The sequence below is a fragment of the Arvicola amphibius genome, chromosome 2, assembly GCF_903992535.2.
Source record: "Arvicola amphibius chromosome 2, mArvAmp1.2, whole genome shotgun sequence".
NCBI lineage: Eukaryota > Metazoa > Chordata > Mammalia > Rodentia > Cricetidae > Arvicola > Arvicola amphibius.
This window is the reverse complement of record NC_052048.2, coordinates 137,107,947-137,231,993: the sequence shown is the minus strand read 5'-3', so window position 1 is coordinate 137,231,993 and position 124,047 is coordinate 137,107,947. Positions and strand designations below refer to the sequence as shown.

Genomic DNA, 124,047 nt, shown 5'->3' with positions numbered 1-124,047 from the left:
GAGACCTTGCTCTGGCTCCCAAATCCTTTTTCTCTCTGATGTTTCCAATTTCCCCAGACTTATGGAGAAACAACTGTCCTTCAGTTCTAAGCTAAGATTTAAGGATTTATACTAATGCTTCCACATATTCTAAGCAAAGGTGATCAAATATAGTGGTGTTGGTGTTACATCTTTGGGCTGGTGGTTTGGTTTGGCACATGGCAGGAAGTGAACCAGAGTATAGGTTATGTCTTGGCATGGGGTTGGGGAATGAATATGCTAAAATTATAGTTGCGGGGGAGAGGCACGATCGTTTTATGTGTAAAAGAGTTTGCTGAATAAGCCTGGTGGCCTAAGTTTATTAACCAGGACCCACAGTGAGAGAACAGAACCTGAAAATTGTCTTCTGGCCTTCACCACACATGCTATGGAGTGTCACCCCCACCCCCTGACACACACATTTGTACACACACACACACACACATCGATAAAGATTCCATTATTAAAATTCTAGCAGGCGGCAGTTTCTCAGTTTGTTTGATGGTAGCCTGCGCTCATGTTTTAAGAATGTTTCTGACAGGCAATTCTAATATGTACCTGGTAAGCTGCTCCCTGGGTGTCTCCATAACCATGTGCTTGGGGAAAGCACAGACCAGGCTGTTAGCTATGCTCGCCTGCAGGAAGGTAAATAGACTCAGCTAAATAGACCCAGAGTGGCGGGAAGGTGGGAAGCAGGAGAGCTGGCTGAACACAAGCATTTTCTCATCAGTACTGGGACTGAACGTGGGCCTGGTGGATGCCGAGCACTCACTCACTGCTAAGCTGTGTCCACTCTCTTTTTCCACTTTTTATTTCGGCAGGGTTTTAATATGTTATCCAGGCTGGCCTTAAACTCACTCTGTAGTTCCGGCAAATTCTGAAGTTGTGATCCTGAAGCCTCAACCTCCCAAGTGGCTGAGATTAAAGGCTGTGTCACCAGGTCCAACTAGGCATTTGATTGTTTTTATCCTTATTCTTCGTAGTTTGGGTACTTCTGAGGATTTTTTTTTTTTGGTCTACCTTTGTTACACACACACACACACACACACACACACACACACACACTGATGTTTTTCTGTCAGCTTAGCGGCTGCACACGAATCTACTGATAATTTTGTTATCATCTGCTGCCCCATAGCCCCTCAGTCAGCACCCCTGCTGGCCACTCGGGCGCAGACTGGCGGGGCTTCCTGTCCCGCAGCCCTGGCTCTGCTGCAGCTGCCATATATAGATTTAAGTTCTATTTATCAAAAAGATTCAGAAGTCAAAGGCTAGGATGAAAATCTGCTAGCTCAGAGAAGCTGGGTAGCAAGTAGCTGACCTTGCTTTTTGGCTGGAGACACTTTAAAGAGACACATCTCTTCCCTCATCCCAGATCCAAGAGAGCTCAGACTCTAGGCCCCGCCCTTTCCTTCCTGTGTGTCTTCTCTATCCAAATTGCTGGCTTCTCTATGGTCAATTCCAGTCGGCCAGCCACTGACTCCACCTCCTGGTTCAACCTGTCTATGGCTTTATTGTGCAGTCTCAGGGGTTTCAGAATGCAATCAAAATATCCCACAGTGACACGCAGTGAAGAAAGGGCTATTGCTCAGTAGTAGAGTATTTCCAGACAATAAATAGATAGAATGCATGTATTAAACTTACAATGAAATTATTTTACAGAATTTTGTGTCTCTATCCAGAGATCTAATGTCAGGTAGATAAAAAGAGGGTGAACACAGATTGCTCTAAGAGAAACCCACACAGTGAACACATTTCCAAGTTGCTCTGCCACTGAACACGCCAATCAGGTCATCAGTCTGGATCCGTCAGCCTCACTCTGCAGAATAATGAGACCTCATCTGGAGAGGCTGCAGTTGCTGTGAATACAAGAGCCAGAATTTTCCAGGCTGCTTTAGGAGAGGACCACAATGTATCTGCTCTGGATCCTGCTGCCAGCCTTCACAGTCACTTCCAGAAGGTTCTGAAAGAACCATGCAGCATTCTTTATGTCGTTTCCCATAGCCTTTGTGCTAGTTAGCTTTTTGTCAGCTTGACACACACTAGGGTCATCTTGAAAGAGAGAGCCTCAGCTGAGAATTGTTGCCATCAGATTGGGTTGTGGGCACGTACGTGGGATATTTTATTGAATTATGATAGAGGTGGGAGGCCCAAACCATTGTAGCCCCGGGCTATATAGAAAACAAACTGAGCAAGGAATGTGGAGCAAGCCGGTAAGCCATGTCCCCCACAGCTTCTGCATCAGTTCCTGCCTTCAGGTTTCTGTTTGAGTTCCTCTCAGGACTGACTTCCCTGAGTGATCAACCAGGACTGGAACATGTAGGCCACATAAACCCTTCCTTCCTAAGTTGTTGTTGGTCGTAGTATTTATCACAAGAGTATGGAACAAGCTAGGACAATATTGTCAAACTGAGACAGACGTACCACGGTTGATGACTGTTACCACAAGGACTGGCCAACTCCTCTCAGAGTATGAAGTCAATAGACCTGTTTCTTAGCTACATGTTTATGGTATTTGAAACACTTTAAATTCAGTTGACCACAATGAGACCAACTACATTGTTTGATCATTTCAAAAGTTAGCAGAAAAACAAGTGAAATTAAAATGTAAAAGCAAATTTTTGGTGTCTATCATCTGTTACTAACAATTGCAGCAGTGAAGTAGATTTACTTAATTGGAACCTCGATTTTTTTTTTTCTTGAGCATTGGCCTCATTTTTTCTAGAAAGAAGTTTAAACTCAGTCAGTTCTTAACATCATGTCTAATAATTAGCTAAGAACCTAGAGTTCTTGTAATGCCTCCATTGAAGGGGTTTTGGAATGACGTCTAGTTTAAGTCTTAGTAATCTTTTGATTGCTTTTGAAATTAGGAATTATGCTTGAGTTCTCTGCTTAATTAATGTGCTTGGAGTTCATGCTGTCAATCTCTCCAATGACTTTTAATTAATAATTAGCTCCTCTGAGAGACATATGCACTCTAGTTAACTATTTAAAAAGCAAAACCAAAAACCTTTGGGTATTCTCAAATCTTTCCAGTATAGGTGATCCAATGTTGGTGGTCATCTTTAATTTTTTTCTTCATTATTTTCTGCCTTCAAATGAACACACCTTGTGATCATGGAGCTACCAAAAGACAGCTCTGCTCTTTGTTTATTGCCCAGCTTATTGGCGGAAAAGCCCACGAACATCATACTGTATAGCTGAGTAGCAGAACAAATGGCTCACAAAATGTGCACTGACTAATGGGAGAAACAAGTGAATTCTGTATACTGGGAAGAAACTGGCTTAAGCTTCCCTAAAGCAATATGTTCCATGCACACAAGTTGGGCTCACGCAATTCTAGCCTTTGGGAATCAGAAGCAAGACTGTGAGCTATCAGCAGCCTTACAGCCTGAGCTGTGTATGGAGAACTTGTCTTTAAAATGAAACAAAACCACACGGGTATTTTATTTGCTTTGCAATCCTTCACAGCAGTAGAGATAAAACTTTCCCTGTGATTGAGCAATTCCACTTCTGAGGCCTATCTCCAAACAGACCGAAATAAAATATGGTTATGCGAATCTTCCTAGCAGCTGCATTCACGGTAGTCAGAGGTCCAAATGACCACCAAGGTCATTTCCATATAGGAATATTATTTAGCCAGAAAAGAAAATGAAAGGCTGATACATGATACAGTATGGATAAACGTATTGTTATTTAAAAGAAGCAGAGACCAAAAGTCATTTATTGGATGATTCCAAATATGAACTATCCAGATGGGTAAATCCATGGAGAGAGCTGATTAGGGGTCACCAAAGACCAGGAGAAGGAGGTATCACACTGGTTAGTGAGTGTGGACTTTCATTTTGGGTTCGTAAAAATGTTTGGGAACTGTAAAACAGAGACAGTTGTACAATGTGGGTGTATTAACTGACACAGAGTTATTTATTTTATAATGGTTAATACCATGCCATGTAAATTTCATCTCAATAAAGACAAACAACAGAACCTCCCCCTCTTAGTATTTGTGAGACTGTAGTCAGTGAGAATATTTGTGGCAACTTGGACATTGAGATCCTTTTATTTCAAGTGGGGCGAGAGATTTAAAAGATTTGACATGATCCACAGATGGGTCACTCTGTTCCTATGTACACTGCACTCAGCAAATGAGAGGCTCTTTGTTTTGAAATGGATGTTTCTAGAAGCTTTACCTTAACCCTGGAAGTCTTGGTGGACATTGTAGGAAGAAAGAATCAGTCATTGTCAATGTGTTTGACTCATGGTTGGCTGGAATTGAAAACGTGGAGGCCATAAACACAGAGGACTGACTACAGGCTCTATTTTCTCCTGAAGATTAGCATTGTTCATGGCCATGTGAAAGCATGTGCATCATGACATGTGAAGACACGTGTGTCGTGACATGTGAAGACATGTGTGTCATGGCCATGTGAAAGCATGTGTCATGACATGTGAAGGCACGTACGTCATGACATGTGAAGGCATGTGTTGTGGTCATGTGAAGGCATATGCATAATGACATGTGAAGGTGTGTGCCATGGCTTGTGAAGGCATGTGTGTCATGACATGTGGAGGCATGTGTCATGACATGTGAAGGAATGTGCATCATGACATGTAGGGATGTGCATCATGGCCATGTGAAGACATGTGCATCATGACATGTGAAGACATGTGCGTCATGGCCATTTGAAGGCATGTGCGTCACGACGTGTGAAGGCATGTGTGCCATGGCATATGAAGGCATGCGCGTCATAACATGTGAAGACGTGTGTCATGGCCATGTGAAGGCATGTGAGTCACAACATGTGAAGACATGTGTGTCATGGACATGCGAAGGCACCTGTGTTGTGGACATGTGAAGGCATGTGTGTCATGGACACATGAAGGCATGTGCATCATGACATGTCAAGACGTGTGTCATGACATGCTAAGGCGCGTGCATCATGACATGTTAAGGCATATGTGTTGTGACATGTGAAGATATGTGCATCATGACATGAAGGCATGTGAGTGTGCATGGTAAGGAGACCTATGGAGCCCATTTAATACTGAGAGCCTCAAAGCCCCTTGCTCTAGAACCACTCTGATGTGAGAAGCCAGTTATCAAGAGGGTAGGAAATGTTTCTCTGGGAGATGCACTTGCCTTGATTCATTCAGGGTGAGTATTTGATCATGAAGAATCTTTCACTAGACTCCCAAGTTGTCCAAAAAAGTTGATAACCTGCAATAATGTGTTAGATGGAAAGGAAAGATTTACAAATCTCTGCCCTGTTCGGTTCTGGTTGGTCCAGGCTCGGCCAGTGGTAGGGAACATTTTCTGACAAGGCTGACTCAGAAATGCTGATGGTTTTGCTACTTGCATGCCTTGAAGTTGGTTTAAAACTGTAGCACTATGTATAAAAATGCTCATCAACTTCTGTTTAATACAATAACAATTGCAGCCTAGCAAAAATAAGAATCTGATCGCAAGGCCAAGAGTGAGTAAGCTGTGGTGGACTTGGGTTTTCAGTGGTCCCCACTTTTCTCTCTTTATTCCACTGTATTGTTTTATGATTGTCAAATCGTGCACAAGAGGAGTAGAGCAGGTTGGACAGCTTCGGGGAATACCCATAATTAGTATGGGCACACATGGCCAACACAGGCAGGTCTTGCCAGGTCAGGTGAATCTTAAAACATGCTAGGGCTCCTTCATTAAAACATTTCAGTGAGTGCCAATATTGATCCTCCTCTCTTGCTGCAAATAAAATTCCTTCTGAATTCCAGTCACAAGAGCTTGTTGGCTTAGCAAGCTCGGCTCCCTTGTGTAAGGTAATTTTCTGTGCTGTCAAGCAGTTAAGAATTTTCTCAGCGTACTTAATCACTAGTGAATTGATAGTGACTAATTAGATTATTGCTCTTTGCTGTTCCAAGTCCTTCTGCCATTTTGGATTAGTGTGTACAGTGTCTGATGGTCCCCGAACCGTTCCAAAGTAAGCCAAGAACTAAGAACACTGGTCTGGTGTGGAACAAGGTGCAGGATGCAGTTTCTTAACTAAGAGTAATGTAAAAAGGTTGAAAGGTGGCAAAGACACTTTAAAAAATTGTGTCGCTGAGAATGGAACCCTGAGCCTCACGTGTTGGTGGCAGGGGAGTTACCGCTGGGTCACATCCCCAGCCCTGAAGAGATCGTTACTATTAAGGAAGACTGTCGTTCACCTGGTTTTAAAATGACAAAAAATGAAAAGAGTCAGGAAGAAAATTGGAATTTATATTTTTTTTCTTGAATTTTATCACTCCTGTAAATATAATCTCTTTTGTAGAGTTGTTTTGTATCTAATTTCACTCACCTGTTATAACAAAGATAAACTCAAAGACTGAACACCCAGCAAGATACTGAGAAGCACTTTTACAAGCAAACCAGAGAAACCGAAGCTGTGGCCGTTCTGGCAGGAAGGAAGACACCTAAAGAAGGGAACTGTCCTCCCATGCTATTGGGCTGTTGGAACAGTGATCCCAACAGAACTGGAGTTTCCCCTGAAATTCTGTGCTAGGAGACCGGAAAGCCTGGGGCCAGCCAGAGGGGTAGCCTACTTATCTCCCAGGAAGAAATTTCGGACCACCTTCCAGGGAAGATGTGGAGTAGAGGCAGTGATGGGTGGGACCACACCTTGACCAGCGCCGCTTAAATATCAGACAACAAGTCAGATATTTAACTTAAATCTCTTGTCAGAACCCTAAAGATGGATTTAGGGTGTATTATTCCTTGCCCTGACAAAAAGGGGCAAAAGGTTATTTTGTTTTACAGTCAGAGGGTACATCCCTTGTGGTGGGAAGTCTTAGATGGCAGGAGCTGGAGGTCACATTGCATCCACAGTCAGGAAACAGGGAGTAATGGGTGCTGATGACTGGCTCCTTTGACATGGCATTCATAGTTTGGAAGCAGAGGGCAATGGGTGGTGACGCTCAGCTCCCTCTCTTCTTTTCATCGGTGGCAGTCAACATGATCTTTCTAGCTTAGTTATTCTAGTCTGGGTAAACCTTACAAACGTACCTAGAAGGCTAATCTAATTTTAATAACATCTTACAGGCAAGCCCAGGGCCGATCTAGGCAATCCAGGTGTCTGTCAAACTGACCATCAGCCTGCACCGGAGCCACTGGCCACCCTGAAGCAATCTCCTTCCTCTACTTTCCACCATTATCTGTGTCTTTATACACTGAGAAGACGCAGCTAAATCTAGCTTGGTAGGGTCGCAGGAGTCCAGGTTCTAACCTGAACAATTCCTGAAACAAAGTACCAAAAGAAGGCCTGTGGAACTGGGCATAGGAGTTCCCACTCCTAATCCCATCTAGCTCCAGGGAGGCAAAGACAGGAGAATCAAGAGCCCCAGGCCAGCCTGAGCTACCTGGGCTACACAGTAAGATCCTCTCTCAAAAATTATAAAGGAGAAAAAAAATCAGAGGGATGAGTGTGTGTATGTGAGAGAGAGGGGGGGAGGAGGGAGAGACTTTGGAACACCTACAAAAAACTTATCTAGAAAATACTTATTTGCTCTTCAAGACCAAACAAATATTACCTCCTGTCTCAAACCACCTTTAACTTCTAGTAGTATGCTGTAATTTAATCCCTTTATTCCTTTACCTTTGTATTAAAGAATTTAAAGTTTCCTCTGCTGCACCAGAATGCCCAACAGAATGAAATTATCCTTCATTCAATACATACAATTCAAATCACGTACTGAGTGCTTCTTCAGGCTACTCCGAAGGCCGAGTGCTTCCTACACGCTACCCCTAAAGCACTCGCCCTCTATTCCAGGCCTTGGAAACTCGCAGTCTGATTACCAAGCCGGCATTCAGCAACTGGTTGCCAAGTAATCAAATCGCCGAGTGAGTGGAAACTCAATGGATGAATAGGCTCTATTGTGTGAGGTAGAAAAGGCACCGTTTTGCAGGGCAATTTCAACTCCCCGATTTACAAACAGAACAGTCAGCACAGAAAAGCCAAGCTAGGAAGAAGTGAGGAGTTGGCATTCTGCAGGGCAACACAGCCAAGCAGTTTCTAGAAAGCCAGTGGGGACCAGAGGAGCCGGGCTGTATGACATCTTTAAAGGAACGGGGGGGGGGGGGGGGGGGGGGGGGGGGGGGGGGGGGGGGGGGGAGGGGGGGGGGGGAGGGGGATGGCAGCCTAGTCTGGTTCTTTCTCTGTGTGTTTCCGAGCTCTGTTCTAAGCTAAGAAGTCGGAAGATGGGGATGGTGAGTCAAGGTGACTCTCAGGGCTCTGTGGCTAACAACCTGTGGGTGTGGTGTTGGGGTGGTGCTTCCCCTTGTTGCAGAATGCTTGCTGAGGAAAACGGTGACATTAACGTGCTGATCTTCTCTGTGATAGTCTACCCTACTGCAACTCTCCAGAGGCAGCAGATGACTTTTGATAACTGGGAGTGCTTTCCCCGGGGCACCAGGGCCATCGTCTGCCTGAACTTGCTCTCGGAAGTTTGCTCCTGAAAGGGTCTCTGGGTTGCCTCAGACAATTCTGTTTCAGAATCTCCCATGTGGGACCTAATCTCACTTCACAGACTCTGATCTAGCTTCAGGGGCACCTGTAAGACCTGAGGAGAGGTTTCACAGAGGACGGTGAGCATAAAAAAGCCGTTGGTCTGGGCTATGTTCCCTGCCAAGTCCCTTTCCCATTCTGCACAGCTATTCCAATCCTTGCCTGCCTTGCCACTCCACCTCCTTGTCAGCAGGTGACAAACTTCACATTTAATTTCACAGAGCCAGCAGACACCATTTGGCATTTTCCTGTCTTCCCCTCCCAAACCATGCCTGCCTTTACTTGTTCTCTGATGTCCTTACGCTTCAGGAAAGAAGGTGTATTCGTTATCTACTGCTGTATGACCAATTAGTTCCCAACTGAACTGCTTAGAAGTCTAAGCATTTGTGGGTGTGGCTACAGAGATGGCACAGTGGTTTAGAGTGCTTACTGCTCTTCCAAAGGACTGGAGTTCAGTTCCCAGTACCTGCTTGTGCATGTCATGTCCACCTGTACCTCTAGCTCCAGAGGATCCAGTGCTATCTTCTGGCTTCCATGGGTACACACACCACGCATGTGCATACACACAATAATAACAATAACAACAACAATAATCTTTTTAAAAACCCAAGCATCTATGGCCTCACAACACCACTGAGATAGATGGCAATTTGGAAGTCATTGACTGAGAAGCTCTGGCTCAGCATCTTTCATAGGATCACAGTCAAGGTGTCACTGGGCCACTATCATTTGGAGATTTTTTTCCAAGGTGGCACACACACAGGGCTGTTGGCAAAAGGCCCTCATTACCTGGGCCTCTCCAGAGAGTTGCTTGGATTTTCTCTGTTCTCGTGTGTGTGTGTGTGTGTGTGTGTGTGTTGTGTGTGTGTGCATACTTTGCCGAGTTTGGTGAGCTAAGAAAATATGAGCTTTGGTCTTTTTGCCCATTTTCTTTCCTCAAAACTCTTTGCACTCCACAGTTCATCTATCTCAAACAATTGGAGTGGCTGCAGTTTTTCCAGCTAATTTTTTTTCCAGCGGATTTGACAGATATGACCTTCTAAGATGTTTATTCTTGCTTGTTTATTTGGAGACAGCGTCTTACTAGATATCCCTGGCTGGTCTGGATCTTGCTACATGGATCAAGATGTCCCTGAACTCACAGATACCTAGCTGTCTGCCTCCAGACTGATGTATTGAAGGCATTCAATACCACAGTTGTCACATCTATCTTGACTGAACTGTAGCCCACAACCATGCTAGTCCTGACAATTACAAAGCCTCAAAAGAATTATGGGAATGCCAGGGATAAAAGAGACATTAGACTCTTCCTCCAGCTGAGTCTAGGCTAATTGGGATACTGAGTACAAAAATGGGTCCGAGTGTCTTTTAGAATTGTATTTATGACTCTCACACTGTGAAAACACCTCCACGGTCTGATGTCCTGCTGCTGAAGTGTTACTAAGGGCTTTATCTCAAGCCAGTATCCAGTGGATGATAATTGCATCAAAACACTAGGCCAGGAATGGTGTGCGTGCCTGAGTCCCAGCTACCCTCAGGGTAAGAGGAATCTGAGCTCAGGTTCTCACGTTTGTGTGGCACTTTGCCAACTGAGCTACCTCCCAGACTCCAAATAAACATTTTATTGCTATTAGGGTTTTCACTTTGTAACTGCTTTGTTTTTTGGTGACTGTGGTGGTTTGAATGAGAATGGCCTTCGTAGACTCTAATATTTGAACACCTGGCCTTCAGTAGATGGAACTGTTTGGGGACGGATTAAGAGGTGTGGCATTGTTGGAGGAGGTGTGTCACTGGGGTTGGGGTGAGCTTTGATGTTGCAAGAGCCCATACCAGGGCCAGTCTTGCTGTCTCTCTGCCTTCAGATTACCGATAAGATGTTAGCTCTCAGCTACTGCTCCAATGCTATGCCTGCTGTCATGCTCTCTGCCATGATGATCACAGATCCACACTCTGAAACTGTAAGCCAGCCCCCAATTAAACGTTTCCTTTTATAAATTGCTTTGGTCATGGTGTCTCTTCACAGCAAGAGAGCAGTGACTAAGCCAGTAGCAATCTATATATGATAGATGTTCTTCATATGTCGGTGTCAATCATGCTTTAAGTAAACTGTCTCTGAAACATTCCTTCTAAAGGTGATGCCAGCGTGAAAGATGGGGCAAAGTGGGGAAATACTGTAATCCCTGAAGGAAGTCAGGACAGGAACTCAAGCAGGGCAGGAATGAGGAGGCAGGAGCTGATGCAGAGGTCATGGAAAGGTGCTACTACTGGATTGCTCTACATGGCTTCCTCAGCCTGCTTTCTATAGAACCCAGGACCACAAGCCCAGGGATGGCACCATCTATAATGACCTGGGCCTCCCCCATCAGTTACTAATTAAGACAATGCCTTACAGCTGGATTTTATGGAGGCATTTTCTCAGCTGAGGCTCACCCCTCTCGGAGGGGTCTAGCTTGTGTCAAGGTGACACAAGACTATCCAGCACAGGGACGTCATGGCCCGAGACTGAAAAGCTCCATGGAAAGGAGCTGAGCTGTGATGAGACGCGACAAGGAGCAAACAACCTCATTGATCAAATTTCAAGTGTCATGGGTTGACTTGAAAACAACCCCATTTCAGAAATCACAAAAACACAGTCTAACTTAGAATTGATGGAATACAGCAGAATGTGGTCCAAAAAGGAAGCAGTAAACATGGGAGTCAGGAAGTTATGGGGCCTTAAAGAAGGGCCTTAGTTCATCTGGACAGGCGGGGACGTGGAGGACTCAGGACTGTGGTTGCCGCGGTAAGGTGCAGAAGGAGGTGGGATGTATAGCTTACCTTGATAAGAGATGTAGGGAGTGGAAATCGTGATGGAGCCTGTGATGAGGATAAGAAGAAACAGAGAAGCTGATGGGAGGAGAAGCTGATGGGGAGCTTAGAGGTGCACGTGTCTGTGAGGCAGGGTAAGGTAAATTAGTGGAGAGGCGTGGCTACCGAGTAGGGCTGAGTTGGTTAGGGTTTCTTGTTTCTGTTTTTGTAGGGTTTGTTCTGTTTAGTTTTGTTCTGTTTTGTTTAGTTTAGTTTTGCTGCTTTGTTTGAGACAGTCTCACTATGTAGCCCAGGCTGAACCCGAACTCACTATGTGACTCAGGCTGCTCTTGAACTGATGATCCTCCTGCCTCAGACTCCAAAATGTTGGGAAGACAGATGTGTGCTACCTGCCCAGCGAGGACGGAGTTGAAATGGAAACTTTTCTTATTTATGTGACCTTGAACATCTGCAACTTCTCAGCCCTGCTTGCCTCGCCCTACCAAATAGAGTCGCTACAGAGGTGAGATTACCTGCATGAAGTACACGGTAGGAGGACAAGGTGAATGGTTTATGAACTGAGTCCACGCTTGGGAAAATAAGAGAATATCATTGATGAGCCACGTCCAAGAGGGAAGGATGGATTCAGGCTAGCCCTCTGTGGCAGATCTAAAAGATGGCCACAAATCTTTGGTACACTTTTATTTCAGAGACTCTACTTTCTGTCCTTCTAAGGGTAGGTGGCATTTAGTCACTCCCTTCAGTTAACAGAATTTGGAGGAAGTTTCCATATGCAACTTTAGACTGAATTACAAAAAAGGTTACAGCTTATTCCATAAAATAATCTGAAAAAAATCTGAAAGCCCTGGGTAGAAACCATCTGTACCTCATGTTGTCTGTATTCATAAACATCAATAGCTTTCTGTTTCCAGAGCAGAGTGCATCTCACAGCTTTTTACTAAACGAAATCTTTAGTGGGACTGGATGCCTGGCTGTAGAATCCTTAAAAACTTTGCAATGGGCATCATGAACTCCTGAGTCACCGTGCTTTTATATGTAACCCTGTGCCGTGTTCCTATAAGTATCCTCAATCGACACGGTTCACCTGACTGGACATGGGTAGAATCATTTCTCTGGTCTCTTGATACCTGCCTGAGGTGAAGAGACTCCCCCAGAAAAATAACAAAGAAAGGTCTTCAAAGATCGTCCTTTTTCTGAGTTCTCATTCACAGACTTGCAGAAATCAATTCCTATATCTTTGTATGTACATATTTAAACATACACCTGACATTAAATAAGGCAATAACTTTCCCCCTAGGTTGAAAAACACTCCTCGTGCCAGATGTGGTGGCACACACCTGAAATCCAGCTGCCTAGGAGCCCAAGGCAGAAGGAATGTAAATTCAAGGTCTCTCTGGGGCTGTAGAGTGAGTTCAAGGCCTACACAAGTCAGCAAGAGACAAAATGGGACCTGCAAACTCTTTAAAGCCTGGCTGAAGTTTTGCAGAGTTCTGGGGAGACATTTATTGATTAATATTTTGAATGTAAGAAACCCAAGGAACAAAAGCTCTAAGCTAGGTAAACACACATGGATGTGTGGACCAGATACCTCATCTTAAAAATGCTGGAACAGTCTGGAAACTGAGGCACAACTGACAGGAGACCCCCTACCAGACTGACAGCCAGTAACAGAAATGCGATCCCATCTCAAGGGGAAGTCACTCTGCACACCAAGCGAGGAAGGAGAGTTCTTTAGTGAGGTGACGAAACGCCATGACCAAGGCAACTTAGGGAAGGAAAGGTTTATTTTGCTCGCAATTCCAGGCACACTCAGTCACAGAGGGAATTTGGTGCAGGAGCGTAAGCAGGGAGGAAACCTGGAGGCAGGAGCTGATGCAGAGGTCATGAGGGGAGCTGCTTATTGGCTTGCTTCTCATTTGTTCAGTTTGCTTTCTTATAGAACACAGGGCCACCAGCTCAGGGGTGGCACCACCCACAGTGAGCTGGCCGTCTCACTTCGATCACTTAAAAGAAGATACCCCATAGGCCTGTCTGCAGCTTGATCTTATGGAGGCATTTTCTCGATTGAGGTTCCTTACTCTCAGATGACTCTAACTGTGTCAAATGGACATAAAACTAGCCAGCACATCATATAAAAGGAATTATGTGATCATTGTCTTGTTGTAGGTGACTTATGTCCCTTGGCATAGGTCTTCAAGGTTCTTTCTGTGTATTGTGTGATAATATTCCCTCCCCTTTTATGACTGAGTCCACTTGGCCCGTATGCTCTGTTCTCCAGCTGTAAAGGTACCTTTGAGTCGCTGCCACCTGCTGGCTCTTGTGACTAGTGCTTCATGACATAAGGGACTGTGTTAGGCAAGACCTAATCAGCCAGTTGAGCGGGCTGCAAGCTGCTCCCACTTACGCCCTTCCCCTGCTATTCTCAGGCGGCCACCTTCGAGTTCCTAGTTAGTTCTTTGATTTTCTCCCTGATCTCAAATCAGCAAAGGATGTGGGGCTAGCCTCAGCTCAGGCCTCGGTGCAGGCCTGAGATAGAAGACAACACCCCTCCACTCCCATGAGCCTTACGTGGCTCTGATTGTCAGAGTACTTGGGGCAGGGCAATGGCAACTAAAAGAAGACACTAGACAAATGATGTATGAAATTTGCAGCTGGCAGAGACCAAAGTTTCATGCAGATTGTTGCTTGCTTGTTTTAGTTTATTTTGTTTTTGAAGACATGGCTCTTTCGACTCTTATTTGTCAATAGGATTCCACAGCCTCCTGGAAACAAAACCCGAGTTCTGGAACCACGTGTATCTTACATTGTCTTCCTAGTGACAGAGCGTCTGTTGGTTACAGTCCGTGGACTGGCTCCAAATTTGAGGATGGGAGATTTTGGGTGACTCTGATCAGTGACACTCATGGGCTATGAGACTGGCTGTTTGGCCTCGCTACATGGTGCTTTTCTCATATGTGCGGCCAGGGCTGTTGTGGCACCCTCTGTGTGGGGCGTGACAATGACATGGGTGTACCATAGGCCCTGCCACATGGGTATGTAAAGCCAATGTTAGTTCTTAGGGAATGGCTGACTTACAAGCTCTGTTGTTCTCCAGGCTTCTCCTGTTCTCTGGCCAAGAATAAACCTTACAGTTTTTAGTGCTCATTGTTTATAACCATATAGGCAGAGAAAATGATTAACTGTGATTAATTCTAGTGACAGAATGAGACATGATCTTTAAATTTCTTAATCTTCCAAACTTTCTCCAGCATGTGCTGTTTTGTTTGGTAATGCTGGAGACTGAGCCTCAGAAGTGCTGGTCTGACAGTCACAAGACATTGTTGAATAACTGCAAAGAAGCAATGAGATATAATAATAGCTTCTTGACCTTAACTCTCGACAGTGCCCCTAAATATCAAAATGTGTTTGCCCTTGTTCAGGGAGCATCCAAGGCTGTGCTGTAGTCTACCTACTTGGGGCTCTTTATATAGAAAGATGTTCACATGTCTACATATAAACATGAAACCTGTCAGTCTACATGCAGCAGGCAGCCGGTATTCATTTCCTAAAGAGACTCACGAAGGTAACTTCTCCAATTTCAGATCTGAGTATTTCCTCTAATTTCCTTTTCCTCGCCTACCTCTAAGTAGGGATCTTGTTAACGAGTTAACTGAACCCTCTCTCTGCTGAACTCCCCCTGGCTGGTTTTGGGCGGGTTTCAGAAAGTCCTTCACCAGAGTGCCCAGAACCACAAGAGTGGAGGTGCATTCTTGAGTTGAGGTCAAGCCTCACAAAGCTGGGATAAAAGGACATTAAAATGCATTGTGAAGTGTAACCAATGTGAGTCCTCCGTGAGCCTTGAGCGAGCTTTCCTGTGGTGAAATGAGAAAACGTCTAACACTGCTCAGAAGCCTCCTGCTTTGCCCCGGGTCTTAGGAGTTTCTTACCTGTGGCTCCTGAGCTCTGTGATGTGTGGTTCGTGAGCGCCTGAGCTGTCTGTCTCTTCCCAAGGCTTCTGATGATGGTGCCGGGCAGTTGCTACTGTGTGACTTCGTTGGTGAAGCTGTGTAGGCCTTCTCCAGGGAGGACAGTCCGCGCATGACATACCTGGTGTTTCTTCCACAAAAACAAAACCTGAAGTAGATGGCATCAGCCCTGAGCAGCTGGTGTGGCTTAGTTCCTTCCTCAGATTATTACTATTTATTATTTTACAGTGCCAGGGCCTCATGGGTGCAGGCAAGCACCCTACTATTGAGGGTTCCCAGGAGAACTCTTTTCTTTTCAAGGAATTTGAATCTGAATGCGAATCCAAAAATGATTGCAGCCAGCCCCTGAGGTAGAAAAGTCCTTGAAGTTGTCTGACCTTCCCAGAACCTAACTAGTTCTTCCCTTAACCCTGTAATATACCCTAAATTCTTCATAGCTCAAATTGCCCAGTCATCTAGACTCCTAACTAGGTCTTCAAAGTGTCTAGGCCATGCTCGGGTCCAGAGCCCATGGGCAGGGACAAGGGTTGCTCTGGATGTATCTAGATGTGTGGAAGGTATAGGGAGCAAGAAAAGCAGGCATCTTGTATGTGTTTTTTCAGGGTGGGTTTCCATCCCCGAGACCCGGGATTTTAGTGATACGGTGGCAGAGCCCAGGCTATGCCCCTTGCGCCTCTGTTTCCGAGCACATGAGCCCTGACAGGGGTGTAGAGGTAGGCTTCTCTCAGCCACGCTGTGGTGAGATGGGGTTTCATCTGCCACTGCCTGTGGTCCTTTATCCGGACTATTCAAACCTGGAGTCTACATCTGGCATACATACTGCCTGCTATCCCCAACACCTCGTAACTGCCCCTTCCCTGTCATTTAGGCTACAGATGAGCATATATATGAAAATCAAATAATGCAGGCAGTGCTATGGTTATATGTCCAAGACTCATACTGAAATTGTCATTGCTGCTGTTATTATAACGCAAGAGTCCTGGCTCTGGGGGTCCCAATGGACAAGCAGTAGGGAAACACAGAGAATGGAGATTTAATGAATGAGGGCACATAGGCAAGAACAGGAAAAAGGGCTCAAGTCTATCATCAAGGGGTTAGGAAAAGAAGGGAGGGACTTGGGCATTGTCCTGGCTAGTTTTATGTCAACGTGAAACAAGCTAGAGGCATCCGAAAGGAAAGAACCTCAATTGAGAAAATGGGCAAGCTTGTGGAGCAATTTCTTAATTGATGATTGATGGGAGGGCCCAGTTCATTGTGGGTGGTGCTATCCCTGAACTGGTGGTCCCAGGTTCTATAAGAAAGCAGGCCGAGCAAGCAAGAAGCAAGTAAGCAACACTTTTTTTTTTTTTTTGAGACTGGGTTTCTCTGTAGCTTTGGAGCCTGTCCTGGAACTAGCTCTTGTAGACCAAGCTGGCTTCGAACTCACAGAAATCTGCCTGCCTCTGCTTCCTGAGTGCTGGGATTAAAGGCATGCGCCACCACCACCTGACTGTAAGCAACACTCTTCCAAGACCTCTGCTTTAGGTCCTGCTTCCAGGTTCTTGCCCTGAGGCCCCACCCTGACTTCCCTGGACAACTGACTGTGGATATGAAACTATAAGCAAAATAAACCTTTTCCTCCCTAGGTTGCTATTGGTCATGGTGTTTTATCACTGCCATGAGAACCCCAGCTAGGACAGGCATGCATGGCTGGGATGGTTACCAGGCTAGGGTCTGGCTGGTCTATCTCAGCTTTGTTCTGCAAGGGGTTCTGAGCAGTCATTACCCTGTAATCACTTGAGGGAAGCAGTCAGGGTCCTGTGATCTGACTGCTCTTGTTCCACATGCAGCCTCACCACCGTGGGCAAGTGCCCTCATTTACAGGTGTGGTAACCCATCCTGTGAGACAGGCTGTTGCTTGGAGGCACATCAGTCCCTTGTCAAAGTTGCCTGTTATCCCTGGAATCCAAGGAAACCATCGCGGAAGGAAACTACCAGGAAGGAAGACATTAAAGACAGAGCCAGAGAGAGGTGAAATGGAGTAGTGAAGCCAGCGGCATGGCCACCTTCACTGCGGTATCCTTAGGAAGGGTGCATGCTTGCACATGGATAGATGAATGGAGACCATTTGCTATGTTCCCCAGTCTTGGATGGTTTGTTGCCGCAGCAAACAATAGACTGAGACACTCGGTACTTATGGGGTGCCAACCATCCACAGGGTGTTTCAGCCAAGACTGGCCAGACTCGTACCTAAAACCCGGGGCATGCTTAGCTCACGCGTCACTGCTGAGCCATGCTCCAGTCCTGCCATGGGTTTAAATGCTGTAGGAACCAGAGTGAGCAGGTGAGTGAGCAGTATCTCCTCCACTGAGCCCCATGAGTCAGAGCAGCCAAAGGAAAGTTAAATTTGGCCAGGGATACATATGTCAGGCCTTGCGGCAGGTGTTTGTGGAGGCAGTCCACCTCCGGCCCTGACTGCTCCTGGATTCAGGAGATGACAAGGGGCGCCGACTGCTCCTTGCCTGGGCCATTTGTCAGGTTGTGCTTACAAGTGAACAGCTTTGAGGACACCATATCCCCCAGCCCAGATAACGAGCACGCTTGCTATATTTCCCAAATCAGGTGTGGAGGCACGTGCCTCTAATTCCAGCCTGTAGGAGCAGAAGCTAGAGGCCAGCCTAGCTTACAGAGTGAGCTCAAGGTCATCTTGGTGCCTATAATCATCTTTGGGTCTTGGTCAGGTTCATTTTTTCTTTCACTAAAAGGCAAGAGAACGCCAAGCACCCTGAGAATCTTGGACACAACAGCTAGAAGCCAACCAGAGAAGAAAGGCTTTGATTGGGGGGGAGGAAACACACACACACAGAGCAGAAGCCATGACTCTAGTTGAGGGCTGGGGGTTTTTAAGGTCTTTCTACTCTCGCTTAGGGTTGGTCAGTTTAAACAAAACAGTGAGGCTGATAAGTTCACTACTTTGGGGTAAACATGTCCTGATCTAGCCTTGAACTTGTCAGACTGGTCAGACACCCCCGGGAGAAAAGGCCTGTATGCCTTTGTCTGTGATCGCAGTATAGGAAGCCAGAAGTTTGCCGTTTTTATTATCTTCCGGGGCTCCTCCTTTTCTGTCTGGCTATAAGGGGTCTTCTAAGTCCTGGTCCCTCAGTGCATTTATAGTGAAACACTATCTCAAAAAAACGAAGACCTTTCCAAGGACACTAAGGCCGAGTTGGGGTGAGGCCCTCACGCCGTCTAGCAGCTAGCACTGGGCCTGCAGTCCACACCAACTCCTGTCTCTGAGTTCACCTGCCTCTACCCCACCCTTTTCTGCCTCTACCCCACCCTCATTCCTGCAGACAATAACGATGACAACAGTAAATAAGTTCGATGTCCCCAGTAAGTATCTGGTATCACTGTTGAATCTTTCTAGCCTGGCTTGTTTGGACTAGCTGGAACAGAAACTTCTAGAGTGGACAGAGCACAGCTCCTAAACATCATTACAGAGATCACAAAATAATTGACTTGTTTTCATGATGCACAGTGCAAGACTGTCACTTTGAAGCGGTGATGTTGGAAGCACTATAACTTTCTTCTTGAGGCACGGCTCCCGTCTTTTACGCTTTCAATATGTTTTCATCCTAAGGACACGAGGCAGAAAGCACAAAAGGATGACGAGACTCTGACTCAGAGCCTCCGTCTCTCCACCCACAACAGCCAGGGATGGCCCATTTTCCCAGGACTATGAACATAAGGGGTCAGTGTCCCAGGGTGCTGGGGGCTTGGCCCTGCTAAGCAGTGATGGAAGGAACAGCTACTCCTTACAGGGCGGTGGGGCCTGATGGGGCAGTGCTGCCCCAGTGTGCTGGTGGGAGGCTATTGTGTTCATTACGTTTCTGCTCACTGTGACTATTTGCTTGACAAGAAGTGAAAGAAGGATTTGTTTTGACTCACAGTCTGGGGATACAGTCCATGGGGATGGGAGAAGACAAGGCAGGAGATGCCTTGGTGTCCTGGCATATTTGAGATCACAAGGCAGCTGGTTAAGTACGAGTAGTCAGGAAAGAGAGAGGGAGGAAGGAGGCAGAGTGTGGGGAGGAGAGGAGAGGAGAGGGGCAGAGGGGTAGAATAGACTATAATCCCCCCCCCCATGACCTGTCTCCTAGTGAGCGATTTCCCCCAACTATGCCCCATCCCCTAAATGTGGCCCTCCCCCCAAATAACAGCTCCACATTTCACAGACAAGCCATAGCACTTACCAAATGATCTTTTATCCCTTCCTCATATGCCCAACGCTGTAGACAACTAAATCATTTTCCCATGGCTTTCAGCTTTCCAGGGAAACAAGAGTGACAGGACATGTGAATGTTTATGTGTGTATTTACATACGGGTACATGGATGTGTGAATGTTTATGTGTGTATTTACATATGGGTACATGTTGTTGGTTGCTTTTTTACTCCTTGACTCTTTGGGAAACCCACCACCTAGCTCCCAAATAAAAACCCACGGAGACTTACTATTACTTATAAATGCCCAGCCTTCGCTTGGCTTGTTTCTAGAAAGCTTTTATTAACTTAAATTATCTTATCTATTTTTTGCCTCTAGGCTTTTACCTTCCTCTATTTCTGTATCCCTTTACTTCTAATTCCATGTCTGGCTGTGTAGCTGGGTGGCTGGCCCTTCTATTTATTCTCTCTGCCTGCCAGCCAGCCCTGCCTATCTTTTCTCCTGCTTTGCTATTGACCGTACAGCTCTTTAGTAGACCAATCAGGTGTTTTCGACAGGCAAAGTAACACAGCTTCACAGAATAATCCACCGCACTATCTTCTAGGATCTTTCTCAGGCAGTGAGGTACCTTATGGTGTGTCTGTGAGCTCTATCAGAGAGAGCTCTGGTCAGGGCAGTGGTGGCCCTGCCTTCTTATCTGTGGTTGGAGTGTCAACCAGGTATCTCATGTCCAGCCCTGGTTCATGACCATGACCTTATTTGTATGGTAACTAGTAGGCAAAAATCATGGAGGACTTTATTTTTCTTTCTTTATTTATTTTTTGTTTTTGTTTGTTTTGTTTTTCGAGACAGGGTCTCTTTGTGCAACAGCTCTGGCTGTCCTGGTACTCCCTTTGTAGAGCAGGCTGACCTCGAGCTCACAGAGATCTGCCTGCCTCTGCCTCCCGAGTGCTGGGATTAAAGGCATGTGCCACCACCTCCTGGCCCTCATGGAGGACTTTCTAAGGGATCTGGGATTAGAAAGTTTAAAGGGAACAGAATGGGGGAGGGTTGGGAATAAACCGGTCACCTGTGTGTATACGTCTCACTTTTGTGGGCTTCTGCTTTACCTGTTTATTTTTCTTTTTACCTATTTTGCTTTCATGGCTTAAATAAGTTACCACTTCTCTATCAAACTGGCAAGGCTAGAGAGGACACTGTGACTCTCTGATAGCTGGCCCACCCTTCCCTGCAGAAGAGGAGCAGTGTATCTAGGTTGCCCTAAGAGTGGGTAAGGGGCTCGGAAGACTTCCTGGCATCCTCTCAAGAGACAGTTCCTCAGCAAGTTGTCTGTACTAGGCCTCTGTGGAGCCTGGGCCCGGTTTTTCCTTCCCTCACACCACCTAGCTGCTGGTTCACAGGCAACTGCTCCCCTCTGCTGGTCAAAGTGAAATCTACTTGCTACAAGTTAACAGACCTTCAGTTAGAGTAGGAAGAGCCCAGAAGGCAAGCAGGCCCTGGTCCCCTTGTTGTTCACCCAGCGAGACTGAGGCTAGAGAGGAGAGAGAGATTGTTTGAAGTTTCAAGAAAGTTGAAGGAAAAAAAAAAGAAAGTTGGAGGAGAGTCTGGGGCTAGAAATGGAATACTAGCCCTTCCACCCAGGGTCTGAGTAGTATCCCTTAGGATTCCTCAAGTGTAGCAGGCCTGGTGCCCAAGATCCCAGGCCTGGGTACCTAAGAAGGCCGCTCACACCTTAGCCTGCTGGACAGACAGGGGAAGGAGAGGGCACAGACATTCTGGCCACTTAACACCTAATGGAGATAGAAAAGAGTTGGCCGCTTCTGACCCTGGTGAGTGTTTTAACCAAGACCAGCAGCCAGTTCACCCTCTGAGGATGACTGTCCCCCAGACTATGTGAGGAATACCCTCTCTGCCTATCCCTAGCCATTCACCGTTAATGCTAACCATTAACCAGGTACCATTTGAGACATTGATATCAATATGCCAGCTGTCTTGGAGAGGTATGGGATGGCTGGTGGTCAGTGGTCCCTCTTACTTGGTCAATGGATGGTCATACTGTTTTGATGGACGCAGCAAGTGCCTCCTAGGCCCAGACAATGCTGGAGACCATTTGCCATAGGAGGATAAATTCTATTTTACAACTAGCCTAAAGCCAGGGATGGGAAGAAGCAAGACACACCAGAAGACATGGCAAGAAAATGGGAGAAGCAACCACGCCCCCGAATAGACCACACTTAAATACCCCCGTCAAGGTTGCTTGCAGACCTTCACTGCTAAGACTGCTGCTTTCTGGGTGAGAGCTCAGAGATTTCTTTTCTTCTTTCTGTTGTCCTTCTCTGAGCATCATTCCAAAGCTTCATCCTGTTTGCCTAGATGCTGCAGGCATTCCTTCCTTATGGCATGCCCTCTCTGTCTGCCCGTGCAGCTGCTAAAAGGGCTTCCATTGCTGGGCTGCCTGCTTCCCACCTCCAATTCTGAAAGCAGAACTGCCTTTCTCTTCCCATTGCTTCCTCCTGGCAGCTGACTGCCCAGCTGATTTCCCCTTAACACTCCAGTAGAACTGTTCTTGAGTGTCCTTCTGGCTCCTTTCTTAAGTCCTTTTATTTGCAAGACAAAGAACCTAGAAGAAGGACCCTATTTCCTCACTGACAAAGTTAGATTTAAATGCAACTCTTTGATACAAGAGACTATGTGTGCGTGTGTGTCTGTGTGCGTTCTCAATGTCACCTTCAGAGATGCATGGACTGCATCCAAGTAAACCTCAGGGCGGAAGTTGCCTGTGACAGACCTGGCCTGACAGGAATTTCAGGAGGCTGGAACAGGATGACCTCCACTGGCCCCTTCTACTGCAGATGTTACTAGATCTTTACTACGGCAACCTCTATAACAGGCTTGGATATTTTTAAATTAATTTTTAAGATTAGAATACAGAATAATGGGTTTTCTCCTGGCATCTTCATGCATATGGGTCATTACAGTTTGTTTTCTTTTGTTCCTTTCTCTCCTGTCTTCCCAGGACCTCTCCTTGTCTTTAGCTTGTTTCCTTTCTTTCCTCAGTTAGAGCTCTTTCTTCTTTCCAATTACTTGTGTTCCAGTGCCCTCTCTATCTCCTGCCTGTAGGGAACGAGTGAAATCCTGGGCTAGCGAAGTTTTAAGTGCATATGCATTGTGTGAGATGAGCTGGCATGTCAAGGGCCAAGACCTCAGACTCATGGGAAATCAGCAAAGCCTTTCCCTCCGGCTCAGGCTCAGGCTCAGGCTCAGAGGGATGGCAGAGCCTTCTTCTGGTCCAAGTGTGAATGGTGGCAGTGTGTACAAGTATGATTGTTGATGCGTGTGCAAAGAACTCACTGTAGTTTCCTCCACCCAGATGTTTACAACCTGAGACTGCTCACCTACAGGGAACTCCTCCCAAGATTAGCTAACTCCTCCTGCTGCTGTACATAGCAAACATGCGGTGGTTCCAGGTAGCTGCCTAGTTGATGCCACCCTATCAAAGTGTGCGTGACCCACCTGATCCGCATGTTCTGTGGCTGTGTCTGTCCTCTCTCCATTCCCCCACTGTTCCACTCAGGTCTCTAGGACCAAGCCACACAGGTTGAAGAAACTTGCTTCCCTTAAGATCTCTTCCTCTGCCCTCACGAGCCCCTTTCTAGTCCATGACCTACAAACAGACATACATAAACACATAATACAGACACATACATTTAAATCAAGGTACCACCTATCAAAGAAAACTTGTGACATTTGTCTTTCTGAGCCTGGTTTGCTTCACTCAGCACAATGCTTTCCAGCAGTATCCATTCTCCTGTAGATTCCTGATAGGTGCTTGAGCCATCCTTCAGCCATAACACAGCTGAGGACTGACTTGCTTCTGAATTTGGTGGCTATGGAGACGGTATTGTGATCACTTTCAGTGCCCCATGAATTCCAGACTCTTTAGCCAGGAAGCAAATGAGAGTGGACTTTAGCTTCTCCACCTTGAGGCCATTGCACCTGCCCAGTGGAGGCAGCTGGAACAAGCTCAAGCTAGCCTAGATGGTGATACACTTTCTGGCCCAGAATAGGAAGTAAAAGATGTGACACTTAACATATATTATTGTAACTTCTCTGGCTTCAACCAAAGGCTGATTCTGCTCAAGAAGCCCATTTCTCTTTAATCTCCTCTCTTGGGAGCCGCTCATCTCTGTTCCTCTGGGCTCTCCTCCATGCTTAGACTGCCCCAGAAAGCTATTCTTTTCTCCTGGATAAACCCAACTTTACTGAGTTCTTGGTTGATCTACTCCAGATCGGCTCCCATTATCTGTTAACCTCCAGGTCTCTGTCTGTTACTGGAATTAAATGGTCTGCCCAGTGCTCAAAAACTAATATTCGGGAGTTGGCAGGGAAGAATCAGGTTCATTCATAGATGGGAGATCTTTATATGACAGAGGTAAAACCAATGACCGAGTTAGGGTGATCCTTAACCTTTGAAGCTAGTGAGTGGCTCAAGTTTCATCTGTCACCACTGAAGCTGGTAAATGCACTAAGGGACTCCCAGCACTAACAAGTGTTCGCTATCAGTTCTGTGTTGTCTCACTTCCCTATATTGCATCCTCAAATAATTGACCAATAGTCTGTTGGGGAATATTAATTTAAGGTGTGTTACTTTTGTTTATGCTGTGAAGCTGTGATTCTTTGCCTGTCTAAAACGCCCGATGGTCCTAATAAAAATCTGAACGGCCAATAGTGAGGCAGGAACAAGGATAGGTGGGCTTGGCAGGTAGAAAGTATAAATAGAAGGAGAACCAAGGAAGAGGAGAAGGAGGATCAATGAGAGAACAAGGGGAGGAGGACTTCAGGGGCCGGCCACCCAGCTACACAACCAGCCACAGAAGGAGAGTGAAAGAAAGATCACAGAAGCAGGAAAAAGAAAAAGCCCAGAGGCAAAAGGTAGTTGGAATAATTTAAGTTAGAAAGCTAACCAGAAACAAGCCAAGCTAAGGCTGGGCATTGATAACTAAAAATAAACCTCTATGTGTGATTTATTTGAGAGCTGCGTGGTGCCCCTGCCAAAAGCCAAAAGAGTAAAACATCAACAACAATAGTCAGCTTGACCTGAAATTGACAATAGGTAGATTGTCCAGGACACCAGTCACACAACCCAGCCAGTCATCTTTCTTCAGGTTTACAGGAACACTCATGGACAGAATCAAAATGACATCAAGAGACTTGATTACCGCAAGAATGAATGATTCTCCCAGTCTACCTGGATACTGCTGCAATTAGGCTTGCCAGGAACTCCACACACGCTTTTGCCTCTGCGGCTCTGGCTTGATGGGATCTGGCTGCAAGCCCCTCACCTTCCACCTGCTGGTTGCCAGTCTGCCAAGCCTTTTCTTCTCCCGGCACTCTTTCACTTGAGCCACTGACCTCACTGGCTGACAGTGGAACTGGCTTTTCAGTTACAAGCAGGCTATTCCTCAAAGCTCCATCATTTATAAGGAGGGATAGGAAGAAGGGGGAGACCTTGGACAGGAAGTTGGGTTTCCAGCAGTCTTCACCACACACAGCAGTGTCTTGTCTCTTGCCTGAACAATGGAATGGACCTCAACCTCTCAGAGCTAGTTTCTTTGTTTTCTTTCCTCTTCCTTTTTGTTTGTGATGTATCCATGTGTGTTCAGGTGGGATGTACATGCCCGTGCGTGTGGAAGCCAGAGCTCAAAGTTGAGGTTTCCTTTATCAATCTCAACGTGCATGTGGAAGCCAGAGCTCAAAGTTGGGGTTTCCTTTCAATCTCAAATTTACTTTTTGAGAATAGAACCTCTCATTTAACCTGGTACTCACTGTTTTAGCTAGAATGGAAGGCCAGCCAGCAAGTATTCACTTGTTTTCGTACACTCAGTGCTGGGAGATGATGGCTGGTATGGAGCTGGCCCGACACTTGCACACCATTCACTTCATCCACTGAGTCATCCATCTATCCAGCTGCTCGTTTGAAAAGAGACATAATGCTTTTCTGCAAATTAATTCACATACTCTGTGTTAATTAACAGATTGTAATGAAGACAAAACAGGGGCTCCAGCTAGGGTCTAAGAGGAGCTGTTTCTTCTTTTGCAATACATTTCTCTCAAGGTACTGGTAAGGAGAGAAGGCGGGATCTCTCGGAAGCCCTTGGAGCAGTTCTACAGGAGGCTAGGAGGGTTGTCTTCATGAGGTAAAACGAGCAGAGTGTGAGGGGGCAACTACATCTTCCCGATTGTGTCACCGAGTGCCGTCACGGTTCCCTGAGTGGGAACACACCTCTTCTGTGGCAATGAGAACACAGACTCCCCGTCGTGGTCTTCAGGGAGCTGTGGTGGCTGCAGTGGCATAAAAAATGCAGTAATTTGAAAAAAAATATTTTGTTATTTTTATCAACAACTTCATGAGATAGAACCATATAATAATATCAGTTTACCAGTTTATGAAAAACCCCAGATGAATTTATATTATTTTATGACAGAATGGAACAAGTTAAAGTTACCAGTTCAGAATGATTAATTTACCATTTTCAAATCTCTTTTTTGTATTGTAGGCTTTTATTTTTCATGAATTAGCTTGCAAAACCTAAAATTTATTACATGGTTTTGAAATTTTACAGTATTTTCTTTTTCTATTTTTATTTTTTTTTCCATTCAAAAATTTACACTTCCTTCCCTCTTGCCATTCACCTCCTGCTCCCCTACTCACCCTTCTCCCTCCCACTCCCTGCTTGAGAGAGGGCAGGGAACCCTGCCCTGTGGAAAGTCCAAGGCCCTCCCCCCTACATCCAGGCCTAGGAAGCTGTGCATCCAAATAGACTAGGGTCCCAAAAAGCCAGTACATGCAGTAAAAACAAGTCCTAGTGCCTTTATCAATGGCTTCTCAGTCAGCCTCCATTGTCAGCCACAATCAGAGAGTCAGGTTTGATCACAAGCTCGTTCAGTCCCAGTCCAGCTGTATTTGGTGAGCTCCCATTAGGACAGGCACACTGTCTCAGTGGGTGGACCAACCCCTCACGGTCCTGACTTCCTTGCTCATCTTTCCCTCCTTCTGCTCTTCAACTGGACCTTGGGAGCTCAGTCCGTTGCTCTGATGAGGGTCTCTGTCTTTATCTCCATCCATCGCCGGACAAAGATTCTATGGTGATATTTGAGATAATCATCAGTGTGATAGTGGGGCAAGGCCAGTTCAGGCACCCTCTCCTCTGCTGCCCAGGGAACTAGCTGGGGACAACCCCGTGGACACCTGGGATCCCTTCTAGAGCCAAGTCTCTTGCCAACCCTAAAATGGCTCCCTTAATGTAGATATCTTCTTCCCTGCTCCTATATCCACCCTTCCTCCCTCTCCACCCTCCCAGTCCCCCAAGCTCTCCCCAGTCTTTCCCTTCTCCCTTCCCTCTCCCCTTCCCCTAATTCCACCCTTACCCTCACCCCCATGCTCCCAACTTTTCTCTGGCAATCTTGTTTTCTTCCAATTTCCAGGAGGATCTATATATGTTTTTCTTTGGGTTCACCTTGTTATTTGGCTTCTCTAGGCTTGTGAACTATAGTCTTAATGTCCTTTGTTTATGGCTAGACTCCACTAATGAGTGAGTACATACCATATTCATCTTTTTGGGTCTGGGTTATCTCACTCAGGATAGTGTTTTCTATTTCCATCCATTTGCAAGCAAAATTCAAGATGTCATTGTTTTTTACTGCTGAGTAGTACACTAATATGTACATATTCCACACTTTCTTTATCCATTCTTCCATTGAGGGGCATCTAGGTTGTTTCCAGGTTCTGGCTATTACAAATAATGCTGCAATGAACATAGTTGAACAGATGCTTTTGTAGTATGATTGGACATCTCTTGGGTATATTCCCAAGAGTGGTATTGCTGGATCCTGAGGTAGGCTTATTCCCAATTTCTTGAGAAACTGCCATACTGATTTCCAAAGTGGTTGCACAAGGTTAAATTTCCACCAGCAATGGATGAGTGTTCCCCTTACTCCACATCCTCTCCAGCATAGGCTATCATTGGTGTTTTTGATTTTAGCCATTCTGACAGGTGTAAGATGGTATCTCAAAGTTGTTTTGATTTGCATTTCCCTGATCGCTAAGGAGGTTGAACATGACTTTAAGTCTCTTTTGGCCATTTGAAGTTCTTCTGTTGAGAATTCTCTGTTCAGTTTAGTACCCCATTTTTAATTGGGTTAATTAGAATTTTAATGTCTAGTTTCTTGAGTTCTTTATATATTTTGGAGATCAGACCTTTGTTTGATGCGGGTTGGTGAAGATCTTCTCCCAGTCAATAGGATGCCTTTTTGTCTTAATGACAGTGTCCTTTGCTTTACAGAAGCTTCTCAGTTTCAGGAGGTCCCATTTATTCAATGTTGCTCTTATTGTCTGTGCTACTGGGGTTTTACATAGGAAGTGGTCTCCTGTGCTCATGTGTTGCAGTCTGTTTCCCACTTTCTCTTCTATCAGGTTCAGTGTGGTCAGATTGATATTGAGGTCTTTAATCCATTTGGACTTGAGTTTTGTGCATGGTGATAGATATGGATCTATTTTCATTCTTCTACAGGTTGACATCCTGTTATGCCAGCACCATTTGTTGAAGATGCTTTCTTTCTTCCATTGTATACTTTTAGCTCTTTTGTCGAAAATCAGGTGTTCATAGATTTGTGGGTTAATATCTGGGTCTTCAATTCGATTCCATTGGTAAACATCTCTGTTTTTATGCCAATACCAAGCTGTTTTCATTACTGTAGCTCTGTAGTAGAGTTTGAAGTCAGGGATGGTAATGCCTCCGGAAGTTCCTTTATTGTATAGGATTGTTTTGGCTATCCTGGGCTTTTTGTTTTTCCATATAAAGTTGATTATTGTTCTCTCAAGGTCTGTGAGGAATTTTGTTGGGATTGCATTGAATTTATAGATTGCCTTTGGTAGAATTGCCGTTTTTACTATGTTGATCCTACCCATCCAAGAGCATGGGAGATCCTTCCATTTTCTGGTGTCCTCTTCAATTTCCTTCTTCAAAGCCTTAAAGTTCTTGTCAAATTGATCTTTCACATCCTTGGTTAGTGTTACCCCAAGATACTTTATGCTATTTGTGACTCTTGTGAAAGGTGACATTTCTCTGATTTCCCTCTCTGCTTCTCTATCCTTTGTGTATAGGAGGGCTACTGATTTTTTTGAGTTGTTCTTGTATCCTGCCACATCACTGAAGGTATTTATCAGCTGTAAAAGTTCTTTAATAGAGTTTTTGGGGTCACTGATGTACACTATCATATCATCTGCAAAAACAAAAGTTTGCCTTCTTCCTTTCTGATTCGAATCCCCTTGATCTCCTTATGTTGTCTTATTGCTATTGCTAGAACTTCAAGCACTATTTTGAAGAGATATGGTGAGAGTGGACAGCCTTGTCTTGTTCCTGATTTTAGTGGAATGGCTTTGAGTTTCTCTCCATTCAATTTGATATTAGCTATTGGCTTGCTGTATATTGCTTTTATTATATTTAGGTATGATCCTTGTATCCCTAACCTCCATTTTCAAATCTTATATAGGTTGTGGACCACATTTTTTCAGATGAAGCAAGTTGCTTTAACAGGTTGGTGTATTAAAGCCTCTTTTGCTGCTCATAGTTCTTTATCTCAGTCTCTGGTGAGCTTAGGTGTTAATCTTAGAGTTTTCACTTTAGCGCGGACTGGCTAAAATACTAAATTTCCAAGCAACAGTATTCCAAGATCCCTGAAGTGGAGGTCAAACCAATACTATGTACCTGGAACTAAAACCCTCACAACAGGTTGGGTAGTGATGGTGCACACCTTTAACCCCAGGACTTGGGAGACAGAGCTAGGTGGTTCTCAGTGAGTTCCACGCCAGCCTGGTCTACAAAGTCAGTTCTAGGACAGCCAGAACTGTTACACAGAGAAACCCTGTCTTGAAAAAAACCAACCAACCAACCAACCAAACAAACAAACAAAAACCCTCACAACAAATGCCAAAACTGGGAGAAGAAGAAATGGGGAATCTGGCTATTTACACCAATTTTTTTCAAATGTCTTTCAAGCCTAGAAAGCATTCTCAATTGCTAAGTGAAATTTGCAGGTTGGCAACAAAGGGCCAAATCCATGGGCCAAGTTCACAGGACAAGGGGTCCAGTCAGTGTGTGGACTAGTTCATAGGTTCTCTAAACTGGGAACCAAGGAACCATGGGTAAAGGCCTTCCTGGAATTGCTCAAAGCTGCAGGCCAGGTGAGCCCCTGAAAGCACCGTTTTTGAAAACAAACAAACAAAAACCAACAATAACAACAAAAAAAGGTGTGCGTGAGACTGTCAACTGTGTGGAGATGTGAATAAACTCGGACCTGACTCCTGCAGACTAGGGTTTGGGACTCTTTATAGGATAAAGAAACATGGCGGTCTGCAGTACAGAAGATGAGTGTAGGTGAGGGTTAAGAAAACAGTGATTTTTGTCAAGCTCTTCACCGGATATATGTTTTAGAAACTGGTGACATTAGTATGTTCTGAGGGTGAAATTTAAGCCCTCAGACCTTGAAAGGTCACCTTTGGACACCTGTACAGGCCCCAGGAAAAGACCAGTGGTTTAAATTGGTTCAAATCTCCAAGTTCCTGAGAAATACAAAGATTGCCATGGTGCCCCAGCTGTTAGTGTTTGGATTAAGGCTTCACCCCAGCCCTTGGCATCCCTATACTGAAAGAGTCTGGGATGTCTGGGTGGAAGTTCCATCCCAAGCCTCCTCCTCTGGGAGCTGCCTCATTCCAAACTCCACCTCCGAGAAAGTCCTTAAATGGTGACCCCTCCCCAGAGATGCTCAAGACCACTGCCACAGGATGGTCTTGAGGGGTCATCTTAAACTCCCCCCCCCCAAGAGAACAAACACAAGGTTTTCCAGTCTTCCCTACCCATCTCCTCTCTGAGGGCCTGGAAGGCCACCCGGGAGCGCTAGTATCCACTAAACCTGGGCTTTTTCTAATTTAGTTTGATTTGGTCTGATTTAGATTATTGCATCAGCGGAGAGGTTGATTGGGCAGCAAAAAAATTTCAGTTATCTCTAGCAAAGCTAATAAAAATATGCATGATCCCTACAATTGGTGCTGAAAGCAAACAAGAGCTTCCCCGAGTCTCACAAGCCCCCTCCTGTTGCTCAGCTCCTGTCTTAGTGATAATTGGGTAAATTAGTAATCGCTTTGTGCCTGGTTCCTCATTTTAAAAACCAGCATCAAATATTTTGGGGGGCTGAGAACTTGTGGTCTCTCATCGCAAGGAGTTTGGCTATCCAAAAGAGGGCCTTGGGCTAGCTTCACTATCCTCTAGATTGTCTCTTGTGTAAAATGTAACTGATCAATGACAAGAATAGCCCGAGATGCCCAACTGGAAGGTAGTGTCTCCTGACTGGACCACAGGAAGAAGAAGAACTTCATTCGGTCCATCAGCATCTGGCTTGCTGACTGTGAGGCACCCACAAGTTTGGGAGCGTTCATCACCTACTATATAACACCTCCTAAGTCAGTTTTCCTTCAAAAAACTTTGAGGCGAGAGTTTCCCTGACTTCTCCACTAGCTGGTTTGCCAAGTAAAGTCACCTTTCCTTGCTTTCATATCTGTCTTTCTAGTTAACTGGTATGCCCTGAGAAGAGCAGCAAAACCAGTTCCCATTAATAGTCTGAGGAACATTGGAATTGGAACTTGAACAATTTTTTTTTTTAAGAAACGGAGGCTTCTCATGTATCTTAAGTTGATCTTGAACTCATGATCCTCTTGCCTCAGCTTTCCAAGTGCAGGGATTGGGATTACAGTTGTGCATCACCATGCCCTGATTATTACTAATGCCAGGTCCCTAGTTGATGTGACTGACTGTATATATTCTTCTAAGCAGCGAGCTGAGGAAACAAACAGAAGTGTGTGTGCTCCAGTGGGGCGACTCGAGCGTTTGGACCCATGATGTAAAGATGCTCAGGTATCTAGGTCTGCAGTCTCAGAAGCCCTGTTCTCCAGCGCCTTTGGCTGCAGCGTCCGGCTCACTCGTCCCTCAGCAAGTCTGTGCCCTTCCGGGTTCTGTGCCGAATCTGCGGCTGCAGATGCGGCGGCTGCGCGCGCCTGTGGAAAGTGCGGCTGCGCGCGCCTGCGGCCTGCCTGCCCTATTTCATCATGCACCGGGCGGGCCGCGCGCCGCTTCCGTAGCCGCCCTGCGCACCGCCTAGGCGGCGTGCTCATGCCCTGTCCGCTGCCCACGCTGCTCAGAGCCACCCGCGCCGCACTGCTGCTACTGTCGCCGCCCAGAGTCTTCGCCGCGCCCGCATCTCAGCGTCTCCTCAGCGTTCCCGCGCAGCCCGCAGCCTCTCGGAGCAGCATGGACAGCGCCGAGGAGCTGCTGGCCCCACTGCGGCTAGCCGTGCGCCAGCAGGTACCGGTCCCCGCGCGCGGCGCCCCCTCCGGGCAGTCCTTTCCCCGTCCACGCGCGGCGTTCTCACCCGCGATCCTTGGGCCTCGTGCCCTAGCGCATACCCCGAATCCCGCCGCAGGCTCCTCAGCCCTCGCACTCCGGTGGCCTGGTTCCTTGACTCGTTCCCGGTGCGGTGACGAGCCGAGGCTGCACTTCTCTCTAGACTTGAGGATGCTTTGGGAAGCCTTCCCTTCTTTTCACCTTCCTCCCTTCGGTGTTAGCCCCAGGACCAGCTCAGAAGATACGGTCGGAAACGTGGCTGTGGGGCGGTGTCGAACTCCCCACTCCTCAATACCGATGCGAATTCACGATCCCTCCCTCCTGTCAGTTTTTCTGACTTCTTAAGAGGGTGTCTGGAAGCAGTGAGCTTTAGGATCAAGCTGGGGATTGTAAATGGACTGACTGAGCCACTCGGTGAAGTCATCCATCCTCGGGTGGAGCACCTGGGAATGAGATTTTGCGGCAGGGAAGGAAGGTTTCTTAGCTGGAGGACCTGGGGATTTAATGCAGACCTCCCTTTTTTCTGTAGCACTGAGTGGAGATCAGACTCGAGAGAGGAAAAGGAGAAAAGTATTTCAGATGATCCCCACACCCAGCGAGAGCCAGAGCTTCCAGCAGGGCCCTAGCATCCATGACCTACTAGCCGTAAACACCAGTCTGGTAGCTCCTGCGCTGGCGCCTGATGCAATCGTTTCTCTAGCCGAGGACGGAGGAATCCTGTTTTGGAAACAATTCATTGGAGCAGAGCTGTGACAGCTTCAGGAAATTCTGCCACTTTGCTCTAGTTTGAGCCTGTCTCAATTAATAGGCTTTCATTTTGAATTTCACTATGGGCTTCAGTTTTGTTTTTTAAATAGTATGTTCTGTACGTATTCAGTCTCCTTCCATCCACCTACCATTCCACACACATAGGTGTGGTTCCTTTGTTTTTGTAACTTAAAATCTCCTTCCTTAGGAAGAATACATCTAATTTGGGGGAAAAAAAAAACCACCCCACACTCCAAACCCCTCCCTCTGCCACGTTAGCCTGGAACTGCAGTACATAGTATCCATCTGTAGTAAGACTGGGGCTAGTTAGCTTCAGGACGCTTTGATTGTGGAGAGCTTTTGTGTGTGGCATTTCTGCCCTTTGTTAAGTTGTTATTTTGGCTTTTTTTTTTGTTGGTTTGATTGTTTGGGTTTGTTTTGTTGTTCTTTAGGATATTTTCTGAATAGTTGACCTAATTTATTTGTTAGTTTGTATTCTTTTCTGATTTTCCAGAAGTAATGTGTGTTGATTAATTGCCTGGAACTTTGAGTCATACTGAGTCCAGTGTCATTGGAAAGAGTTTAAAGATCACCTAGTTAAGCTCTTTTCTCCTCGGACGTGTATGGAAATGTGGAGTACAGTCTGTCTATTTCACAAATTTCCATTGTGAACCTTGTGCAGTCGAAGACTTTACAGCGTGGCCCTTGGTCAGGTATTATTTTGGAGGGTATTACCAGTAATAGTTGTGCCCCCAAATCAAATTCAAGCCTTTACAAAACTACAGTTTTGGAAAACTGGTTTTTATTAAAACTGAGCTTGACAGCTGCACAGTGCTTCAAGAACTTTTTGATGTGGTAAGTAGTGGTATTAGCAAACACAGAGTTTTTGGTATTGTATGATAAATGAGGCCCCAGATGATCAGGACACTGATGGGAACAGGCACTGGTAAAGATCTCTTCAGAATCCTAAGCTACATTCCTGGGTTTATGTAAGAGGATGTAGGAAGTTCAGCACTGCAGTTTCTGAGTTAGAAATAACTTTCTGTTCTCCCGAGATAGGGTCCCACATTGTGGCCTCAGACTTGAGATCCTTTTCTCTGAGACAAGGTATCCCTAGCTAGCTGCAGACTCACAGCATGGAGAAGGACGACCTTGAACTTCCAGCTTCCACCTTCCTGGTGCTGGGATTGCTGTTCTGTGCTGGGGCTTGAACTTCCAGGTGTCTGCATGCTGGACAAGCATGCCACCAACTGAGCTGTCTAATTCTTTGAAATCACATGAAAAATAATTTTTACATTCTTATTTATTTTCTGTATGTGTGTGCACATGCATGCCACATGCTTTTTTGGAGGTCAGAACAGTCTTAAGGATATCATTTTTCTTTTTAATGCTTATTATTGTATAAGGAAGTATTGCAGGAATAAGTTCAGTCCTCCTACCGTGGTCCCCAGGGATCACTCAGGCTGCCAGACTATCAACAGGCCCTTACTGGCTGACCCATCTTACTGGGCCTTAAGAAATCACTTGTAAGAAACTACCACTTCTCAGAGTTTCCGTTAAAGAAGAATTTCTACAATAACCTGAAAAGACTTTCAGATTCCCTTTTTTCCAACGATGTATGATCTCCTTAATAAACTTTATCCCAAAAGTATTTTTAATAGCAGCATGTATGATAATCTGCCTTTGATAAATTATAGTTTAAGAGATTAGCAAAATCATTATAAAACTGACTTTTTTTAACTTAAAATAGCTCTATTTTCAGAATGTTCCTGTTATATTTTTTATTGTAAATTATTTTTTAAATTTATTATTTTTTAAAATTTCCATTTTATTTTGTAATACAAGTGTTCCCCTGCCTATGATGGGTTGTGTCCTAGTAAACTCTTTGTATATTGAGAATAGTGTAAGTTGAAACTGCCTGATAAGTTACCTAAAAACATCCAGCTTGGCAACCAGGCCTCCGTAGAGTGTCTTGTTCCTTCTGATTGTTTGGCTGTTTGCCTCACTGCTGCTGCCCAGTATCATAAGAGATCTATATATCTCTGGCCTGGGAAATGGTAGAAGCTCAAAATTCAAAGTGCACTTTCTAGTGAGTTGAAAATTTAGGAGCTGGAGAGATGACTCAGCCGTTAAGAGCACTGACTGCTCTTCAGGAGGATGCAGGTTCAAGAGGGTGCAGGTTCAAGTCTCAGCACCAATACGGCAACTCACAGCTGTCTGTAACTCCACGATGTGACACCCTCACACAGACGCATGCAGGCAAAACACCAATGAACATTAAATAAAAAATAAGTAAAAGAAAATTTGTAAGTTAAATCATTTTAAGTCAGGAGCTTGCTGTTCAGAAATAGCTCACAGAAGAGCTCTTATTTTGATGACTTTTAACGGTAAAGAGGAGCACTAAGGATGGAGAGATGCTCAGTCAGTAAAGTACTTACCATGCGGCCATGAACATCCAGGAAACAAGCTAGGTGTGTTACCACATGCTTACAGCTCCAGTGCCAGAAGGTGGGAGCAGTGATCCCAGGAGCCCCTCTCCTGAGGGCCCCCAGGCAGCCCTGAGTCCATGAGCTTTTACAAGTTCTGTCTTAGGTTTGGACTGCTGTCTCCAACAGTCCTGGAAAAGCTGCAGCCAACAGTTTCCTTTCTCCATTCTGTCTGTCCCTTGTCTCTGCCTTGACCTTCACCACTACTGTTGCTTAGTAACCCAAAGGGTATAGCTTCGGACATCACAGTTTACCTGTTCCCTGCATTCAGTTGTTGTCCATTTCTTGTTACCAAGATTGCTTTTCTCATTAAAAACAAAACAAACAAACAAACAAAAAAATCCCAAAAAGCAGAAACAAAAAGCCAAGCTTGGTGGTACACGCCTTTAATCCCAGCGCTCAGGAGGCAGAGGCAGGCGGATCTCTGAGTTTGAGGCCAGCCTGGTGTATTAAGCAAGTTCCAGGATAACCAGGACTACACAGAAAAATCCTGTGTCAAAAAACAAATAAACAAAAAGACTTCTTTCTTCCGTCTTAACAAAATTCAGGGTTTTATAGTTGCAGCTGTGTGGATCTTCATACTTGTTGGTGCAGTGGTGTCTGTGGAGGTGACGGACCTGTTCGAGAGGCTATGGGTGCTGGTGGAGAGGTTTATGAGGTTTATGAGGTTTGGTCTCACTCTTGGGACTTGAGGATGTGAGTGTGGCTGGAGCTCCAGCAGATTAACTGTAGTAGGATAGTTTCTTTATGGCCAAGGGGGAGCTTAATAATTGTCAGTACAAGAGAAGCTTTGAAGGGTTCCTAGGTGGGTCTGTTTACACCCAGGCGCGCGCGCGCGCGCGCGTGTGTGTGTGTGTGTGTGTGTGTGTGTGTGTGTGTGTTTCGTTTAAGGATTAACGTGGTGTCAATTGAACCTTGCCATTTCCAAAGTTGGGATTGTGACTTTGCTTTCATAGCTGGTGTCTTTAGACAAGTGATCATTTAACCTTCAGTTGCCAAGCATCTTCATCTAGTGTGCAGGAAAGTTGTAAACTTGAAAGTGAGTTCGTTCAAAGAGCTGCACCTCCTGCCCCCCGCACGCAGCGTGCTCTTAGTAAATGCATCTTTCCGAGTTGCTCACAATTGGAACGCTGCTCCTCAAGCAGCTTTTAGCCTGCAGTTTCTTTTCTTAGATTGCTAGTCGGATGGCGTTTTGAACCTATGTATAAAAATTAATGTTCTAGTTGTGGGGAGACAGTGTGAGGATGTGAGGAGCCTTGAGTCTTTCTCGGCTTTGATTTTCTGAGCCAAGAGTGACCTAAACTTCTTGCTTAACCCACAAAGGGTAAATGAAACTTTTATGATGTTTTCTCAGTAGTATAAAACATTTGGAAATCTAAGATGGACTCAATGACCCTATCAAGACTCAACTAGCCACATGTGTGAAGCCAGGTACTTTTCTTGTTTTCTGCTGAGTGCTGCTTGGGCATATCCCAGAAGGGTCCCTGAGGGTGTGATCCCTTAGGACGATGCTCTGTGTTAACCATTCCCCATGTCACACACTCAGTTGTGTGTCTGTTGTAAGCTTCCACCCAGAAACAGGGCTTCTAGTGTGGCCCTGGATGCATTGCAGGCCAGTTTCATTCACTGCACACACAGAAGCCCCCCAAATATGGGTGGGTACTGAAGAAAAATAATTAGCAAGTAGAAATCCTCAAGTCTGAGGCATCTCTAATGCTTTTGGTTTACATTAGTAATAAAATTGAGGTTTTATTATTTCATTACTCAGAATAAACATAACTTTCCCCCCTTCTTTGCTGGCTTGGGAAGATAGTGAACTTAACTGTAGGACACCTCACCCTCACAGAACTTTTGTGTGAAGGCTGGCCACTGAATACCTGTGCTTTAAAAGACCAAAAGTGACTTGGGATAATGCATGTTAAGGTCTTCCTGCCTGTTTTCCTATGTTGTTCTAGTCTGGTATATCTCTTGGGGAGTAAGAGACCTACCTGGTCAGTTGTTCTCATCAGCTTAGGCCATGAAACCCAGTATGGACAAGTTCAACAGAACCCATGCATGCTTCAGCATTGCCAGGACATAAATTTCAGTTTTCAAATTTCATACCTCTTGGGAGCTGTGACAAGGTGAGCAGACACTACATCACTGCCCAGAATTACCGTGCTTCTGCTGTAAAGGCATAATGTGTTGGTTGTGTAGATCCCAGCAGCTTTGCCATTAATGCTTTGTTTTTTCAAATATTGTACAATCTTTTCTCAACCAGTTAATACCACTTTATAAAAATTACCCACAAAGCAAGGTGTTGTCTTTATATCACGTTTTACTGTGCTCATTCCTGGAAAATGCTCTGGGGTCTGGGAAAATGCTTTTGAACGGACGGAAACCACTGGCTTTAGGTTCCAGTGTTGGTGGTGGTGTTTTGTTTTCACTTTCTAGAGTACATTGGTTCCGGAAGAGGCTGACGGAATGATGGGAGGAGTGGGAACTTTGAAAGTATGACCCGGAGGAGAATGTGCTCTGGAGCCCTCCAGGTCCCAGGCTCTTAGAGGGGAAGAAAACATGGCTGCCACCTCAGCGGTGTGGAGATGGGAGAGGCAGCAGTTTTTACTTGGAACAGCTTTGGGGGCAGCCAGGTAGGAGTGTTTGGAAATGTGATAGGCTGCTGTTAGGTCCGGGAAATACGGTGGGTAGGAAATTTGACACTGAGCACAGGGTAGCCACAGTTACCACACTAAGGGTGGTTTGTGTTTATGAAGTAAAGCTTAAAGATGAGAAATGGCGTGAGTTCAGGTTATTTGAGTTTGTGTTATCGTTAGATGATTTGGGATGTGACAAGCTGAAAGGCTGTAGCAATCTAATCTGAGGTGGAGCAGGTAGGCAGGAAGACTTGAAATGAAAGTGACCAGGTGTTGGAGCTAAAGAAACATCACTTGATGTTTCCTGAGAGGTGGCAGATGGAAAAAACAGTTCATCTTGCTTGGGCTTTAAGCATCTGTTTCAGGTGGTTTCTGAAGTGTCTCTTAGGTCACTGCTCTCTCTTCAGCTGTGTCTGGTCTGCTGGTGACCTGTCTGAACATTCAGTGTCGGTAGTTTATTTCCGTATGAGCTCTGCTCTTCTCTCCCCGCACACTCACTGTGTGATCGCAGTTACTATAGTCTTCTGGACTGTGCTTGCTGAGGACACAGGCCTTCAGTTGTTCATACGAACCCTTATAGAAGAAATATGTGAAATCGTTATTTGTGTACGAATGCTTTTTAAATGCATGTTTAAAAATAGATTACTAGTTTCTTTGTTTTCTAAAACCAATTTTGAATGTAGCTTGTTTGTTGATCAGGGAGACCTTGTACGCAAGTTAAAAGAAGATAAAGCCCCACAGGTGGATGTGGACAGAGCGGTAGCTGAGCTCAAGGCCCGGAAGAGAGTTTTGGAAGCAAAGGTAAGCCTTAGGGTGCTAAGATAGAAACGTTAATAGTTGTAGGCTTATTCTTCTTTAGCTCATCTCTTGGGGTAGGAAAGATCTCAAAAGCTTTCTGAACAAGTGCCATTTGATCATTGTTCTTACATGGAAAAGGAAAAGTGTGGCTTTTCCTCCTCCTCCTCTACCTAACCGACTTCCTGTGCTTTCAGAGAACAACTCCAGGCTCTGCAGCTCCTTCGTAGAGCACTGCCTAACACACGAGGGCCTGGGTTCGAGCCCCAGTTGTAGAGCGCTGCCTAGCACACTAGGCCCTGGGTTAGAGCCCCAGTACTTCAAGAATCAGTTGCGGCTTACAGCGTCACGTTTTCTCTAAAGCTCCCCTGCTATCTGAACCCACACTTTCACTGTCCTCCAAATCCTAGATATAATAAGCTTCATGAATTTTCCTGAGGACATGCATTCCTTTGTAAGAGTTCTCCTAGGCTTAATTTAATGGTTTTATTGTAATCTATCTTATATCTAACTCCAGAACTTTTTAAATCATAAACTTATCACTAAAATAATTTGGGAAGTTGTTTTGTTTTGGGTTCGGGAGGGTTGTGTGTCTGTCTGTGTCTGAGCATGTAGAGGCCAGAGGTGTCTGGTGTCTTCCTCTATTGCGTCCCTTTTATTTTTCAAGAGAAGGGTCTCATTTAACCTGGAGTTCATCAATTTGACAAGACTAGCTAGTCATTGTGCCCTGGGGTTTCCCTGTTTCCATCTCCCAATGCTGGGGTTACAGATGCATGTCACCAGAATGTGCTTTTATGTGGTGCTGGGATCTGAATTCAGGCCCCTGTGTTAGTCAACAATCTGAGGTTTTAAAGTGATTGTCTTACTAGGAATACTTTAAAACTCAGTTATTGCTTAAATCGCTTCACTGCATCTGAAGAAGCTTAATAGGTCTTTTGTTTTCTGGAGATCAAGTCTTACTGTAGCCAGGTTAGCCTTAAACTCCTTTGACCTCAGCACTCAGTATCTGGATCATAAGAATGGGCCGCGTGCCTGACTTCTTGCTTAATCTCTCTGGTCTTTAAAGTAAACATATTCTTTCCTATATATGTGCAGTTGTCTGTATTATTCAACTACCCATTGCTGTGAGTAACACCCCAGAGGTGCCCAAGCTGAAAGGCTTGCTTGGCACTCAGTGTCAGGGGTTGCAGTCTGTTCAGCACAGTTGCTTTTAGGCCTGTGGTGCAGATGGCTTGGGGAAGAACACTGTTGTCCCCAGCAAAGAGCGAGAAGAGGCCCCTTCAAGGGCTTTCCTCCAGTCACCTAACTTCTTTCTCCTGATGTGTCCACCCCTGCTTGCTGTACTGTCAGCCAGAGAGCAGTCTCTAACGAGCTTTGCTGGGGGACAGTAAGATCAAACTGTAGCAGCTTCTTTTCTGTTGTTCAGTGTTTGTGGGGACTGCGGCTCCCTTCAGCTTCTCAAAATCTTATCTCTTTGGCGTTTTATTTTGGATTCTTCTAGGGAATGAGCTAAGTTGTCCAGTCTCAGTCTTACTGCTTACTCTCTTGTAGGAGCTGGCGCTACAGCCCAAGGATGACATCGTAGACAGAGCAAAAATGGAGGACACTTTGAAGAGGAGGTTTTTCTATGATCAAGCGTTTGCTATTTATGGAGGTAGGGGATGGATGAAGGAGCAGTGGTGGTGTTAGTGACTCTGCTATGCTTAGCTAAGAGCTTGGTTTGTGAACTGATAGCGGATTGTATCAGATCCCATAAAGGAGAAAAGACACTTAATTTGTTGTTCTGTTGCTCAGGAGTTGATATTTGACATAATGCCCTCTCTTAGTACTTCCCTACCCTGTTACTTTTGTTTTATTTTTTTAAAATCGATTTTCCCCCCATATAATATATCCTGATTGCAGTTTTTCCTTCCCTCTACTCCTCCCAACCTTCCTTCTCATATAGATCCACCCTTTCTGTCTCTCCTTGGAAAACAAACAGGCACTTACAGGTTAATAATAAAATCTATAGTAAGATAAAATAAAAATAAATAAATTAGAATAGAATGAAACAAACAGAAGATAAAGAGCCCAAGAAAAGGCACAAGAAAGAGAGGTGCAGAGACCCACTCATTCACACACTCAGGAATTCCATAAAAACACAAAACCAGAAGGCTTAGTATATGCCCACTATATTAGTGTTAATATAGATATATAGTTTAAAAAAAAGATGGGCTGGAGAGATGGCTCATAGGTTATGAGCATTGATTGCTCTCTCTTCCTAGAGATCCTCAGTTCAATTCCCAGCAACCACATGGTGGCTTGCAGCCATCTATAGTGGGATTTGATGTTCTCTTCTGGTTTGCAGGCTAATGTGCAGACAGAACACTGTATACATAATAAATAAATACATCTTTAAAAAGGAAATTAAATTTAAAAAAGAAAGAAAGAAGGAAAGAAAGAAAGAAAGAAAGAAAGAAAGAAAGAAAGAAAGAAAGAAAGAAAAGGCCTTGACATAACATTATGAAACAGGGAACCTCCAAAAATAACCTTTGAGTTTCTTTTCTGTTGGCCATCTGTTACTGGGCGTGCATCCTACCCTTAAGAGTGGTTTGTTTCCCCAGTGAGACTCCCTTGGAGAAAACTAAGTTTTCATTTGCAAGTGGTTGTCAGTTGGAGACGGCTTTCAGATGAGGGATGGGGCCATGCACCCACGTCTCCTTTCAGCTCTGGGACCCCATCTGATGCAGACCTGTGCAGGCCCTGTGCATGCTGCCTCGGTCTCTGTGAGTTCATGTGTGTGTAGAAGGCCTTGTTCTCCTGATGCCCTTCATCCCTTCTGGCACTTAGACTCTTTCTGCCTCCTCTTCCCCAGGGTTCTGAGCCCTGAGAGAGATTTGATGGAAACGTCCTGAAAGGCTGAGTGTTCCAAGGCCTCTCACTCCGTCCTATGGATTCTTTTTTGTCTCCTAGCATGTAGGGGTTGCTGGGCTCAGACATTGGGCATTTGCTGTGACTGTGTGTTTATACGTTGGTGCATTTCGCCTAAGACCTGTACTGCTGATGGCCTGGCCGCCCCTCCTCACAGGACCTCAGTCATACGCAGTCCTTGGTGTATTCTTTGTGGGCATGGGTCAGTGTATTCTTCAGCAGCATAACACACATTTTTCTGAGTGCTGTATGAGGGCCCACTGATTAAATATAGAACTGCCTGTGTCAAACAGATCCTTGGCCTGTGGTACTTTGTCACTTGAATTTCTCTGGGTTTGGCTAAGTACATCTTTGAATGTTTTACCTCTTGAGGTATAAATAACAGCCCAAGTACCCATAGTAAATAAGAGAATGCAGTGCTGACCCTTAGATTATTGTTCACTGCCAGTGTGGCTTGTTTTGCACATACACCACAGTTTGCTTTTTCACCCTGCCCCTGTGTCTGTGGCTTCAGTTAGTGTACCTTGGGGCTAACCCTCCGTGAAATTGCAACACAGAGACAGAGAGTGGAGGGAGCATTTAGGTTTCCCTAGGTCAGCCAGCTGGAAGTGGTGCTCTTTGGTGCAGAGGGGCTTGTGCTGTGGACAGCATATGTGTCAGAGTAATAGGAAGAGCCCATGCTTGCTTCTCATTCCTCACAGGGGTCAGTGGCTTGTATGACTTCGGGCCAGTAGGGTGTGCTTTGAAGAACAATATCATCCAGACCTGGAGGCAGCACTTCATCCAAGAGGAACAGATCCTGGAAATCGACTGCACCATGCTCACCCCTGAACCAGTTTTAAAGTGAGGTTCTGCTTTGATGGGAGAAGTCCTTTAAAAGTTAATACTTTTTGCTTATAAAATAATAATAATAATAATAATAATAAGTTTTGATTACAGAAACTGTGCTCATTTAGAAAGTTAGTGAAATACAAAAGTAAGAAACATGCCTGCTGCTCACAATAGCCACATTAAAATTACTTTTTGTCTTTTCATTCTTCTGAATGTTCCTACATATTTGAACATGACGAACATATTGCATTTCTTCATGCAATGTAGGTAAGCATTTGCTTACAAAGTTAAATTTGTCGTAAGCATTTTTGAAGCCATTGAGATGGTTCAGCAGGTAAAAGTGCTTGCTGCCAGAACTGACGCTCTTATTTGCCTTCCCCAGCACCACATGGTATAGAGGGTGAAATGACTCCCACAGCCTGCTCTCTGTCCTTGTCACATACAGCCACATACGTAGACATACCCTGACATATACAGGGAATGAATAATTTTAATTTTAAAAAGCGTTTTTGGTGACAGCATAGCGTTCTGTTTTATGAAGGTTTCATAGGTATTTAAAGTGTTTCTGAAATTGTGTTCGAATAGGTACATTTATGGATATACCCTTGATTATTTCCATAACATAAATTGTTAATGTAATAGGCATTCTCATTAATGCTCTTTATGTATTAAAATTTCAATGCAAAGGTGTATATTCAAGATTATTTAAAATAGGGTAGGATTTCTATAACCATGCAAGAAGAATTCTTGTCACTTTGTGTCTCATCCTTATTAACATTTAATGTTGTCTGGTAAGATGGCAGCTTTTCTTATTCTTTGAGATGCTGTTAATAATAATAGCCAATTAAGACGAGAGGCATCCCTGTTGATAAGTCTGTAAGATCTGGATAAACTCAGTGAGACATTTGTCCTACTAATGGTAACTGTAAAGATAATACTAATGCCAGTATAGGTCAGGATCTGTACTGAGCTGTGATGAATTCTTGGCTCATCAGATTCCTGATGACATTGGCCTTTGCTTAGATGGCTAATAATAATGGAACAAGCATGAATTATCCTGATATGTCATACAGCCTTAAGATAGCTAGTAAGTATGTATAATCTAGCTAATCTCTTTTTCCATAGAAAATAACTTGAGAGGGAATGAGAGAGTTTTCTTAGTATGTATGTCTCTGTCTGTGAAGGATACATGGTTGCTCTAGATAGGGAGTTTCCATCTTGGACATACATGGATCTAATCTCCAGGTAGACATATTATAGGGTATCTTCTTCTAAGATATTATCCTGTTTTTGCTTATTGATTTAGGACCTCTGGCCATGTAGACAAATTTGCTGACTTCATGGTTAAAGATGTGAAGAACGGAGAGTGTTTCCGCGCTGACCACCTGCTGAAAGGTATGGGTCGTGCCTCTTTCCTGTGGTTGCTCACAGCAAAGGTGGAACCCTCTTTTTCTCAAGTTTTTTCATTTTTTTAAAAAATTGGGTTATAGTTATAACATACTTAGATTAAGCATACAGATCATAGTCTCCAAGAGATTAGTTCCATTCAGATAACTTTTCTAATCAGCAAGTGATTATAGTCTGGGGCTGTCACTCAGTGATTGCCTGCTTAGCATGGTTAAGGCCCTGGGTTTTATTCTCAGCATAAGAGAAAACCTGAAAACATTCAGACCACCCCTGCAAAACTATCTGGATTAGTAGAAAATAAAAACACTAAGTTCAGATTCGTTTTTAGTTGCCTAGCACTGGAACTCAAATGTACTCTTTTAGTGATGGGAACTGACTCTTACCAACACTGTTCTTCTAGCTCATTTACAGAAACTGATGTCTGATAAGAAGTGTTCTGCTGAGAAGAAGTCAGAGATGGAAAGTGTCCTGGCCCAGGTGAGATATTTGGGACATCCGAACAACTGTGTGTGCACTCCTGTGTCTTCCGTGTCTGTCAGCAGTTCCACCGTGTTCATGAAGTCCCATGTAGTACACCTTAAATTTTCTTCTATGGTTAATGACAAACAATTGTGTTTTTAACTTTTCTTTTTTTCCTTTGTTTTTTAGTTAGTGTAGACCTCATGGTGTAGCCCAGGCCGGCCTCCAGCTTGAAGTGATCCTCCTACCCCAGCCTCTCAGCTGTTGGGATGATAAGCATGGAGCCGTTATGCCTAGCTCTAAAGCCCATTCATTCCATTGATCTGTGTAAAACTGAGTAGAGAACGTGGTAACATTTGCTCCTTTGCCTTTTCATTTATTTATCCATCTTATGAGGGAAGGGTTAGCCATGCTATGGCTCAAGTGTGGAGGCCGGAAGGCAGCTTCAGAGAGTCGAGTCTGTTCTCTCTACTATACAGATCCCTGTGATTGAACTCGGGCCCTTAGGTTTTGGCAAGTACCCTAACACACTGAACCATCCCACCCACCCCCTTTGGGGTTTTTATTGAGCTTTGTTATGGTTTTGTCTTTTTGAATTTGTGATTCCTCTTCAGCCTTTCAAGTGGTGGGATTATGGGTGCAAGCCACTGTGTCCAGTTTAACATTTTGCTTTTCTTTCATAGAAATTGCTAAATTCTTTTGCTACCTTTATCCTGTTTTTTGTTCAAGCTTGCAGATTTTTCTCTGAAAATTAACTTTGTCTTCCAACCTTAGATGTGAATTTTCTTCTTCATTTAAATTAAAAAACTTTGTTAATCTAGTTGTTAACTTATCTGCCAGTTTATTTCAGTCCCTGTGGTGTATAGTTGTCCTCGTTGGGAGCTTGTTGCTCTAATGTCATCCAGGTTAGAGAGTCAGTTTGTTTTATTGCAGTGCTTTTAGAGCAGTGAGCTCCTCCCAGTGCTGGGATGGAGCTCTGGCTTGTGTCCTCACTGTGTCCTCAGCCTCGCATGCACACAGTTCCTTCCTCTCTCAAAGTATTAACGTTTGTTTAAAGGAAATTATCCCAGATTTTGGATTTTTTTAAATTTAATTTAATTTAATTTTTTGAGACAGGGTCTTACTTTAGTTCTGATTGTCCTGGAACTTAGTATGTAGGGCAGGCTGGCCCTTGAACTACAGAGATCTGTCTGCCTCTCCCTCCCCATTGCTGGGATTAAAACTGTGCACCACCATGCTTGGCGCTCTCTCTCTCTCTCTCTCTCTCTCTCTCTCTCTCTCTCTCTCTCTCCTCTCCTCCCCTCCCCTCCCCTCCCTCCCTCCTTCCCTCCCTCCCTCCTTTCTTCTTTCTTTTTTTGTGAATTTTTAGTAATTCTGAATTCCATCCAGAATTACTAAGGATATTGCCATGTGTATACTGTGTAGTCTGTCTTTATACTTGTTGCTTTCATTTCCAAGTAAAGTAAAATTTGGGAACTGAGTGTGACTGATCTGGTGAGCTGTGATTGTGGCTGAGCACTAGCCTTTTCGAATCCAAGAGCAATGTGTTTTCTTGCTGCTGTTTATATAAAATCCTCAGTGAAGAGTGAGCTGGGAGCTAGTGTAGCTCTCAGAAATGGCTTCTGTGGTGTCACTGGTTCAAAAGCTGCCTGGTGTGGATCACATGATGGGGATGCCCTACCAGTTAGTGCCAGTGGTTCCACCGCCGCTCTGGGAATGGCGAGAGTTCCTCTGAAATGCACAGTCTCCCTCTGGTGGGAAGAGCTCTTTCCTTTGAAGTGGACTCAGCAGTTGAAACTTGCTTCCCTTGCTCCTCTGTCTGTGTCTGTATGGACTCAGCAGCGAACTTAACTTCCCTTGCTCGCCCCTCAATCTTTGTTGACCTATCTCCACGTGTAGCATTTTGTAAAATCAGTTTAAAACCGTTTATTGCAAGAAATTAGGAAATATGTTTGAAAGGTGAAAGGTCCTTTGTAATTCCTTAAAGCTAATTTTTTAACTTTCTGAAATATGAATAAATGTAATTTCAAAAATGTAGTCACTGTTCACCCTGTCCTGATGTGAGGGCGACTGTGTTCATCTCTGTGTTGCTATTAGAGTTTGGACATGTAGTAAGTGCATTTCTGAAGCTCTGTGGTCATCTCCATGGGCAGTCGCTGGTGAGCATGGCCCAGGCCCATTGAACGATGAGGGCTTCAAAATGAGCTTGTCCTCCACTGTTGCTTTTGACTAAAGAAAATAGGGGAACTTTCCTTACCAATTATAAAGAACTGAGAATTTACTTTGATTCATGCCTCCATCCTGTTTTAACCTGTTTGTTGAATCCTTATCATTTATCTTAAAGTGTATGAACTGTCATTTTCATAAAACCCAGACTGAAACAATGAGTTCCTACCTTGCTGGCTTCCTTCCTTTTCTCTGATCTTATTTAGAAGTTAACATTGATACTTTCCTGTAGTGGCAGCCACTATGCTTCCTGATGGTGGAATTGTCTAGTTGAGCTGTCAGAAGTGCCAGTGAGTCTCTCCATACAGCTCAGTACTCTGATAGCTTCCTTGCTCTTTGTGTGAAAAGATAATTGTAGGCTCATTTGGTTCATTTCATGTCTCAGACCCAGAGTCAGCCATTTTTCCCAAGCAGACCTTGTCCTCATTAGTGGAGATGTTTCCTGGTCATATGTTTGGGCTGGGGACCTTCTGCCTTAGTGTGGCAGGAGCAGTTATGGGATGCAACTCTGTATAGTATTTGTTCTGCACCTTATGTTCTATAGCTTCTGCACTAATTATTTTCTTTATGTGTCCTTTAGCTTGATAACTATGGACAACAAGAACTTGGGGATCTTTTTGTGAACTATAATGTAAAGTCTCCCACAACTGGCAATGATCTGTCTCCTCCGGTACCTTTTAATTTAATGTTCAAGACCTTCATCGGGCCTGGAGGAAATATGCCTGGGTATGTATTGCTTTTACTTATCTGTTTATCTAACACTTTATTGAAATTGCCTGTACCAAAAGGCAAAACTTGGTGCCAGGGAGAAAGGCTGCACTTTCATAAGCTAAAGCGTAGTGAGGTTGTTGTGTTTGTTATTAAATAAGTACAGAAGCCTATGAGCATCAGCCTGTACCACAGTCCTTACAGCTCCTGGTCTGTATGGCTTTTTAGCACTTGAAATGAAGCCAGTACTTCTGAGGATTGACTTTCCACATTTATTTAACTTTCACTAAATTTGAGTAGATATATCTAATAGCTCACCATGCTGGAGAGTGTTGACCAGCCCACATTCTTGAAAGACGGCTTTTATACCTGAAGCAAGGCTGGTGACAGTCCAGAGCCCTAACGTGGGGCAGACTTTCTTACTCTTGTTCATTCCTGGCGATTTAAGAAGATAGTTCTTTTCATCAATCAGTCTTTCTTCCTTCCTCTTTTCTTTCTGCATTTATTGATTTATCTGGGGAGTAGGGGTGCATGTTCCACAGCACTGGGATGTAGGTCAGAACACCTGGTAGGAGTTAATTGTCTCCACCATGTGGACAGTGACTGAACTCAGGCTCAGAGTTGTGGAGCTGGCACACCTCCCAGTGAGCCCCTTCAGGCGGTGTCGCCTTGACATGAGCCAGAGTTTTCTGCAAAGAGGGAACCTCAATTGAGAAAGTGCCTTAATGAGATCTGGCTGTAGGCATTTTCTTTATTAGTCATCAATGGAGGAGGGCCCAGCGCACTGGGCTGGTGGTCCCTGGTTCTATAAGAAATCAGGCAGAGCAAACCATGATGCACAAGCCAATAAAGAGCACCCCCCTGTGGCCTCTGCCTCAACTCTTACCTCCAGGTTCCTGCCCTGTTTGAGTTCCTGTCCCGACTTCCTTCTGTGGAAGTGTAAGCCAGATAAACTCTTTCCTCCCCAGCTTGTATTGGTCATCCTGTTTCATCCCAGCAATAGAAACCCTAACTAGGACACAGGCCGTTTAAGGAAATAATTTAAAGGGAAAGGAAACATACTTAGTGTGGTAGTTAAAAGTAGAAATAACCAGTGCTGGAGAGACAGCTCAGCAGTTTAAGAGCACTGGCTGCTCTTCCAGAGAACCTGGGTTCAATTCCCAGCACTCACACGGCAGCTGACAGCTGTCTATAACTCCCAGATCCAACACCCTCAGACATATATAAGGCAAAGCAGCAATAAAATAAAATAAATAAATGTATAAATAAATTTTTTGAAGAGTAGAAATAATCTATTTGCCCATTGACTTGGGAGAGGTTAAACTGATTATAGCGAAGTAGATCATTTCAGCCTGACGTGCTCTTTCACTTAAACCCGAGAACATTGGGTCATTTAATAGGAGGAAAGTACAACGTCAGTACAGGAGTGGCGTAATTTACCCACACACAGAAATACAGCGTGTAGCTGCAGCTATATTTGGATGAACCTGGAAAGGGCCATAAAAGTAGTTGGTTTGTTAGAATGGGAGATGGTGAAGTTTAGGGTTTCTTTCTTTGGGTTTTGAACTTGTCTTAGTATTTTAAAGAAGACCTTCAAGGACACTTATTTAAGTGAATGTTTTACACAGAGTCTTTTTTGTGAAATTGGAGTGAAGGCACTGGCTATAATACTGCTGTGTTTTGAATGAGAATGCCCCCATAGCCTTATTTTATTGATTTATTTATTTTATTGAAAATAGCTTCTTTCAGACAGTACATCCCAATCATAGTCTCCCCTCCCTCTACACCTCTGAGCTTCCCTCCACCTCCTCTCTCACCCAGACCCACTCCCTCTCCATTCCCTTTTCAGAAAAGAGCTGGCTTCCAAGAGACGACATCCAGAAAGGACCAAACAAGCTAGAATAAGACAAGGTGAAAGCCATCGTACCGAGATTGGACAAGGCAGCCCAGTAGACTGAAAGAGCAGGCAAAGGAGTTAGAGATACACTCACTCCCATTGTTAGGAGTCCCATGAAAACACGAAGCTAGCAGCCATAACACACACAGAGGACCTGGTGCAGACTTACGCAGGACCCATCATGTTTTCTCAGTGAGCTTCACTTAGTTGTTTCTGTGAGCCGTGTTTTCCTGGTGTCTTCCATCCCCCAAGATAGACTTACATATTTGCATTCTTAGTCCCCAGTTGATGCATTGTTTGAAAGGATTAAGGGGTGTGCCATTGTAGGTGTAGCTGTGTCCTTGTTGGAGGAGGCACGTTGCCTGGGGTGGAATTTGAGGTTTCAGAAACCCATGCCAGGCCCAGTGTCTTTCACTCTGCCTCCCACCTGTGGATCAGGGTGTAGAGCTCTCAGCACCATGCTGGGTCCTGATGGTCAGGAACTTACCCTTTGAAACTATAAGTAAGCCCCCCAATTAAGTGCTTTTCTCTTATAAATTGCCTTGGTCATAGCTCTAGAACAGTGACTAGGACAACTATATTTGCTTGACTTTATCTTTAAGATAGAAAAATACAAAAATATCTGGTTGAAAATACAATGGAAAGAATACAAAGATATGAGAAATTGACCTGACTCGGTTAATGACGGAGCACTGACTGTGCTCGAAGAGGGCCTGGGTTTGGTTCCCAGCACCCATAAGGCAGCTCACAACTATCTGTAATTCCAGTTCCCGGGAACTGGATGCCCTTTTCTGCCTCTGTAGGAACTGCATACACGTGCTGCACATACATGCAGGTAAAACATTCATACACATAAAATAAATCTTTTTTAAAAAAAAAAAGGAAAAAGGAGTGATGTATTTAGCCATGAGGGGAGGAAAATATCTTAAGAAAGTCAGAGGCAGGGAAAATAAAAGAAAGAATAATGGCATACATGTGATGAGAAGGTAGAGGGGGAGCTGGGTGGGTCTGGTGAGGGAACCATCAAGAGTAGGCTAAGGAAGGAGGGTAGGGGGAGAGCAGTGGGAGAAGGGGATAAATACAAACAGTGAAATATCATTTATGTATGAAGATGCCACAGTGAAATCCATTATTTTGTATGCCTGATTTCAAAAGGGAATTTTAAAATGAGTATGCTTAAGCATATAAGTGATTGTTCCAGAGAGGCCTTATTGGCTGTACTGGTTACTTTTTTTATTGCTGTAATAAGAGACCATGAGCAAGGCAACATTTTTTTTTAACTAAAAAGATTTTTTTTTCACCACTATACTAACGAGGAAAGATTTTTTTCATACTGTATATTTTGGTCATGTTTTTCCCTTCCCCTAACTCCTCCCAGATCATCCCTTCCTGCTCTTACTCTTTGAAAACAACAAAATTCGAAACACATGAGAGCCCAATAAGACAGAGAACAACTCTTCCCCTCCAGCAGACACAGACACACACACCATGGAGTTCATTTGTATTGGCCAACTGCTCCTGGGCTCGGGACCTGCTCTGGAGTGTGGTCGATACACCCAGGGATGTTCCACTACAAAGAACTACTTTTCCCTTTCCTAGTAGGTATCAGTGGCATATAGCTTCTTGGTTAGGTACGGGACTCTGTGCCTTTCCCCTTCTCAGTGCTGGGACCCTTTCTAGCTAAAAACTGCAAGCCCTGTGCTTACTACCACAGTCTCTGAGTTCATATGTGCATCAACCCTGTTGTGTCTGGAAGATACTGTTTCCTTAAGTCATCCATTGGCTCTGACTCTTTTAATCTTTCTACCTCCTCTTCCACACAGATCCTTGAGCTTTGAAGGGGGAGCAGTGTGATGAAACCCTCCTAATTAGGACTGAGTGTTCCAAAGTCTCTCATTTTGCACATTATTCAGTTATGGGTCTCCGTGTTAATTATCATCCTCTGAAAGAAGCGTCTCTAGTGAGGGTTGAATGCCTGATGTATGGGTATAGCAATATGTCATTAGGAGTAATTGTATTTTGATCTTCCTTTAGTATATAATAGTCTTAGGTTTCCCCTAGGCCTATTATCTGTGTAGTCTCAGGCTGGCCACTTTAGCAGCATCAGGTATTATTCCACCTCATGAAGTGGGGCTTTAATCTGATTATGAAAAAAGGGTGGTTGGTTATTTTTAACATTTGTGCTACTATTGCACTGGTATATCACGTAGGCAGATTGCTGCTGCAGGTTGCAGTGTTTGTAGTTGTGTAATATTAATCATTACCTTTCTTCTCTGGTACCATGTAGAGTACCTTCCAGTACCATGAGTGCTAGTTAGTAGGAGTGAAGCTTCAAGTTGGGTGCCAGCTCATTTTCTCCATGTTTGATGACATAAGTAATTTGTGTCTTTAGCCATAGGACCTTATTGTCAGGTTGTGGAGAGCAACTAAATACCCTTGGCAGTAGCTTGTGTTATTTGGGGAGATTCATGGGACCCTTGGCCAATGACTTAACCAAATACAAGACACTGGTAGCATAAGATATCTAGTCGGGGCATTGTCTCTCCCGTTATATGTTGACCATATATGTATTTTTAAAGGAAGCTGCTGTAGTAATGCGTTTCCATATGCTTTTTCAAAAGACCTTTTTTGTGGGCGGAGACTTCCTTTCTTTTTCCAGCCACCCAGACTCACATAATCACACAGAAACTAGATATAAACAACACTGCATGGCCGATGACTCAGATGTATTTCTAGCTACCTTTTACATCGTAAATTAATTAATTTCTATTAATCTGTGTATCACCTCGAGGCTGTGGCTTACTGATAAGGTTCTGGTGTCTTTCTCCTTCTGCAGCTACATGATGTCTCCCTGTCTCTGCCTTCTTTCTCCCTGCATTCAGTTTAGTTTCCCGTCTGCCTTTATTCTGTCCTGCCATAGGTCAAAGCAGCTTTTTTGTAATTAACCAATGGTAATAAAATATATTCGTAGCATACAGAGGGGAATCCCATATCAGCCTTTAGTGTTATTATCCCTAAAAAGTCCTAATGACTTTACCAGGAAATTTCTACACTTTAGGAAAATAGCAAGATATAAAGAAACAGAAAATTTCTTTCTATATACAAAAAGCAAGCATATTGAGAAAATTATCACAGAAATAGTACCTTTCTTGGTAGTCTCAAAAAACCAAAATCTTGAGATAACTCACTCCAAACAAGTGAAAAGCTTGTATAATAAAGGCTTTAAGACACTGAAGGCAGAAATTGAAGACATCAGAAGATGGAAAGATTTTAGATGCTCATAAATCAGTAGGGTTAATATTGTGAAAATGGCCATCTTACCACAGGTTCTGTACAAGTGGGGTGGGGGATGAGAGAGTAGGGCAAAGGAGACAACTTCAAAAGGAGAGAGAGAGTTCATGATGCTGAGACGAAGGCACGGTGCAGGAGCAGTTGAGAGCTCACGTTTCCAACCACAAGTTGGAGGCAGAGAGCACTCTGGGAATGGCATGAGTCCACCCCAGTGACACAACTTCTCCAACAAAGCCATGCCTCCTAGTCTTTTCCCAACAGTTACACCAACTGGGGACCAAGTATTCAAACTTAGCCTTTGGGGGCCTTTCTCATTAAAACCACCATAATGACACTCAGAGAAATGGGTGTTTTGACCACTGGATTAAAGAAAGAAGGATGGTTCTGATGGCATTGTGGCCATCCCAAGTTCTTGGTCCATCCCCATGGTTCTGTGGGAGTGTTGGCTTCCTTTTAAAACTTCTAATGTAGGCCTCAAGCATAGCTTTGCTCTGAAGAGGGCATATGTGATACTTGACTTGTAAAGACTGTTTTATTGGAAAATAATTTATTTGTAACTGACTGACTTATCTAACTTTATAGATATCTGAGACCAGAAACTGCACAGGGAATTTTCCTGAATTTCAAGCGACTTTTGGAATTCAACCAAGGGAAGTTGCCTTTTGCTGCTGCCCAGATTGGGAACTCCTTTAGAAATGAGATCTCTCCTCGGTCTGGATTGATTCGAGTCAGGTATTGTTGGCATTGGGTTGGGTGTAAATTTGTACTTTAGTCTTGTCATAGGTTTACTTCTCCTCCCCCCCCCCCCAATGTAATCTCTGGTGAGGCTAACAGTTTTGATTGAGGACATGAATTATAAGGGAAAGGAAGGAGCCTGGATAATACCTTATGGTTCCTGCTTGCTCTGAAGCTATCTTTCCTTTGCTTACTACCTGTTTTGAGGATATACAGATCTTGATGTTGAAACCAATGCCTTTCTGTCAGTGGTGCGTATTATGGATCAGTCTGGTGTGTGTGTGTGTGTGTGTGTGTGTGTGTGTGTGTGTGTGTGTGTGTGTTACAAAGAATGGGCAGTGTTCAGAGCAGGTGGCATTGCTAGGAGGGTGTATCTGGGATGCAGCCTCTGGATATGTTGGGGCTTTATGACATAAGGCATTTGGCAGGCCAACACTGATGAGTTCAGACACCTCTCTGGTGTGTCAAGGCATGTTTGAGAGGATCCTGGCACTGGCTAGTCTCTTTCTCTAGAAGCCTACTGTGATATAAGTTTATGATTTCCACTTTTCTTCCTGACATCATCATTCTGAGGAATAGATTCCATTCAGAAATAGGTTGTGTGCCATTGTTAGCTTTCTTATGTTCCAAAACATCCAAAACAGTCTTCTGGTCCAGCATTTCACTATTTCCTGTTTTCTTCCTGCAACTAGATAATAGTTTTCAAGGTGTATTGATACGTACATTGTGGGATGATTAGCACAGGCAAACTCATAACCAATCTGTCCTTTTACATTGTTGCCATTCAGTTCTTAACTCTGGTGGTGAGAATCTTAGCCCTTTCAGTGGGTGCTGAGTTGATATTACATTGTTAACTACAGTTGGCATGCAGTTTCCTACAGAACAGATGGAGAGACTTTAGCAGCACCATTCTGGGTAGGATCTTTAATCGCTCTTCCCTGCATTGTTGAAGTTCAGTCCTGTCCGTCCTGGCATGAGTTCTGCAAGGACACAGCACATCCCCTCAACTTTCATGTGCGCAGACACATTTCAAAGTTGTTGAAAGATAATTAAGACTTAACGCTGTGGGACCAAATAAAATGTGCCATTAACGAGTAAAATTCAAAACTCAGAGCTCTTGGTAGTACATTTCTTCTGTTTAGGGCCAATCTATGCAATTTTGTGTTGCTTCTAAAACATCTGAGATAATCATGAGAGTACACCATGAGATTGTGTCCATTTTCTAAAAAAAGATTTTTGACTCATAAAATTAACTTAAAACACTCTCTCTTCCCCTGTAATAGCTACTAAATTGCAATTCAGAGAAATCTCTTTGGAAAACCATTGCCGTGTGCATATTTATTCCGTCATTATGTGCTGCGCTTGATCGTGGCTTGTTCAATTCATGCCCAGTGTCCTTTGCCTGGAATAACGCTTAATTTAGAAGCTCTTGCTCTAACGAGACCATCTGTTTGCTGCCATTATCAGTCATTTACTTGTTTGAAGCTAACACAGTCAATCAAACTGCTTTAAAACCCGGAGAACCATTTCAGTTCACTTCTAATTTCCCATTCTTTAAAAAGCAAATGTCTGTGGCTTCCTTTAGTGTATATTTGTGCAAAGACCTGATGCTTACAGCAGAATCATTTTATGTGGCTATCACCACTGTTCAGCCTCTCATTTCTCTTGTATGTGGCCTTTGCTTGTTTTCCTATTTTAAAGGCTGTATTAATCTGTTTTTAAAAATCAGTTTTATTGCTGGGCAATGGTGGCACATGCCTTTAATCCCATCACTTGGGAGGCAGAAGTAGGCAGATTTCTCTGAGTTCGAGGCCAGCCTGGTCTACATAGTGAGTTCCAGGACTACACAGAGTAACCCTGTCTCAAAAAAAAAAACCAAAACAAACAAGCAAAAATATTTATTTATAGTTGATAATCTTGGGTATAGCTACATAGAAAGAATTAATATTTGAGAACAGCTTGTTGCTGAAGTTATTTTTATTGTTGTTATTTTGATACTATGGATTGAACCTAAGGGCGTGAACATACTAAGCATAAACTCTGCCACGGAGTTGTATTCCAGGCCAGTTACTTATATTCTTAAAAAAAAAAAAAAAAAAAAAAAAAAAAAACCACCTTCGCAAACCTCAACTAAAAATCTTTGGCTAATTTCTTTAGGAAGCTGGTGTTCTGCTTGGTCACAAGAAATTCCTGTAGTTTGGGCCCTTTATCTGTGAGGAGTGAGCAGCTAGAAGTAGGGGCATCAGTAACTTAGTTTTATAGTTGAGCATGCAGATTTCTGTTTTCCCCCCTCTTCCAGGGAATTTACAATGGCGGAGATTGAGCACTTTGTAGATCCCACAGAGAAAGACCATCCCAAGTTCCAGAGCGTGGCCGACCTCTCCCTTTATCTGTACTCCGCAAAAGCGCAGGTCAGCGGACAGTCTGCTCGGAAGATGCGCCTGGGAGATGCTGTTGAGCAGGTACGATTCTGGAGGAAATTGTTTGATTATACCCAATTGGAGATGACTGTACTTAGCAACTTGGTTGTGCATTGGATGATGGCATCTTTGCCTTTTGCAGTATTTTTCTTTATCTGTTTTGTAGCGTTGTGGATCAAGCCCAAAGGCATGTGCAGGCTTGGCAAGTGCTTGGCCTGCATCTTCAGCTCCTGACAGTGTTTGTCTATTGTGGTACTGGTGAGCAGACCTAGGTCCTTGCATGCTGAACAAGTGACCTAGCTCTGAGTAACAGCTCCAGTCTCCATGTAGTATTTTTATGTTTTATATAGAATTTATTTTACAGTATTAATATCATGAGAAACATATCTGAACCACCCAATTCTGAGCCATGAGGCTAACATAAGAAAAGTGTTTAGGGGTTGCAGAGTTGGTTCAGAGCTGCTCTGCTAGAGTTTCTGGATTCAATTCCCAGCACCCACATGGCAGCTCACAGCTGTCTAACTCCAGTTCTAGGGGATCTGACACCATCATACAGATATACATGTAGGCAAACACCAATGTATGTGAAATAAAATTTAAAAAAGAAAAATATTTAGCAGATGGGCCAGGGAGGTTGCTCAGTAAGTAAAGACACACCTACTGCTAAGTCTGAGGACTTGAGTTCAATTCCTGGGATCCATATGTGGAAGGAGAGAACCAGCTCCTGCAAGTTGTCCTCTGGCCACACACATAACTTTAACATTCTTGTCGAGCAGAGCACTTAGGAATTAGGTCTTGGCGTGAACTGTGCATTGTATCTAACTAACCCTGCATTAATAATGTGCACCACTCTGAGAGAGACAAGCACTCTGGTTCCAAACCTCTTTGTGTTGCCCACAGCATAGGGTTATAGGCCTTGTATGTCGATGGGTTTCTGTCTGCCTGGAAAAAATGAGTGAGTGGAGACTTACCCTCATGAGCTGCTCCTAGTAGTGGCTGTCTTGCCTGGAGGAGCACTTGAGCCTTCTGGTCCCAGAAATACACAGGAAGAGGTATCGCCTATTTTGTGGAAATGATCCGCTGTGCTAAATATCATAACCAAAAGCAACTCGGGAGGAAAGGGGTTTCTTTTAGAAGACAGACTGCTCCATCATTGAGGGAAGCCAAGGTAGGAGCTTGAAGAAGCCAGTAGAGAAATGCTACTGACTAGCTTGCCTCTCCTGGCTTGCTAAGCCACCATTCTTACACAGCTCAGGCCACCTCCTCAGGGATAGTACACCTCATCCGCAGGAGACTGGTCCTTCTGCAGGGGTCTCTGCTTCCACCACGGTCAGTGCAGAGTAACTGTCTTTGAGAGCTGTGAAAGTGGTTTGGTTCGGCGTGATTCAGTAACTGGTGTCGGTTCAAACTTTGAGAGTCTGACCCTGGGTGGTTTATTTAAGCATATTTAAGCATAGTGCAATTAGGGAAAAAAGTTTCCTGGTGATAATTTAACTGAATCCCATGCACAACAAAGCTTAAGGCATGACTACTTCGAACTCTTTGTAAAGTATAAGTAACATCTTCCATAAAGATGGAGAAAACAGGCTCAAGATAAGGGTCTGGGCCAGGATAGTGCTATGGATTGACTGAGACAAAGAAACTCAAGATAAGAGTCTGGGAGAGGGTCAGGTGTGGCCTGACTACACAGGTAGCACAAAGGTCATCAGATTATTAACCAAGTCTGTTCGCAACCTTCTGGGTGGAAAACAGGTGTTCCAGCTCATCTCTCCCCTTGAAGAGACCCCCTGTGTATTTAACATCCCTGGTTTCCTTAGTGCCTGTCTGAGTACAAGGACTTGCATGTCTTCTACAACAATCAAGAAAATACCCATTGGCCAGTATGAAGTTCTTCCTTTGAGATTCCTTCTCAGGGATTCTAGGTTTGTGTCCAGTTGACAAAACTAACCAGTAGACAGACTTGCAGTGGTGGGAGGTGAGACGAGATAGTCTCTAAGGTCTGGTACCAAAGGTACAAATGATATGACTATATGGAGCAGGTGAATCTCAGTGGTTTAGAATACATTTTTTAAAAAAATCAAGATCAGGCAGTGGTAGTGCACGCCTTTAATCCCAGAGGCAGAGGCAGGCAGATCTCTGATTCAGAGGCCAGCCTGGTCTACAGAGTGAGTTCCAGGACAGCTAGAGCTTCTACACAGAGAAACCCTGTCTTGAAAAACGAAAACAAAACAATGCCATATATTTCTTTAGTTAATTTAGTGTCATTTATGACTGGATTTCGGGAGTATATGGTGTAAGGCCGTATATGGAACTGCAGCAGCTGAGCCCATTTGACAGATATCTTAAACTTTTGTGTTGTCGTTTTGTTTTTGTTATTTTTTGAGACAGAATCTCACTATTTAGCTGTGCCTGACCTGGAACTCACTCTGTAGACCACTCTAGCCTGGATCTCACAGAGATCCGCCTCCCTAATGTTGGGACTAAAGTATACACCACCATGCCCAGTGTGTTAGACATATTTGACAACTTCATCATTAACTTGTTAACTTGATACTAACTCTTTTAAAATAACTAGGATCTCATTGTGGGTATTTTAAATTGTTCTGAAAGCAAGAAGAAAGTTTACTTTGTGTGTCTTTTTATCACTAGACTATGAAATACTGTAGGTGGTACCTTGGTCTCCAAAGGTGTTAATGTGTATTTTTTCCCCTTGTTCAGGGTGTCATTAACAACTCAGTGTTAGGCTATTTCATTGGCCGCATCTACCTCTACCTCGTGAAGGTTGGAGTATCTCCTGAGAAACTCCGCTTCCGACAGCACATGGAGAATGAGATGGCCCATTATGCGTGTGATTGCTGGGATGCTGAGTCCAAAACATCCTATGTAAGTAGACTGCAGTGGGTTTTTACACTGCCATTTACTGTTCTTTACGCCAGAGTGGACCAAAGAAACTAGCAAGACAATAGTTGACTTGTGCTCCTTGTAGCGAGGGGCTGACCCTGTGTGTCTAAAAACACCAGGACACAGAGATGGCCGCTGTAGATGGGGAGCCAAGGGTGGAGGTGGTGTGGCACAGGTGTGCCTGCTGTGCCTGCTCCTGGGTGTCTGGTACTGTAGCCTCCCCTACCCCAGTGGAGACAAGACACGCATCCAGCAATGCTGGCACTGGTGGCAGGGCAACAAGATTACAGCACTCTTAGCTTAGAGAACTATTTGGTAGATTTAGGAGATAGGCTAGGAAATTCTGACCTCTTTTTCTTTAAGCAAGGGCCTGAGAGCGTCGGGGTCTTCCTGGTTGCATGTCTCTCTTCACCTATAGAGGGAGAAACTGCTGTCGCTCAGGGGACATGAGTTACACAAGGTCATTGGCTTTGTGTTTTACTTTTATAAAATGACTTTGGTTTTTATTTTGTTTATTTAATGCAGTCTAATGTTAACCTGGCCTGGCTTAAGCCGTGAACCTCAAAGTGCCCAATTCTAGGTATGAGTCACCACATCTGACTTAGCGACTTTATCTTTATGGATTAATTTTTTTCTTAACATTTTTAATGATTCATTTTTATTTTATGTGTACTGCATGTATGTCTGTGTGAGGGTGTCACATCACTTGGAGCTGGATCACAGACAGTTGTGAGCTGCCGTGTGGGTGCTGGGAATTATACCTGGGTTCTCCGGAAGAGAACGTAAGTGCTCTTAATCACAGAGCCATCTCTCCAGTCCCAGATTAATGTTCTATAATTAAAAATTAGTCATACTAAAAAAGCAATGACTTATTTTTATAAGAAAGAATGCCAGATGTCAGCCTGGAAAATAAGGCCACCAAATACACAGTGTGAATTCCTCTGTGTACTTTATAAACTCCCTCATGTATGAACTGTTCTCTTTTTAATAATATACAAAATCCAGTTGGAGATTCTATTTGGAAGGATCAGTTACTGTCTGTGTTTTCATGAACAACACCAATGTGAACAGTAAATGAATTTGTTTGTTCTGTCCTCCTAGGGTTGGATTGAGATTGTTGGATGTGCCGATCGTTCCTGCTACGACCTAGCCTGTCATGCTCGAGCCACCAAAGTCCCACTAGTAGCTGAGAAACCTCTGAAGGAACCCATATCCTTTCTGGCCACTCCAAACTGAAGGGTAAAGGTGTGTGAGCCCCAATTTGTCCCTTGGTTTTGGATGAATGGTTAATTGTTGGTTGGTATCTCTCATTGCTCCTTTACTGGTCTCTCCTGAGGGTCTAATGAGCACCCCAGCATTAGGCCCTTACAGACACACATTTGGAAGCAAGCCCAGAATGTTTTTCGGTGTGCTGCTTTTTCTCAGATGTTTCTACCATGCCTTTCTCTGCACCTGCACCTACATAGAGGATGGCTGCTGAATGTTGTTCTGCTAGAACCCGAGTGCTGTTTTAAGATAATTTAGCTCACTCACGCTGTAAGTTAGCAGAGTGCGAGTTTGCCCCTTTTATTTTTATTTATTTACTTATTTAATTTTTTGGTTTTTCTAGATAGAGTTTCTCTGTATAACAGCCCTGGCTGTCCTGGAACTCACAGAGATCTGCTTGCCTCTGCCTCCTGAGTGTTGGGATAAAAGGCGTGCGCCATCATGCCCCACTGAGTTTGCTTTTTGTCTGGCTCTGACGTTGTGAGCTGTTCCTTAGGGTTGACCAGTGGCAAAACCAGATTTTTTTTTAAAAAAATTATATTTATTGATTATTTGTTTGGACTTTTGATACAGCACATGTATGGAGGTCAGGACAGCCTCCAGGAGTCAGCTCCATCTTTCGTCATGTGGGTCCCAGGGATTTAGTTCATTTTGGAAACAAGCCCTTTTTCCCATTGAGCAACTCATTCGTCAAAGATATTACCAGTTCTTATGCTATGGATTGAGATATATTGTGGATTGGGTAATATTTATTTCACTGTAACCTTAAAAATCTTTGGTAATAGTATTCATTCTTTCTTTGTGTGTGGTTTGTGTGTACATGCTCATGTGTGAGGGTGCACAAAGACATGGCTGAGTTGAGCGTCTTCCTCTGTTGTCCTCTACCTTTGTTTTTGAGACAGTTCCTCACTGAACTGGAGTTCACTGATTTCACCACGACCGACTGAGCAGCAGTCCCAAGGTGGCCTCCTGTCCCTGCTCCCCCAGTGCTGGAACTGTAGGCGTGCACAGGCACACTTGGCTGTGTGTAGGAGCTGGCCACCTGAGCTCAGAGCCTCACGCTTGTGTGGAGTCACCTCCCCAGCCCCTGCTGTAAGGCACTCAGGATGATGTTGTGTGTCCCTGACTCATCTTGTGCTTGACACAGGAATGGACAGGGTCTGGGTTGCTGATGCTGACAGCACTGCCGGAGGTGTTAGAGTCTTACGATCATTTTCCAGAGTGCTAAAGCAGGGCTGTGTTGCAGTTCCTTGACTGTTTTATACAAAACAGTTAACGTTGTACAGTTTGAGCCCAATAAGGGAGCCGTGGGCAAGGCGTACAAGAAGGATGCCAAGCTGGTGATGGAGTACCTCAGCGCCTGTGACGAATGCTACATTACAGAGATGGAGCTGCTGCTGAACGAGAAAGGGTAAGGGGCTGCTTCTTCCTGGGCCACTGCAGGCTCAGCGGGGGCAAGATGGCTGTTTCTAGAAGGCTTTTAAGGTAAGTTCTGTCTGTGTGGTACTGGTGTTTAAATAACTCTTGTTGCTAGAATTTCTACATTATAGCCTAGAAATATATTTGAAGCAAAATAATAAAGATCTTATTATCTTCATGAACATTGTCCCAGCTTTAATCTCCAGCATCTTGGAGGAGCAGGTTCTTTCCTGGTGATTTTCCTAGAGGAGACTTCTGAGTTAGATTTGAAGCTAATCTCGCTTTTCCTTGGAGGCCTGGAGTACTCTGTAATCATAGATATAAGCGCAGCAGAGGAGAGTCCTTAAAGGAATACAACAAAATCCAGTTCCAAACGGTGTAGAACCTACCGTAATAAAAAGTAATCTGTGAAAGCAGTATCATGTGACTCCTGGTGAGGGAAGTTAATTAGAAGACCTTGAAATAAGAAACGGGACTAAGTAAATACATACAGTAAGATAGTTGCATATGCGCGCATGTTGTTACATATGGAAAGGAAGGGCTGGAGAGATGGCTCAGCGGTAAAGAGTGTCAGCTCCAGGGTCCTCTCTGACCTCGTGGGTACCGGCCCACATATGGCAAACATTCACACATATAAATAAGTCTTTGATAAAGACTGCAAAGGAGAACATGGACCGTCGTGAGACGTGGAAGTGTAAACAAAATGCCAACTGTCACCTCCCATTGACGCCTCGCTGCGTGGGCCAACAGTGCAGAGGAGAAAACATTTAATTTAAGGTCACAGTCTCGGAAACTCCATGGAGCGTCAAAAGTTGGAGGCTGGGAGATGCCATGGAACAGTGTTATCCAGACAGACAAGCACGTGTGTGATAGTCACAGTGTGCGGAACAAACATCTCAGCAAGAAGCTTAGCCCAGGCAGGTGAAGACAAAGAAAACGACATGATGGCGTATTAGACTCAGATCGCTAAACACTGGGACAAGGACAGAGATCTTTAAAGCAGTCAATAGGGGAGAAAGAGTCATTATATAACAGCCAGGAAAGATGAGAGTAAGATCCTGTCAAAATGATCGAAGCCAGAACACTGTGGGTTAGGGCCTATAGGTGTCTAGAGCTATACACATGCTAGACTCAGCAACACTGAAACAGCAAAGGCTCCGTGAAGTGTTGGGATGCAGATCTCTCAAAACTTTGCCAGAGCTTTAGAAAGGAGAAATATGCGGTTAGTGTAAACCATGTAAGTTCCTTAGAGACAGTGGGCTGAGCACTGGGAGGTGACTCAGCAGATAGAGTGCTTACTGTGCAGCCGCAAGAACGTGAGTGTCCGTCCCCACCCCACAGAAAAGCTCCACTCTGTGCCTCACATCTGTAACCCCAGTACTACCTGGCAGGTGTCAGGGGCTCCAGGAAGACATTCTACACAGCCACTGGCCCCACATATGCCCACATGGACAGTCCTGCACGTACAGAAAGAACGGACTGTCCAAAGCAAAAAAACAGTTTGTTACAGAATTTATGTACAGAAATAAAATGCATGCCAAAGGAAGAGTAAATGATTGGGAGTGCGCTGCTATAAAAATAGGTGCAGTGACAGAACCTTAGGCATTGCAGGCAGTAAATTCCAGAGCTGTTGCCTATACAGAAAGCACGCAGACCAGACACAAACTTAAAATACTGTTTAAAATACACAGGACCTCTAGAAAATTGGTAAAGAGGACAAAGATGGCAGACTTGTACTAAATGCCAATGAAATAAAATAATCTAGTGATAGTCAGCGAATCTGTTCTAAAAGTTCCAGACTTGATTAAATGCAATCTACACTGAACTTCAGTGATAATAACAGAAGTAGGTTTAAATGTAAAAGGATGAAGATTTTTATATAAATACTAGTCAGAAATTGGAGTGGCTATGTTAGTATCAAAGTAACCTCCAGACACTTCATAATGATAAATGTGATTACTCAAGAGGTTGTGTCATTTCTAAATATGCACACAACTGAAACTAGAACTTAAAATATACAGGCCATAAAACTGAAGAGAATCCGGGCGGCTTTCAGTTACTGTAGATTTCTACTGTCAATAATTGGCAGACCAAGCAGCAGAGGAACATAATAGGAGTTAGAAGCATATACTGTTAATAACTGAATTTGTCCATTTGTAGAACCATCGTTAAAATGCATTAGAACGCTTGTTGTTCCTCCCACCTCCTTTTCCTTTTAGAATTGCACTCAAACAAAAAACGATTTTTGCATTTTCAGTGGGGTGGGTTTAAACAAGAACAGTAACAAAAATACTCAAATGAAACAAAATGAGAAAACCGTATACAAGAGACCACATAGGGCCAGCAAACCTAAAGTATTTCATGACTGCTTTTACTGAAGGGTTATCATAGTCTTATAGTTAGACGCCTAGGAAAGACACTGCTGTAATGGAAAGCAGATAACTTGACATTTCGAGTCAGGGCACAGAGGAGAGGGACTTGGGAACCTGGAGGCCATGAAAGTGTGGGTGTTTACCATTCGCTAACAATAGTCGTGAACTCTGCAAGGCCGTTCGCTGGGTTTAATCTCAAGCAGTAGCTATTTTGCTAACTGTTCTATAGGGGTTTCCAACTCTGCATTTGGACTACTCAGAGACTGTATGACACTGCACACACAAACTTCAAACCAATAGTTATTTCCAGGAGATCAGTGGAAGCCATCCAGATGAGGCAGAAGATTATGACAGGAAGAACGCTGCGAAATGTAGCAAGTACCCCATACAGCTTCAAGACAACCACATGAGGGCGCTCTCTAGTTATGGGTTGCTGTCAGGCCAGAGAACTGTTGCACACTGTCCTTTAGAGTGAGAAAATAGGGCCATGTGGGTGCCCCTGGGAACCTGTAACTGATCTCAGGACACAAACATAGGACAGCCATGGGGGAATGTTTTATACTCTGATAGCAAACAGTCTGGAAACCTATTTAAAGTTGATCTTTATTTATTTTTGTGTGATAATGAGCTAGTCTGTGTTTATATTTGCTAGGATAGTGTGAAGAACAGTGATCATTTTACTTGCAGAGCTATTTTGGACAAATCTGATTGCAATAGTTTTTTTGTTTTTTTTTAAGTTTTTATATTTAATCTTGACTTCAAGATCAGAGGCATTTACTGTTAAATCACTTGTAGAATTTTATAAAGTGAGCCACACTTTCACATCCTCTTCAGGATATGGTTAGGTGCCAGTGTTTGAGTAATACTTAATTTGGTGGTCCTTATGAAATGACTTTGATTTGATTTGAGTTGTAATCTGGAGAAAAGACCACATGTGTTAGCACTTAGGATGAGGCGTGTTCAGCATGCTGGAGGGGGGTACTTGTTTTAACTGCTGTGTGGTGAGTTTTCTTCCTTTCTTCTCTGTTTATAGGGAATTCACTATTGAAACTGAAGGAAAGACATTTCAGTTGACGAAAGACATGGTCAGTGTGAAGAGATTCCAGAAAACACTACACGGTAATCTATGAGAACAGTAAAGAAACAGGCAAATAGCAGCCATTATTCCTCAACTAAAAAAGGTTTAATCATTTAACGTCAGTTTTGAAAAGAAAAGCCACTTAATGGCTAAGAAAAAGCCTTCTTTCGGGTGTTTTTCTCTCTCAAGAGGCTTGTGCTCCGTGCTGAACAGTAAAAGTGCCCTGTGTTCCCTGTGACCCAAGGTGCATAGGATGAGAGCTGACTGAAGCCCGGTACTGCTGTTAAAAGGCTTTGTTTCTTTCGTAAAAGGGTCTTTCTTTCACCTAACCTACATTGCTGCGGGGTTTTGTTTGGGTAAAACATATTAAAGATAGTTCTTTTCCTTTTAATGCTTTTTATAAAGCTAACGATAATGTTTTTTGTTTGTTTTATTTTGGTCGGGCAGAGTCTGAATTGGGCAGTGTGTATTTTGGAGCACGTGTGAAGGTCACTTGGATCTGAAATGAAGCTCCTAGAAGCTGTTGTAGATATTTGAAAAGCTATGGCCAGTGGACAGGAGAGACCTGGCCTTGGAGCCAGCACAGGGGTGAATAGGATCACCATTGTGTCCCGGCAGCTGCTTCAGAGCCTGCACCTTGCCATCACTCGGCTGCTACAAAGGATGGGCAGAAACAGTGCCTTGATTATGTTCCTAAAATGCATTCTTTTTCCCCTGTGATTCTAAGGATCAAACCGGGGCCTTGCTCATGATAGGTGGGCAAGTGCTATACTCGTTTATTTTCTTTTGAATGGTGTGTGGATCTATTAATACAATTCACTATACTGGTGGTGCTGAAGGTCTCTGGCAAGAGGGTATTCAGTCCACATAAATGTTTTGATATGATGAGTGAAGGAGAAATGGTAATGAAAGCACATTTTACATGAAGGGGAGCAAGCATTGTGATGACAGTGACTCCTTTATCACAAACCAGTGAGTTGTTAGTCCTGGTTAACTCATTCCCCACAGAGCAGGAGCTCCCAAGGCCTCCAGGGAGAGAGTTAGCTACATTCCTGAGTGTGGCCTCTAGGAAGAACTCTAGCACCCTGTGCAAGGTGTTAGGTGGGATACTGGGCCTTGAACAGATTCTCTCTTCAGTGTTTCCTGACCCCGGGACCTTGAATACAGTGGTGCTAGCTTGGCTCTGAAAGTCAAATACAAATCATAGTTGTCACAATTGTTCTTTGTTAGCTGTGGGGGTTGGTAGGTATTTTTTTCATTCTTTGTGTTTCTTCCAGTATTGAGGATTGAACCAAGGATCTCTCACTTGCTAGGCAAATGTTTGCCAGTGTGCTGTATCTTCAGCCTTTTTTCTCACCTCTTGTGTTGAGAAGGACTTTACTTAGTTCTCCAGGACTGGCTTTAAAGTTGTTTTGGCCCAGGGAGTTCTAGAACTAGCAATCCTCCTGTCTCAGCCTCCTGATTATACACTTGCATCGCCAGGTCTAACTTAAGGTATTTGTTTTGTTTTTAATTTTGTTTTTGATGTATATGTTTTTGCCTGCATGTATACCTCGAAACCAGAAGAGGCTTTAGATTGCCTAGAACTGGAGTTACAGACAGTTGTGAGCCATCTCTCTAGTCCCCAGTAGTTGATTTCACAAAGCCTTAATGCAAGCTCCAGGTCTCTTAGCTTCCTAGAAAGGCAAAGCCAGAGGTAGAGAGCTCAGCTGCTCCTGGAACTCAGGCTTCATTTCTGTATGTGAATAAAGTCTTAAGCTGGTTCACAAATGCTTTGACTCTAACTTTTCTCTTCCAAGGGATCGTGTTTTTTATCAGCACATAGTTCTTATGAGTGTATTCTCCATCCTGCTATACAGAGTTCCAGGCTCAGGTTTGCATCGTGTGGTTCTTGAGAGAATATTACTGAATTATCGCCTCTTTTTTAGTGGAAGAAGTTGTTCCGAGTGTAATTGAGCCCTCCTTTGGCCTGGGCAGGATCATGTATACCATATTGGAACATACATTCCATGTCCGAGAGGGAGATGAGCAGAGAACGGTAAGCTGCCCCCGGGATGAGCTCTTCTTAGCTGTGATGTGTGCGGGGAACTAGTCTAGTTCTAGTCTAGCAAACTCAGTTTTAAGACTGAGAACCAGGCATCTGTGCAGTGTTAAGTTTTGTTTTCCTTTAATAACTCTCCCAGCACACACACACAGACACACACACACACACACACACACAGAGAGAGAGAGAGAGAGAGAGAGACCCCGTAATTCCAGTGTGTTCCAGTATGTTCAGCTGACAGATCTTAGAGTGGGTAACAGCATCTGGGCATCTGGGATGGAGCTTTTCTGGCCTTGAAGTGTTGAAGAAGTTGGAGTTGTACCTTCACCTTCTCTCTTCACTTGATGATCCTGTGTCTCGGCTCCATGCCTTCTGCTCTGTCTCCTTGACCCGTGAGCCTTTGCCTTTGTGATCTCAGTCTGTCTAGGAAGGTATATTCCTGTAGCTTCTAGCAGATCTCCAGGGGGATAGTCAAAAAGCTAGCTAGAAAGAAAGGTTCTGTCTATATGATACCAATTAAAGAAACAGTCTCATTTACCTACAGTCGGACCCATAGTTCATTGGATGTCAACCCTCAGTTCTTTGCGAAGCACTGAACCTTGAAGATGCCTTCTAGAAAGTCTGACATACTATTTTACTCTGTAGCTAATAAAGTTGCCTTTTTGGCCAGACGGTGGTGGTGAACACTTTTAGTCCTCTTACTCAGGAGGCAAATCACTGTGAGTTTGGGGCCAGCCTGTTCTAAAAATTGTGTTCCAGGACAGCCTGGACTATTAAACAGAGAAACCCTTTCTCAAACAACTACTGACAACAATAAATCCCCAGAATAACAGCAACAGAATATGCCCCTTTTTATCTCTGTAAAGTGCGTCTTCACTCTCGGTGTGAGGGAGCAGCTCACCTTCTTTTGGCAGACAGCAGTAGCTGGCTCAGGCAGTAGGAATGCCCATGCAGACAGCACTTTCCAGGGAGTGATGGTGTGCATACCTAAAGGTGTTTTTTCAGATGGCAATTTTGCTTTATGTTTTTCCTGTTTATTTTTCTAATAGAAAGGTTTTTAGTTTATAAGAAAAAAAACCTTTTGGCTGTTTCTTTGAATTGAACAATATTGATATAACTAGAGCTTTTATAGACATTTCATAAAAGCTAAACAAGAATAAATTAGTCACACTGTTATGAATTGCATAGAGTCCCTTCATGAAGAGAGATTTGATTAGGCTGTAGGAAGCCAAAAATGTTTCTGAATTATTAGCACCCACTTACTTAATCCACTTGCCTACAGATTTGGTGTAAAACATTTCTAGTGAAATTTTTAAAAAGTACTTCTGTAAAGGCAAGTTCCTTTTTCTCACGTGAAGTAGAATTACAAGCCGGAGGGAGTTGGGTTCTGTGATGTGGGCCTTAGTGTTGCTGGAGCACAAGGGTCCCTTAAGGCAGGATATTTGTCATTGCCGCCTTAATTAAGCTTACGGGGTAATTAAGCTTTGAGAGGAACCTAGCCTGGACTCTGTCACTCAGTGGTTTAATGGGACAGATTCATTGTCAGGTTGCATGTTCTTGCATCAAATGAACCTCTTGTACAAGTACTATTTAAGAACCACCTTTAGCTCTCATCTCCAGCCCTAAATGGCCAGCTGGTTTGCCTGCTGCAGAACATCTGCTGTCTAATTCTGAGTTCTCATTCACGTACAGTGTAGGGTTAGACAATTATTCCCTGTAGGCTGACAGAACACCTTTTATTTTCTTGTTTAGACTTTTTTTTTTGGTACAGTAGCTCTATTTGAGTTAATGAAAATTTTCGGTTGTGCTTGGTCTCAAAGCCTGTGGACTCTTCTTTAGAGAACTGAGGGTTGGGGTTTTGGCACTGCCATGTGTTGTTTAATTCTCTGGGAGGTGCTTCAGCTGGTCCTCAGAAAGGTAAGGCTTTCTCTGATGTAGATCCCCACATTGACCACCGTGCACACTTTCAGAATGCTTCCACGTCATTGAGTTTTAATACTGTGAGCTCAGCAGCGTGGGCAGTAGAAGCAGAGACTGTTCAGAGAATCCACAGGCTGGGCCAAGCTCGGACGAAAGTTCTCATTCTGTTGTCCCTTTTGTCACATGGTTGTCATCCTGAGTGTCCTGGGCATCTGATGGCGAAGTGGTCTGAGTTACCTACTGAGTATAACTACTTGTACTTTGGGACATTAACAGTTTTTATAAACTAACATTTGAATTTCTTTCTTTTTAAACCATCTAGTTCTTCAGTTTCCCTGCTGTGGTTGCTCCATTCAAATGTTCTGTCCTTCCGCTGAGCCAAAACCAAGAGTTCATGCCATTTGTCAAGGAATTATGTAAGCAAATCCAATCGGGCAATCTCCATGGGAGCCTGGTCAGCAGACTCAGTTTTACAGAATGGGAAAAGCGTAGATTGACTGTATAAATGTGACTTCAGCTCTGCTCTTACACTTGTGCAGCTGTTTTAGCATTGGGTGAGCCAGGAGTCAGAGTTGAGGTTCTTTGCTGCCGTTGTTGACCCTGTGTAATGAGACACCTACTGGATCTCCAGCCACTGAGTCTACAGCACTGGAAGGGATCCCCGGAGTGCCAGCCCCCTTCTGAGCTGGGAAGCGGGGAGGCTTCCTGAGTAGCTCAGGACTGTGCTCTTACCTTAGCACCTGTCCAGTCCTCCTTCCCATGTAGCTCCGTGAGGTGCAGATAGCAGTGACATCCATGCAGCTGAGACGTGCTGGTCCAGGGTCCTCTGCCTCTGAGTCTATATCAGACGGCGCTGAGAGTGAGTTTCTGCAGTGCTTTACTCTTACCTCTCTTTGTTTCGAATAGCGGAAGCTCTGACCAGGAATGGCGTGTCTCATAAAGTAGACGATTCCTCTGGGTCCATTGGAAGGCGCTATGCAAGGACTGATGAGATTGGCGTGGCTTTTGGCATCACCATTGACTTTGACACAGTGAACAAGACCCCCCACACTGCAACGCTGAGGGACCGAGACTCCATGCGACAGATAAGAGCAGAGGTGAGTGGTCTTTTCCTTGACATTCATCTTAGACATGTGCATAGCTTCCTGCTCGCTTGAATTAGACTTTGATGTATTTATATTCCTGGTCCTTTTTTTTTTTTGTAATATTAATGATGAGTTTGTATCAGAGAAAGCCTGGATTCCCAAAACTGTTTGGTTTAATTGTGAAAATACCCATTAGCACTTGTCTAATATTGTATAGACATTTGGATTGCTCTGGGCTCCTTCTCCAGCAGTTTGTTTTTATGGTTGATTGTTTATTGGGCAAGAGAAATGTCATCCCATGAGGCTGTTGCCATAGTTTTATTGGCAAGCTTTGGGGACTTAGACATTTTTGCTATTATACTTCTATAGAAACATAAAAATGTGTGTATAAACTTTGTGTTAGTTCATTGGAAATGGAATTTTTCTGCGATTTTCTGCAAAGAGAAAGGGATGATGGGATGGAACAAGCACAGAAGGCTCGGCTGAGTGGTAGAGGAAGGGGCTGGAGGGGGCACTGCTATTGGTAATTGCCTGACTTAAGTTTCTTGGCTTCTCTGGACTGCCACTCTCGGCAGCTGTGGATCTCATAGAGTGTGAGCCCCAGAGCAGCCTCGACACCAGCATCTCCTGGGAACTTGTCAGAGCTGCAAAATCTGCACCCCGAACCTGCCAGCCCATTAGTCAGTAGGAGGGGAAGGGCTGCAGAAGGGTCTACCAACCAGGTTCTACAGATGTTGCTTTTCCACGCCCAACTTTGTAAACCACTGCTGGTGTCCACTAACACGTGCATAGACTGGGCAGCAGACTCTCTGCTGCACTTCATAGACTTGATTAGCTACAGGAGTTAGTTTACCAGGTGTGGAATAACTTAAAACAGGTGCAGAATAGGAACGGAAGCTTTGTGGCAATGCTGAGCCGTCAGGGGAACTGGTAGGCTTAGTGGGCTTGAGAACAGACCCCAGCCTAGGAAGGGATGAGCATAATTAAGAACACCAACACAGCTTTCAAGGGACTTCATCGTTACACAAACAGTGTTTGTGGTTTGCCCTGTGTGTAAGTGTTCCTGAATTCAAGGCAAACGTAAAGTAGGCTAATGCTTGCCCTTGTTTTCTCTTCCCAGGTCTCTGAACTGCCTGGTGTGGTCCGTGATCTGGCCAACGGCAGCATCACTTGGGCTGATGTGGAGGCCAGGTATCCCCTCTTTGAAGGGCAAGAGACTGGCAAAAAAGAGACAGCAGAGGAATGAGACCAGCTGGCACCGTGTGATGACTGTTCTCATGAATAACCCATCATGTCCACTACACAGGAATTGTGATTGCTTCCATGGACTGTATTTTTCGTCAGTGGCTGCTTGATTTTACCCTTGCAATTAAAGTTAAAGGAGTTCTGAACAAATTTATAATCCATTTGTTATGTTTCCTTTTTTTTTTAAGCAAAGACATTTCTCTTACACATTTATTTGGTCAGGTGTGCTTGTGTTTAACATGGTACATCTTTTAAAATTAAGTTTTATTGGAGTATAATTTATAGACTGCAAATTATTTCAAGTATACAATTTAGTGCTCTTAATGAGTTAAACAGCCACAGCCCAACTTTAGAACATTTATACCCCAAGGAATTCTCATGCCCATTTTTCATAAGCCTCCATTGCCTCCTCAGCTCCCAGCAGGCACTAATCTACATCTGTGAATGAGCAAGTGATGCCCTGTTCCAAAGAGACAGCCGTCTCCAGGCAGCTTGGTGGCTTCTGGGAAAGACCGAGTGTATGGGAAGGTGGTGCTGGCGTAGGGAGGTTTCTACCTACTCTGCAATCTCAGTTCCTAGCTTCCTTGTGAGTCCTGGAAGTCATTGGTTTCTTGAAGCTGGAGGAGCCCCAGCTCAGTTGCCTGGCTCAGTAGTTCCCAGTGTCTTGATCCTGGTTTTGTGGTTTAGTCTTTGTTTTCAAAAGGTTTTGCTACTTGTGCATTTTTGTTTAGAACACTGAGATGTCACGTATCTTTTTAAAGATGTTTGTTTGTTTGTTTGTTTGTTTGTTATGTATGCAATATTCTGTCTGTGTGTATGCCTGCAGGCCAGAAGAGGGCACCAGACCTCATTACAGATGGTTGTGAGCCACCATGTGGTTGCTGGGAATTGAACTCAGGACTTTTGGAAGAGCAGGCAATGCTCTTAACCTCTGAGCCATCTCTCCAGCCCCAAGAGATGTCACGTATTTACCTAAGGAACAAATACGTTTAAGGAAGAAGCAGTTTGTAGAATTAAGGCCTTGTCTGGCTCCCAGCTCTGGCCCATGCAAGTCTAGGACCGCTGGCCTCCGGAGAGTCCCCAGTGTTCTCTCTCCACCCTCGCTGTGATGCTGCAGGTGGCAGGGACTCAGCAAAGATGCTGGGTTATTATTAGTTTTCTGAGCTGGGACTGGAGCTGGTGTTGTATACTGAGCTGTACCCGCAGCTCCAGCCTGCCCTCAGCATTGAAGTCATGAGCAGACCTTGCTGATTTGTCTCCTGTCTGCTTCTGTGAGCTCTTGTTATTACACTAGAATGAACTATACTCCAATGAACTACTCACTCCAGGGATCCCTCTCGCCTCACGGTCTTTATCCTCTAGCATTCTCCCCTCCTTCTTCCCATGTACTTCTGTTTTAGGCAGATTTCACCATAACGAAACAGCCCAGACTGATGAGCTCGTTAATACGGGAAGATATATTAACCGCATCATAGGATTTGCCTCCCTTGCAACATAAAGGGATCCAGCTGAAGCTTTCTTCTCAGTTGAGCTCTAGAGTTACAGTCTGCACATGATCGGCAAGCCCGCCGTTCCCCTGCTCTCCCTCTAGTTGTCGCTGTGCCATCCTCCCCAGAGAAGGTGTGCCTTCTCCAAGAGGATGGAATTCCCCGGTGAGCACCATGGGCAACAGCACAAGTGTGCAGAGAGCTATGTTCTAAGTGAAAAGGCCTTTGCACACTCATTTCTGTTCATACTTAGTGGTGGGTTAAAGTTCACATATTTCCGCCTTGATGCCCTGTAAGTCTATTTTAGGTTTGAAGAAAAATATTTTATTTAAAATCTGTGTATCAAGTGGCAAGCTGTACATAGTTAAATTAGCCTGGCCCAGAAGTCCTCCCTCCCATTGATGAGGTGGCTCAGACTGAGTGCTTCCAGGAAACTTAAAGAACACAGTAGAAGGGTTCTTTACAGCTTAGGTTAGGCTTCAGGACACTAGACCAGGCATGACGTAGAGTTATGTCTAGAGCATGTGCCTGGCTTCTGCAGGAGGAGGGACACCTTAACATTATCTAAAAAACATAGCAAAGCATTGAATATAGAGGGGCATTCCAGAAATGGACTCGCTAGCAAGTTAGAAAAACAGACAGATCTCAATACCATTGGTGTTCCTATTCTCGTTGAGAACAAGGTACAAGGTCACTCAAGCATTTATACCGTTTCATTGGCCAGTGTAATCTCAGTGAGTGAGGCTTCATAAAGCATGCCTGAGGATCGGATGCCCCAGAGAAAATCCCAGTTACCTTTGCTATATTAGTAGCTGTCTGGGATGAACCTATTGTGATCAGATTTCCCTGGTCATGGGTGTAATGGGTGGGGCTAGGGTGCAGCCGTTTTGAAAGCAGTGCTCACCTCATAGCTTGCACCCTCATTGTTGAAAATCTATGTTTCAAGCAGGTGTTTGTGACATTTGGCCCACATGGACATGAAATTGAATTGAAGATTCAGTAAATGAATGAATAATGGGGCTCTGCCTCAAAATCCACCTCCTGTTGCCTAAGCAATAAGTCTTGGTTATGGGGCTTCCTCTAAGCTGTAATCGTGTTAAGAGCATGTGGATGGACTAATGTCTTCTCTGGAAATTAGGATGATGGCTTCAGAGCTTGCCAGTGTTTGCCCGAGATGAGCACCCTGCAGCCCCACCCTCCTACCCACAAGCCCCTTCCCCATGTGGACACGCTAAAGAATGTGTCTTTTTAATTCCATTGCCTCTGGCTGCAGTGCTTAGCCCCTGCTGGGTGTTAAACACCTCAAACTTGAAAAATACTCCCTTCTGAGCCCCACCTCTCCCCACTAGGAAGTTTCTCTAGGGTGGGTTTTGGGTGTCAGTATTTGAGGACATTCTTAGGAGAGCTACTTCACATTACTGTTGTTGCTCTGGGGAACCTTCTTGCATTGGGAAGGAAAGGCTCCTGGCAAGGGTCTTTGGGACTAAACTTTATAAGGACCTTACATCCAGTGAGCTGAGGGGGTGAGATATACAGTGGGGTTTTAGATTTTCTTAGAGCCTCTTGGAGCCTCATCCTTGCTGCGTTGGAATGGTGGACTCAAAGAAGAGTGCTGGAAGGAGATCTGGACCCCAAGCCTCGAGCACAGCAGCTCCCCTTAAGTCTCATGCCTGTTACAGGCTGGGGAAGAGGAGCTCAGCTCTAACACCAGACTTGGCGCTGAAGGGAGTTAGGTCTTAAAACTCAATCACTGACAATTAGCTGTAAAGCAGTTATGCTAACTAAAACAAGTTAGGCTAATTAAAACAGTTTTTGGCTCATCAAAACTCTCTGCTCTGCATCCAAGTGCATTAATTGATAGTGAGATTAAGTAGAATGAAATTGTAGCAGGGCAGGGGCAGACCTTCACTGAAAAGCATTAAAAATGAAGAAATTCGAACCTAAACTTATTATTTGGGGGCCTGCCATTCTGAAGCAAGTTTGCGAACTTATGTGTTCCAGCCACCCGTTCTCAGTAATGACTCTCCTGCCTCAAGAAGACCTTTGACCCATCTGTACCCCAGATACAGAACTAGTTCCCTTCTCACCGCCTCAGCCACCACTCTGTCTCGCTGCCATCAGGTGTGCGCATTGGTGTTTGGGGGAAGAGTTGTGTGAAATTCTTGCCACTTGTGGTCTGTGTCACACCCAGTAGCTAAAGTGGTTCCGTTCTACCTTTAAACTCGGTGACTCTTCGTGTCCCTTTGGGAGGAACACTGCAGACTTCACCCTCCCTAGCCCACCACTGCTCTCCTGCTGGCCCTTTCCTGCTGCCCCAGAACCCCACATCTTTTTTCTGCCATCACCACTACTGGGGTTTTCAACTCACCCAAAGGACCAAAACAATCAAAGGGAGAAGCAATACATGGTAAGTCTGATGCTAAATCACACACCTCAACCTTGGTTAGAATTCAATTTCCCACCCAGCAGAAGGCCCGAAGCCACTAGACAGATTATCAAACTTAGTGGAGACGACTTTTAAGGAAAATGAAATCTCAACCCCTCTGAAATCCCTAGCTGGAGAAACTTCAGCTGATATTATGAACTGTAAACCATCTTTCGGCTGACGTCAAGTACATTATGGGACTAGCAAGCCATTTTTAAAAATCAGCTCAAAATTAGGGCAGTAAATGTAAGAACCTCTGAAATGTGTACTCTGAGAAGAGAAAGTTGTGTGGCCAGTGGAAGCCTCTGAGGCCTGGGGACCCCAGAAGAGGCGGATTATCTGTAACCAGGACTGGCTGCTCAGACCTGGACCAGATGTGGTCCTGCCCACAAGCCCTTGCCAGGTCGGGGAAATGGTCACAGTGCAGTGAGTGTGGCCCTGAGGTGTGCTCTAACCTGGGAAAGTAGAGCCACATGGTGCAGTTGATATTGGCAGGTAACTGGGGGTTTGTGGGTGTCTCCAGAGATGTCCAGGTTCTTGTGGCAAGGAATAACTGGACAGTCGACTTGAGCCCCACCCCCCAAAAATGCCAGGATGCACACCTGGGTTAAAGATTCCACAGGACAGACTGACGGATTAGCCTTAGTGATTGGACAGCTGGATGTTGGAGATCTGAAACCAAATTGCTGTGATCAGTCTTTAGCTCCCTGGGGAGGCATTTATACACAGCGATGAGTCAGAATTATTCTGCCTTCCTGGGCAAAGGATCGTCTGTGAGGATCCATGATGCTGAGGTGTGGATGGGAGCTGAGTCTCTAGGAACCAGAGGGAGGCTTATTGGTTCCCTTCAAAGCTAGTTAAGAGCACAGTTTGTCACTGTGCCATCTTCCCAGCAAGGGTGAAGGGCAATTTTATTTCCAGATAAAGAATCATTAGCTTGTCTCTGCCTGTGCCTACTTGTGGATTTAGCCAGCAGATTCTGAAATGGGACTCAGGACTCTGCCTAGGAAGGTCCCTCTTATTCCAGCACTGTTCCCAAACTGCAGGTGTGAACATGATCTGTAGATCTGACCTTCGCCACTCGTTTATCCCAGCAGTTTGGCGTTAAGTAGGGTGATCATGTAATTTATTGTCCAAACCAGGACATATGTGTAAACCATGTCTGGTTCCATCTTTAGGAGTGGGTGAAGTGCAAACAGCATCTTCTGCCATTGGGAAGTCACGCCCACCAGGATGTCCTCGGTTGAGATCACGATTATGATTGATGGAGACAGGATCTTACTGTGTAACTATGGCCTTGATCTTGCTGTCCACCTGCCTCTTCCTCAAGAGTGCTGAGATTACAGGTTACTACATCCTCAGGAAGGGCTTACACCATTTATTTTGTGGTGTTGGAGATCAGCCTGGGGCCTTAGATATTAGGCAAAGCACTCTACCACTGAGCTACACTTCAGCCTTCTGCTGAAGATTCTATAAGATGTGATAGAAATACTCCCAAGATCTTCATTTCTGTCATTCCTGTGAGATGGAAAAGAGGGGATGCCGTGTTGGGGACTGGGCCTTGGCCCTGATGGGAGGTCAGGGTGGGGATGGAATGGGAAAAAGAGAGTTTTTCCCTTTGCCAATGCTGATTGCTTTTTTTGTGCCCTTGTTCTGTCTTGCTGGCACTGGACTCCCGTGGGCTAGCCCAGCCTTGAGTGGAGCAAATGAGAAGGGATTAAAGGTTCAGTGAGTTCTAGGGACAGTCAGGGACAGCACAGTGCCAGGGATAACCAGCAGGGGCTTCTGTCATACGAGCACTTCGGTGCACATGTCTGGCTGACGCTGGCAGCGAGGCTCTCTCAAAGAGGCTGTTGGTCAGGCCTCACCAGCTGGAGGCAGAGGCCACTGGTGGCTCTGTGATGAGCACCATTCTCCAGCCCTGTGTGGAGGGCCTTACACTGCCTCAGAACCCCTCCCCAACACGCAGGAAACATGGAAGGATCAGTCACCCAAAGGTGGAGACATCGGTCTGTCCCTCCTGCTAATTAGCATCTTTAAGTAATACTAACCCCCACAAGAGAATAAGGGGTGACTTTGGGGGCAGAGTCTAGGGCCTTGGGGGCGATACCAATGGGAAAAGAAATTTACTTGTTAAACAGTTCCCTTCCTGCCCTGCCACCGCTGCCTTCCCTTAGAGGTTTCCAGAGACAGGTCTCACCTTGGCTTTCTATAGCATCCAGGCACACGCACTGGAAATAGGACTCGATACGGCTCCCTTGCCGGTTAACCACGCACAGGGCTCACAGCTGCCAAAGGACACTTACTGCCTTCCGGTTCTGCATTCCCTGAACCTTGAAACACTCCACTCTGGAGAGGCCTGTATCCCCATCTCTGGACGAGTGAATGTCAGGTCAGTTTTCGTACTGCCTCTGCTCCACCAGAGTCCAGTTTCTCCACGATGTGTCCACACCTTCCGCAGGGCCCTGGCGCTCTAGAGGCTTCAGTAGCTTTTCTACCTGGACTCTCGTCACAGCACAGCATCCTGGGAAATGCTGTCCCCATCCCTGACTTCTGCCCCATGTCTGCCTTTATCAAAACCACACCTATATACCAGCTCTTACACCAGCAGGGACTTTCTGACCCCACTTTACGAAGGGACCTCTGGGCTTGGAACCAGACTATGGCTCGGTCTGCAGTCTCATTGTGAGTGGGACCCTTGAATTATGGAGAGAAGTTTCCCACGTGCTCATCTTCTCCAGCTTTACAGGGCAGCATGGGTGGAGTGTTAAACGAGAGCCCGCAGGGTCTGGGCGCTGGAAGCTGTTCCTACAGAGTCCGCTAATGAGGCCTCTTTCCAGGAAGGCCCTCACTGATGGACTGCAAGCTCAGAGGCCCATGACACTAATGAGGACTGGCTGTGCTGTGGGGCAGCTGCTGAGTGAGGTTAACTAGTGGGGACCCAGAGAAATGGCCTAATGGCTCCAGTGGCATTTCATGGGCACCACTCAGCCAGGGCCATGACCAGGAGCTCAGGGAGCAGCGCAATGCAGGGCTGGGGTAGAATCTCTACCCAGCTGGTCTGTAACTTAATGCTTCTCATAGTGCTGGCCTGGGTAGTGCTGCCCCAGCCAGGAGAGAGTGATCCCTCCAGGTAACTCTTACAGGAGAAACAGCAAGTGGTGCTGAGGGAGATGGGTGTTTGAGGATGAGGAGCACTGATTGATGGGTGGCACCGAGGGAAGGAGGTGTTTGAGGAGCACTGGTGGGTGGCACTGAGGGAGGTGAGCATTTGAGGAACACTCATAGGTGGCACTGAGGGAGGTGAGCGTTTGAGGAACACTCATGGGTGGCACTGAGGGAGGTGGGTGTTTGAAGAACACTCATGGGTGGCACCGAGGTTCTGTGGCATCAGCTCTGATCAGTCCCGCTGTCTCTTCTAATCTCGACAATTTTCACATGACCTCTTGGGCCAAGCCATTTATACCTCTTTGTTCTACAAGAGCATCTACAATGCTAATCACTTCAGCCATTTACCTTCCTCTGGCCAGGCAGGAAAACTTTGCGTGTCTGACATCTGTCCCTTGAGAAAGCCAAGCCTAGGCACTCTTGTCACCTACCTCCCCAATGACAAGAGACGCAGAGCCAAAGCCTTCCCCATACCATTCTCCAGGGCATGGCCAAGTGGGAAGCTCCCCTTCCCCAGCCCCCGCCAACACTGTCTGGTCCATGAGGCGGGGAGCAGACACCGAGCACATGCTGACTAGGGCCACAAAGCTCATGGCAGAATGATTTCCAGCTCATTTTTTTTTCAATCAGATATAAAGAGGGCTTAAGAGCATTTTTGGTGACAGATTGCCTTGCAATCTGGGACGTACATCTCAGAAGCAGTACAGGAAGTGAGTGGCCTGGAAGTGAGTGACATGCCCACAGCTTATTTATCTGAAAAACCTTAGCATATGCAGCTGTAGAAAAGGGGAGGGGGGAAGGAAGGAAACTGACGCTGAATTCTGACTCATTCTTGCTGCAAGATGCAACCAAGGATTTCTGAACAATCAAATTTCTATTCTTTTGTTTAAGGTGTGGCTTCAATATACTTTCCATTTTAGGTTTAACAATTACTCATAAAAACTGTCTATAAATGTCAATATCTAGGGCTAGCAAGATGGGTCAGCAGGTTAATGCCCCAAGGCCAGATGACCTGAATTTAATCTGGAGGACCCACATGTTAGAAAGAGAAAGCTGACTCCCCCAAATTTTCCTCTGACAAACAATGGAATACATGCACTCCCCGCAAGGAAATAAGTATAAAAGAAAACCTTTCAATATCTAATGTGGCTTTAATAAATTGTTTATATTTAAAAATAAGTATGTTTCTATAATCCTAGCACTCAGAATGCTGAGGCAGAATTGTAAATTCAAGGTGAGCCTGAATTACTCAGCAAGTCTGAGTCCAGCCTGAGCTAAATAGTGAGGCCTTGTCCAACAAATCCAGAAAAATAAAAAAGTTGTGATAGCCCAATCTAGAGAACCCTAAAAAAATCCCAAGAGTCAGGCAGAGAAATTCTATACGGGCCAAAAAGTGTCTCTGAAAATAAAATCTTCTAGGGATAGTGGGATGAAGGCAGGGGCTAGGAAAAAGGGGGCAACAGAAACCACCTGCTGACAAAGGGTTTTCTCTTTCCTTCCTTCCTTCCTTCCTTCCTTCCTTCCTTCCTTCCTTCCTTTTTTTCTTTCTTTCTTTCTTTTTGGTTTTTTGAGACAGGGTTTTGCTGTAGCTTTGGAGCCTGTCCTGGAACTAGCTCTTGTAGACCAGGCTGGCCTTGAACTCACGGAGATCTGCCTGCCTCTGCCTCCCAAGTGCTGGGATTAAAGGCATGTACCTGGCTTAACAAAGTGTTTGAAGACAGGTGACAATGGCCCTGGAAGCATGCACTATCTAGGTATGTTTTGGTGTGCTTTAAGGTGCTGTGATAGTTTTCTTATAAAATTCAGATATTTACCAAAATGTCAGAAATCTCATCTTTCCATGCTTTAAATGTATTCAATGCCAAACTAAATATGCATAAAAGTGGATAAGTTTTCAAAGTTTATTTTTGTAGGGTACTTAAACAGGGGTTCTTTTCAAGCCTATAGTTTGTTGGCTTCTCCTTCCTCTTCTGCTGCGGGGGCGAGGGGAGCAAAGGAATGGAGGTGGAGCCTGAAGCCAAGCTCTGTTTCCTCTTGTTTGTGGCCCATGAAGGGCCTTGCCTCCCCTCCCTCCCAGTACTAGAATCTTAGTCCCTGACACAGGCGGGCTTTGCATTGGGGATGGGGCAGATGTCATCCTCAGGGATAATAAAAGGTCCGGCCCTTTGAACCCGAAGACTCCAAACCCCCACAGGCCAGAGGAAGGCCTGCTTGGGTCCAGGCCATCATCTCTAAGGAGAGGGACGTGGCTCTGGCCTGCAGACGTTCTGCCCTCATCCTCAGCCCACTTCATCTCTCCAGTGTCCAGCTGCTCGACTTGAAGTTTGACACCCCCACAGGTACCTGGCTGATGTCACAAACAGCGATTTCCGCAGCAGAGACTGAAGCAGTCTGAGGAGAGATGCTCGGATTTGGGTGAGCCTTACTGACTCCCTCTGGTTCTGGTGTCCTCTTTTGTCTAGCATTGTGTGTCTGATTGGCCTGAGAGTGTGGCTTTCTGTCTGTCTCATCTCCAGATCCCCAGACTGAGCCCAGGCTGAACAGGGGTTTCCCAGGGAGGACAGCAGACTGGGAGCGAGCGTTCTCCTAGAGACACAGGGGCAGGAGGACTGGGAAAGGAACGGAGCTGCAGCTTGGCGAGTGGTTGCTTCTGAGGAGGGGGGCTTCTCTGCTAGACAGTCTCTGCGATGAAGCCAGATGAGTTAATTCTTGTCTCCCCCACCTTCAGAGGGCACCCTCAAGGGAGGGCACCCCAAGCGTGGAACCAGAAAGCAAGAAGCAGACCCAACTGTAGGTGCTGAGGGTGGTCCAAGTAACTGGGTGACTTGGCCAGCCCTTGCCTGCTCTGCACCTCGGTTTTTTTCCTATATAAATGGTGCTACAGTGAGGATCCACAGGAGAGGCCAGGTGTGCAAAGACATGATGACGTGAGAGCCACTCTTTTCCGGGGGCCTGCCATGTCCCTCTGCTCCCTCTTGCTTGTAGACTTGTGGCTGCACTGGGCCCTGGCCCTTCAGAGCCCCCTTCCATAGCTTTCCTTTCCTTCCAGACTGGAGAGCTGATCTCTCCCCTCCTTCTCCTGCATGCCAAGGGCCAGTGTAGCAAGGAGGACCCAGGGGAAGGCCGTAGAGGATGGGGAAGCGGCCTCAGTGGTGCAGTGACGACAGAGGGTCACACAGCTGCTGTCTGCTTGATGCTGTGGAAGCTGACCCTGCTGGGGGATGTGGGGAAGGACATAGCGCGGGCCACAGGCACTCGGAGGGAGTGATGGTCCTGCCAGCGGTGCCATCTCTTCCTCAGGGCTGAGCGCACCTGCGGGAAGGGCGAGGCTCAGTCACCTGCTGGGCCAAGCCTCTGCCAGTCCCCCAGCTCCACCCCAAGAGCCATTAAAGGAGTCTGGGATGGCCCTCGGCCTGCCACCCTCACTCCAAGAAGCTGATGAGGTCCCAAACTGAGGTCCTCCCCTGAACACCTTTGCCTGCCCTGCAGTTTCTTACAGGGATCCAGTCTACCTCTCCTGGAGAGGCCATCGGCCTGCTTGAGGTTCCAGTTTTCTGTGGCGGCCACCCCTGCCACCATGACTTAGGCCTCTCTAGCTTTGTAAATCAGCCCCTCAGCTCAGCTCAGCTCAGCCCTGCTGGAGCAGGTATCAGGCCTAGCTAGCTTCCTCCTCATTAGGAAAGGCCTCTCCTTGTCCCCTCTGCAGTCCACCCTTCCCTACCATTGTCTAAGGGGACGCTCCTGGCTCGTTCTCTACACCTGACTCCCTTCTGTTTGTATTGTAATGGCAAACATCAGCTTCTTCCTGAGTGTGCGTGTGCGTGTGCGTGTGCGTGTGCGTGTGCGTGCGTGTGTGCGTGTGTGTGTGTGTGTGTGTATGTTTCCAATGAGCACTATGGTGTATGTATGGAGGTCAGCTTTCATTCAGGAGTTGATTCTTTCTTCCGCCATGTGAGTTTCAGGGGTTGAACTCAGGTCGTTGGGTTTGGCACCCAAATGCCTTTATTAACTGAACCATTTCACCAGCCCCAGACGGTTTCTTTTCTGCTGAGTTGGTAAAGAACTGTTTGAATGACATTTTTTTTTTTTTTTTTTATTTCTGGAACCTTCCTTCTGTCATCCCCTCTGTGTGGTTTCCACAGGCCCTGATATCCGGGCACCTTGCTCCCTGGCTCAGAGGGCATGCACAGGGTGCTGACATGTTACTTCTGGCTGTGTAGTGAGCTACACTGATTCCGCAGAAGTTCTATATGCCCAAAGCTGAGTGCTTTCTCAGCTCTCCCACTGCCCGGAGCTGAGCAAAGCCAGCGATGGCTCTGCAGCTGAGCAGCTTGACCAGATCACAAGTGAGTGCAGTGTAAAGGCCCGAGCCCCTAGACTATAAGGGAGGCCCGTCTCCTACCTCTCCATTGAAGAAGCAATAGAAGACAGACACAAAGAAACCCTAGAAAGGAAGGAAAGACGTCAGACATCAGCTGGGGAGTCATTCCCACTGGGGAGTCATTCCTGCTGGAGGTGTGGGAGAACACAGAATGGCTGGAGGCACATCTCCCAGGATTTAGGGCTCAGGGGTGGGTGGGACCTCCAAAGCTTTGGGCCCAGATAAGGGATGCAGTTACAACAGGGTCTGCTCTGAGTGCCTGTGGTTTCCAGCCTGGCCTCAGCACCCCGAGCTCATCCTAGGTATTCTCAGAAGTGTTAACAAAACTGAGTGCTGGGATGGGGGTGGTGTGTGACATGACCAGGGCAACCTTGTCAGCATCTGAGGCCCAGTGGGGCTCCACGCGTGCCAGCACTTGGGTTCCAGTGCTCATATAACTGATCCTAGTGCGCAGGCCCACTCTGAGCATCCAGAGCTGGGAAGTGTCCTGCCGCTGGGGCGCCTACCTGGAAAGACTGCAGGAAAGAGTTGAAATAGATGAACACAATCTGTGACAGGTCGTCCTCCCCAGGGTTGACAAAGAAGAGCATGTAGGTGATGCCCAGCAGGGGGAGGAGGACCAGGGTGGCCTTCACTGCCTTCCTGCATGGGGAAGCAAGAGGGCAACGACAAACTTGAGTTCACCTACTGTAGGCAGCACTCACTCAGGTGGGAAGAGGGGCGGCCCTGCCTGGCTTCTGGGAGCTGGAGCAAACTCTGGGGATGAGGACTTCCAGGGCTCTGATGAGAGAGCCTTCTTGCCTCTTTGCTGCCTGCCAGGGCTCTAGGCATTCCCATACCTGTACTGGATTGTCTCGGATGTGGTTGAGGCTCGTAATTTTGTCATCAGGATCCTGACGATGTTGAAGAGGAATATAAAATTGATCTGGAAGAAAGCAGAGAGGGACAAGGGGAGGTCTGTGGGGGTGACTCAGAAGCAAACCTCCTCCCCGAATCCCTGACATCTGCCCCCTGACACATGCCCCAGCACCAGGCACCTGCTATGACTGCCCAACTTCTGCTCTTCCCTACCCTGGGCAGGAGGCATCCATTGACCCCAGGTCCCGATCTCCACCAGTGGCCCAGGCAGTTTGTAAAAGCAGTGGGTGGGAGAAGTGACCACTTCTCCGGGGTCACTTCTGAGAGCCTCAATCCTTGCCCTCCTGAGACTACACAGATCTCGGATCCACCTGTCTTCTCTCGGCCACAGGGTCCCTACTTATTGATGGAAGATCTCAGAGGCCCTCAAACTGTCACCAGCTCTAGGTTGGTCAAAGGTCCTTTCAGCTCAGCCCTGGGGGGAGAGGCGCACAGTCCAGGTGGAGTGGTTAATCTCTACCCTGGCTCCTAGGCGCCCTAAGCCTTCAGACACAGGCACGGAAGATGAATGGGCTCTGGGAAGGGACTAATTTATCTTCATTAGTGCTTTCCCTTAATATCAAAGACACGCCCACCTCTCACTGCCATGGGTCTGCTGGCTCCTGACTCAGCTTCGTGCTGTGTGGGTCTCTGTGGATCCCCAGGGTCTCTTGGTCTCTGAGGGACTCTTAAGGGTCAGTAAGTTGGTCAGCTGGTCCCCGAGCTGTGCTGTCGCTCTCTGTGTGTCGCCCTGTATGCGTGTCCCCCATGTGCTTGTCTCAGAGTGGGTCTTGTGCGACCATGCATGTGTGTCTATCTGGGAACACCGTGTGCCTGCATTTCTCTTCATGTACTGCCAAGCACAAGCAAACAGGAATGGGAGTGTGTACAAGCCTGCTGGCACTCCTTCCTCAGAAAATGTTCACAGGCTGGGAGGCATGTAATTAGTCTAGGGATGTCTGCTGGCCCATATGTGTGGAGACACAAACATGCCCCCCACTCCAGTCTCTGTCTAAAAAAAATCCATTGCTTCTACAAATGGAGGCAGCCCTTCTAATCCTCCTATATGATAGATTCCAGGCAGGCAGTGAGGGGCATGGTCAGCCTTGCTGCCCCTGTCTCCCAAACTGTAGAGGGACAGGAGGATTCGAACTCTCGCCTCCCTGTCGCCTCTTCCATGTATATACAGTATACAGTCTAGTGAGCCCACAGCTGAGGGGGAAGCCTTCCAAGAGGCTGTGCACGGCCTGCTGCCTGCTTTCTCTAAAGGCTCACCTATCCTGAAATAATCCTTGGTCTTTTTCCAGTTCTTTCTGACTTCTCTGAGAGCAGAGACTATTGGAATAAAAAGATATTCAAATTTCTATATCATTTTCTTGCATTAAATATCTAGTTTAGTAATTAGTTCATTCAATTATCTACCTAATGTTTCATCTATCTGTTAATTTACCATTCATCCATTTATCCATCCATCCTCCCACAAAATACTTCATCCAATTGTCCACCATTGTTTTTGCCCATCCATCCATCCATCCATCCATCCATCCATCCATCCATCCATCCATCCACCTACCCATTGATCCATCCATCCATCCATCCATCCATCCATCCATCCATCCATCCATCCACCTACCCATCCATCCATCTACCCATCCACCCATCCACCCACCCACCCACCTAACCATCCATCCATCCATCCACCTACCCATCCATCCATCTACCCATCCACCCATCCACCCACCCACCCACCTAACCATCCATCCATCCATCCATCCATCCATCCATCCACTCACCCATGCATCCAGAGGTCACCAAGCAGCCCTTGGCTATAGGACCTTGTTCTCTGTGGTGAGCAGGGAAGGAAAGGTGACTGATACTGAGCATCTAGGAGACCTGGTCTTCTCCTTTGACTAATAGGCTACCCCCACCTGGATTTCCGCCCCCAGGAAGCTACTCTTTTTTTCCAGTTTATTTCCCAGGCTCCCCCTTTATGGTGTCTACATCAGACACCTTCCTTCCTCTCTAGGGAGCCCGCTGACCACTCCAGCCCACACAGACCTCTTCAGGACTCCACCTTAGACACTACCCTGCATTCCAAAGCAAAACATACCACCTCCTCCACGAGCCATTGTACTCAGACTTTGTCCAACCTGGCTCTTAGTTGTATTTAACCATTCTTGCACTCAACCAATCATCTTGCCATGCCAGCCTCTGTGCTGGGTACCAGTGAAAGGCATGTGGACAGGCAGACACAGCACCTTCTCCCAGAGAGCTATGGCCTAGTTGCAGATGGGGAGGAACTGCAGTTTTCCTACAGACTCACTCAAAAAGGTCTGGATAAACGGCAAGACAGTAAGCTGAGAACCAATGACAGCATTAGCTGTGAAAGCAGGAGCTACCAGGCAGAGACCAGGCCAGGAGAGAGGGGTCTTGGGTGGAGGAGCCAGCCCCTGATGGTGGCCAATGTAATGCTGCTAGGGGGAGTCAAGCCAAGCTCCAGGAGGGAGAAGCACCCGAAAGCCCACGCAGGAAAATCCATCTCCTCCAACAGCTCCCTTGCAGCCTGGAATGTTCTTAAGTTAGAGCACATGGCTGGAGTTTCAGGGGCTGGAGCGGCACAGGTGAGGCTAGCCCTTGAAGAAGCTTCCCCTGAGCAGTCTCATCTTTCCACACTCCTAGCATTGGTGGCTCAGCACCATGGACACTTGCATTCCATCTGCTTCTCAGGAGGCTCAGCGGAGGAGGTGGGTGCTAGGCCTTGAGGGGCTTGAGCCTGGAACGTGGTGGTCGCTATCAAAAATCTTGTCTTGTCTCCCACAGAGCATCTCAGTCTCTACACTCCTGTAACAGGACCGGCCGCGGGAGGCCTATGCATGCCTAGGGCCCAACAATGAAGATCTAGTGTTCACACTGTTCCAGGCATAGTCACAAACACTACACAGCTATTCCGCAAGCTCCAGGCTCTTTTATAGGCAGGCCCCACCACCAGCCATGCTTTACGGATACCCAGGGTGCCATAGAATGTTTTGTCAAGCCATAGACTGCAGCCCTGGCTTCAGAACCCCTTTCTCCCAGCCTTTCCACATGCTTCTGCTACAGGGAAACGTAGGCAGAAAGCAACTGTCTATTCTCTCATGCTCAGCAGCTCAGTTGCCCTCCCCACTGGAGGTCTGTCCTAGAGAGGGTGTGAGTACTCCGGGACCTGCTGAGAAACAGTCCAGAGAGCCAGCATATATCTGAGTCCCCTAGATGTATGCTGCACCCATGCATTATAGTGGGAGAGCATGGGACCAAGAGGGCAGAGACTCAGGGGCTACAGCCACTACTTATCCCACAGTGCACATGGCACAGCCCTGCCTGCCACTGTAATTCAAGGCAGAGAAAGTACAAAGCCAGATCACTGCTCTGCACCCCCAGAGCTCCCAAGCCTGCTGGAGGGGAAGTACTTAGTACCGCATGCTGCTTGCTCACGGGAGCTGCGTTCTTGCCAGATCCTCACTGAGAGGGAGGCAGGGGATGATGTGGGAGGTAGGGGAGAAGACAACAGAACAGGTGACTTGGTTCATCTCTTTGTGGTCTTCAGATTTGCCTCTTGCCGTCTTTAAGCTGGCCGCCTTAGGCCTAGGGGACATCTCTATTCTGCCCTAGCCTGGTTCTGAGCAGGCCTCTCCAGGCTTTTTGTATTTGCCTCCTCCTTTTGGCTCTCACCCATCTTGCAGCTCCCTACACCACACCTACTTCAGGATCACAACTGTCTGCTCTTCATGGGTCTGTACAGCGTAGGAGCCCCGCAAGATGGACTCGGTTAGCAGCTACAGCCCCTGGGAGATTGGTCCCCACTAGATGCATTACTACATGCACAGAGCTGATTAGCACAGGGAGGAAGTTCTGATAGCACAGGTCCCCTACCAGCAGCTGTGCACACCCAACTTTACACTCAGGACCCCAGATGTGCAGAGTCAAGGCCCCTGGGTGTTGCTATGTGTGCATGTTGCTGGAGCAGACTGGGGCCTCGGGCATCAGCATTGGAAACAGGTTTGGTCAAGGACTGTAAAGATGCTGTAGGGATACTGAAAGTACTTTGGGGAGGCATGAAGAGTAAGGAGCCACCATCCATGACCTGCAAAGGCCAGCATCAGTCAGTCAGACCTTAAGTGTCACCTGCTTTAGATGTCTAGCCTGTGTCCTTTGGGCTCAAGAGCACTTGCAAGGGGCAGTGCTGAGTCTGAGGCTTTTTCTAGTCTCACAGGGCTAGTTCATCATGCAAACAGGGTAAACTGAATGTGTGCAGAGTCAGCAGTCCTGAGCCAGCCTCGAGGGCAGATAGGTGGGACAGCCTCCCCACCTTCAAAGGGACATGCCTAGGACCTTTGTACGGAGCTCTTCCAAGGTGCCAGGTTGAGAGCAAAGCTGTTTGTCTTGGTGGCACCCTTGACCTTGCTTCCTTCTGCTGTTATCACCCAATCACCCACTGCACGTCCTAAGAGGATCTCTAGTGAACTCCTGGCAGCAAGTGTGGGTCTCCAGGTTCAAATTCCCCGTGTCTTCGTGGCCTCAGGAAAATCACTAACCACAGATTCTGCTTCCTCAGCTGTCCAACACAGATGACCACAGCACTATTGGCTCAGGGTGACCATCACACTGAAAAGGCCATGGGTCGGTTGTAAAGAGTGAGCATCCTTTTCCCACAACAGCCACTAGGCAGTGGTCAGGCAACTCACAGACTACGCCACCAGATCATATTCACAGAACCCAGAAATGACCCAGTAAATGACGGCAAGCCTCTAGAGAAGAGGCGAGGCAGACTGGCCGAGCAGGCAGGGTGGTGAAGCAGAGGGCAGGTCCCTGGGTTTCAGCTCCATTAGCTGTGCCTGTAACCTTGGGTTCGTCTCTGCAATGGGGAGCACCATCTTCCCTATGTAGCAGAAGTGTGAGGATTGGAAGTGCTGGGAACAGAACCTGTAGAAGGGCTCAACCCAGGCCCTGGAAGCCTCTGCTAGTATATAACTACCTGGCTCCAAAGGAAGGGTATATGCAGCAGGAGACGTGGACAGACTTGGGCAGTAGGGAACCAGACTCCAAACGCCCCCTCCTTCCTTCTTTATGGTCCCCTCACTACCTGAACAACAGCGTTAGGCAGGAGCTCATTCCCAAGCTTTTGGTTCCCGTCCAGACCAGCCTCCTTGGCTGGGTCCCAGGTTTCTCAAAAGCCCCATCCCTTCACATGAGCTCCTGGCAGCTGGCTGGGAGGTTTTTGTTCACACTGAGGGGTGAGTGAGTCACTGCAGCTGCCAGTCCAAGGACAATCCTTCCTTCCCAGCTGACAAAGACCAGCCTCTGCCTCTTCAGTGAGTGGCGCCCTGAAGGTGGGTGGAAGACCTTTCCAGTCAGCTTCGGCTGATGTCCATCAAGGACACTCCAAAGATGGGGTCCAATGACTCCAACCGTCACAGGAAGGAGAGAGTCAGGAAAAGGAAGAGATAAATGGTACTTGTCGCCATGGTAGACAAAGGTAGGCCCTGCTAGGCACCTGCTGTGTGCAAGAGAAGGGCATCCTGTGAGTTTGCCAGAAGGCGCCATGACCCTTTTAAGAGAGCTGGTATACACAGAAGCCTGAAATAAATCTTATGTAAATGCCAATTTCTTGTGGGGCTTTTTTTGTATATATATCTTTTAATGTATGATATATAATGGACTCTCTTCCCCCCTAGAATGCAGCCCCTACTTAAACTCTATCTTAATTAAAGCTTGTTGTGCATTAAAGACGTGGTGGCAATTATATCCTAGATGCGAATACGCTCAGCAAAGGGCGGGGAGCTGGCCTAGGAACAATCGCTCATTATGCTGCATTCTGGAACATGCTGCCACCCCGAGGGCGGTGGGCAGGACCCTAGAGGGTGTTCCTGGGGGCCGAGGAACTCGGTGCTATGCTGAACCCACCTTTCGCTGGTACCAGCTGCTTGCCTACCTTCCCAAAACAACAGTGTACCTGGCAAGAAGGTTGCAATCCCGAAAGACACGAGAGTACCGACCAGTCGGACCATTTCTCCACCCAGAGAAAACCATGTGCGGGTGGCCCCCAACAGAACCCATGGGAGAATCAGTGGGATGGAAGCTGGGTGCCTTGTGCAGGGCACGGGAGCAGTACAGGGTGCTGCCCAGGCCAGGGCTTTGTCTGTGTCTCTGCCTGGGTGGACCTCCGGCTATGCTCCTAGTGCCCCAACCCTTCAATCCCCCGAGGACGTACCAGGAGCACGAGGATGATGGGGCCCTGGTAGATGTAGTCCACCAAGTCACCAGGTTCCTTGCCAAACCAGCACCTGCAAAGACAGGGCAGCTGAGGTGGCCTGCTGGGCGATGCCCAGAGGGCCATTCTCAATTCAGAGCTAGGCCCCTCTGGAGGGACCCTTCCTGAGCCCAACCTCCAGGGAAGTTCTTGGTAGACGCTGCCCTCACAAGGCCATTCCCTGTCTTTTATTGTATCTGGTGGGACTGTGGCTGACCTCCCGGGGCCAGTCTCATGGTTTGCCTGTGGCCTCCTCTGCAGTCCCTTACTCTGCTGCAGGACTGGGAATGCAGCAGGTACAGGAACCAAGGAAGAGCTGAGCTCTCCTCCACTGGTCTAGGGCCGAGCTGTCCCGTCCCACCTGTTGTTTATAGAACGCAGATGCCAGAAACTCATGGCACAAAGCTGCAGGTGTCCAAGTGGGGTCTTCTCTAGCCCTGGGCTTCTTACTCTCAGTGAAAGCAGCCTACTGCCTGGTCAGGCTCCCTGACTGCTGGAAATGCTTTGGGACCCAGAACAAAGGCTAGGCTAAGTTCCTGACTCTGCCAGTAAGTACCGACCTTTAGAGGTCACCTGGTATAAGGCAGTCTCGGACAGCCATCTCCGAGCACCTCGAATTTCTGTTCTCTGTTTGAACAGCCCCTCTGAGAGAAAACTTATTACCTACAAAGGCAGCCCCCCACTTTCTGAGCAGCGTTTGTCTTTATGAGCCTTTCCTAGCGCTAGGGTCCTTAAATGGGATCCTAGTCTTGTTCCACATCCTAAATGCCACTTGCCCCCTCTTGCCCCTGTGATCTCATGGGAGCTGCTGTCATCTGGGCTGTGGTCCCGTGTCTCAGCCTCCGATGCAAGGATGGCCGAACTGAATTCCACAGAGCCACTGTGCAAGCCTGGTGTGTGCGGACTCACGGGGGTGGACCTATTTCTTTCTGCCTGAGGACCGCGAAGGAGAGTCTGCTCAGGTAAGGGTTGCGATTCCACCCCTCCCAGGGCTGGACCAGAGTCAAGGCTGACTGCACTATCGTAACTGAAAACCCCCATGCTGGCCTGTCCCACTTACTGTTCATTCTCATAGTAGAGTTTGCCGAGCGCCCAGGCGATGATGATAGGGCAGGGTATGCCTGAAAGGAGAGACACGGGCTGCACAGGGCGGACAGATGCATAAACACCCTCCTCTATCAAGGCAGGAGATCACAAGGGGCTTGGGGTTATGTGTTTGGTCTTCTAACTACAGGCCACCGGTGACACTATGGTGCCTGTCTCGGTCCTGCCCCAACTCTCAGCCATTCTTTCCAAGCAGAGGAAGGCTTTCTGGAATGCCCTCTGGAGGGTTTGGGGGCAGAATGGAGAAAGCAGATACATCCCGAGGGGAAGCGTGGGTGTGGCGGGCAGAGCTGTACCGGGGCATGGGTCAGGACGGCATAGGGTAATGACAGGAGCGGCGGGAGTAGCAAGGCAGGCTGGTTCGAGTCCTCGGTCTCAAGGCAAAGGGGGAAGTTGTATCAGCAGTGCCCCTTTCCCCAGGAGGCCCTCCTGCCCAGGGACCCTCACACCATCCAATGAAGAGGAAGAGCCACTTGCGCAGGTGCTCCGTGGAGTACGTCATGACGATGGCAGTGTGCAGGTAGCAGCCCTCAACAAACATCCAGAAGAAGTTGGTGACCACGAAGTAGTTAAAGATGGTGGTGATGCAGCGGCACCAGACCTGTGGGGGGGCGGGGTGGTGAGAGCTGCTGGTCCCACAGAGAGGCAAGGGACCTCCAACGTTGGGGCTCACAGGCAGGGTTCCAAATAATATCAACTCTCAGTGGGGAAGCTCAGTCTCCCACCCTCATTTCTGGGCAGCTCTTCTCCCAGGTCCCCCTCTTGGCCTCTTCTCCTCCCCCAACTCTTCAGACTCTTTTTGCTTATGTGCTATAGGGGACAGAACCCAGGTCTCCCTCCTGCTTGGTAAGCATTCTGAGCTACAGTCCTACCCTTTTAAGACGTTTGAAAATACTTGTATTTTGTATCAGTGTCTCATGAAATTATCCAGGCTGGCTGGGAACTCACTATGTGTCCCAGAGAGGCCTTAAATTTATAAAACTCTTTCTCAGTTTCCCAAGTAGCTGAGATTACAGGCCGATATCACCATGCCCAATGTCTCTTTTCAGTCTGGAAAGGGAGACTGGTTGGCTTCCTGCAATCAGAGCTGGGTCAGAACAGCCTTGTTTTCAATGTTCACGTCACTTCGGCTACACAGTTAGTCTAATTGGGTCCAATTAGGAATAGACTTTGAACTTTCCCTTAAAAAGAAAGAAAACAAGCCTAGCAACGGTGGCGCACACCTTTAATCCTGGCACTTGGGAGGCAGCGGCAGGTGGATCTCTGTGTTTGTGGCCAGCCCGATCTACAGGACCACCAGAGCTACACAGAGAAATCCTGTCTTGAAGAACCAAAACAAACAAAACCAAAAATTAAAAAGAATGTGCAGGAAACAAGTCCTCAGAACAAGAGTAGTAGGGACCTTGGCCGCTGAGGTATTAGGTTGGCTCATGGGGGCGGGGGCAGTGCAAGGTCTTGCTAGTTTTGAGGCCTATACCAAGCTAGCACTTCTCTGATCCTCGAGGCAATCACCTTCCCAGTGGTGAGGAGAAAGGAAGGCACTGAGACACGAGTGGGAGCCGTGGTCAGGGCTGCCATTGTGTGGCCTCTCAGCAGGGCAGCGTCCGTCCCAGTTCCTCTGAATGAGGAGACGCCCCTGAGAGCTATTTCATGGATGTAGGGAGGATGGGCACTGGCCCAGACTCACACAGTGGGCCCCTCTGAGCCAGGGTCCAAGCCCGGGTTCCCATTGCTGTGGCTTTCTTTATCACAGGGCTCTCTTATGGCCAACATGAGCAAGTGAAGAATGTAGGTGCAGCAGCTGGCTGGGTGAGGGGAGCCCTGGGCAGCCTACTTCCTCCCTGCGTGGCCAGCCACCTGACTCCTGGGTACCGCTCCTAGGCTGAGGTGCCTGCTGACCCATGGCTCTATCCTATAACCCCAGCACTAATCCTGGGTTCATGTAGCTGCTGGCTCCTTTGTTCTCGAGAGTGTTATTGGGTGGTAGACTATGAACCCCAAACAGTAAAGCTGCCCTTTTTTGCAGGTGAAGTGCAGTCTCATTAGTGACAACCAGCACTGGGCCTGGACCATACCTGACACCTCACGACACTGGCCTGGCTCTGAGGGCCCTGAGGCAGACTTCAGGCCAGGCAGAGTTCAGGATCAAACTAGAGTGAGTGTGTGTGTGTGTGTGTGTGTGTGTGTGTGTGTGTGTGTATACACGCGCGCGCGCATGTGCATGCGTGTGCGTGCGTGCATGTGTATTTTCAGGATCAGGCCAGCCAAAACATGTACTGAGATATGCCAAAGACTGGGGTTGGCCCTCTTTCAGTCTACAGTTTTACAGTGACTTGGACACTATGAAGTAACAGTTGACACAAATCCTAATTGGGACCACGGTGTGGAGGTACCATACCAATGTGCAACCTTCACCTTTTTGGGCTTCAATTTCCATGTCTGTGGAAGGGGAATCAATCTTTCCAGCCCTATGTTAGAAGTTAGTAGCATCTCCTTTTCCTCTAAGGTACCTGGACATGCAAGATGGGTAAGGGCAGCAGGTAGGGGCAGGGAATCGGAGATGGTTTTAGCTGGGAGCAAGCCCCAAGGCTTGGCCCATGGTGGGTCACTACGTGAGATAGACTATCAGGCAGCAAGACAGGCATCCCCAAGTCTGTGGCTCCCGGCAGTGACCTCATTGCCTTCGTGAACTTCGTGGTCAATGAGCTGCAGCAGGAACCACGTGACGTTCCTCAGGATGAAGGTGGTGATGAGGTTCCAGTGGATCACATTCCGCAGGCAGCGAATGCTCCTGTGGAGGCCCAGGTCAGGGTCAGCCAGTCTGGCTGGGGATTGGGCTGGGGGTCAGCAGGGTAAGGACCCCCTGTGAAAGACTTAGGATGAGATGGGTCTGTGCCAGAGCCCAAATCCCCCCTGGTGGTCATAGCTGGGCCTGTTCTCCACCCTTCAGGCGGCTCCAGCACCTGGCTTAGCCCATCTCTGTCCATTCTTCCCGGGCCCCAGAATGGAGGAGACAGTGAGGTACTGGAGGGTTGGCTCATGGGGTGCGGAGCTGCAGAGGAGAAAGCGGGGTGGAGATGGACTCACCGCAGGAACAGGAAGAGCAGGAAAGCAGCCACTAGGGCCACCACGGAAACACAGTGGCCTAGGTAGTTGACAATGAGGGCGATTCGGTAATGCAGGTCGTACTTCCTCTGCTGGACAGACAGACGGGCATGGGAAGACAGAAACATGACCATGTGGGAGTAGGGCTGGCGCTCCAGTCATTTAGGTCCTGATCTTGTGACAACAGAGGCCCTAAGTACCTCCTCCAATCCCAGCTCTTCCCCTTTTTGGCCTGGTGGCTCTGTTATTATGAATGGCCAAAACCCGGAGGTGCAGACCTGTAACCCAGTTACTTGGGAGGTTGAGTTAAGAAGACCTACCTGGTCCCTGATGCCTCAAAATAAGACAGAAGCTGGAGCTGAGGATCAATGGTAGAGAGCTTGTCCTGGGCTCAGTCCTCAGCAACACCCACCCACATCCACAGAAGCTGTGGTCAGGCCTCCCAACATGAATTTTTAAGAGCATATTTGGACATGGTCTCTTTTTTGTTGTTGTTGTTTTGAGATAGGGTTTCTCTGTGTAACAGCTCTGGCTATCCTGGAACTCTTTTGTTGGCCTCAAACTCACAGAGATCTGTCTGCCTCAAAGGCGTGTACCACCACTGCCCAGCGGGCACAGTTTATTCTGAGATGCCCTAGAGCTGTAGATACAGACTTAACACTTGAGGCTCTACAGTGTCACATCTGGGCTTAGGCTCTGCTCAGACCCCAACTGGCCGAGCACCCGAGGGTGAGATGGCCCTTAGCTATGACATCTATACTATGTCATATACAACCTTTCCTCCTACCTTAGAAGAAGTGACCTATGGGAGGCCCAGAGAGGTGGGTTTGGATTGGTCCCTGAGCCAAGCAATGAAGATATGCATTGCAGGACACTTCAGAATAACACTCAGCTGGAATATCAGTCAGTCTACCTTATATCACCACCCGGGGGGCTGTAAGGACACAGAGGAAGGACGGAGAGTTGTCGAGAGAGAGCTTCTTTCTATCCAGGTGGTATGGCTTTCCTCCTGCTCCCCTGAGTCCTCTGTGGAACACCTGTGTACTACTTCTCTGAAGAGGCGAATGTTCCAGCCTCTGCACTTGGACTTTATCTGGGAAAGACCTCAAGACCAACTGGAGACTTCCTTGGGTGAGTGATGGGGAGGGAGATGGGTCTGGGACATACCATTTTGGGTCAGAAGTGAAGCACGGCTTGCTGAAGGTGGAACTCAGAGTTAGGGCGTTTGCCTAGCACAGGTAATGCCCTGGGTTGGGTCACAGTACTACACCTGATGGTAAGGGAGGTGAGATCGTTGGCAGCACTGAATCCATTTCTATAGCAAGAGTCAGTGCTGGGTGGCAAGGGCCAGGCAGGCCCAGCTCCCTGCCAGATGGTCCTGATGAGGCTGCACCTGTTTTTCCATGGAACAGTAGAAGCAAAATTCCAGGCGGGGAAAGTGAGGTTCGGTGGAAGAGGAAAGGACGCGCTTCCAGAACCCACCAGCTGCCGTGGGCACCGACGGCATGGCTGTGCCCTTCCCAAGATCCATGCTGCCAGCTCACGCTCTCTCGGAGGGGACTCCGTGGAGGACAGGACATGCAGAAAAGAGGGTCTGGGCCACACAAAGCCTGGTCCTGTTGCCCACAAGGTCCTTGTGTTCACCCTGAGTCCTAACACTCTACGAGAACCTGGGTCGGGGAAAGCAGGGTCACTCACCTTGTCATCCAAAATGGGTTCACAGTGTGAGTAGTTGATCCTTGCGGCCCACGTCCCATTCTCCAAGCATTCTCGGTAGGCATTCCCTAGAGAAGATGCCAACCGCTGAGACTCAGGTCCCTCTTCCTCCTCAGAAACCCTCCCTGCCTCCCTGGTACCTGCGGGATAAGGTCCACATTCTTTAGTTCCCCTGGACCTGAAAACACAATGCATATCTGAAAGCTTACATGAGTCATTTATATGAAAATTACATAAAGGGCTTTATCTTACACAGTAGCTGCAAGGCGTGCTAAACCCACTTCAGGCACACTCTTTGACCAGCTCTTTGTGCACCTTCTTTCATTTTCTTCCTCCGCTACAAAACCGAACCCAATTGTGAGTCCTGGGTTGTGGCTGAAGATTGGCTGCTTTTAGCACAACAGACAATTTCCGCCCCTGCTTCCATCATCTCCCATGTGCGCCCCATACCCTGCTCCAGGAGCAGCTTCTGCATTTCAACAATAGCTGCCACTTACACGGCATGTGTTTGCCTGCCCAGGTACTCTTCTAGCTGAGTCTAATGAACAAGATACATTTGCCACACAGTCTTTGTTCTGATCCTTTATCTATAGGGAGGAAACTGAGGCACAGGAAGAGGCAAGAATACCAAGAATGCAAGGTCTGGCTCTGGGTTTTGTGTTCTCGACCTCTAGGTCACCGGGTTGTGGTAACACGGAAGTTTGGCGATGCGGGGCTGTGCTCTTCTTGCCTTGGAACTACGACCACTTTGCAGGTCACTGTGTGCTGTCTATGTTCAGGGAGCTGGTAGTCACACCGAGACTGAACGTGGTGTCCAACGGGACACTTCGGAGCAGCAGTGTCCAGGAAACAGAAGCTTGGGCTTCATCAGGCATAAAGCATGAAGGCCGAAAATGCTCAGAGCCAGCGTTCAATGAAACTCTGACCTGTGACGTCTAGCTCTGAAGCAGCTCTCTCCATAGCCCACCTCTACACCCTCCAGGCAGGAGGGGGCCTCCTCCCTGAGATCCCTCAAAGCCCTTCCCCAGCCTCTTCTCTGCAGCACACTGTTAGCAGGGAGTTCAGCTCCCCTTTGATTGCAATTCCGAATAATCCATTGTTTGTGGGTGATTTGTTCCAGGGCTCTGCTTACTGGCTAATGGGCAGCTGTTCGTGGGTTTTCTTTTTTGGCTCATGTTAGATATACAATATAAAGCTAATTAAAATAAATAGCTCAGAGCACAGAGTCATGGGGCTGCAGGGGAAACTTTAGATTGTTTGTGGATGCATTGAGTTCTGAAAAAAAATATTAAGTTACTTATAAACTCACTTCCCCTGAACTGACAGTGAGCTCAGAGAGATGGGATTAAGGAGCATTGCCAAAGAGCAGAAAACAATGGAGTGGGGGTGGGGGTGGTGGAAGCCTATTAGCTTAATTATTCTTTAATCTGGTGCTCCAAGCCAATAGATCCTTCAAATTTAGGGTTTAAAAAAGTTTGCCTCTGGTCCATCAGCATGAAGCCCATGTCTGTCAGGATCCTGCGTTGGCCTGTGGCACCTCACAATGATTGTAACCCTCAACGAGAGGCCCCGACACCTCTCCAGTGCTCAGTCCCCATCAGAAAGAAATCAGTGGTTACAAGCTGAGGACCCGGGTTCAGTATCCTAGCCCCCATCTGGTGGTGCACAGTCACCCCTAACTCCATTCCAGGAAATCCAAAACCTGGTTCTAACCCATTTCGGCACTAAGCACACACATCGTGTACAGATATACAAGCAGGCAGAACACTCATACACATCAAATGTAGAAAGACCCAGACTCCCAAGGTTATGCCACTCCTTTATTTAGTGATATCCCTTACCTGTCATGTTGTGGAAACACCTCTGTCACTGTTGGTAAGAAAGGTGGTTCTGACCATTGATTACATGACATGCCTGCTTAAAAACCATCAATAAGTGTCTCTTTAACACTCTAAAGAATGAAGTTCAACTTTCTTGGCACGATATTACGATTCTCTATCCCTGGACCCCACGTCTGCCTAGCACCCATACACAGCTGACGTTTGCTTTAGTGGGCCTAGAGCATGCCCAAAACCCCGATATACTTCTGCATGTGCTCTGCTCTTTAACCAACTCCTTCCTGTCCTCAAACTGGCCCAATAGCCAGAGCCTCCACAGGGCCTGTCTAATGCTCTATATCTGAATCCATCATTCCGCTTCCTCTAAGTACCTCTTCTAGAGAGTCTCACTTCTTGGAACATATCACGTCACCTTTTATTGCCCTCGGACTCCATTAACACATACATTTTTGTGTTATCGAATACACACACGCGCACATGTGCACGGGAGTGCTTGGATCCAGTTTCACCAAGGAAAATTTAGTTTGACCACAGCCATCACGTTTTCTGTTCTACTCTGTTCTAATGTATCCATCTCCTTGCTTCGTATACAATTGCTAGCCATGACCCACCAAATCAATTTCACATCCACTATCGTCACACAATCTGTAGTCTGAAAAACAAAGAATCTATTTTAGAGCATCCGCCATCATTCAGTGTGGGCTCTGTCTCTTTGAATCTATTCCTTCCCTTTGCTACTAAGCATAAGCTCCCTGATGACAGACAAGGTAGCAGGGTTCTTGCTCCCTCTGGAGCAAGACCTTGAGTGCATGTGGACAGCACTGAACTGTGTTAGATTTGCTAAGCCTTGAAAATTGTTATCTGAAATGTGGTATGTGAGAGTGTAAAGGGTTTCTCTCTGGGGGCCCACTGCTGTCCTGGGATGAGTTTCTGGCTATCAACACTGGGTGTCAGAAGACTGGAAGATGGATGTGCCTGCTCTTTGAGGGAGCTGTCTGCTACAGCTAATGAGGGCACCAAGCCCTCAGGCACAGCCTTGGACAGGAGAGTGGAGGAGCCCTGCTCCCTCCTCCCCCAAACCACAGGAGGATGGACACATGCAGTCTGAGGGCAGATGTCCAGGCCAGAACTGTGGGGCTGGATGCAGTGAGGTGGGTACCGGTTGCCATGGTAACACAGGTGCACCTGCAGAGGATCGATGTCAATGGTGTGTGGTGTGGCCTTCTAGGGGCATTAGGATACGATGCTACAGGTGGGGAATCCCCAGAGTGTCATTAAACTGTTGAAACTTAGACTCTGGATGCTACAGGCAGGGATCCCCAGGGAGACACAAGACAAAGCAACAGGCTCTCCCGTTTCAGGTGGCAATGGTTGGCTGATAATTCCTTGGTCAGAGGTTCACCCAAAGTGGTTCAGGAGCCTACTGGGGTATGGTAGCCTATCATTTATCTCTAATTTTGTTTTTGGTGGCTAGGTGACCATAGCCAAGTCTTCTCCCTTTTGTCTCAGCTTCCCCTCTCAGAAAAAGTCATTCCCATTGATTACCCCCCCCCCAAAAAAAATCATTGACATCTTAGGTAGGTTGTTTATCTACTTTGTAGGCCTTTCCATTTTGCTAAATGCCAACCATGAAGCCATTCTGACAGTTCCAAGATTCCATAATTCCAAATGATCCCTATAATACCACCTCTATCTCTCATATCCTCACTGATAGACAGGGACTTTGTAAAACAGACTGCAGTGAACCATTTTGGGAAATAATTCAAGAGGCAGGTTGAGCATAGGAGGAAGAGTGAATGAGGATGTGTTTCAAGGAGAGATGCTGTCATTGGCTGTTTGGAAAGGAGAGCAGGTGATGGCAACAGGGAGGTAGAGACTAGAAGTCATAGTTACAGAAGGCAGGACTCAGGCTTGGCCCATTCAGCACCACGGACAGCAAAACCAAGGCGCCAAGTGGATCACCAGCTCTGTAGGTGTGAAGACCTTGGAGAGCTCCTGATCACTTAGATCAGGGTCAGCCCAGTTCCTACAGCAGCTTCTATAGCTGCTGCTGCCCCAAGGGTCCAGCTATTCACCTCTGCCTGGTACATACTGGGCTAGGACTGTTCTTTTGCTAATTCCTGTTTTAAAGGGCCCTTTGCTCCGACCCTGCCCACAGGCTGCCTGGAGTGAGATCCTTCATCTCCAGGCTGAGATCTATATTTCCCTCTCACCTGGCCCCGTCTTAAATGCAGAACAGAATTGAACACATAGGGATGGGCCAAGACTGATGTTGTTGCCTCGGATACTGGGAAACTTAAAGAGTGAGATAGACTCATGGCAAGCCAAGAGAAGGATTGACAAACCCTACCGCACTGCCCAACACTTGCAAAGGAGACAACTAAGTCTCTCACATATCCAATGATAGGCCAACACCACTGCCGAAACTTCAACCACCAAAGTCCAAGCCCCTGTCCTGTGGAGCATCAATCTCAAAAGGCAAACGCCGTGGGCAACATCCTTTATTTGCCAGATAGTCTTTGTTGCTCTGGGGGATGGGGGGCATATTAGCAACTGAGTCAGTGGGCAATTCCTTGAGAATGTAAGAGGGGAAGGAAACTTATCCTTCATTATGTTTGTTGAGGCCCAAAAAGGGAAAGGAAGTGACATATCTGTGGTCACCCACAAGTGTGGGCCTTCCCTGGGGAATACATCCTCCTGAGATGTCATAGAGCCAGTTTTTTGTTTGTTTGTTTGTTTGTTTGTTTGTTTTTCTGGAAGAAAGGAGCCTTCCCCGTTGTGCCTAAGTTCCCTGCAGTCAACTGGGCCATATCTGAGGGCTGCTGGGATTCCTAGTGACCACATTCATAAAAGGAAATACCTTAGGGACTACATAGCCCACTTTAATCTCCCTGTTGCCTGAAGTCCAGGTACCACAGGTTAAGGTATCTAACTGACTTTCATTTTTCTTGCTTGGTGAGAAGAAAGTCTCTCCAGCTTCTCCCACCCTAGTCTCCACTGCCTGGCACAGGCAGCGATAATGCATGGAATGACTGACTACCTGCTGAAGAGACCACTGTGGAGGCATAGACAGAGCTGAGTGGTGGAGACACAATCATGATGCCAACAGAGAGTTCCCAAGCCTTCCAAATGAGGTGGACCTCTCCAAAGGAGTGGTTCTGTACAGGACAGTTAGGACGGGCTGCATCTAGGGTCACCTTACACATCTACTAGGTCATCATAGCCTTTGGGAAGCAGGTGACCAGATATCACATGGCTGGTGATGTCTGCACTTGCTCAGTCCCAGTCTGCCTTAAAAAGCTTGTTGGGGCTGAATTGCCAAGGCTGGGAAGCTGCCATTGCCCAAACCAGGTACTGGGTAGGAAAGAGCCTCTCTGGAGCCATCTGCCTGACACCTAAGGCCAAAGAATGGCCACCCTATTGCTACTGTAATATGTGGATACTGATCTCTGGATTTTGACTGTCTACACTGGGCCGCAAGCTTCCTAGTTCCACAGGGCTTTTCACCCATTGAGTCCTGCCATTCCTGAGTGGACAGAGTGGGGACAGCAGCCTGTACTTATAGGGGACAATGGGAAAGCTGAGTTATGGACACACTGAGCAATTTAGTGGTGATCACACCAGGTCCATGAAGGAGAGCAGGGTGAGTGGGATCACTTCACTGTGGATATCACCTCTTCCTCCCTAGGTTCTGCTTCTCATTGCTCAGTGCTACTCATTCCAGCCATCCCCAGCAACGCTCAATGGGTCTGTTTCCATGATATTGGCCAGACATGATAACAGCCTGTGAAGGAATTAAAAAAGGAGGTGAGTTGGGGACCTTGAGATACAGGCTGTTTGGAACCAAGGATGGGAAGGGAAAGGGGACCCTCCTAAAGCACAGAACTGGAGGTCCAAAGAGCTTGCCAGAGGAAGACAAGTAGTCATTGCGAGAAGAATTAGGCCTGGCTCTCAACTCAATGCTCTTGCAAGGTAATGGCTGCTCCAACCCACCCTCCAAAAGCAGAGAAGCCTTCTGAAAGTCGAAAACTGCCTCCTTCTGGCAGCCTTGGGTCACCAGATATTCTCAGGTGGGATGGACAGACTGCTTCCTTCCAAGATACAATGCAGAGGCCACACTATCTCGGAATAACTACCTCTGTGGTGTGGGATGTCCCCATCATGCCCCCAAACAAGGGTGCTCCTCCTTCCAGGCCCCAGATCACTGCCTACTCCCCTTCCTCCTGCCCCTCGCTGACTGTTCCCTAGAGGCCACAGGGAACTCTAACGCGGACTCGAACACTTTGACATGTCCCCATGAAGTCAGTGTTTTCTCTTCACGCAGATAAGAAACTAAGAGAATTCAGTATCAACAAAGGCAAGGAAATGAAACCAGCTTCGATGTCCATCAACAGATGACTAGATAATGAAAATGTGGTAAAACTCAATGGAATTTTACGAAGATGTGAAGAAAAGCTGAAAATATGAAAAATGGATGGATCTGGAAAGCATTATATTAAGTGAGGCAACCCAGACTCAGAAAGACATAAATGTCATATTTGATCCTAATTTTATTGTTAGGGTATGTAAATAAGAGAATATGAGAGTGGGTATAGACTATAAAATGGCACGGGAGATGAGGCAAGGGGAGCAGGGGATGTTGAGGAAAGTGTGTGAGCCTGGTGGCAAAGGAAGGACAGATGCAACATGAATTTGGAAAGGAGTTACTGGGGGCAGCAGAGTAGACAGGGAGAAGGAGGAAGATAAACAGCAAAACCTAATTATTTGTGGTCTCAACAAAACAAAACAGAATCATTAGCAGCATATGCTAATGAAAACATACTAGGGCAGGAAGATAGCCCAGAGGGAAAAAAGACACTCGCCCAGACAGCTTGCTAACCTGATTCAAACTCTGGAATCCTCCTAAAGAACTTACTCAGTCAAGTCGTCTCCTGACCTCCACATGTATGCTGTGGCGTGTGCCCCACCTCCCACATCATGTATACAGTTGAACACATAATAATGAAATTGTAAAATCCATAAAGTGAAAAAAGGAAAGAGAACTAAGAAACAAATCAAGCCACGGCCAGTCACCAAGGAACCCTAGCTCTGCACCGAGGCTGCCTCCCACGTCTCCCCAGGCTCCTTGCATCCCCCTGCCTCCGCAGGTACTGCAGAGGCACCACCTTTCTGATTGTGGAGCATGGCTGGAGGCGGTTAGCAAGGCCCAAGTGACTGAACTCGAGCACAGCTAAGAACAGGCCCTTTGGCGTGCTGGAGGGTAGGTGTCTTCCCTTGGAAGGATTCCAGGGCTCCAGAATTCTGTGGTTGTGGTGGTCATCAGAGAGAAGACAGGGAATGGTACTGAGGGGAGGAGCAGGACAGCATCACAGGCCAAGGTTCCTACATTTCAGATGGCACATCCTGAAAATCAAGCAGCATCCCTCCAGAATTCTTGGTCCCTCACCATGGGGCTATGGACAATCGCTCAGCATCTTTGGGTCTTGCAGAATGAAGTCCTTCAGTGCCGCCATGGTCCTTCTCTTTCCTGCTCACATACCCTCTCTCTGCGGGATGCAACACTAGCTCAATTCTTTCAGCTCCAGTGAAACACTTCCTCCAGGAAGCCTTCTCAACTTACTCTTCATCCTCCCATTGACTCTGGCAGCTGGGACAGTGCTACTTCACCTAGGAGCCAATGCTTTGTTCCCTGGCAGTGTCTGCTGCCTTACTCACTAGAACAGAAACCCTTGGAAAGCAGGGTGAGGCTTTTTTCGTTTCTTTTCTCTTCTTCTCTCTCTCTCTCTCTCTCTCTCCCTCCCTCCCTCCCTCCCTCCCTCCCTCCCTCTCTCTCTCTCTCTCTCTCTCTCTCTCTCTCTTTCTTTCTTTCTTTCTTTCTTTCGGTTTTTCAAGACAAGGTTTCTCTGTAGCTTTGGAGCCTGTCTTGGAACTAGTTCTTGTAGACCAGGCTGGCCTCGAACTCACAGAGATCCACCTGCCTGGGCCTCCCAAGTGCTGGGATTAAAGGCAAATGCCACCACCACCTGGCTGAAGGGTGGGGTCTTACATGGCTTTGGGGAACTGCTTTCTCAGCTCCTCAGGACTTCTCAGGGAGTGGGGGTGGAGTGTGAAGGGCAACACAGCCTGATGTGAAGTGGAGATTCAACAATTTGTTGTGGGGCTGCTCCATCCAAGGGTGGGGGAGGGAGGGGCATTCAGAAACACAGATTTCTCTGTCTCCTGGGCTTTTTCCACACAAGGTAGACAGATGTTAGCGCATGGCTGTTTTTTTCCTACATGAAGTGACAGGGGAGGGTGGCTGGAGGCAGGTGAACAGTTATTTCCAGTGGCCAGAGAGTCCCTATCTGCTCTCTCTTCGCTCTGCCCCCATTAGCCTCCTTCTATGGTGGGGAAACCTGTCCTGATTTCCCTCTGTCTCATCAGGGAAATGGTCCTCACACACAGAGGACTTCTTGCCTGTGGAAAAGGAAAGAGTCTGGGTGTGGCCATATCTCCCTGGAGACAGAGGCAGCCCAGGTTCTGGATCTGTGGCTTCTAACTCCTTGTCTAGAGGCTGTGGTCTGTATGGGACCCTCAGAGCATGGCACAGATGAAAGAAGGGGCCAGGACAGGGAGAGCAGGAAGAGATGCACAAAACGGTCTGTGAACACAGGGAGATTGGTGGTAGAGAAGAAAAGGGGAGAGATGGGGAGAGGGGAGAGCTGGAAAGAGAAGACAGAGTGATAGAAGAAGGAAGGAAAGAAGAGGAGATAAGGAGGAAGGGAGAGAGAGAAGGGGGAGAGGGAGGAAGGGAGAGGGAGGAGGGAAGAATTCTTGAAGACATGTGCTCAGAGAAGTCTATGTTGTGGGAACTTCTTTCCACCGTAGCTTTTTGGGTACCAGCCTTAGGGGAAGGCTTCGGTGTGGGGATGTGATCTCTTATACGGGAGAAGGGTCTCACTTGCTTTCTTAGAAGATTAGAGCAGAAGCAAGCTTGTGCAGTTGTTCATAACTCTCTGGGGTAGAGTGCTGGGACATAGGGTCTCCACCTTGTCTGGTATTCTGTGAGTCTGTGTTTCCCTTTGAATCCCACTTCCTCTTGTATCCCCATAATAAAAATAATTTGTAACTCCTGCATTATTTCTTGCACCCAACATGGGGACGAACCTATCACCCTGATTTTAAGAGTCCCATGCTCTACTGACTGCACAGATTGGGAGGTAGAGTGGAATTTAAGTGCCCCATCTCTCCAACAAGTTGCTGCTGAAAACCCACTGCCTTTCTCCCTATAGGTGGGAGACTGAGACCAAGGAAGGATGGGGGCTCACCCCAGCTTATACTGTGCACGGACATTTTAGGATTGGTTTTAGCTGCCCAGGATTTGAACCTAGTTTGGGGAAACATAGGGGTGACAGGGGCCACCTCCCACTGGAGTCCTAGGAGCCCTGGCAGTCAGAACTTGAGCATGTGAGCAGGAATCACTATGTCCCCTGACCATCAGGCTGTCTACCCATGAAGGAGAGATGAAAGCCCCTCCCTCCAGGGAGCTCTAGACTCAGCAGCATGAGATTGCCCAGCTGGTGGTCAGGGATGAGGGCATCAACCACCCAGGGAAAGCAAAACCACCAGGGTCTTCTCAGTGGGTCATTTTTATCCTTGCTCTATTAGGAGGTAAGTTATGTCAGGTCTTCAAGCCTCTGTTTCCCCATGTATAACATGAGGACAGACCCAAGTATCCATCTGGGGCATGGTAAGTAAACTGGGCACCAGAATAGACACAGGGTTCAGGGTGCTAGAGGGGACACAGGCACTAAGGTGGTTCTGCTATGGATTCAGGTGTGTGACCCTGCCCAGGGCCCCTTCCTTTAAGACCTTGCCTTCCCTTCCTTTGGTCATTGTCGGCTGGCACATCTAGTGATAATCTCTGCATAGGACCAGTCACAGCTTTGGTGTGCTCTCAGACACCTGCCCCCACCCATCCCAACAGCTGCCCCAGACCTCACCTCCACTCTGGTTCCCTGCGGCTCTCTTGGACTGTTGCTATCCCCGAAAGTTGCTCCTTGGATGCCTCTGTTCAGAAGTCCCCTCAATGCCTCAAAGCCAGCACATCCCCCACTGTGTTCAGCCATTTCTTTTCTGCAATTCCTGGTCCTTGCCATCTCCTCTCCCTCTTGCCCAAGGTCACTGGCATGGAAACCCTCCTCTGCTCCCAGAGTACCTTCTCCACCAGAGGACTGTTGCAGTGTTCTAAGCCTTCCTCTCCCTGCCTGAGACAGAGAGGACCTCAGCTTAACCCCTCTCTACTCACAATCTTTCCCAGGGTTCCATCTTATACCTGCAATAAAGTCCTTTGTAGCGCTGTGCATCTTCAGGTCTCCACGCCCCTCTCTGGGGTCTTATAAGTTTTTGTCCTAATATGTTGTATGATGTTCCATAGTCTCAAAGCACTAAGCACGCCCTATCTATAGGCTTTCTGTTATCTTTTTGGCCCAGTACACCTCCCTCTACTTATCATATATCTACCTGCCGAATCAAACGTGCCTCAAAAGAGCAGTTCAGAAGGCTGAGTCCTCCCTCAGTCTCCAGACTGGAGGCTTGTGTCATCTTCTCAGGTCCTCGTTGCAAACGGAGCTGTCACTCCTGGAGATGGTGTTGCCCTGAGGTTGCTGGGGGATCATGGCTTCCTGCCTGGCCTGGTCCACAGGAGCTAGCTGCCTGTCCCACCTCTGGGCTCTGCAACCAGGGCCTGGAAACAGCTGGGCCTTTGGGGGGGCAGGAGTGGGATTGTGGGTAATAGGTCCTCCTGGTGAGCCTGGCACCTGGCGGTGATTAGCACTTAGAGGTTCTGTGGCAGGTCCTCTGTGCTAACAGACCACAGCGATGTGTGCAGACACTGCCATCCCCACAGGGCGTTTCCTATCCTCAAGCAATTCCTCTGAGAAGCTGGGCTTTTCGGGGAGGGGAAAGGGTGACTGGGACATGATGCGATTAGGGCGCTCTTCCCTCGGGCTCTTTCCTGAATGGTTCTGTCCCCAGCCCTTTCGGAAGAAGGATCCCACTGAAAAGGCCAACAGAAGGAAGCTGTGGTGCCAGGCTGGCCGGAGGTAGAAGGAACATCAATCAGGTATTTGCACGGCTGTCACATGCCTCTTCCGGCCAGGGTGACTGCACCCTCCCAGCTCCAGGTATCTCTCTAAGCTAACACCCCACCCCCAGCTCAGTGTCCCCCAGGAGCCAAGATGCAGGCAGCACTTTGGTCCAGTGAAGAAAATTGTTCATTAGACACCAAGGTCTAATTGCCACCATATTCACCAGCCTCAGTGGTATCCTGATCTTTTTTCAGCTTCTCATTTGGTTTGATAGGAGGGTTCTGGTACGTGATGTCCCTGCCCCTCCTTCTTCCCATAATCCCCTGGCTTTTTCCTGAAGCAGGGCAGTTATCACTGTGCATCCATCTATCTACAATTGCGAGGGCAGCCTCAACACTGTACAACACTGTACTCAGTCGCTGTAGCTGGCCCATAACAGGTGCTCAACATACCAGTTATAGCATGCTGCGTTGGGCACTGCCCTGCGCAGGGGGGCTCCCAGGTGGGCGGAGGGAACAGGGCCAGGGTGAGAGAGAGCTGAGGCAGAGCTTGCTTAGGCTTAGTCACCCTTCTGCATTAGGTACCTGATCTCCATTGCCCAACTCCATGGAGGTCACATCCTAAAAACGCGATTTTGTTCGTTTCTCCTGAGAGGGAGCTTGCGCTCACTCTTTCTTCTTGCATACTTCCTAGGTCGGGATCCTCACTACCTACCCATGAGATGTGTTTTGACTGTGCTCAGGAGGCATTTCTCAGGTGGTGGGAAGACCTTCCTCGTGGTTCCTCTACCTCCACAGACTTTCCTTTTATTAGAGGCATCCACTCCTAGCTTCTTCAGAGCAGGTTGCTCCTCACTCCCAGGGAGCATGGCCTGGACCCGGTGCAGGCACTGCTTCTTTCTTAACTATCCATAAGGTGAAGGCCTCCTCCCTCTCAGAGAGCAGGAGCATGCATGTGTATGTGGTGATGGAGGCGGAAGCTCACAACCAGACAAGGCACGGCTAAGATGTAAAGGCTGTAGACAAACAAACAGCTTGCCACAGAGTCTCGGCAGTGCCCTGTTAGCAGGTAGCTCTGGACAGGTGAGGGTGTCGGGTGGGCTAGCCATGGCTACCCAGACTCCCAGAGCTCAGCGCCGGCTCCTATCAGACCTTCCACTTGTGTTGATATGTACATCTCTTCCCCCAATTGAGTCCCCCCACCACCACTCCCGCCCCTGGCTTCCCTCTTCACGAGCTAGCCAGCAGGACGGAAGCTGCAGGCTGTTCTTCCTGGGAGGTGGAGGTGTGGTCCTGATTCAAAACCACTGTTACCTGAGGTTGCACAGAGGTAGTGCTGCCCAGGGCTCCAGACTCACAAGCCCAGTGAGCGAGTCCCAGAGATTAGGGGACAGATGACACTTCATTCCCTCTGACCTCCCAGAGTCTAGGCTCCTTAACATATGTGCTCACCTCCTTCTGATTTCTCCTCTCCAGTGCTAAGGTCTGGTTACCTTAGTCACAACGTGAGTACAGGATTGGGGCCTTAACATCTATAGGCTGCGTCGCCTTAGAGATGGAGAGCACTGTATCTATTCGTACAATGCTCTCTGTTTAGACGAAACCCAAAGGTTAGAACTTCAGGCACCTGAACAAATAGTGCAGGGGACACTTGACCCCAAGGAAAAGAAGTATTTCCTACTCTCTTGCTTGGCTCTTTCCAAATGTATAGCACAAAATCTCTGGGCAATCCACTGCCTAATCTGGGTTAGAAGCGCCATAGGGTTAGGAACAGAAGGCAAGCCCCCACGTTTACAGAATCCCCGGGGTAATTGCTACCGCGATACGAAGGCCATGGGTAGGTGTCCGATTTAGGGTCCAGAGCCCTCCCTTCTTCACAAACCGCCTTTCTGGGAAGCGGGCAAGCGAGGGGTACTCACGGGTCGTGTTGTATTTGATGCCATTGAAGTACTCGGGACACGGTCTCTCCACTAGGGCCCCGGGCGTGCTCTGGGGCCAGCAGGTCCCGATCTGGTCCAAGGTCGTGTTGCAGTAGGAGTAGGAACCTAGTGACAGGAGGGAGCGCAGCGGGGCTCAGGGGGATGGCCGAGAAGCTGCACGGGGTGCCGGGGTGCCGCTCAGACCCGCTCTAGGAAAGCGCCGGAGAGCTAACCCACGTGTGGCTAGTCAGCTCGCCTCCTGCCTACCCTCGGGGTCCGGAGGCAGCCCCCAGCCGTCCAGTAGCAGCTCTTCGGCCAGCGCCAGGCTGCAGTTGGCCTCCAGCAGGCTGTGGAGCAGCGCCGAGTCCATTGCGCCCCGGAGCCGCGCGCGGAGGGAATGGGAGTGCGCGCCCCGCGTGGCTGCGAGGGAGCGGGCGCGACGGGGGAGCGGCCAGAGAGCGCAGCGTCCAGCTCCTTGCCCGCCTACCCCGAACCAGTCGGGCAGCTCCTGGGCGCCGCAACCGATCACGCTTAGCTGTGGAGCCAGGACCTTATCCAAGACGATCAGCGGGCTCAAGGAGCTGCGGGGCCGCCCGCTAGACCACGGCCAATGGCGGCGTCGGGGGCGGGGCTCTGTCTCCTGCCCCGTCGGACCCGCTGCCCCCAAGCGCTCTCAACCCAACAAGTCACGAGAATACTGGCGTGGCTGGCTATCTACCATCTGGGTTGACCGAATATCCCCTCTGAAGATCAAGGGTCGCAGGCCCCGGAGCTGCAGGAGACCCACGACAACATCATACACTCTTAGCCGGCCCAGTTGGGTGGCTCTTGACCAGAAATATTTTTTCTGAAGAAGGACATTTAGAATTGGGTAGGGGCAACCAGCCAGTACAGGAGCAGATTTGCACCCTAGGAAGGAAATGGATTGAAGGTGTCCGGGAGGGTAGAAGCAGAGAGGTCACCCGAGAGGATCTAACAGAGGTGATCAAATGGATGGAGTAGGTAGGCGGTATTCAGACCGAGCTAGGAACCAGGAACAACATCGGGTTTCACAATGACAGATTTGCCACCAGTGACGAGATGGGGCTAATCTCGGAAGAAATTAATTAAAATTATCTGGAAGACTTTGAAGGTCTTAAGGTCCTGGGCACCAGATAGAGTAAGTTAGAGGTGAGAAAACCGTCTCTCTTCCTCCTGGGTTATGCAGGGCCATCTGACAAGGGGAGCAAAAAGTCAGTCTTCCCCACCAGTAGGTGTGGAGGAGTGATCACCCCTATAGAGAATCTTCTGGGTCCTCCAGCATTGCTTGCCTGGGGATTAGTTGGACCCAACTGCCTCAGAGTGCTCAAGATGGGCCTATAGCTCAGGCCTATAAAGTAGACCTAGGTTCTGCATAGGTGTGTCTAAATTCTGCTTTGTCTCTCCTCTCTGCCACGTTGCTTGAGGCAAGAGTTTTGCCTTTTTAGGTTTCCTCCTTCAGTGGAGTGTTCTCTGTGATCCTCCACTGCCCACAGAGTCCGTGGTCTCAGAGGCTCTAGAACCATTCCTGTGCCCCTGCACCCTCCGTAGGGAACCAGGTGCCCATGAAGAGCCAGTGCTCCCAGTGGGGGAGGCCAAGAGCAGGCCAATGTCTTCTAGAGTCTTCCTAGCCTCCATATTAATGCTGCTGTCACTCCTAAGCAGGGCAAGTGAGTGTGTGAAAGAGGGAGTGAGCAGCAAGATCAGGCAGAGCCCTGGAGTCTCTCCAGGACCTGCCAACCAGCAAGGAGACCTGCGGAGCTACCCGATAGATGTATCCTCTGCCTCCTGAATGGACAGTTGGCAACCTGGCCCAGCTCCTGGCAGAGCCTTAGGTCAGAGCATGACTGGCTGGGTCGGTCCTCACAGAGATGTAGTCTCCTTCGCTAGCAAAGGATGGCCCTTCACACAGCATCACAGCACAGCCAAAGAGGAATGTTTGGTTCATCATCAGAGCTTGAGGACACATACCGTGTTAAGGAGGCAGTGAGCCCCAGCCACATGCTGCTTTACAGGCAGATTTCTGCAGAACAGGGATTGGCCTAGGTGACCTGCATTGCTTTGCATAGTTTCCTCGGGGAAGGGACCAGTTCAGTATCAGGGTCAAAAGTGACTGTGCACCCTGAATGTGTGAACAGCGAAGATCTCTAGGTTCCCAGAATGTGGTCCCATTTCTCCATAATCTCATATTTCCATCATCCAAGGTGTAACACAGGGAAACCAACTGACTTCGCAGCTCACTTTAATGGTTGGCAAATGGGTGGACATAGCGTCCTAGGGCTGCCAGCCAGTCCTACCACAGATCCAAGATAGGCATAAGGGGACAAGTATTTAGAAAGTCTGTGTGTCCTAGGCTGGTGGGGTCAGGAACATTGGAGAGTCGGTTCGGGGAAGTGAGGCAGGTACCTGTGGTGAGGCATGAGACCACCACCGATACCTGCTATGGTGGTGATAACCATGGCCAAGCCAGCTTAGATACATCCACTGCGCAGCCCCATACATGCCATCAGTTAGGCCTATAGAGTACCAGAGAAGCACTCTGCTGTCACAATCCTGCACTCAAAGTCACACACACTGTCATTTACCCCCCCCCCCCCATACACCATGCAAATGCCAAGGAGACAACAAGGCTTACACGGATGGACATTGCTTCTCTGAGGGGCTGTCTTACATGGGACTGTGCAGACAGGGAGTCTGTTCAGGGGTAGCTAAGGACAAGCAATAAGATCTTCTAGAAGGTATAGTGAGCCATGGGGCATCTCTCTTAACCTACAACATTGAGGGATGCTCCAAGCCACCCCTCCCTCAAGCCTGCCTAAAGACAACAGAGGTAACATGATGTCCTGCTGTTCAACAATGGGTCCAAGCTGTGGGACCAAGAAAGGTCCATCAGTGATCACCCCACCCCACATATTCAATGTACAGACAGGCAGTAGGAGACCCAGAGGAGGAAGAGCCAACCCCCTGTCCCGTTCTGCCAGGCTGCTCTCATCTGTGGATCAGCTAGGCAGGGCTCCCGTTTCCTCCACAGGGCAGATGAAAAGGATGCCTACAGTTGTGATCATGCCATCTGACTTCTATGGTTGGCTCTGCATACCCTCCCAGACGGAGCCTGTGTCATTGGCTTTGTAAAGAAGAAGCTTTGTGATCACCCTCCCCTTTCTCACCCCATTGCAGGCTGAGATACCCTTTGGAAGACCCTACTTTCAAGAGACCTCTGTATTCTGGCATGCTGTGCCCACCATTTAGCTTTTTCATTTATGCCTTTCAGCTCTGCACTCCGGTCCAGCCTCTCTCATCTTCCTTCAAGCATGCAGCTGTGTTATCACCTCTCCTCCCCCTACTATTCAAGACGCTTCCTTGATACTTCTATGTGTAGGATCTTGTGTAGGTCTCACCAAAGCTCTACCAACCTGAGACTCCATGGTTTCCCTAGAATGCCAACACCCATCAGAACGTTCTAGGGATGGTAGCCATCGCATGGGGGAAAATAAAACCAAGTTCCTTGACCTTGGGGCTGGGGAAAACTCAGGGTTCTGTGTCCCTGATCAGACTTTCTACTCCCTTGACTAACACTAGTATTCCTATCTGTGAACACGTGTGTGTGTGTGTGTGTGTGTGTGTGTGTGTGTGTATGTGTCTGCATGCACCTTGGACTGGAAAGTTACCTCAAAGATTCTTTAGATGCCTTTGTACCCTTATATTATCTATGAATAGAATAAATAATATGCCTCCCAAAAATACCCTAGCATTTTCAACTATGTGTAAATGCATCTGTGGTGAGTAAAATAGAAATATTCCATTAAAAGCTTGCTGGACGTTATAATTGCCCCCCTGACTGTGGGTATTTTTTCATTTATTTGGACCACAGGGGCATACAGCCCAATTGATTCACAGTCCCTGGTCATCATCAGCCCACACATGGCCTAACTTTATTTTACAGTCTTTTCTCTTATGGAGGTTTGTGTATAGCAGTAATCATAATGAGCTGGCTGCCCAATCTGGAGCAGATATTAACAGTCATTCCCATATTAATCCATGCCTGCCTTCCTGGAGGGAGCATTCTCTTGAATGCTGCATTTGTCACTCCTGGCTCTTATTATTTTCAGTTCTTTACATGGAAGAGTCTCTGAACAATCGTGAGTGTGGTTTTGCTTGGTTGTACACTTTTTAGTCATTGTACATTCTCCTAACTAGTGGGAGCAAGATGAGAGACACTCACAACTGAGGAGCAGAGAAGCAATTACTGCGGCCCCGCAGACATCCCAACAGTTCACAAGTCCACCCCAGGGCCGTGGCTAATGAGGAATGATGTGTCCCCACAGTGGCTGCTAGGCAGCGTCACCAGCGACGTGCTGGATGAATATTTAATGACACAGGAAACATTCACTCTCCGTTATTAGAGAAAAACAGGTTAGACAGCTATGGACATAATCACAGATCATTTCTGGTGAAAAAAAAAACACAAAATGAGAAAATCCCCAAATCCCCAAAAACATCATGAGACTCTGTGGACGATGAACTCCTAAGGGACACAAAACACTGACAAATTGTTGGGCAGTAAGATAATGTGTTCTTATCTTATGATTAAAAAAGATTTTCCACCAAACTTTTGCGTAAATAGCATGGGTGCCTTTGGTCAGCAGAAGGAGGCCTTAAAAATTAGGCAGAGGGGGCTGGCGTCAAAAAGGAGAACCTTCTCTCCAGCTCAGGCTGGGGGTGGGGCATCTGTGCTACCTTTTCAAACAGAGAGGTGGGTGAGGAGGGCAGGGAGAGGCCAGGGTGTCTTTGAACAGCAGTTCTGCCTCAGTTGACAAAGTGTAAGAAAGGATGGCACTCCTGAAATAAGAGACCTCTGGTCCTTGCTATGTCCACTAGGCACGGCCCATGCTGTCTGTCCCCACTGCCAAAGTGTGCCTCTTACACAGACTTAAACCTTATTGCTAACAGATGAAGAAACAGAGGCATAGACTGAGTGGTACCCCTCCAAATTGACATGCTGAAATCCGAAGTCCCAGGACCCAAAAATGTGGCCTTAATTGGGTCATATTCAAATAATATGAACACAATTTGGCCAGTAGACCCAGTCCAATACGTTGAGTGGCCTTCTGAGAAGAGGAGGTGGGACAGAGTCTCAGAGGGAAGACCTTGTGAGATCAGGATTTGCAAGCCAGAGAGAGAGGCCTCAGGATAACCAACCCACGCCAACGCTTGGCCAGGTCCTTCCAGACTCCAGAACAGGGAAAAAATGAGTCGGAACCCATCAAGCTGCCCAGTATAGTGCTTTGTCACAGCAGCCCAGGAAACTTCTATAGACAGGTGACTTTCCCAAAGTCCCATAGCTGCTAGATGGAGGAGCTAGGACAAGGGTGGCCTGTGACTGATTCTGAATAGCCCCACAGCAGAGGTGTAAGTGGTAGGATTTAACTCTTTTGATGTCTGCCTCGGGTTTTATTTGGATGTCCAGGACTGGCTAGCACTCTGTCTACTTGAGCCATGACAGAGATTCTGAGCCACAGAACACCCTCACCCAACCAGCTCTGGCTGTCCAGAAAAACACTTTGTAGACCAGACTGGCCTCGAACTCACAGAGATCTGCCTGTGCTGGGATTAAAGGCTTGTGCCATCACCGCCCAGTTTACCTGTCCCTCACTCCCTGCTGTTTCTGTGACCCAGCCCTGGAAGTCCAGGAGATGGGGTGAGGCCCTAGAGATCTCTCCCAGGAACCCTCTGCCCAGCAGTTCTGTAGCACTTTCCCTGACAGACAGTGTGCATCAGCTTCAGGAAGCCCCAGAGGGTCAGACCCCAGAGCCTGGCTGCTGTTTCACAGGGCCATACTGGGGTGAAGCCTGTAGCCACGGCAACCAGAGATGTTTTTATGCCTTCTGCTAGTCTTGTATTTGACTGAGTTTGAAAGCAGAAGGGTCATCATCTCCTTGGGCTCCCGAACACACCAGACTAAGCCAGTTTCCTTTCTTTCTTTCTTTCTTTCTTTCTTTCTTTCTTTCTTTCTTTCTTTCTTTCTTTCTTTCTCTTTCTTTCTTTCTTTCTTTCTTTCTTTCTTTCTTTCTTTCTTTTTCTCTTTCAGGTGCCCATGCAGGGACAGTGAGCAAGAAAAGGCTCACTAGCCAAAATTCTTGTCGTCGATCAAGAGCTCAAATGGGGAAGGAAACTAAGCAAAGACCGCAAGGAAGAGACCAAGCCAGGCACTGGAGCCAGGTCTCTGTAGACTACCTGAGCTTCCTTGCTCAAGCTCCAGGTCTCCCTTCAGCTTCCAGGGATACTGCAGGATGGGGTGGAGGTCGGAAAGCATACTTACCGGAAAAGTTGATGAGCTTCGTTGTCCTGTGGCAGTGCTGTTCCAAAAGCGCCCACAGGGGCTGGTCCTGGGGCACTTGGCCTGGTCTGACCACCTAAGAGAGCAGAGGCAAGGGTTATTGGCCAGGCCTGGCTAGCCATTGATAGCATCTGCCTGCTGCCACCCAGCTGAGGGACAGCTGAACAGGGAGATGCTCTGGCTCCTTTGGACGGCAGCATTTCGGCCTCACTTGTAGCCCCCACAAAGGCTGTAATCTCGGAAAGAACAACTTTGAGGCAGGAGCATCCTCCTTCCGTCAGCCCCAAAGCTGGTTCTTTCCCTACTGGATGAAATGCACCAAGTCTAGTGCCCTGCTCTCTATCACCAAAGTCCTCAGAAAATAACTTCCAGAGGGGCTTTCTGCGTGTTAGGCCCTGTGATGACCTTAGGTGTCCCAGCCAAGGTGTACGTATCCTAAGCCTAGAGAGAAGGGAGGCAGGGAAGGCAGGCTGCAGCTTAGCTTTTCTATCCCAGGTAGACCGGAGAGACGTAAAGGGCCTGAGGTTAACACATGGGAGAGATGAATAACCAGGTCCTGGAGGGCTTCCTGCAAGAAAAGGAATTGGATGGTAACAGAAGGATGAGCAGGTAAAAAAGAAAGGACTACAGGCCTGCTCAGTCACCCATCAGGGAGCAGATGTGACAGTGGAAATCCAACCCAGAAGACAAAGTTGTGTAGGATCCCATCTTCCAGGAAAGTCTACAGCATGATTGCTGGGCACAGTGGATAAAGCAAATGGGAGGGAGTTTTCTGGTGAAAATGATGGATTGATCACTGGCTTTACGAAGGGAACTAGGGTGGCAACATGGAAGGGATCATGATGAGTGGGTTTTGAAATGTGAATAGGAGTTTGCTTAGCTAAAAAGGGTCCCTACCCACATGGGGAGTACAGAATGAGCAAAGACAGAAGTAAAAAACAAAACAAAACAAAAAATGGCATAAGACTGGATTAGAGCAAAGCACGCTAAAATTCTAACCCTTGCCCCCAGCTCCTCCCAGGACCATGCTTCTCTTACTCTGCAACAGGCATGCAAGTGCATGTTCTCGCGCGTGTGTGTGTGTGTGTGTGTGTGTGTGTGTGTGTGTGTGTGTGATGTCCGGTTCCAGGCTATGCCAGGTCTCTTGCTGAGCAAAACACTTGGGGCTGAGCACAGGAGTGCTGTGCTCAGCATAGGGGTACATTGCTCCACACTGGGCAAGAAGAGCTGGCCAGAGTGGGCTTTGAAATCTTCCCACACCTTGGCTCTGCCTCTCCTAACTCCTCCTTCTGTGGGTCCAAAGTTGGTATAGCCAAAACCTTTCCTTTCCTTTCCTTTCCTTTCCTTTCCTTTCCTTTCCTTTCCTTTCCTTTCCTTTCCTTCCCTCCCTCCCTCCCTCCCTCCTTCCTTCCTTTCATTTTTTCTTTCCTTTTTCAGGGTCTGCCTGATTACATTTGATTCCGTTCAAGCCCACAGAACACTCTGCAGGTGCCTATTTTGAGCAGAGACCCTGGTGGCAGTTGAGATTGTGGATGGGTAGGGAAAGGGCAGCCTTGTGGGTAGTATGGATGGAGTTTCAGCTATCCCTACATTCAACCTTCTAGGGGATATTGCTTCTATACCGTGTGGCCTTGGCAAGCCTACTGAACTTCTCTCAGTCTTAGTCGTCTCATCTCTTCAAGGGACACTGGGCTCCTGAAGACATGGCCTCTACCTCCTTCACCAGGCTTAGCCTGACTGCATAGTGAATGGTGGTCCTGTCTAGTCAAGACTTCCAGTGCTCTGGGAAGCCTGGATTGAAAGCTGAATCCAAAGGGGAGGTGAGTGCGGAAGTGTCAGGATGAACAGTAAGAAAAGAAATGACCTCATGAAGCAAATGAGCAAAGGTTCAAGGTTGCCAGCAAAACCTGGTTAGGGATGCTGCTGGGGGATGGGAGGATGTTGCTGAGAGGGACATGGTCCTGCAGAACCTGGTTAGGGATGCTGCTGGGGAATGGGAGGATGCAGATGAGAGGAGGACCTGCTAGGGATGCTGTTGGCAGGGTTGGAGGCAGTGGGAGATAAACACTTTTCTGAGTAGTGCTTGCTGTGTGCTGGGCACAGCTCTATGCTCAGCCCAAAAGACAGCTCATTTGCTCCTTGTCACAGCTTGGGAAGGAGCTGTGAATAACCCCACTTCACAGGAGCCAAGGCCACACAGCAGGTAAGAGCCCTGGGCAAGATTCCAGCCCAGACAACCCGATGAGCTATGCATCCTGGTCTATTACACATAGAGAGTGCTTCTATATAAGAATGTGGTGTGAGAGCTACAAAGGCCAATAGGACATTAGCCCAAATGTGGCACTCAGTTGCCCCAGAAGTAAGAAGCCTCTCGCTGGCCACACAAGAGCAGAGTGGATAGTGGGGAGACCTCACAGACAGCTTGGTGGACAGGAGGCGGGTGAAGCCTCCTCGGGCCAGAGTGCCAAGCAAGAAGATGAGAAATTTGCACTGGGATATCAAGAGATAGAAAGGAGCCTCTGTTTGGCCTTGGTCCCTGGTCCAGCATGACATGACACTCCTGAAGACCCATGAATTCCAGAGTGCCAGGTGTCTTTCCCCCCTTCCTCCATGTCAACTGGCATCTGGAACAGATGTTTTCCTGGGGTCTTGAGCTGTTCTAGTTCAGTACTGGACACAAAAAAGGGTCAGAGGGCCTGGGTTGCCCACAGGCTGAAGCCTGGGAGCCTAGATCTATGCAACTGTTACCCGAGAGGCCCAGCTAAGCCTTCAGTGAAGGCTCTGTGCCACCTCCACAGAGTCAGAGAAGAATGGAATGCAGAAGTCCTTTGTGGGGGGGGGAGTCCAGGGAATTAGAGATCTGCCTGGTGTGCACAGAACAGCCTTTGTTTTCTTTGGCCATCACTCTCTATTCTGATGGGCTAGGTTTGACTTCTACACTATTCTTGGCTAGCCTGGGACCAGAGAGCTTCTTTTATCCTCACCTCTACCACGGGAGTCCCAAGTAGGTCAGGGTCCCCATCTGTACCCAGAGTTCCTAACCATGGCCTGGTACATAGCAAGTGAGCAACAAATGTTTGCTGATTGACTAAGTGACTGGATGGATAGATGGATGCATGCATGCATGCACGAAAGGATGGATAGATGGATGGATGCATGGATGCATGGATCTATGGATGGATGGAAGGATGCATGGATGGATGAATGGATGGAAGGATGCATGGATGAATGCATAGATGCATGGAAGGATGGATAGATGGATGGATGCATGGGTGGATGCATGGAAGAATGGAAGGATGGATAGATGGATGGATGCATGGATGCATGGATCTATGGATGGATGGAAGGATGCATGAATGAATGCATGGATGCATGGAAGGATGGATAGATGGATGGATGCATGGGTGGATGCATGGAAGAATGGAAGGATGGATAGATGGATGGATGCATGGATGCATGGATGCATGGATCTATGGATGGATGGAAGGATGCATGAATGAATGCATGGATGCATGGAAGGATGGATAGATGGATGGATGCATGGGTGGATGCATGGAAGAATGGAAGGATGGATAGATGGATGGATGCATGGATCTGTGGATGGATGGAAGGATGCATGAATGAATGCATGGATGCATGGAAGGATGGATAGATGGATGGATGCATGGATCTATGGATGGATGGAAGGATGCATGAATGAATGCATGGATGCATGGAAGGATGGATAGATGGATGGATGCATGGGTGGATGCATGGAAGAATGGAAGGATGGATAGATGAATGGATGGAAGGATGCATGGATGCATGGATGCATGGATGAATACATGGATGCATGGAAGGATGGATAGATGGATGGATGGATGGATGGATGGATGGATGGATGGATGGATGGGCCCTGTTACCTGGGCTGGGTAGAACTACACCCAGTTCCATGAGTTTGAGTTCTGAGCTTAATTGTTTCTCAGATTGCCTTTGCTTTGAAGTTTCCTCAGAGGTTAGCCTGTGAGGCCCATTTCCTGTCTCTAGGATGTGCCCTGGCGAGCCAAGGCTCCAGTTGTTCCTCCTCTACCTGGGCCCTATCCAAGCTGAGCTTGTGCCCTAGGAGCCACCTCACAGGAGCCAGGGGGTCTGGCTGGACCTACTCTCCTCCTGGGTCTGGTGACACGTTCCCTCTAAATTTAGGCCTCTGCCTAAGCCTGGCAGATTTATGGACCTTGAGTCTTGGGCCTGCAGCCGGGAATCAGCTCCTCCCTGCTGACTGACTCTTCTCTCTGTTGTCCAAGGTCAGGGAAGGAACGGGAGGGAGAGCTCCTCCCACTATCTGGCTCATTCAGCTTGTTCATTGAACTACGCCCAGGGAGGCAGTCAGGGAAGAGAAGAGGAAGAGGAGGAAGGAGGGAAGGAGAAGGAGAGCAGAGTAGGGAGAAAGGGCAGAAGTGGGGAAGGGAGGGGAGAAACGTAGAAGAGGAGATGACAGGGTAGAGAATAAGTGAGAGAGAAATGAAGGAGGGAAGACAAAGAGGAATTGGAGCAGGGATGGGGGGAGAAGAATGGGAAGGGACGTTAGTATTCAGGGAGGCAGTAATGGAGCTATATACCTCCTGAGGACCAATGTAGAGCTGGACAGTTTATGGAGAGGCCACTGCGTTCTCGAGCATCAGGGCCAGCGACCGTAGGGAGAGACTCTAGATGATCAGATATCACGTACAGAGGATGGGACCTCTAGTGAGGCCTCTGGTGATCTGATCAGCCCTGCAGTTCTGCCAGTGGGCCCGTTGGTGAACCCCTCTTCCTAAGAGTTTTGATGTCTCCTTTGAAGTCCCAGATCACCTGCCAGGCCTGGGAAGGACTCTGGCCTCCTAGCTCTGCTCTTCTCTCTCAGAGCCGGTGAGGGTCTTTCTTCCCTCCTGTCCCTCATCCTCACCAGGACTTTGGCCCAGAAGTGGAGGTGGTAGAAGGGAGGCATTCCTGGCTGCTTTGTGGAGGGAGCTGGCCAGCAGGAAGCCTTGGGACAAATCACTTGGTCTCTCCCTATTTATCAACTCATCTAGTGCCCACTTGGTCTAATAGCTTCTGACCTACAGCATCTGTCTGGATGTCATAAAAATAGCTTGACATTAAAATTAAGGTTTTGTTAAGGTAACAGAGTCAACTGCTTATTTAGGATTAGAGCCATGACCTTGAGCCCTGACCTCCCTCCTCAACTGAGAGATGGAGATGGGAGGGTCTTCCCTCTGGCTTCCCTGGTGGTGTTTTGGAGCCCCAAGCAGGGAAGCGCAAGGCACCTAGCTGGAGCCTCACATGTTCTGCGAGGGCCAGCTGCACAGAAAAAGAAGCAAAACCAGGATGTGGGGCAGGCCATCCTCTCCACCACTGTAGACCTAAGATGCCATCTTCGGAAGTTGGGATTTTGAGTAGCCATGCCAGACAAACTGTGTCCGGTCAGAGGAAGTAAATGAAGAGAGAGCTGAACCACGCTGTCACTTGAGAGCGGCAGACTCAGGGCTTCCAAGTTCTGCAGAACTCAGTAGGCAGTGCCCACAGAAAAATTGCTTCGAAAAAAAAATACTTAAACATTGGCAAAATGGCCAAACCAAAGAGACTAAATTAGCTGATTAGGTTAGGAAACACTCAGAAGGGAGCTAAATTTTTGGTCGAAAGTCATTAGATGACAGAGCTTTCTGGGAAATGGCCTTGGGTATGCTGTGCTCTTGGCAAGGGGTAGTGTAGGGGGAGATGCGGAAGGGTGGGATGAACTCAGTTTCAGGAGAGGATGGAGTGGGTTATGTAAGGTCCAGTTTTCTACAGCTGTTTGAACACTGGCAGACTTCTCTGTGTCTTCTCCCTTTGCTGGGCCTTCTCTGGACAAAAATTAGCACCTGGGGCAAGAGGCTCAAGAGAAACCAGTTCTGAGGTGAGGGACTGGAACTAGTTGAGAGAGGCTGGACTCCTGAGGCCTTCACAGAGGTCGGATGGAAGACATGGCAGCTACAGTGTCTTTATTGACATGCTTAGGACTGCAAATGTTTCAGGCTTCAGAATTTCCCTAGAATTTGGAATATTTATGTGAACTTCACTGGCTGAATATCCGTAATCCCCAAATTTGAAATCCCAAATGGAAAATTTACTTAAAAAGCTTAGGATTTTGGAGCATTTCATTTAGTGTGCTTGTCATGTCTGAACCACCAGTCTGGGGACCCGCACAGGACCTGATGTGCAGGAGGCACCATTTCTCTGAGGCCTCCAGAGGCCCTCGGGGGTAAGCTGGAAGCCCTAGTTCGAGACTGATTATAGCCTTCAGGCTGTGGAAGAGTAGATAGGGAGAGAAGTATTTTCCCATCTCTTATGCTGACCTCTCTCCTGTACATCAGACCCGGCCCCTTCCCGTTGGGAGGCAGAGCTCTTCTGGAAGCCAAGCTCCTAGGCCTGGCCCCCCAAGAGCCTCCCCCAGCCTCTCCCGAGGCTGCTGATCTCTGTCTCCTCCCACCAGACTCCTCTACTTCCTGCCGGGTTTCTTACACCTTTTACCTCTTCTGCAGACCCAATTTACAAAGGTTATAAATTGCTATTCTTCCTGCCAGGACCCCTTCTGGCTGTGAGCACATCAGGACAGAAACCCAGGGTGGGTTTCAGCAGCTGTGTCCTTAGTCTGTGGGAACTTGTTAAGTCCAGACTGGATAAGGGCGAGAGCCACAAGCTACATTCCTCCCGCTGCTCTTCCTCCACTCTGCTGCCTCCCCTCAAGTTCTCATTTCCCTGTGGGCTGACATCTCGGAATAGTTGGCCAAAGACCCAGAAATCAATCCTATTACCAAGAAGGCCTGGAACAAGGAAGGGACTAGGGGGTCAGAAAGACCCAGACGTGGTTGGCATCTTCTCTGTTGTTCTTTAGGATAACTCTATGGAGGAAGTACCTTCTTTTTCCCCGACGAGGAAACTGAGGCTGGGGAAGTTGGAGGAACCTGCCTAAGGTGGCAAAAGCCATACTGCCACTGGATAGTGACACAGGCCTTTAATCCCAGCACTCAGGAGGCAGAGACAGGCGGATCTCTGTGAGTTCAAGGCCAGCCTGGTCTGCAAAATGAGTTCCAGGACAGCTACGGCTGTTGCACAGAGAAACCCTGTCTCAAAAAAAACCAAAACAATACCAAAACAAAACAATAACAACAAAAAACCCATAAAGTCGTAGTAGACACTCACTAGGGGTCTAGGAATGACTGTCTAATGAATCTGTGCTCACACACCTGGGAATATTGAGGCCCTGCAGCTACTCCAGGGCATTCAATGACTTCTCGCTTGGCTCTGTTCCTTGGGGTCATTTGCACATAGTTTTTCATGAGAAGTGTGGCCTCAGGAAGGCCACCTTGCTCTCTGAGCCTTGGTTTCCCCATTTGTAAAATGAGAAGACGGAGGTAGGTGTGCTCCACATCTCTTCTGGGAGCCGCCACCCCCCCCCCCCCTTCCTTAATCTTTTTTAGCTGCCCACCATCTGTCTCACCAACTCCTCAGCCAGTAGCTTTTCTCCTGGCCCTCTTGCCCATGCCTCATTTGATACTGAGGGTTAGCCGAGGTGGGGGGAGACAGCAGGGACTGGGGGTGGCTCTCTGGTGATCTGCTGGAGAAAAGGTGGAGAAGAGATCTGAGATCTGGGGATCGTCAGAAGAGGTAGAAGGGGCTGTGGGGGAGGGGAGGCTGGGCACAGAGAGAGAACTGCTAACCATAAAGGCTGGTTCTGCACTTGACACTGTCACCTCAGAGCCCCATGCTCATCCACACAGGACTTCCTCTCCTCTCCTAGCTGATGTCACTCTCTGTTTTCCTTTTCCTGCCCACTCTGGGTATGAGACTCTGTCCCATTTTCAGAGACAGATCCCCAGTGCTACCAAGCCACCAAGTCCGGAGACTCCCTTCCTGGGTTCTGTCACAGAGCTGGGAACTCCTATTCTGATACCCCCAACACACCCACTAATCCACTTACCTGGAGCAGTAGGAGCAGGCAAAGCAGGCAGAGGAACTGTGCACTGGGAGGATGGCCTGGAGCCCCCATGGGACACCAGATACTGCTGCTATGGGATGGGGACCAGAAGAGGCTGCTTCTGAAGGAGGTCTGCCCCGGTCCCTCCCCCAGGCCTGTCCTGTCTGACCTACCGGCCAAGGTAAAGCCCCGGGCACCAGGGCATTCTTCACCCGCCTCCCTCAGGGTAGCAGTGACACCACCCCATAGCCAACCGCCTCCAGGTTATTTATAGCTGGCTATGGGCAGAAACTTCTGCAGGCGGCCTGGGGACAAACTCCAGTTCCCAGAGCAGGGCTTAATGCACATGGTCTTCCCACCAGCATTGCCAGGGCAGTAGTTCCTCAGAGCCAGGAGTCAGGAATACAGAGGCAGAATGGGCCTAAGGATTTTGGGGGGGGGATCTTTGCTCCCCACTGATTTGAGAGGTCCCAATTACCCAAGGAGCTTCAAACTGGCCCACAAGCCTAGAGGAGAAGGGAGGCCAGAGTGTTGTTGTAGTGCATACAGGGAAAGGTCCAGAAAAAGGGATGAGGGTGTGATTTAATCACAGCACACCTTTTCTGTACGTTTGTAATGATATCAAAACAAAAACGCTCAAAACGGAAACGACTGAAGCAATGAGAGCATGTGGGGAAGGGGAGTTCCCGGGAATTTGGACCTCAGAGGTTAGGATAGGGATCCAGAGTCCTAGAAGCAGGTAGAGCTGAGCACCCCTGCTCTCACTGGTGACAGGTGCAGAGATCTTGGGAGCACAGGCCGTGCTCCTGGCGAGTGGGCCTTTTGTGCAGGGTTAAAAGCTTAAGCCATCTAGTCCTTGGCCTCCCAGGGGTAGGCATTCCAGGAATGTGATTAAGAGGTAGGTCCAAGCTTTTCCTGGAGATGCCGCCTTCCACGGAAGCTGTGGAGAACTCAGTCCAGGTTCAAGACACTCAGGCACCCCCTGTGTCTTTTGACTTTTCTGCCCATTCTCTCCTTCCAGGGTCTCTACTCCATCTCTCTGGGTGGGTTTCTCCCCTGCTCCTGTCGGAACCCCAGCTCCCTCCCTGTAATCTCAATTGGAACAGCCACTGCTGACTGTGATTTCCCTTTTTGGGTGAGTGTGGCCTGCTGTTCCTTTTTCCTCTTTCCCCTTCCCCCTCTTTTGGCATAAACTTGACCCTATGGTTGGTTCAAGAAAATCTTCGTGGGAGAAACTGAAGAAGAATGGACCAGAGTTCTTGTTCATTTTGGAGATTACAGGGGGTCAGGGAGGCAACTTCTTTCCCAGACCCTAGGCAGAAAGTGCTTTACTGGACTCAGGCAAACAGCCTTGAACAGAAAGGGCTCTGGTAGGAGGTAAGGGAGCCTCATAACCTGGAGTGGTGGGGCTCTGAGAGAGCTAAGTAGGCCAGCAGGAGAGCTTGAAGCTTTGCTGAGCTCACTTTGTAGAGCATG

At 47.2% G+C, this 124,047-nt stretch overlaps 2 protein-coding genes across 5 annotated transcripts; one reads left to right on the top strand and one right to left on the bottom strand.

The window, feature by feature from the left end:
• The first annotated feature begins 31,680 nt into the window (after window positions 1-31,680).
• Gars1 (glycyl-tRNA synthetase 1) lies at window positions 31,681-71,005 on the top strand. Its single transcript, XM_038319671.1, has 17 exons — window positions 31,681-31,934; window positions 38,539-38,640; window positions 40,186-40,288; window positions 42,246-42,387; window positions 43,682-43,770; window positions 44,183-44,259; window positions 47,048-47,193; window positions 52,946-53,095; window positions 55,398-55,560; window positions 58,237-58,401; window positions 59,521-59,628; window positions 60,951-61,096; window positions 64,510-64,595; window positions 66,483-66,592; window positions 68,841-68,934; window positions 69,425-69,615; window positions 70,724-71,005. Exons 1-17 carry the CDS (start codon window positions 31,743-31,745, stop codon window positions 70,847-70,849), a joined length of 2,190 nt encoding a protein of 729 aa, XP_038175599.1. The 5' UTR covers window positions 31,681-31,742; the 3' UTR covers window positions 70,850-71,005.
• Window positions 71,006-81,099: 10,094 nt separating this feature from the next.
• Crhr2 (corticotropin releasing hormone receptor 2) lies at window positions 81,100-122,643 on the bottom strand. 4 transcript variants are annotated; one of them, XM_038319762.1, is made up of 13 exons: window positions 122,575-122,643; window positions 114,579-114,672; window positions 108,242-108,367; window positions 95,400-95,485; window positions 93,684-93,793; window positions 93,270-93,387; window positions 91,044-91,197; window positions 90,553-90,613; window positions 89,454-89,526; window positions 83,149-83,234; window positions 82,816-82,951; window positions 82,331-82,372; window positions 81,100-81,240 (listed from the first exon to the last, which is right to left on the bottom strand). In XM_038319762.1, the coding sequence occupies exons 1-13, from the start codon at window positions 122,641-122,643 to the stop codon at window positions 81,100-81,102; spliced, it is 1,296 nt and encodes a 431-aa protein (XP_038175690.1). The 4 variants fall into 4 exon arrangements, with proteins under 4 accessions (XP_038175690.1, XP_038175691.1, XP_038175692.1 ...); XM_038319763.1 differs by having other exon boundaries at window positions 93,684-93,790; XM_038319764.1 differs by lacking the exons at window positions 114,579-114,672; window positions 122,575-122,643 and adding an exon at window positions 108,509-108,611.
• Window positions 122,644-124,047: the final 1,404 nt, after the last annotated feature.

Bases quoted from the DNA above. Each gene is read 5' to 3' on its own strand.
- Crhr2 (XM_038319762.1), bottom strand. From the start codon at position 122,643: ATGGGGGCTCCAGGCCATCCTCCCAGTGCACAGTTCCTCTGCCTGCTT. The intron at 93,794-95,399 runs GTGAGTGACCCT...CTGTCTGTCCAG, and splicing joins AACCCATTTTGGATGACAAG to CAGAGGAAGTACGACCTGCA. The intron at 83,235-89,453 runs GTACGTCCTCGG...GCTTTCTTCCAG, and splicing joins CCATCATCCTCGTGCTCCTG to ATCAATTTTATATTCCTCTT.
- Gars1 (XM_038319671.1), top strand. From the start codon at position 31,743: ATGCCCTGTCCGCTGCCCACGCTGCTCAGAGCCACCCGCGCCGCACTG. The intron at 42,388-43,681 runs GTGAGGTTCTGC...TTATTGATTTAG, and splicing joins ACCCCTGAACCAGTTTTAAA to GACCTCTGGCCATGTAGACA. The intron at 64,596-66,482 runs GTAATCTATGAG...CCTCTTTTTTAG, and splicing joins ATTCCAGAAAACACTACACG to TGGAAGAAGTTGTTCCGAGT.